Here is a 144,179-nt window from a genome sequence, read left to right as displayed (position 1 = left end):
TTTCCAAATATTTCAGTTTTGAAATATATTTAGTGTTCAATTCAAGGGGAATTGAAGACAAAAATTCCCTCCCCCCGCTGATTAAACTTACACTCCTTATTTATTATAGTGAAACCTGTGTAAGTTGGCCACTTGCGGTGTACTACTTTATTGGTCAACTTAAACAGGTGGTCAACTTGCAGAGGTTAATTTATATCGTAACTCATGTCCAATTTCTAAAGACTGACTATTCTAGATTTAATATTTCATGACGCCGTCAGTTTAATTTACAGTTATGGCAGTACTAATTAACAGACTTCGTTGGAACTTTTTTATGTACTATGCTCCCTGATTACTAGACGACGTCTCGACCGATTAGAAAAATTCTTTTTCTGTTTGAAACGGTATACTTCTCCCGGTCGTCTAATAGTCTTCAAGTCCGGGTATAAGGGATACTGGAGAAATCGTGGAAACTCTTCAAATTTCATACTCGCGCTTTGTGGTTTGTAAATTCAAAGCGTCTCACTTAGTGAATCGATTTTTATGGGTTTTTTTGTGTAACCTTTGCTTTACCATATTTGTTCTTTAGAAAAAAGTTATGGGCAAAAACAATAAACTTCATTTATTTTCAATATTGAACGATTAAATATAAAATCCATTGTTAAAGAAAGTGCCATAAAACAAAGGTATATACTCAATCTCTAGTGGCCCCTGACGACGTAAACCAAAATACAATCCCTTGGATCATCAGGGACAGGAGGAATTTAAGTTAGAAAATCGCTGTTCTAAAACGTTTTCGCTTTCTTTGACAGGGCTACAGCCCAGAAGAAAAGAGGAATCTGCTTTTCAAAGTGAAGTGGTTGCTTGGTGAGCAAAAAGCTTCCCGCCAAACAAGATAAACAATTTAAAAGATCTATCCATATTTCTGAGGAGTTGAAGGTGGGAGGAGGTTCTAATGGGAGTAGCTGTGATGAAAGAGGAGAAGAGGGAAGATGATAGTTTGGCAGATACTTGGCGGGCAAACTAGATATCATAACTTTTTAAGGCTGAGGGTTTTTGGGTTTACGATGCAGGTTTTCTTTTTTGTGCGGAAAAGTTAAAGGTTTTCTTGGAGGGCAAATTTTTACAACAGGGTTGTTTTTGATGCGATATACTGTATCCTACGTACTTATTTTATATTTACAGTACTAAAAAGCGAAAAATAAATTATTTTCAAATAAAAAAAGAACGGCCTTCAAAAAACAAAAAGGAACTAAAAAGTAAAAAAATAATTGTTCAACTTGCATACGATTTCCTACCCAAACGTATAAAACAAATTTATTTTACAATTCCTGTACAAAAATCAACTAAACTAAACACCCAATTATAAAATAAAAACCGATTCTAATTACTATACGATGAATTATTTTAATACCTAACTAATTATATACGAACTCTTAATTTTTAATAACCATTTGAAGTCGGAGCCTCCTATAAACTACTACTACCTAATGTATATGACAACTCACCTATCCTGAGTTAAACACTAATTTAACAGAACGCGAGTCTTTAAAACTAAACCTAACTCAGTTACGTTAAGTAGTAGTTTATAGGAGGCCCCGACTTCAAATGGTTATTAAAAATTAAGAGATAGTATATAATTAGTTGGGTATTAAAGTAATTCATCGTATAGGACTTAGAATCGGTGTTTATTTTATAATTGGGTGTTTAGTTTAGTTGATTTTTGTACAGGAATTGTAAAATAAATTTGATTTATACGTTTGGGTAGGAAATCGTATGCAAGTATGAACAATTATTTTTTTACTTTTTAGTTCCTCTTTGTTTTTTGAAGGCGGTTCTTTTTTTATTTGAAAATAATTTATTAGTAAAGATAAAGATAGTAAAGAAAAATGGAAGATGGGAGAGAAATAAACTAAGTGTGCTATTTTGTTTTTTAGTCTTTAAATTATTTGCCATTTTGCTTTTTACTCTCACTTTCCACAAAGCTTAATTTTTATATAAAATACAAAACGTGAAAATATACTTGATTTATTTTTTGAGGTGAATTTTTGATCTCCAATGTGTGACATACGATTATAGGGGAGTTAACAATTTGTAGGGATGCCGCTATAATTTTCGTGCGGGGATGAATCTACATTAACATAGGGTTGACAATATGGCTTAAAATCGAGAGTTATGGTTGGCAGGGGTTAACCCCTCTCACGGAACCCCTGAACCCAGTATGTATTCTTAGTATTAAAAGAAATTATCAGGGCTGCTTAGCTGGAGTACCGAATCGGCTTGATTTTGGGGTAAAGGAGTCGGAGTCGGTAATTTTTCCCCAAAGTCCGCAACTCTGCCAGTGCTTGTGGAGTCAAAGTCGGACTGATTTTGAAGTAAAGGAATCAGAGTCGGACTGATTTTGAGGTAAAGGAGTCGGAGTCGGAGGCTCTAAAATTCTTGGAGTCGGTCATTTTCCCCCTCCTGGAAATTATACACTATAATTTACTGTAAAACTTGTGCCAGAATACAAACAGATAACCAAAATAAACCACACCAAACATCAAAGCATAAATTTTAAAACTAAAAAAAGGAAACAATACTGTCAAAAAAACGGACAAAAGCGCCATCTCAAAACAACAATAACAATACAGAAGGATAATTGTCGCAATCTCTCCGTGCAGCTGTCAAACAACAGAACACACCTGCGTCAGAGGAACTAACTAATTTTTAATGACTGCATTAAACTGCGTTTATCTCTCCCTCAATTTGTAATGAGCCTCGGGCCGAAGAATTAGAAGCTCCCAAGGAAAATTCACGGCGCGAAACTAATGGCGGATCTGTCGCCCTAATAGACGTTCCAGCGATTGTAAAGTCGAACCAATTACAAGGCCCATATAAACGCAGGATGAATTGCAATTATTATTTTTCTTTTTACTACATATTCGGAAACCAGTACGACGACGCCCGCCCTTTCTTGTTGGATATGCGCGCTCTCTCTCTTTTCTCCTATCTCCTCTCTAACCCCTCAGTTTCTGTTTCGAAATGTAAGGGCAAGATTTGGCTGTTAATCGCTGAATGAGAATGTTTACTCCGCGGTGTGATATTGGTGTCAGTGTCATTGTTTTACCTTCGTGCTCCCTCCGTCTCAAATCATTTTCTGCGTCTTCTTTTTAGCAAATCGATGTGAAGACTCTACTTTTTGAGTGCCTTGAACCCCGAAACACTTGTACGCAGTTCCCCCCCCCCCCAAATCTTGTGTTTTTTTAACTCTGTTGGATAAAAACATTCACATTATCATATACTGAAGTCTGTTGGATTTTTTAAATGTCTTTACAGTGGAAAAGATTATGTATGACACGTTTAAATACTGAAAAGAAGATACCAGGGAAAAAATACTGTTTTGGGAAAGAAATTTCTTCGAGTCATTAGTCGGGAGATTCACTGCAACACAGCTTTACCACATTTGAACCAGTTGGGTTCAAGGTTAAAATTTACACGAAATTATTTCAACGTTGAGGGGAAAAAATCATTGTTTTACACTCGAAGTCTTCGGAAGAAACTTAAACAACATTTCTTCAAACAAAAATACATTTTGGTTTTTTTCTCTAAAGTTTGGTTGTTGTTTTATATATAACATTCTTCATTTCATTGCGAAATTCATGGCCGAGCCAGATATACCACTTTAGAAAATATTTTTTGCTTATCAGCAGTACTGGTGGTAAACCGCGGTTCGACGTGAAACAAATGCGTCTCAAAAGTTTGTGAAAATTGCTTTACGAAAATATCCAATACGGTTAATATTGTCTAAGACAAAGGAGTTTTTAAATTCAATACGCACCTAGGGAAATAGAAAGTTTTCAATTTAATAACAGCCTTACAATTTGAAGCAACAAAATAGAGGCAATTAGTAATTTTTGTGTCTATGGTTTTACAACGCCTTTAAGCAACGCATGTTTTCATTTATACAAAATTATAGTCAAAAAAAATTAAAAAAAAAAATAGAACCGACTTTGAAATTGCTCTAAAAAGTGAAAAATAATTTTATTCTTTAAACACGTTCGATAATACTTTTAAAACATAATTTTTGAAGTTGGCGCAAAAACAAAAAGTAAAATCCAGTGTAATCATACTTTGTTCATATTTTTTTCAGAAAATCATCTAAAGTTAGGAACAAAACATTTATATCGTTACTCAAATATGCTGTCATCAATGCATAATGTATGTGGTAGTGAAGAAATTGGGCCTGGTTAAATTTATAGTTGTAGTTGAGTTATGGCTGTGAATGATTTTATCTATTGTTTTTGCGCCAACTTCGAAAATTATGTTTAAAAGTATTATCGATGGTGTTTCTAGAATAAAACTATTTTTCACTTTTTAGAGCAATTTTGAAGTCGGTTCTATTTTTCTTTTTTCAAAATTTTTTTATTTCATTCTTTTTAGTGTAAAGTATTTCAGAAATAGTAAGAAGTTACCATCACGAAACTTCACCTTATTTTTTTTTCATAAAAATGCTCCATACTGAAAAAAAGTAATAAAAAAAAATAACTATAAACACGCCTTGAATTTTAAGCGATTGACACTAAAACTTTTTCTTTGTTCCTCTCTATGGAACTTATTTGTTTGTTAATTTAACTTTAACCATTTAAATATTACGTTTTTCCTAACTAATTTACATTTCATAGCATACAAGTTGGTTGTGATGCATTCCTGTATCTCCTTACTTATCCCAAATCATCTGTTATTGGCGTAAATAATAACGATAAAATACTACTACAGTTGAGGCAAACCTTACCTGTTAGTAGCGTAAAGGCTACGCAGATCCTAATCACTGCATTACGTCGCTTCCAGGTTAGGTTTACTCCCACTATGACACCGAAGAAACTTGGTGCTTGCTTCAGAAAAACCTTCATTCAAAATGAACACTACAATTTCTATTATTATTACTGTTGTATGGCATCAAGCTTTTATAACAATGGGTTTTATATTTAATCATTTAATAGGAAAATTGCATGAAATTTACTATTTTTTGCCCCTAACTCTTTTTTAAATGAACAAATATGGTCAAACAAATAATGGGACCCAAGTTGAGCCATTCCCTATCCATTAAAAAAAGATTCATCAGCATGGATTCACTAGATAAGACGCTGCAAGTGGACAAAAAAAAAAAAAAAAAAAAAAAAAACAGATACATATGGCATGATTTGATAACCGTTTCCTTTTTGAAGTCGGTTAAGAATCATCCCATTCTCTGTTTTCTAAACTTTTCTCAAGCAATAAGATTTTTTTTATCTTGCCAGCTCCTATGGTGTAAAAGAAGTTTTAATAAATTAAAAATTATTAAAAAATGATTGAGAAATAATGTGACAGAAGAAAAACCTTTCTGATTTGGTCATCATCTCTATTGAATGCGAAATCTCTGAAAAAAATTAAATTGACCGAAGTTGTTGACACATTTGCTTCACAGAAAGCTAGAGAAAGACTGTTTCATGTATATTTTGTTCCACTTGTTCCACGAGATTTGTGCTAGAGTAAATACTGATGGTTTGCATTTCTAATCATAAAATGCATATTTTTATTTCAGACTAGTAGTACCCGCACAGCGATGCCTGTACTAAAAATTTAAAGAAAATCCGTTGAATTAAAGAAAAACAAATTACATCAAAATTACATTTCACCAAGCGACTTTCTAATTAACGAGCTGATGTGTGCATCACATGACTTCCTTTTACACCAATTTAATGTCATTTCCCCATTATTGGCAATTTTAATGTGATTCAATTGTTTACTCTCTAAATGTCACCAACAGTGGACAAATTGAAACCAAATTTTTTAAAAAAAATCGCCAAATTTGTCGCCAAGATAGCAACAAATCTTGGCGACCAAACGACTGGTGATATATAGCCAAATGTCCACCAAATTATAACACAACTTGAGTTTACATCGAAATTAACAATGATTTCCCCCCAAAAAGGGGCAAAAGACCCCCTTAGGAACATCCGAATGCAACCAAAACGGAAGGTTCACAACTAGGCCCCACTAGGAGTCTTCGTACCAAATTTCAACTTTCTAGGACATACCGTTTTTGAGTTATGCGAGATACATACATACATACACACATACGCACATACATACGTACATACAGACGTCACGAGAAAATTCGTTGTAATTAACTCGGGGGTCCTCAAAATGGATATTTCGGGTGTCTGTAGGTTCCTAGGCATATATCCACGTGTGGTCGGGTCGAAAAAAAACCTCAACATTCATTCGGGGGTGAGAAAAATGGAAATTAAGGCCGATTTTTGAGTGAAAATTTTTTTGCGAATACAATACTTCCTTTTTTGTAAAAGGAAGTAAAAATCATAGTAATTTTAAATACTTTACTATTCAGATCGGGATGGTTAAAATATTTTCATTAATCCATGTAAATATCTAAAAAAAAATGCGGGAACTTAAATGGTAACGCTTCCGACTTTTTAGGGGTTTAAAGAAAAAATGGCACAATGACCCAGTGAATGAACACCTCGAACCAGTAAATGAGCACAAAATGGTCCAGTGAATGAACATGATAAACTTTGATTTAAGAAGAAAAATAGTTTCTTTGAGATCTACCTATCTAATCTAAATAGCTATCTATCTATCTATGTACTTATATATTTTTCTGTACATCTATCTGTCTGTATAGCTACAAATCTATTTATCTATTAACCTGTGGATATATATATATATATATATATATATATATATATATATATATATATATATATATATATGTCTACCCATTTATCTGCGTATCCATCTACTTACTTACTAATATATCTACCTCTCTATCTATATCTATTTATTCATCTGTTTACATATTTATATAAATATTTATATACATATCTACCTATCTATCTACTTGTCTCTCTCTATCTACATATCTATCTCTCTGTCTATCAACACATCTATATGCCTATCTATTTATCTATTTACCTATCTATCTATCAAACTCTCTTTGCGTACATCTATTTATCCATCTTCCTATATGTCTATCTTCCTATCTACCTATACGTTTATCTGTCTACCTACTATCTGCTTATCTATTAATCTACCTACCTATCTAGCCTATTGATCTACATTTATCTATTCGACATTCTATCTACCTATATCTATCCATATATCTAACTGTATGTGTATATCTACTTTTCTTTCTATCAATCTATCTCTCCGTATTCCTATCTCTCTATCTTCCTATATTTCTATCTACCTAGATACCTGACTATATATCTATATCTCCATCTCTCTAGATAGAACGGTTGGTATACGGATAGATAGATAGGTATATATATATATATATATATATATATATATATATATATATATATATATATATACAGGAAGACAGGTAGATAGATGGTTAGATTGATAGGCAGTTTGATAGCTAGATAGATAGATATACCGGTAGGCACGCAGATATATTTACAGATAGGTTTGATAGATAAATAGAGAGGGATAGATCAATAGAGATAGATATGTTGAGACATAGGTAGGTATCTAGATAGCGATAGATAAGTAGGTATGTAGGTTGATAGATAGAAATAGATAGGTAGCTGGACAGATACATAGATAGAGATAGAGATAAATAAATAAACAAATAAATATGTCATGTAATGTAATATAATATGATATAAAATAATAAAAGAGAACGAAAAAAGCCCAGTATTATGCTAAAAAGTGTATTTTTTGCAAAGAAAAAAAAATGAAGAAATAATATAAAATGAAATATATAAATAAATAAACACATAAAACTATCTGCCTTACAAAAAAGTGCGAAAATAAAAATACCTCAAAGAAACTTTCAATTTATTTTTAAATAAAAAGGAAATTTTGTATATGTTCATTCACTGGTTTTTCTTAATTTTTCGTACCCAGTGACTGAACATCCCTTTACCTGAAAACCTACGCATTCTGCATTAACTGAAACAACTTAAATCGATACTCTAAATATGCATACATAATTTAACTTTCGCAGAATTAAAAAATAAAATTTATAAATACAATTAATATTGATCAAAATAGTTGCATGCACGAAACCAGCCTTATTATTTTGGCAGAGAAAAAGAGTGATGCACAATCGTAAACATTCTATACTTTTTTCAGGCAAAAAATATGTGACCAAAGTAACCAATCAGGTGTCAGATAGCTTAAAATATCAATAAAGAAAGCTATAGTAGTCAATTTATTTAGAAAAAATCTTTTGGAAGCTTATTTTTTTAAAAATATTACGAGTTTGTTCATTTACTGGGTAGTGTTCAGCCACTGGTCAGTATACCCTAATAACAGTAAAATATTCATAAGCAACAAAGGCAACTTCCCCCAAAATGTTTAAAAAGAAAGTACTAATTGAAAAAGTGTCTGGAAAATGGACCTAGTGTTATAGTTGAAAATTGTCTGGAAAGTGGACCTATAGTGTTATAGCAATTTCTCGAAAGAGAAGCCTTGAAAATTGGCTTAATTAGAATCGCTTATATCTCCTGTTCTAATTAATTCGCAACTCCAGAGCTTGAATACGCTACCTTGCGGATATTTACAAAACTGCCGAAAAAACTAAAACATTGCGTTCCATGTGTTCATTTTGGGCAAAACAAACAGTTTGCTATGTGTTGCAAAAATTGATTGATTTATTTTTTAACAACAAAATTTTGATCTTACCATTTTGCTCTTACATTTCCAGACGAAATGAGAACATTTTACTTTCTTTCTGTTGTTTCCATAGAAACTCTTTTTGTTGTTTCCATAGAAGCTCTTTTTGTTCCCCTTCATTTTATTTTAGAGAATGCAATAAATTAATAAAGCCCAAGTAACATTATGAAACGCGTGCTTCAAAATTCCGTCGTAATTTTCTTTTCTCTCCTGCTTGATTCATTCAGATAGAATAGTCTTTATTCGCAACTCCAGAGCTCGAATGCGCTACCTTGCGGTAATTTACAAAACTGCCGAAAAAACTAAAACATTACGTTCCACGTGTTCATTTAGGGCAAAACAAACAGTTTGTTATGTGTATTTTTTTTCTTTTTTTATTTGCGTAATTCATCATTCAGAATCGTCATTCGCAACAGCGTAACATCAAAAATATCTGATGTAAACTGTGAGTACACATTTTATCTTGTTCTGAGTGAATTTGAATAAATATCAGTTTTTCAATTCGATGAAAAAAAGCGGATTTAACAGCATTGACTGGACACTAGGACCATGCTGAAAAATTACTCTTTTCCTTAACCTAATTCCACATAAATGATTTAAATAACTTTTCTTATTACAGCATCCAACTGAAATGGACAGTATGCAAATAAATTTTCTTGAAAATATTTATCGCAGAACAGATTGAAAAATCCAGAAAGAACGTTAAGAATTTGAACAATAAAAAATAAAAGTTTGGAATTTTTATCGCTAAAATATCGCGTTAACTTAACTTTATTGCTCTCCAAAAGCTGTTACGGCAGGTTGGCGTGTTATGTTCATGAAGAAAACGAAGTTACACAAAAGTAACACATTTATTCAAACATTTTTGGGCAATACAAGAAGGGAAAAGAAAAATGGTAAAAATTCCAAGAATTATCTACACGTGATTTGTACAAGTGCGAGCCGCGAGCAACATCGCGCAATGACAACATGTAGCGCTTCACTTCACTTCAATAGCAAAAAGTTAAGTTGTCAATATTTGTTGCCGCATACTCCCCTCCCAGTGTCAACGATATCTTGCGGGAAAATGCACATGACGTCCAGAACGTGTAATCCTTGGTTGAACAGTTGCTTCATCCTCTGATGAAGGAGTTGTAGGTTTCAATGAAGAACCACTCGGTGAGGTAATTGGTTTATGTAGTAGATTGGGTAGTGTACACTTGAGGCTGGGGAGTGGTGCTCTGAGAAATATTGAAATTGCTCTGGGACTGATGAGGCTGATTAGCAGTCTGGCTGTACTGTATTCTCGATTGTTGTTGGCTAGCGGGAGACTGCTGGGATCCGGCTTGTTGCTGATGCGGCTGCTGTTGTGTTTGTTGCTGGGGTACAGGTTGCTGCTGAGGCTGTTGCTGTTGTTGTTGCGATGCTTGTTGCTGCTGCTGTTGAGCCTGTGGTTGTTGTTGTTGCTGGGGCTGTTGCTGTGCCTGCTGCTGTTGAGCTTGTTGAGAGACTGGAGATTGCTGTTGCTGCTGCTGCTGCTGTTGTTGCTGTTGTTGTTGCTGCTGCTGCTGTTGTTGTTGCTGTTGGTATTGCTGCTGCTGCTGTTGGGGACCAGGTGAGTGACCAACAGTAGGGTGAGGTGTTGTACTAAAATTTTGTGGAACACCAGGCCCATGAGGTTGATTTCCACTGACTGCTTGACTTTGCGGCATTTATTGATGAGGTTGTCCAACAGGAGTTTGAGGGCCAGAGGCAAAAATAGGTGGGATGCGAAGTGCAACTTTCGCAACCTAATTTTGTTGATCGGGAGCAGTCATCGCTAATTCACAGTAGTAGCTCCAAATGCAAAAACTTACTAATCTAAGTCCTCAGGAAAGCAATGACGCAAAATGCTTCATTAACACGCATTCTTAAGGCTGCATCCAGATAACATTAACTGCATACATTTTTTTAATAAGTCCTCAGGTCACCAATTTACGGCAGGTTGGCGTGTTATGTTCATGAAGAAAACGAAGTTACACAAAAGTAACACATTTATTCAAACATTTTTGAACAAACTAAGAAGGGAAAAGAAAAATGGTAAAAATTCCAAGGATTATCTACACGTGATTTGTACAAGTGCGAGCCGCGAGCAACATCGCGCAATGACAACATGTAGCGCTTCACTTCACTTCAATAGCAAAAAGTTAAGTTGTCAGTATTTGTTGCCGCACTGTCATTATCGGTGGAAGAGTTTCGCATCCAATCATATAGTCATAGAAATAAATTCTCTAGTGTTAAATTTTACTCTTGACAGTCTGTCACGTATGTGCACTATGTGACAAAAATGTCAACAAACGCCGAAAATGTCACAAAAATGTCAACAAATGCCGGAAATGTCACAAAAATGTCAACAAATGCCGGAAATGTCACGAAACTGGACATAATATGTACTAATGTATAGAAAATACGGTACAAAATGAAAATGCTGTTCGAAGCGAACCAAAAATTTATGAATTCTGAATTCAACATCGTGAAAATGGCTGCTTCAGAACAACTTACTGTGTGTTCTGCATTAATTTTTTACTTTCGTAATACTTTTTGATTTCTAATCTCTTTCTACATGGGTCGGAATAACCAAAAGACTTTGAAAAATCTTTTCAAATGAATAAAGAACAAAAAATCATGCATGCGAACAAAAATTTCTCTCATTTCGTAAGTTTAGAAGCAATTATACGTTACAGCGTGCGTTTGTTTTAGTTTTTTCATCCGCCATTAGACAGTGACTGCAGCGTTCCCTATAGTTTGTTGGAGTTGCGAATTGAGAAAAAAGGAACAAACATCATTTTGTTTGGGAAGGAAAACCTTTTCCAACGATATATATATATATATATATATATATATATATATATATATTTTGGGGGGGGGGTTACCCCTAATTAGCCGAAATTTAGCTTAATTAGTTAATTAGAAAAAGACTAATTCGAAATTTAGAATTTCGGCTTCGAGGTGCACAGGTCCGGGGTACGTTTGAATTTTTCTACCAAGTTTCAGGGCTGTAGGTGCTATGGGGTCTTTAGCCATCGGGTACAAACAAAGAAAGAAACAAAGAAACACCGTCATCTTTATATATATATAGATGTAATATTTTTGTTTGTTTATTTTTTTGTCAAAATATTTTGTTGATGGTATAATCTATTCACTCGCCAAGTTTTTCACTTCAAATTATATTTGCATATTTATAACTGTTTTACCTTTGTATCTCATATAAGTAGATTTGTATATAGCGTCTACGTTAAGCATTAGTTGAAACAGTGACGTCGTTACGGGGGGCGGAGGGGGCAGTTCGCAACCAGGTGTTATCCGTCTAGGGGGGTGACACCCAAAGTGGAATTGCGTGTTTTTAAAAAATACAATTACTTCAATTCAAAAAACTCGCCTCAATATTTTTATATTTACTCTATCAAACGCAGTTAGATCATCACGCGGGGGATAAGGAGGGAAAGGGCACTGGGGGTCACCCTCTGGAGGGGGGGGGGACTGATGCCAAATCGAATTTAAGAGTTTATGAAGAATGTATACTTCAGTTCTGAATTTTTCTTCGACATTTCAAATTATATTTAATCTATATGCGCCTAGAGCAAATTATATAAAAAAATCTTCATAGTTTTTATTTGTCTTTTGCACGTAAGCCAACTTAAAATTTCGTTGCAACACAAATGTAGTTGTTTCTGAAAATTATATGAATTTCATGTTTACATAGATTTTTTTTTTTTTTTTTTTTTTTTTGCGTTTGTAGGGGGGGGGGGGGTGACACCACAAATTTCCGCCCCAGGTACGCTACTGGTTAAAATATTATTTTTTTAGTGTAAAATATTAATCTTTTTTAGTGTGAAACCTTAAAATTTCTTTTGTGTAAAATATCAAAATTTCTTTAGTATTTTAATATTTTAATCACTTACGTATGCATTCATGGATCAATCATTTACATACCTCTATTTATAAATTCACCAATTCATTCATTTATTTTCTTATTCATTCTGTTTTATTCACTCATTTAATTTCTCTGATATTAATTAATTAATTTACTCATTTATTGTTTCATTATTTATTCATTTGATGAAAAAGATTTCTTTTAATTATCGAATAGAAATTATTTCACTAGAAAACCATTTTATTTTTCATAATAAAAAAAAAAGATCAACATTTTCACTCTTTGTGAATGTACAAATTTACTGCCAAAATGAAAAATAATTTTTCAATTCATTTTTTTAAATAACATACATCGTCTTTCTTTGTGCACGATAATGTTCAAAACAAATTCCCCAATATCACAATGGTTCGTCATGCATATCGAATGATCTAAAATGAAAGTGATTTTTTTTTCGTTACATCGGTGATGGAGGTATGACTCAAACTTATTTTTATTTCCTAAAAACTGGGATGGAGGCTGTTCCCGCTCCCACTCTCGATCTATTTCGTCTCTTCCCCTATGTATAATATTGCTCAAGCGTGAATATCAAGTTCTTTCTTCTTAATGTCGTATACTTGTTTGTTTACTAATTCAGCAAAGGAAGATAATACTCTGGGTAATTTGCGGTTTCACAATGTCGAAAGCGATTTCAATACTGGAGAAAAAAAATCTTCAGTGTGATGAGTTTTTCGCTGTTTCGGTAAAAACCAGACATGTTTTGGAATTCTGCAACCAATCACATCCCAAAAGTAAACATAGAGAAGGTTGAACTTCAAAGGGTAATTGCTTCAGACAGTACGGTTTGGTAACTTGTATTTTGCATTTGGACGGATGTCTAAAAGTTGGGAACAGTTCGTGGATGGATTAAATGATGCGTAACTTCTTTTATTGCAAGGCAAATAAATAATTAAATAGAAATGAAATCTTTCACGCTTCCGACACCATTTTTGCTGAGTCTTGTATAAAATAGCCTCTTGAACCCATGCAGGACCACTATTTTCCCTTATCACTCACCCGTATCTGGAGATAACCAGTGACGCATCCAGATTATTGGTTTGCGAGGGGAACTTCTTCAGAAATAATGCTAATCGGGGGGGGGGGGGGGGGTGATAAGAAATAAATTGCTCACCAAAAAAAAAAAAAAAAAATAATAATAATAATAATAAAATTAATCATAAACCATACAATTTGCGTTTTACAACTTATGTTCTGTTTAATTATTTTTCTTATTGAAAAATAATATGCTGCATTTCAAATATTTAATTTATTTTCCCAGGCAATAGCTTAGAAAAACATTTTGCTCATTGTTATGTTATAAATATTGATAAATAATATATTAAGTGTACACGATTTTTAAGTATAAGGGCACAACTTAACAAAAAATAAATACTAAAGGTCTTTTAAACTGATTTATGTTCAAAAAAAAAAAAAAAAAACTTTAGCAAAAATGTTACTAAAAAAGTGACATTAATTATTTTTTCTTCCATGCTTGCATTGTATTTACTATGTTAGTTACAACGTTTTAAAAAATGGTTAAAAGGTTGAATGAAAGTTTTAAAGTCACAAGCAGTGGTGCAGCGAAGGAAGGGGGGGGGGAATGTGAAAACACCCCCAAGAGTCATAGATTTTAGCCTAAATGCAAATTCTAATTCAGTACTTTATAGTTAGCATATGAAAAGGCTGCTTCGATCAAAAAACCTCCTTCAGAAGGTATTTTTGATCAAAAAATAGGGTTTGGATTTGGATATGCAATTAATCTCATTAATAGGGTCAATCGCTATGTCCTGGTGAATGTAGAAACTGAAAGAAAGAAAAAATGAAAAAAAAAAAAAAACATTACGTTTTTCGCTAACGAATATGTGTACCGTATTTTCGGGTTTCCACAAGTAGTACCTGCATTAGCATATTCTTTTCAAACAGCGATTTGAATTTTGCAATTATAATTTAGTGTGGTTTTATCTTGCATACTATATTTGGGGGGTGGGGGAAATCTGCTACAGGATTGCATTTTTAGCTGTTACTGACTGCGCCAATAGTTGTTGAACAAATGTTCAACAACTTCCCGATATTTACTTTCACTTGTTGTTTGTTGACATCATGACATCCTAGACACTGCAAACAGCCAATCGCCTCCAGTCGAGTCACCCGCATCACTTTTTCACGATCGAGCCTTTTTAAACTCATTTATTATTTCAAGCACCATTCCGAAACTGTGTCAGCTGATGCACGCGTTGGCGACTTTCGTACCTGTCCGGCAACCCTGGCGCTCTTGCACGCCATCTGCTACCGAGTAGCAGAAAGGAGCGTGGGACCACCGGAAGACGAGTTCCGGAAGCCTGCTTGGCTGCTCAACAAGCCAGTGATCCTCCTTCTGATGAATGGAAGAAAGAGGAACTGCATCCCCCCCTCGGCTCAGGGTGCTCCCGCCCCCACACAGCATCAATGACTGCCCCTGCACCTTGCGCTGTGCCCGGAGGGACCAGCCCAGAGCCATTCCATGCGTTATTTAAAGCCCATGACTGGATTGTCCATTCTTGTTGAAATACGTTGATGAATCAAAAATGTTTATCAAGCTTTGCTTTGTTATAAGAGTAATTTACGTTTATTTTTCTTTCAAAATTTTATTTTAAAACTTTTTTCTTTTAAATTTATTTGAAGCTTTATAAAAAAGGAGTTTTCCGCTATCCCGTTTTATGTTTAGTATTTATTTTCTTCAAATCTCACAATCTCAATAAAGGATGGTACAAAGTATTCACTTTCTCTCTCTGTCTCTCAGACGCTTTTGTCACTATTTACGCTCATTTAATCGTTATTTTTTTTTCCAGGCACTTTTTTTCGCTTTGGATTTTTTTTTTTTTTTTTTTTTTGTATGCTATTAGTTTATTATTTGACTTTAAAAACTTAAATACGATAATGGGGAATAATTATTTTTAAAATCATATCTGATTTTAGATGTTCTTCTACCAAAGGTATTTAAATGAATTCCTTTGAAGTACGTGTTTCATTTTCATTTTGCCTCCTTTAAATACATAAGGTATTTACTTTAAAAAGAAGAATAAGTTTTTCACACTTTCTTTTATTTAATATTGCAACTGCGCTCGTTTCTTACTGAAATGATGACTTAGTTTCATTAATGATTGTATACCTGTATTATGGAAAGTTTTCATCAGAGAGAATTTTTTTTTTACGATTCATCAGAGCTCTTTGTGTATGATATTTAGTATGAATACTGTTCAATTACTATAAGTCATGAGAGATTTTTCTTTCAAAAAGTGCTTTGTTTTGCTTTTACGCTAAAATATATAACTAACTGTGATATCATTTAGCAAGCAAATACGCAAAATATTTCAAAAATATGAAGATACATTCTTTTACAATGCACGAAACAAATGAGGCAGTGATAAGCAAATGGATTCAAGTACCAAAATTAAAACTCTGGAGATAACCAGTACAAATGGTAGGTGAACTTCTCCTCTGTTTGGGACAAGAGATAGTACCAGTAGCCCTGGTGAGTGCTGCTATACAGCCAGATTCAGAAAATCTTTTCAATGAAAGCCTACCAAAGACCTTATCTTTACACGCGTTTTACTGAAAACTTGAAAATGTCCACTTACATCTCTTTACAATTCACTGCCTTAAATGTCTTAAGTAATAGTTGCATCCTAATCATTTTTTTAACCGACTTCAAAAAGGAGGCGGTTATCAGTTCATATCGTATGTATGTTTTTTTTTTTTTTTGTTTGTCCACTCATAGCTTCTCACCTAGTGAACCGATTTTGATGATTCTTTTTTTAATGGATAGGGGATGGCTCAACTTAGGTCCCACTACTTTGTTTGACCATATTTGTTCTTAAGAAAAAAAAGTTATGGGCAAAAAACAGTAAATTTTATGCAATTTCCCTATTAAATGATTAAAATGATACTGTAGCGAAGTTCGCTCTTGTTATCCGTGGATAACGGTGGCTCAGTGGTAGAATTCTCGCCTCCCACATGAGCAAACCGGGTTCAAATCCCGACTAGGACAATGTGAATTTTACTAAAATTTCGTTTCTACTATTTCCCGTATTTTTTCGAATGTTCTATTAATTTCTGTATCTTTCCAAGCCTGGAAAGTTCCAGCACTTTCTCAAGTTGCATATAAGGAGATGTAACGTTCATTCTCGAGTTGAGACTAACGAGTCTTCGCTATCTTCATCTGCGCGACAATATGAAACTCGTTGTTATAAAAGTTTGGTGCCATATGACAGTAACATTAATAGTAATTGTAATGATAATTTTGAATAAAGGCTTTTCTAAAGCAATACAGTGATATAGAGCCGAACTTCTTACTAGGTAACATCTTACTTTTACTGAAATAACTACATTTACACTAAAAAGAATGAAATAAAACATTTTTGAAAAGAAAATAGAACCGACTTCAAAATTGCTCTAAAAAGTCAAAAATAATTTTATTCTTTAAACACCATCGATAATACTTTTAAACATAATTTTTGAAGTTGGCACAAAAACGATAGATAAGATCATTCACAGCCATAACTTAACTACAACTATAAGTTTAACCAGGCCTAACTTCTTCACTTCCACATACATTATGCATTTATAACAGCATATTTGAGTAACGATATAAATGTTTCGTTCCTAACTTTGGATGATTTTCTGAAAAAAATATGAACAAAGTATGATTACACTGGATTTTACTTTTTGTTTTTGCGCCAACTTCAAAAATTATGTTTTAAAAGTATTATCGAACGTGTTTAAAGAATAAAATTATTTTTCACTTTTTAGGGCAATTTTGAAGTCGGTTCTATTTTCTTTTGAAATTTTTTTTTTATTATACCTTAAATCAAGATCAGAAACGGGCATGGAGAAAAAGGGGTAACTTCAATGTGTGGAACCAGCCAGGAGCGTGCACGGGAGGGGGGGACACCTGCTGGCCCAGGCCCGAACCTGAAGTGACAATATATAGAGATAGAGGGACTCAAAATATAGAGGTAAACAAAATGGAGAAGGAACCAGAAAAGTCATTTGTGACGGGCCCCAAAATTTCTGCGCACATCCCTGTATGTGCCCCTTAAAATTTAGGGCCCTTGCAACAGTGACCGACAGCAGAAAGAAGGACATGACCCCTCACTGCCAAAAGGAGTTCTCACAAATGAGCAAATGGAAATAGCACCGAGTGCGCACCGCGATGAATGACCGCCCGCAACCGCGTGGAAAACAAAACAAAGAGCTGGCCTTCCTACGATCTCCAAGTATTGTTTACCCCAGGGTGGATATTCAGATAGGAATCTTCTCGACCCACGGTATGGTGGATCTCAGCTGATGACATCAGCAGTTCTTTTACCCAAAGATGACAATGCAAATCGCCACATGCTCTCGTAACACAAGCAATTGTTTTGAGGATGTCCAGTCTCGGTGTAATATAGATAATAGAGGATTTTGCTGACAGGAAATTGTCAAAAGTGAAGAAAGGAGTATATGGGGGGAGGGAAAGGGCGAAGCAGTCTTTACCAATATAGTCTTTCCTAAACGAGGCTTTGATGTACAAATTTTGTTTGGTTTATCTGACGTCAGTAGAAATAAATAATAAATAGTGTCGTGAGTAGGGGAGAAATGGGCATTCACCGACGGGAGGCGGTGTTGCGATGTTAACACCCACCCCCCCAATCCCCCTCCTCAGCCTCCACCCCCTCCCAACACCGCCTCCTCCCCCTGTGACCTACCCCTGCGCCTGTGACCTCGCCTGGTTGCGCCTCTGACCTCTCCACCACCGGGGCCGCCGCGAGAACCCGTAGAAGGTGACGAGGTTATTTTCCCGCGTCTTTGAATATTTTCGCGCCTTTTTGGACTTTGTCGTTTTTCTTCTAACCTTATACGAAGGTTTTCGCATGACCGCGTTTTCGCACGTCCATGTTTTCGCACGGCCGCGTTTTCACACGATCGCGTTTTCGCACTTTGTCGTTTTTTCCTTTTTATGGAATGGCAACACTTGTTGTCATGACAACCAAAGTTTTAGGTTGGCAACACTTGTTGCTTCCAATTTTTACTTTTAAGAACGTTCGTGGCGCCATCTATCGGGACTTTGAATATTTTTTTCTGGACTTAGAATATTTCCCTGAATTTAATTATTTTTATTTTTAGAGTGTCGGGAATCGAACACCCAAACTTTGAGTTAGCAAAAACGTATGCTAACCACTATGCTATATTTTCCATTACTCTTCCAGTCTTAATGTGAATCTGTACCATGACAACGAATATTACAATTAAATTAATTTTAAAACCATCAATTAATTCACTCTTTAGTACTAATCAAGACACATCATTAACTAAATTTCAGCTCATAATTGAAACTATCATCATTATTATTACTTTTCATAATAACAAAGTTTTTCACTTAAGTAAAGATTTATTTAAATACAACCCATTCGAGATTTTTGATTTATTTCAATGCTTTGTGGACTTGAAATCTATTTTAAACTTTGATTTTCTTTTTCATGCATTTCAAACTTTATCATTTTTTTTTTTACAACATTGATTCTTTGCATGAATTTCAAAACTTGCAATCAATTTACTCTTAGCATTAATTAACACTCATCGTTAACAAACTTTCACGGAATTTTTTAAAATCATCTTATATATGTTTTTTTTTCTTTTTTACTTTTATACAACAAAATATTTTTTCTAACTTGTTAAATTTTCTTAACTATTTTTTTTTCTTTGTCAAATTTACAAAATAATTTTTCTAACTTGTAAAAATTTCGAAGAAATTATTTTCTTAACTAATTTTTTTTTAACTTTCATACAACAAAATATTTTTTCTAACTTGTTAAAATTTCGAAGAAATAATTTTCTTAACTATTTTTTTTTACTCGTAATTTTTTTTTTCCGATATTTTTAAACTTAGAAATTTTTCACAATTAGTGACAGGAATCGAACCTTCAAATTTTTCGAAACATTATCAGGTCTACAATTTTCATCCAACTATTTTAATTTAAAAACTTGCAATCAATTTACTCTTAGTAGTAATTAATACTTATCATTAACAAATTTTCACGGATTTAAAAAAAATAAAATTAATTTTTTCATGTAAGCAAATTTCGCACTCAAATTTCATCACTACATATGCTTTTCAAGAGTTTCATTTTATTTATCACATTTTATTTAATCAACTCTAATAATTCTTTTTTGATTAGTATTTAACTTAGTCATTTCATCGCATAGTATTTTGCTTTATTTTTATTTTTTCATACAAGCACTCTTGTTAGAATAAAACAAAATTTTCACGAAGTAGATTCACTTTGACTATTTCATTTTCCCAATAATATTTTATTTTACTTTACCATACTTTACAATTTTACTTACTGCGTTTTACTATTTATCATTCATTACAGCTTTTGCAAAATATTACTTTACAACCAACTAATTTCATTAACAGAATTTTCATTACAATTTATAAATTTCAGTTTTATTTAATTATTTTTACCTACGGTAAAATAAAACACATCTCATAAAAATGTTAAACATCAATGAAGAACCCAAGAAATGTTAAAATTATAAGTCGAGTATCAAAACTTCATGTCAGCAAATTTTAAAAATAGACTCACCGAAAAATAACTTCTACTGAAATTCATTTCAAAACTTACAATCAATTTACGCTTAGCATTAATAAACACTTATCATTAAGAAATTTTCATGGATTTTAAAAATCATCTTAAATAATTTTTTCATGTAAGCAAATTTCGCGCTCAAGTTACATTTTATCACTACATATGCTTTTCAAGAGTTTTATTGAATTTATCACATTTTATTTAATTATTTTTTGATTAGTATTTAACTTAGTCATTTTATCGCTTAATATTTAACTTAATCATTTTCTTGTTTGTTTTTACTTTATCGTTTTTTTTTTCCCTCGATATTTTTAAACTTAGAAATTTTTCACAATTAGTGACAGGAATCGAACCTACAAATTTTTCGAAACATTATCAGGTCTACAATTTTCATCCAACTAATTTAATTTAAAAATTTGCAATCAATTTACTCTTAGTAGTAATTAACACTTATCATTAACAAATTTTCACGAATTTTAAAAGATCAACTTATTTAATTTTTTTCCAGTAAGCAAATTTCGCACTCAAGTTACATTTCATCACTTTATATGCTTTTCAAGAGTTTCATTTAATTTATCACATTTTATTTAATCAACTCTATTAATTATTTTTTGATTAGTATTTAACTTAGTCATTTTATCGCATAGTATTTTACTTTATTATTATTTTTTTTTTCATACAAGCACGCTTGTTAGAATAAAACAAAATTTTCAACCTTCATGAATTAGAATCACTTTGACTATTTCATTTTCCCAATAATATTTTACTTTAACAACTAATTTCTTTAACAAAATCGATATCATTTATTTCAGTCTTTATCCTTTTTGAACGATACATTCAAATGGACAGCTATACGTTAAATTAAGAAACTTAATCTAAAATTTGACAAATTAAGTTATAGCTAAATACTGACTAAAATTAAGTACAAAAGACTAACCTTTTTGGGGTGAAATCCCTCAAGTACCAGCTATCGCGAAGTTATTTAAAAACAATGAATGAAATTGTAATAAGTGGATTGTTAACTATAACTCAATCTCACAAATTACAACTACACGCATGTTTTATTTGAAATCGCTGCATGCGGCTGGCTGCCCATCGTCGATTTGCAGAAGGCATGCTGTGATATCGGCAAATCAACGCGGCTGTTGAAAAAAGCTACCCTCATCCTACAGCACTTTGGATCGTCCACACACACCGATGCGAATTGAGGAAATCACTTTAACCAATGAGAAGTGTACAAATTGACATGATCAAATACACGTGATTGACCATGTCATGCGCGAGATGCGAAACATCATCGACATTCGGTGTGATGCGAAAACCTGCTACCATCTTAAAATTACTCGTAGTAGGTGAGGATGAAGTTGGAAGTCAAAATGTTGGCATTTTCTAAAAATCTGAATACTGTGGAAAACAACTCAACTCTGCTCAAAAGTTCGTGTGATATTCTATGACGTCAGTAGAAAGAGACTTATGTACACTTCTCATTGGTTAAAGTGAATATTCATTAGTTTATAGTGGATGTTTGGAGAATCATTTTCAGAGTGATTCTGAGCTTTGAAAGACATCGTGAAATTTTATTCTATGTACTTAGGATTTTTCTTCACCCGCTAGTGTTAAAACCTAGTTTGATTTATTTTTTAAGTTCACAGGAAGTTGTTTTAGTATTGTGACTCTTAATCCTATGAGAGTTAAGAATGACTAAGGCTGGTGAAAATCATTCTGAAACATTGAAGCCTGAAGATGAACAGATGGGATGCAACGAACATGAAAATGAACACTGAGGCTTCTCCACAGCCTGATGATATGATACACTTGGGTGATTGTATTTTCACTTTAGTGAATACTTTTCGGAAACGTACACGCGTGCATATTAGAAGATATACGTGTGGGAAAGATGGTATTCTTCGACCAACTAAGGATGGTATTTCCTTAGAACCAGATGTGTGGAGATCACTTATTTCAAGCCTACGTAAAAATATAAATCAAAAATTAATCGAAGACCGTGATTTCGGTTTTGTTATAAAAAAGGACTTATGTGTATTCGTCAAGAGTGCGAATGGTAACATCTGTGTTAGTGTGCAAAGATTTTTCAAACTGAAACGAGAAGTGTTCCAGTTGATGCCTGATAGAGTTCTACTTTTGGAAAGCCAGATTGACAAATTGTGTTACGCGTCCCCTTGTATCTCACGTAGTGTCAAAGACAAACTTATGACTTATACTCTAAAAGAGTACATCCTTTCGGAAATTGAGAAAAAATATCCCTGTGATTGTCGATGTGATAAAATCAGCACATATACATCACAAGAAGTTGGTAAATTGGCTGATTCTCAACGTAAGTGTCTATTTGATGAGCTCATACGCAACATAAACTACCTTTCTAAAAGAGAATGTGTGGATTGTAAAAATGGATTCATTTTTTACATGAGAAAGCATGAATGTGAATCATTAACAAGGGGTCGAAAGTTCGACACTTTTTTCTTACAGGCTCTTTATAATGTTAATTGGGAAAACTTGGCTCGTGACTTCGTTACTTTGAATGTTGATAGTCCATGTTTAAAATGTCTTGTGTCTGATTTATTTGATGCAATCGATGCTAAAAATATGCTTGAAAGTTTTGAAGAGTTTTACTTAACGATGTAAGTTTATTTAATTGTCTTTTACTGTGTGTGTGAATAAATTGTGTTTATCATTTCAAAAGAGACTTGTGTTTTTATTGAGTTGTTGAATATGGCTGATGGATTATACTTTGAAATCACTCTTACATATATTTTTTTATATGCACTTTCTTGTAAGTAATCTTTATACTATCGATGTTGTCTTCATCTTATTGTATGGTTTTGTAATTAAGACTGAATGAAAATATAACTTTTGTGATATTTCAATAGATTAATATATGCGAAGGACTTCGACTTAAGCTAAGTGGAAAATCAAAATTAGAAGCATAATGCTTAAACATGTTAATGGTTTGAAAACAATACACAGTTATATTCACATAGACGAACTCGTACGTGTCTATATACTTATATTGGAGAAAAATTTTAATATATACCTTCAAATTCTCATATGAGTTAAGAACGCTCTTTCTAAACTTAGTTGGTTACATGATCAATAAAAGACCCTCACCTATTTGTGATTCGTCATGAAATAATATCGATAGATATGTTACTAAGTGTGTAATAGTTTTTATTTTTCATAAATTCAAAGTTAAAACCAATTTGTTAATTGTATGATTACATTAAGTGCTAAAAATGTGATATTTTCGCTTATAATTTTGGTTGATGAGTAAAGTTTAATTACAAGTTCCCTCACACGAATGAACAATAACATGCTAGATGGATATTTGAAAGCTTGAGTAGATGATTTGTAAGTATCATAAACATTATTATTATTATTTGTAATGCGTGTGTGTTAATTAATACTTAGAGTGCAAAGAGTTATTAATACTAAGAGTAAAGTGTTATTGAGTTTTAAATTTAATTAAATCATTGTGCTTGAAGATTCAGTTGAGGAAATTTATTTTATTTTTTTTAAATTATGAAAAAAAAATTGATTTTATTTTTATTAGTAGAAAAATATTACAAGTATGAGAAATTATTTGTTTAAAACATTTTATATGATTGAAGAAAAAAAAAAATTTGATTTCATATTTATAAGTAGAAAAATATTACAAGTTTGAAAAAATACTGTTTTGAATCAAAAATCTGTTTTTGAAAGAAATATTCTTACAAGCTGGAATTTTTTTTTATAAGTTTGAAATGAAAAAGAAATTAATTCGAAACTACGAATTAAAATCTAAAATTTTGTTTGGAAAACCTGACATCAGGCGATTGTCGATCTATGTGCTTGATATTTGAGAAACGTGAACTAATTTTAATGGGTCAGAAACAGTGACGACACTTGAAAGACGTAGGCTAGGTGGTGAATAATACTCGCACGTGGGGTTTGTTATCTGTTATCGGTAAAGGGTAGATAGCAATATTGAGAAAGTCATTTCCTCAATTCGCATCGGTGTGTGTGGACGATCCGAAGTGCTGTAGGATGAGGGTAGCTTTTTTCAACAGCCGCGTTGATTTGCCGATATCACGGCATGCCTTCTGCAAATCGACGATGGGCAGCCAGCCGCATGCAGCGATTTCAAATAAAACATGCGTGTAGTTGTAATTTGTGAGATTGAGTTATAGTTAACAATCCACTTATTACAATTTCATTCATTGTTTTTAAATAACTTCGCGATAGCTGGTACTTGAGGGATTTCACCCCAAAAAGGTTAGTCTTTTGTACTTAATTTTAGTCAGTATTTAGCTATAACTTAATTTGTCAAATTTTAGATTAAGTTTCTTAATTTAACGTATAGCTGTCCATTTGAATGTATCGTTCGAAAAGGATAAAGACTGAAATAAATGATATCGATTTTGTTAAAGAAATTAGTTGTTAAAGTAAAATATTATTGGGAAAATGAAATAGTCAAAGTGATTCTAATTCATGAAGGTTGAAAATTTTGTTTTATTCTAACAAGAGTGCTTGTATGAAAAAAAAAAAAAAAATAATAAAGTAAAATACTATGCGATAAAATGACTAAGTTACATATTAATCAAAAAATAATTAATAGAGTTGATTAAATAAAATGTGATGAATTAAATGAAACTCTTGAAAAGCATATAAAGTGATGAAATGTAACTTGAGTGCGAAATTTGCTTACTGGAAAAAATAAAATAAGTTGATCTTTTAAAATTCGTGAAAATTTGTTAATGATAAGTGTTAATTACTACTAAGAGTAAATTGATTGCAAGTTTTTAAATTAAATTAGTTGGATAAAAATTGTAGACCTGATAATATTTCGAAAAATTTGTGGGTTCGATTCCTGTCACTAATTGTGAAAAATTTCTAAGTTTAAAAATATCGGGGGAAAAAAACGATAAAGTAAAAACAAGCAAGAAAATGATTAAGTTAAATACTAAGCGATAAAATGACTAAGTTAAATGCTAATCAAAAAATAATTAAATAAAATGTGATAAATTCAATAAAACTCTTGAAAAGCATATGTAGTGATAAAATGTAACTTGAGCGCGAAATTTGCTTACATGAAAAAATTATTTAAGATGATTTTTAAAATCCATGAAAATTTCTTAATGATAAGTGTTTATTAATGCTAAGAGTAAATTGATTGTAAGTTTTGAAATGAATTTCAGTAGAAGTTATTATTCGGTGAGTCTATTTTTAAAATTTGCTGACATGAAGTTTTGATACTCGACTTATAATTTTAACATTTCTTGGGTTCTTCATTGATGTTTAACATTTTTATGTGATGTGTTTTATTTTACCGTAGGTAAAAATAATTAAATAAAACTGAAATTTATAAATTGTAATGAAAATTCTGTTAATGAAATTAGTTGGTTGTAAAGTAATATTTTGCAAAAGCTGTAATGAATGATAAATAGTAAAACGCAGTAAGTAAAATTGTAAAGTATGGTAAAGTAAAATAAAATACTATTGGGAAAATGAAATAGTCAAAGTGAATCTTCTTCGTGAAAATTTTGTTTTATTCTAACAAGAGTGCTTGTATGAAAAAAAAAAAAGTAAAATACTATGCGATGAAATGACTAAGTTAAATACTAATCAAAAAAGAATTATTAGAGTTGATTAAATAAAATGTGATAAATAAAATGAAACTCTTGAAAAGCATATGTAGTGATGAAATGTAACTTGAGTGCGAAATTTGCTTACATGAAAAAAATTTGATTTTTTTAAAATCCGTGAAAATTTGTTAATGATAAGTGTTAATTACTACTAAGAGTAAATTGATTGCAAGTTTTTAAATTAAAATAGTTGGATGAAAATTGTAGACCTGATAATGTTTCGAAAAATTTGAAGGTTCGATTCCTGTCACTAATTGTGAAAAATTTCTAAGTTTAAAAATATCGGGAAAAAAAAAATACGAGTAAAAAAAAAAATAGTTAAAAAAATTATTTCTTCGAAATTTTAATAAGTTAGAAAAAAATATTTGTTGTATGAAAGTTAAAAAAAAAATTAGTTAAGAAAATTATTTCTTCGAAATTTTTACAAGTTAGAAAAATTATTTTGTAAATTTGACAAAGAAAAAAAAATAGTTAAGAAAATTTAACAAGTTAGAAAAAATATTTTGTTGTTTAAAAGTAAAAAAGAAAAAAAAAACATATTTAAGATGATTTTAAAAAATTCCGTGAAAATTTGTTAATGATGAGTGTTAATTAATGCTAAGAGTAAATTGATTGCAAGTTTTGAAATTCATGCAAAGAATCAATGTTGTAAAAAAAAAATGATAAAGTTTGAAATGCATGAAAAAGAAAATCAAAGTTTAAAATAGATTTCAAGTCCACAAAGCATTGAAATAAATCAAAAATCTCGAATGGGTTGTATTTAAATAAATCTTTACTTAAGTGAAAAACTTTGTTATTATGAAAAATAATAATAATGATGATAGTTTCAATTATGAGCTGAAATTTAGTTATTGATGTGTCTTGATTAGTACTAAAGAGTGAATTAATTGATGGTTTTAAAATTAATTTAATTGTAATATTCGTTGTCATGGTACAGATTCACATTAAGACTGGAAGAGTAATGGAAAATATAGCATAGTGGTTAGCATACGTTTTTGCTAACTCAAAGTTTGGGTGTTCGATTCCCGACACTCTAAAAATAAAAATAATTAAATTCAGGGAAATATTCTAAGTCCAGAAAAAAATATTCAAAGTCCCGATAGATGGCGCCACGAACGTTCTTAAAAGTGAAAATCGAAAGCAACAAGTGTTGCCAACCGAAAACTTTGGTTGTCATGACAACAAGTGTTGCCATTCCTTAAAAAGGAAAAAACGACAAAGTGCGAAAACGCGGTCGTGTGAAAACGCGGCCGTGCGAAAACATGGACGTGCGAAAACGCGGTCATGCGAAAACCTTCGTATAAGGTTAGAAGAAAAAACGACAAAGTCCAAAAAGGCGCGAAAATATTCATAAACGCGGGAAAATAACCTCGTCACCTTCTACGGGTTCTCGCGGCGGCCCCGGTGGTGGGGAGGTCAGAGGCGCAACCAGGCGAGGTCACAGGCGCAGGGGGTAGGTCACAGGGGGAGGAGGCGGTGTTAGGAGGGGGTGGAGGCTGAGGAAGGGGATTTGGAGGGGGTGTTAACAGCGCAACACCGCCTCCCGTCGGTGAATGCCCATTTCTCCCCTACTGTCGTGGATTTTAAACATACCATTCATCTAGAGATGGTTTTCAAAAATCTAAAAAAATAAATAAATAAATAAATAAAAATCCGCAACAACAGCAACACTTTCCTTTCCCTCCGAAACGCACACACACACACACACACAAATTTGCTCACGAGCCTTCTTTCAAATTTTCCACTTTTTGCATTTTATGAACCAATTCATTTATTTTCGGTTCAGGAGATATTCTATTTGGAGAGGTATGGAGGGGGGAAGGGACTTACGTTCATGTATTTATTTATATCTGTTAATTTCGTATTAATTTTTTTTTTAATTTAATAACTTCATTTTCATTTATTTTATTTATTTGTTTATTTATTTATTTTTTTGTTTTCTTCACTAAAAAGTAGAATAAAAAATTCAATAGTATCAGACAAAAAAAAAACGCAATTATTGCCACTGAACAAAGGAAGAGGGTACATCCAAGCAATGTTTTCCATCATTTTAATAAAACAGCATAAGTAATTAAAGTTGTCTGACAAGTACTTGAAACTGCCCCTTATTCTCCTCTTTTCAGCTCAACTTTTCCCGGCCAAGCTCCAAGCGTTGTTAGAAAACAACATTTACAGATATAACATTCCACCGTGGAACACTTTTTAACGTTCATTTTTTTCGTAAAATCCCAGTTTTTTTTTTTTAATTTTTTAATTTTTTTATATCGGTAGCATAGTTAAAATGGTCAAATTTTAAAAATTGTTGTTTTTTTCTAAAATTCAGATGGAAATGACTGTAAATAACACTTATTTTGTAAATAGAACTTAATTATTGACTGTAAATAATACTTATTTAAAAAATGATTTTAATTTTTCTTCAAGTACTCTTAACAGCATGTTCAAAGAAAAAAAATAGAATTTGAAAGAGGTGAATGGCAGTTGAGGACTAATTTATCAAAAAGGAACATATCCATTTCCAAAAATGTTCAGGGAGTGAAAAAAACCAATTAAACTAACAGCAAAATGGTTTCATTATATTTTCTGTGCATATATCTGAGCATAAAAACATAACACATTATGTCCCAGTGTAAAAAATTTTCAACAGAAAAATCAGGGAGATGTCTACATTTTAAGCCTGGATATGTGCCTTTGTTTGAAAACGTGATGATGTGCCCTTTTGAACGAAAACCTGAGTGTTGATAGCTCCAACTTTACCAAAACACTAATACATCACCACCTCGTGTCCTCATATCGAAATACTTGAACCTAAAATTAGTGGATCGAGTGTCCGTAATCCTAACGGAACAATTGAAGTTTTTATCATCACAAATTTATGAACTTCATTCATGTAATTGGAAAGTAAGAATTTTCCCTAGCTTTTTACTTAATTCGTGTTCATGATTATACTCTTTCCTAAAATGCAGGATGTTGTAAAATAGGACGCAGGTAAAAGGTTATAAAATCCAGAAGTTTACTTCTGAAACACCCATTAAAAAATGTCATTCGGAAGAATCGTACAGAAAAAATATGAAACAACTTGTTTTTGGTAAAATGGGGTAGTTTCCGAAATTAAAAAAAAAAAAAAAAATCCGGAAAGAGCATGCTTAAAAACATAGGATTTGACCATTTTTTAAACAATGTGACAAAGTTTACAATTTAAAAAAATATTTAAATTGGTGCACAGACTCAATTTCAGATTTTACGCTTCTGCGCATGACATCACAAATGATGAACTGCCGTTCACTGTTGCCATTATCGCAGAGCGCAATATTTACTTCACTTCTTTACTCGTATGTAGTGGCAACGATATGGTTGATAACAAGCGTAGAGCGCAATATTTATTCGCTTCTGAATTATCATAACCTGGAAACGCGGTAGACAGCAAGCGCAAACATTCAGCGTGCCAGTGGAATGCGCCAAAGTATATCATTTGTAAAGTCATAAAGACCACGCCTTGTTCGAAAAATCGGACATTAAAAAAAAAAAAAAAACTGTTAGGAAAAAGAAAGTATTTTCTGGGTCCATGTTATTATTTTATTATTTTTAATTTTTTTTGCTCATTCTATCAGCTTCAGTGAGTAAAAATAGTACTTTTGACTAAAGGAAACAACGCCATTCTCAAAGCTGAACTTTTTTTTCCTTTTTTAAGACACTGTAAAGTAATAAAGGTAGATTATATTTGTAAAAAAGCAGTCGAAAACTATGTACTATGGAATAATTAAAACGGCAAAACGTGCATTAAATTCAAATAAAGTATTAAAATAGAATTAAATTAAATTTGTTAAGATGAAAAAATAGTTCAATTTGTTAAAACCTGGTTGCTGGTTAAACTAAACATTTATATCAATCTCTTCCTCGTCATTACAATTTTCATCGACCACATGGTCCTCAGAGCTTTTCTATGACACGTTTGCCGAACAAAGCTGTGAATGTACTCTAACGGTAACAAAATTTGTCTCTTCCATGAATCATACAAAAAAAAAGAAGAAGAAAAGAAAAAAGCCTGTCACCAGCAGATGTTTTGTCACTTTTCGAAGAACAACAAGGAAGTAATCGGAGATTTTGGATATGTGCTCCTTTGAAAAAAAAAAAGTTTTTGTTCAACAGATTTCGTCAGGATATGTTTGTTTGAAATGACCTGAAAAAATTGCAAGGGACGGATTTGTTAACTTTTGATTGAAAAGCCTAACTTTACCCTCTAATAAACTATGGATTTGTTCCGGTTTTAATTCTAGAGACTAGTTGATTTGATTGAGTTCATCTGAAAAATATAGAAAAACGATTTTTTTTTAAAGGTATATGTTTTCCTTTTATTAGGCCAATTCGCCATTTTTCATTAAACCGCTGACAAAGTACGAAATTGGAGTCAATTGAGCCATAAATAAGCGATACATCAGGTCCTGAACCTAAGGTTGACCTTATTTGGTGCACCTACCTTATTTCATTAGATATCATTAATGACTTGTATGTAGGGTAGACCGACCAGTGAATGAACAGTTAAGCACAATTTCATTTTTTTTTTAAATCCTAGTAATTTTCAATTCTATACTATACAGATCGTGATAGCTAAAACATTTTAATTGATCTATGTAAATATCTCTAAAAAATCTCGGGAACTTAAATGGTACCGCTTCCGACTTTTTTAGGTGTTTAAAGAAAAAATGGCACAACGACCCTGTGAATGAACACCTCGAACCAGTAAATGAACACAAATTGGTCCAGTGAATGAACATGATAAATTTTGATTCAAAAAGAAACTAAGTTTCTTTGAAACCTATCTATCTATATAACTATCTGTATCTATTTATCTATCTATCTATTTATATAACTATCTATATCTATCTTTTTATGTCTCAATCCATCTATCAATATACTTTTCTATCTATTTTTCTATCTATCTATCTATCTATCTATCTATATTTAAATGAACTTATCTATCTATGTACTTATCTATATATCTATCTACTTATATATATATATATATATATATATATATATATATATATATATATATATATATATATATATATATATATATATATATCTACTTATCTATCTATCTCTATGTCTATTTACCTATTTATCAATGTACTTATCTATTTTTCTATCTATCTACTTATCTATCTATATATATATACTTATCTATATATCTATATATCTACTTATCTATATATCTATATATTTATCTATCTATTTGTCTACCTACCTAACTATCTACCAATTTATCTGTCTGTACATCTAAATATCTACCAATCTATTATTCTAATCAATCTATTTATCTATCTATCTACCTGCTTTTTTACCTGTCTATCTATCTACCTGTCTATCTATCTATCTCTATATCAGTCTCTCTACCTAGCTATCTATCTCTATATTTATCTACCTATATATCTATTTACCTCTTATTTTTTATATATCTATCTCTATATCTTCCTCTATCTATTTATCTATCTATCTATATACAAACATACATACATACATATCTACCTACCTATTCTCTCTCTTTGTATATATATTTCTATTTCTCTATCTCTCTATCTACCTGTCTATCTATCAAGAGAGAGAAAGATATAGAAAGATAGATATAGGTAGGTAGGTTAATATACAAATAGAGATATAGATATAGATAAAAGATAAAACTCAGTAAAAAGTGCATTGTTTGCAAAGACAAAAAGAAAGAAATTATGAAATATACAATCAAATACATAAATAAATAAGCATATAAAACTATGCATTACAAAAAAGTACGAAAATGAAAATATCTCAAAGAAACTTCAAATTTCTTTTTAAATCAAAAGAAATTTTGCCATTGTTCATTCACTTGGTTTTCGCAATGTTTCGTACCCAGTGACTGAACACCCCTCTACCTGAACATCTACGCATTCTGCATTGACTGAAACAATTTAAATCCATAGCCTCAATATGTATACTTAATTTTTCTTTCGTAGAGTTAAAAAATAAAATTTATTGGTAAAAATAATATGTATCAAAATAATTGCTAGCACGAAACCAGCCTTATTATTTTGAAAGAGAGAAAGAACGATTCACGGCAGTAAAAATTTCAAATATTTTCCAGGAGAAAAATACGTATCCAAAGACACCAATTAGGTGTCAGATAGCTTAGAATATCAATAAAGAACGCTTTTGTAGTGAATTAATTCAGAAAAATTTTTTTGGAAGCTTATTTTTTTTTTTTTTTTTAAATGACGCGCTGTTCATTCACTGGGTGGTGTTCACTCACTGGTCGGTCTACCCTATACACTCTCTTCTGACTCAGATCTTCGGAAATCTGAATCAGTTCAGCAAGTTGCAATAAACTTTTAAAAACTAAATAACCGACGGTCTAAACATTCTCAAAAGTTTTGACATTTTACAACTCAGGGCATTACTCGAGACAGCGCTTTGAACCCGGACGGTCCGGGCTTATCTCGGAATTGTGATAAGCATGAACCTATTGGCGACATTAAAATCATTGATGGTGTCTAATTATTGGGGGGGGGGGGAGGGGGACTGGAAAAAGCATCACGGTTTTGCTTCAGGTCTTCATATTTTGTTTTGGAGGTTAAACCAAAAGTGGTATTGCACAACTCACTAAATGAATACGCCCACCCACAGCCCTTGGACAAACATAAATTTTTTCAGTTTTCTTTTGAGCAATCACGATTGCTTATTGTTCTCATTTGACCGTCTTTGGTGTCCGTGCCTTTTTGAGCCCCCACCGTCACCTGCAGGTGCGACTCGGTCTCCCGGTAGCCGCTCCTGGTCGGTGCCGTCCTACACACATGCACGCTCCTATACATACGCACTCACACACATACACACAGGGCCTTTACACACATACTCACAGGTCTACGCACACACAAAAGCCTACACATACACAACTAATATACACGTCTCCGTTTAAGAGGAGAGGTAGATTTGGAGGGACAAGAGCCGTGTCTAGAAACAAGTGAGTAGGGTAGTAACCAATGGGTAGGGTCCTGTTGCAACTCGTGATTGCGAAAAACATAATTTGAATTCAAAATTTCAGAATTCAAATTAATTTTTCCTTTTTTTTTGAAACTGTATTGAGTAGTGGTGCTTTACCGACGATTCGTGGACCACATGCGGCCCTTAGACCCCAAGTCACGTGACTCAACAACGACGGATGGTTAGCATGTTTTGCGTGAAACAAGCGAAAGGAACTTGATTTCTTCCAATGCGTTGCTTTAAAATCTGTCACGTGACTTGCAGATAAACGGCAGTATTTGCAGAAATGGGTTTTCGAGACATTTGAAGAAACGCGGTTCGGTTTCAGTATTAATGATGGGAAAATGTTGGAATTAGACGTTTTTTTTTCGTGTTTTTTTTTCAGCAGAAAGCAAACAAGCAAGCTTGTACAATACCCGTGTAGCTCTTGTTTTGTTAAATGATGTAAATCGAAAATCACTATTAATCGCCATGTCCACCTTTTGAGCCAAATATTCAAAAATTGATTTCTAGAAAATAGATGCAGTCAACAAAATAAGTAAAAAGTAATGATAACAACAATTCCTAATTTGCATGTTTTTTCCTTCTCCATACTTTATGGTAGGAGGGGACCGACGACCAAACTGATATAAGCCTAACCTTGACTCTCAGCGGCCCTGTTGTGTAGTGTTGATTCTTTCCTGAATCTTTTCTATGAATAAATTTTTCCAAGGTTCGTCCTTTTTCGACTATTCCAATAAGAAAAATCTCGATCCCGAATTAGAAGCTTAAACTCTGATATTAAAACACCTGCTGCGGTATTCCCTGCGTTGGTTGTTTATTTAACTGTTCTCTTACCTGCAAACCGTTTTCACTCTTGGTAGGATGAAGGCTGACTGGTTGGAAGATATGTGCGTCGGTTTTCTGTTTTCCTCTGGAAGCGGTGGAGAGTGAATGACATGGAGGCGGCAGTGAAAATATGATATTTTTGCAGACAATTTTTAATATTTTAAAAGGATAGTTTAACATATTACAACGGGAATAATTTACTAATTTAATAATACATTTTATGCTCTTTAATTACTATTGTACTTTCTTATTTCCTCCATTCGTTCTCAAAGTTCTTTGAAAATTTCTTTACTACATCCGTCTTATCTTAATTTGTTATGTATTTATGAATACGCCTTTTATTTACAGTTGGTTTTCGGTCTCTGTGATGTCATTGAGACCGCAAAACGAAATGTTGCAGTTATCATAATTTGTTTATATCACTCCAAAGTATATATCCCTTAAGAGAGAGGGGGGAGAAATAAAGAGAAAAAAGGGAGAGAAACATAAACAGAAACTGAGGAATATCTTTTAAACGAGCTGATGTGTGCATCACATGACTTCCTTTTACGTCAATAGCACCTTAAAGTAAGCAAGGAAACAATAAATATTTTCCCTCTCGTTTCTTGCGAACCGAAGTAAAAATAGGCTTTTCACAGATTTATTTCCCCATTATTGGCAATTTTAATGTGATTCAGTGGTAACTCTTTAAATATCACTAACATTGGCCAAATTAAAACCAGATTTAAAAATTAAAAAAAAAAAAACAGTCGCCAAATTTTTCGCCAAGTTGGTGACAAAACTTGGCGATATATCGCCAAGTGTTTCACAAATTATATTACCACTTGAGTTTGCATTGAAATTAACTATGGTTTCCCTCCAAAAAGGTGTAAAAGACCCCTTAGAAACATCCGAATGCAACCAAAAGGGAAAGTGCGCAACTAGATCCCACTAGGAGTCTACGTACCAAATTTCAACTTTCTAGGACGTACCGTTTTTGAGTTATATACAAACGCACATACGTACATACACACATACACATATATGCACATACGCACATACATACGTACATCACGAGAAAACTCGTGGTAATCAACTCGGGGATCGTCAAAATGGATATTTCGGGTGTCTGTACGTTCCTAGGCATATATCCACGTGTGGTTGGGTCGAAAAAAAAAACAAAAAACGCACCATTCATTCGAGGGTGAGCAAAATGGAAATTAAGGCCGAGTTTTGAGTGAAATTTTTTTCGCGGATACAATACTTCCTTTTTTGTAAAAGGAAGTAAAAATGAAATTAGGTTCATTAAAGTTGTCCATAACCTTAAATTGACTTTTAAAATATTTATCTCGTTGTGCCAAAAGAACGGCTTAAGATCAGATTAAAAATCTTCGAGAACTTAGTATACAATAACTTTCACATTGATTTAATACATCCCAAAACAAGTTTAGTCAACTAAAGTTTACTTTCGATTTTGATTTGTTAATGTAATAATAAACCATTTTAATTAAACCTTAATAACTAAGTTCTTAAACTGATGTAAGTATACCTAAGTATATATTTTTGTAATAATTTAGAGTTTTTAATTAACCTTAATAACTCAGTTCTTAAATTAATGTAAGTATACCTAAGTAGTTTTGAGTCGGTGCCAAACAAGCAAATTAATTATTTTTGTAAAGCGTGAGGCGCAGCGGTGGCGTATGGCGACACGCCACTTCGCCGGAAAATGCCGAGCGTTCACGAAGTTAAACCCGAACGTCGTCGAGTGGTCTCGAAGAAGCACGTGTCGAGTATTTGGCTGCTACTGAGCTTTTGCCTCATATACAACAGTCAAAATGTTTATATCATTGTTCATCATACTGAAGAAGGATTTCTCATCTTGTTAAAAGCTCAAATAAATGGTTTTGTGGGTCATAGTATTATTCAGCGTAAGTATGGCATAACAACTGTAGCCGTTAATTGCATACATGATCCTGAAGATTTTTCTCACTGGTTGTTTGCCTCTCTCGTGCGAGGTCCCAAAGGTTTCAAAGCTCCAACGAGAGGTACTTTTTGTTGTATACGATCTACTAGTATCCATGATTTAATGATGGCGTGTGGAGGGAGCATTTTTTGAAACATTTATGTTTATCGCCGGACATTTCACATTACATTGCTAATTTTATTTGGTTATTTCTTTAAATTTAGGTAATTTAGGGATCTTTGTTTATTTATTGTTTGGCACCGACTCAAAACTACTTAGGTATACTTACATTAATTTAAGAACTGAGTTATTAAGGTTAATTAAAAACTCTAAATTATTACAAAAATATATACTTAGGTATACTTACATCAGTTTAAGAACTTAGTTATTAAGGTTTAATTAAAATGGTTTATTATTTTTTGCTTTTCAGTTTTTTCGGCGGTTCAATTTTTTTGTTAAAAAGTTTTTATTTTATAATTTTTTGTGGCTATAAGCTACTAATGTGGCTATAATCTGTATGCTTATATTTTTGATTACTTTTAAAATAGCTACCTACCTTACTTTATCTATTAACATATATATATAATCGTATTTTAACAATTATCTGTTGTGTTACATAAATAATTTTAAAAAAGCAGGCTTTATATACTAACATGGGTAGGCCTACAAAAAATGCTGCTCGGATGAGGAAAAGATGTTTAGAAGAATCTATTAATGAGAAAGAAAAAAGGTTGGAAGCAAACAGAAAGATAATTACATTAACACGTTCACAGGAGAGTTTAGGTCAGCGCGAGGAAAGACTGTCGAGAATGAGAAGCTACAATAACGATAGGTTATTGCAAGAAGGTGATAAGCAGCGCGCTCGTCGTTTAGATATGATAAGAGAGCGACTTTCAAATGAGAGTGAAGAGCAACGCGCTCATCGTTTAGATCTGATAAGAGAGCGACTTTCAAATGAGAGTGAAGAGCAACGCGCTCATCGTTTAGATCTGATAAGAGAGCGAGTTTCAAATGAAATTGAGGACGAACGTATGCTGCGTTTGGATGCTGCTCGTAACCGTTCAGCAATGGTGGTACTTCACGAATCTTCCGAGGAGAGAACTAATCGTCTGAGCGCCATGCGACAAGCAGCTCGCGAGCGAAGAAACCAGTGTAACGCAGAAAACTTTAAGAAATCAATTAATGTTTATGCTGACTTGTCGTGTTCAATATGCAAAAAAAATTTGTATCCTCAGCAACGTAGGAAATTGCAAACTAAAAATTTAGGCTCTATTTTGCCTAACGAACTGGTAGCTTTAGGTAATATAATTACTTGTTCACGATGCTCAAACAATATTAAAAAACATAAAACTCCACCCCAGGCCTATTGGAACAAAATGTCGGTAGCTGCAATACCTACAGAAATTGATGAGTTATCGGAAATTGAGAAACGTTTTATTTGCAGAGTAGTGCCATTTCTCTTAAAATAATAAAAGTTCAAAATCGTTTGAGTCAAGACTGGTGCAAAGGGCAGGCAATCCTTTTTGCTCAGGATGTGGTCGAGCTGGCGGAACAACTTCCGCTTGAACCTAATCAAACTGGATTAGTGCTCGTAGTAGAAAGTCGTGAAAATTTAGAACATTCTAGGGAGTTTCAAATTAATATAGGTAAACTTCAAGTGGCATTGCAGTGGCTCCTAAAGAATAATGCACTGTATAAAGATGTTCGTGTGCATTTTCCTACTGTGATCGATATTTCTACGATAACACAAATTGCTGACGAACCCGCACATGTTCATGACAGTGAAGAACCAATTGTTGAACGGTCAACTATTAATAAAAATAACTATACTGTCTTGCAAAACAATGTATCTATACTACATGGGTCCTTTCATCAGGGCAATGAACGATTTAGTCCACAGTCACGTGGTCGACAATGCACAGGGATTGCAACTGTTGCTATTGTGGCATTTTCTTTGATCAATCCTAATGATTGGTGCAAAAGTGACATAGATTATATGTTACTAGTAGGAGATAAGTATTATAGAGACTGTATTGCGGCTCGGGTTAACCCCAATCCTGAAGAAGCACACATAGATTATTTGGCTGCAACTGAGCTTTTACCAAGTATCATATACAATAATCGAAAAGTTCATATCAATATTCTTCATGAATCATCATTTAATGGTCACGCAGACAACGACAATAGTGGAGAAGGATTTCCGAATTTGTTAAACGCTCTAATAAATGTATTTAGGGATCATAGTTATGCCATACTTACTATGAATAATACAACTGTAGCCGTCCATTGCAGACCAGATCCTGGAGGTTTTTCTTACTGGTTGTTTGACTCCCACGCGCGAGGTCTAAAAGGTTTCAAAGCTCCAACGAGAGGTACTTCATGTTGTATACGATTTACTAGTATCCATGAACTGCATAATATCGTGCGTAGAAATTTGATCATTAAAAACACATCTGTAAGTGTGTTAACTGGGAATGTTTTTTCACTGACACCAATTACGATAACACCCGAAAATACACAGAACAGTTAAATCAAGGTAAAGAAACATCTTCAGTTCTTCAAAAACAACGCCAATCATTTAATTGTCATCAGCCGCAAATAATGCATACATCTAAAATCGTGCAACATAGTATGTCACCATCACTAAACTTCGCCCTATTTTTTCATACAAATCCTGAATATAAAAAATGTTTGACGACTGGCACTGAAAACTAACCCTAATCACAAGTACCAGAGATTGAGAGGTCTACACTGCCGTGTGCAGGTAAAGGGCTATAACTGCAATTTTATCTTTTTTTTTTTTTTTGCATTTTGTCATCATTGTTTGTACGTTAGCTTTGTTGTACAAACTAACTTATTTGGTTTCCGCTAAAAAAATATAATTCCAACATTTCCCAGTTGATAGTACTGAATCCAGCGCACAATTCTTCAAATATCTCGAAAACTCATTTCTGCAGATACTGTCGTTTACCTGCTCAAGACAGTACACACGAGAGACATACAAGTCTGCATCTCATTCATCGTGAGGTTTTTTTTTTTTTTGTTATACCCAATTCAGCATCAAAAAATCTTAGAGTGAACTACTAATCGCCCCCCTTTCCCCACCCTTAGGGTAGGATTTTTTCCCTCAAATTTATATAGGAACAACTTCAGGCTATACCCTTTCCAATAAAAAAAAGAATATTCTAAATCGGACTATTCTGTAAAAAGTTATGTGTGGTCATATATAAAAAAATCTGTGAGTGAACAACAAATCTCCCCCTTTTCCCACCCTTAGGGTAGGAATTTTTTCTCCAAATTTATATGAGACCAACTTCAGGGTATAACCTTTCCAATAAAAAAAGAATTATCAAAATCGGACTATTTTGTAAAAAGTTATGTGTGGTCATACATTAAAAATCTGTGAGTGAACAACAAATCAACCCCCTTTTCCCACCCTTAGGGTAGGAATTTTTTTTCAAAATTTTTATGGGACCACCTTCGGGGTATACCCTTTCCAATAAAAAAAGAATTATCAAAATCAGACTGTTCTGTAAAAAGTTATGCGTGGTCATACATTAAAAAAAAATATATATACGTGTCGAATTGAGAACCTCCTCCGTTTTTTCGTCGGTTAAAATACTTAAGATTTAAATAAGTGTAAAGGCAATGTTTATTTCTGTACCTCAGAGCCAGAAGGACGTAAGTCACAAAGTGATAATTTTACAGAAGAGAAGGAAAACTTTTTACTGGGGCATGAAGATGATGGAACGCGCGCTCTTTTAACCCTGGTAAAAAATTGAAAAGTTTTTTTTTTTTTTTTTTTTTGAAATAATCACTTTCACGTGGTTCGACGCGGAATAGACTTCTACATACATTGCGAATTAAACGGAAAATTGCCATTTTTGGATTTACGTCAGCCTGGCTATGAGATACAGGTTTAAGTTTTGTAATTGATTAAACTTTTGTTTACTTTCATAATTTCACGTGCATATCATTTTATTTTACATGTGTGAATGCGAACTGCTGATTGAGTTTTAAAAAAACCAAAATAATTTATAAATTGTAATGACGTTATTGCAAAATTCATTCAGAAATACGTAACCTTTTTGCTTGCTGATCAGTAGTAGACAAAAGTGAATGAAGGGAAGCACAACAATATGTAGTTCTTCCTTAAAAAAAGAGCGAAAAATAGTTAAAGTGAATAATTTTATGACGAATATAATTCATTTTTACTATAATAAAATAGTGATTTTTATTTATGACTAATTTTATTTTATATTCATTTTAATGAAATTATTAAAATAAGAAATAATTTTTGCGAAACCTAAGATTGAGCTCATAAATTTCCCCAGTATGTAGGCAAGAAAACCCAAGTTTAGACTCATACAATTCCCAAGATGTAGGCAAGAAAACTCAAGATCAAGCTGATAAAATTCTCAACATGTGGGCAAGAAAACCCAAGATTAGGCTCATAAAATTCCCACGATGTAGGTAAGAAAACCCAAGATCAGGTTCAAAAAATTCTCAAGGTTATACAAGAAAACCCGAGTGTTGACTCATAAAATTTCTAAAATGTAGATAAGAAAAACCAAGATCATGTAAATAATAATCCTTAAATTTATTCCTTTTCTGTAATTACTACTATTTTAGTTGATCAAACACTTTATCTCAAAAATGATATATTAAGAAAACTTGTTATATTTACAAAAAAAAAAAAAAGATTTCTGAATATTTATTTTTTTGGGGACAGCTTCAAAAAGTGGGGCAAAAACTATCTACTTTCATCATTCGGGGTCAGGGAAGAGGTTTCATATGTCCTCCCCGACTTTGAAGTATAAATGTTTTTACAGATAAGCGTGATTGGTTTTTTGTTTTCCAATAAAATTTTCATTGAGCATATATCCCCCCCCCCCCTGCAGAAATTCGAAATGACGGGCCTGCGTTTAATCGTCAAAGCATTGAATAAATACAATTCATAAAATTTAAAAAACTTAATAAATGGTATTGCGAGTGCCTTCTTTATCAATTAACCCCAAAACAGGGAGAATTTCGAACTAAATCCCCAAAACCCAAGATCTCTATAAAACCCCCAAGATTTGGCGTCTGCTTCAGACTAATAAGAGTATAGTAAACATTTCGTCTTTTTTAAGAAATTCTTCAGAAAATAATTGGTTATTTTGATCGTCTTCCTTTTGCTGGTTTTGATGCGTCAGATTTCAGTGTCTGTCTCCTGACATTTTATCTGGAAGAAATGAATCCCTGTGTCAACACAGATGTCATTTAATATGCGCTCAACACATTCGAGGACTGCAGGTGCCGTAACAACAGATACATTTTTGACGTTCATTCATGCCAGACGGTGAGCTACTGCGCACTCTCCGTACTTTACTCATCGTGAGTAAAACCATCGCCGAATGTCAGACCGCGGCAGCTGACATTTATGGCCATTGTGTCAAAAGAATGAAAGCCGCCTTCGAATATTTTCTTCAACCACATCATTTTCGTTTCTTTGCGTCATGAAATATTTTTCTGCAACTCAGCTCACTAGAAATTTTAATTTTAGTGCAATTTTTCGTTTTTTACTATCTTACAGGATGTTTTGTTTTTCTTTCGTGTTGCACAAGCACATTTAATTGGTTGTGTTTTGAACTAGGAATAGAAAAATAAAATTTCAGTATTTTTGTCCAAAAAAAAAAACTTTTATGGAACGTTCACACAATTCGCTGCCAGTAATTTAATTGAAAATAATCAAATTGTAAAAACTGACAAGTTTTTCACATTAAAAAAAAAAGTCAGTATTTTTCTTTCTTGGTATTTGCGTCAGATTTTGATATATATATATATATATACATTGTTAAATTTCAGCTCTGGTATACATGACGACAATTTTATCACTCTATCTGGGATATGTTTTACATGCATTCCTATTCACAAACTGAACTATGATAATATTAGTAGCTCAATTAATTCATTACGAAAGTGATGAATATATCAACATTAAAAAATAATTATAATAATTATACTACTACACAAGACAAATTGGAATAGGAATAAAACTGACTGAAAAAAAAAAGAAATAATAATAATTTAATAATTCCACTAATTGGATCGCCTCCTTTTTTTTCTCCCCCCTTCCCCTCCAAGTTACATCACACACAGATATGAATTTGCGTCAGAATATGCTTCAAATGGAGAAATAAAAAGTTGTAGTACAAAATTCCTCGAGGAGGTGTCCAGGCTAAAAGTGACATGTTACTTGAAAACATAAATAAATGCCAACAGAAGTTGATTTTAATTTTACATAGGCAATCATACATACAAAAAAATTAGTTAGATGACGAGAAACCATCTTTAAAACAGAAGAGAATAACTTGAATTTTTTCATATGAATTTATTTTCAAATTCAAGGGAAGTTTCTGAACCGGGACCACCTCTTTTCCTACGATACTTGATCAATACAACCAGGGGTGCCCACCCCCAAGGGCGCATCCCCTCAATATCGCGGAGACCCCCAAAGCAAGAGCCCTCCTAAAATGAGAAAAATACCCCTCAACCTCCCTAAAAATTTCAATGACGAGTCTGCGCCATGATCCCCCCCCCCTCCAAGGTGGGCATCCCTGATACAACCATCCATGTAATACAATAACAATAATTAATGCAAGACCTAATATTTACACTTCAAATTTAAAAAAAAAAAAAGTTGATATCAGACCTCAACTTTTAGTTAGCTAAAATCCCTAAACAGTTTTTTTTTTTTTTTTGAAATCAATTTAAAATACAACCGAATTCTCTAAATCGGAGACAGGCCAAATGGCCAAACATGTCCGCGGTTTGCGGCTATTGTGTTTAAGTTTCGCTAGGTCATGTGATCTCAAACGTCACGGGATGCTGTTCGCTTCGGGGGATTTTTGTACTCAGCTTCATTCATTCATAGGATAGCATTCTCACCGGCGGGAACAGGCGAAATCTCGAAAAAAGAAGCATCTGTTCCCTCTCTCTCTCCACTCCTTGCGATTTTCTTCTTATTCTGTGAACGTATTTTTGATTCGGTTTCAGTTAATACCACCGGTTTCTGCATCTCTCGAAAGATAACTACAACTTTTGTATTTGGAATTCTGTGAACTTATTCTTCTGATTTTGGAATTTGATTTTTGGATAGTTTCGCAGATTGTTGACGATATTGTCATTTATAGAAATAAGAAATGATAGTTTTCTTGGAGTTATTGTGCAAGTGATAAGTTGGTCTACCAAAGAATTTTTGTGTGTTCAAGAAGGAAAAGGGGCTTTGTGTTTCTGAAACACATTAATGCCCAGGACAATCATGTTTGGTGATAAACATGCCGCCGCTGAATCTTACTTTCCCAAGGACATGAACTTTAAACTCAAGATTTACTTTTTTATGTTCCTATGTTTGACGAAGTCTGGTGAGTAATTATTTTTATTTTGCTAAAATCTTAAAGGTTCTACTTAATTTCATTCAATGTTTATTTTAAATGAAAATAACTTTCACAGAAAACGTTTTGCATTTAAAAATTGTTTTAGTTTTGTTTTTCTCGAAAAATTAAATATTCTCATTAAATTTATTTTGAGAGTAGAGAAGTACCTAATTTGGTGAGAAGGTGTATTTATGGAAACGCGTATCCTTATGTACCTACATAAAGTTAAATGTCACATTTGTTTAATGTGCAAACGTTTGTTATGTGAGTTCAGATATCTCTCTCCTTCTCTCTTTTTAAATGTTTCACTTTTTTTTTCTTCTTCTTCCTTTTGTCTTCTTGTTTTCCTTCTTTTTTCCTTTTTCTTTCTTTCTTTTTTCCTTTTCATTTTTTTTTCTTTTATTCCTTTCTTTTTCTTCTCTTTTTCTTTTTTTTCTTTGTATTGAAATTATTGCTGTACGATTCAAAGCTCCAAAGCTCAGACTTTTTAAAACTAATTCTTGCAATAATTTAATAGCTAAGCAAAATCCTACAGTCACGGGATTTTTCCCATTGAAGTAATTTTCTGGATTTTGTGCTTATTTTCTCAGTACCATTCGTGTTGTTGATGACCACCAATGAACATTTTCTTCTTTTCATGAACAGTTTAAAAAGCAGTTTTTGACTTTTAAAAGTGTAAATGCATGCACATAAGTATCTTTTAAAACTACATCAAATTATTACTTAAAATACACACAAGTTGTATCCAGTAAAAGTTTTAACTTCCGTATTTGAATCTTGAAAAATAAGAAATGGGTATGTGTGAGAGCAAAAATACGAAACCCCAATATAAAATTTTTAAAAAAAAAGAAAGAAAAAGAAAGAAAGAGGTGGTAAGAAAAGAAGGAAAATGATCAAAATATTTCTTTTTAAGTTTTAATAGTTAAGAATATTCTTTTTAGAATAATCGTTTCTCTTAGCATCCTTAATTCGAAGTCTCTATCCCAATGAAATCCAGGAAATTTTCAGGGCTGAAACTTATATTTGATAAATTAATACGTTATATTATTGTGTGCTTATGTTAATATATTGAAGGAGATTTTGCCTATTCCTAATCCTGTCACTGGGTCCCTTTTTTTCGAAATTTAGTAAATAAAAATAGAATTAACTAATTCAGAGGAGCCAAAAGAAGCCAAACGTTAGGTGAGCTGTTGTTGCATGAGAAAAAAAAATAGTTTAAGATGTCTAAATACATTAAAACGCTTAGAAAATTGAATTAACCTGAGAGCGATATCTTAAGCATGTCTGTGACTAGTGCCATTACCGTAGGTCTTAATTTCTAACGAAGAACAGTTACAAGAATCCCAACTAAGTCAGAAGCACCCCCGCCCCCGAAGAGCAAAGGCATCCCCCTTAATATCATGAAAGCCCCCCCCCCCGAAGTGAAGAATACCCCTCACGCCCCCTTCCCCCCTTAAAATTTCAATGTCGCAGTCTGCGTCATGACACAACCTAGGTGGGCACCTCCGGCTGAGTCAGAACTAAATATTCATCTTAACTAGTCTATATTCACTTTAGTTTGTCAAAATTCTTAAAACAAAAAGAAAGAAATGAAAAGAAGAAAAAAGACAGCGTCTGAGCTACCGTAAGCTGTCATGCAAATTAAACTCCGATTATGTGAAAACAATGTAGTCTTGTTTACAGAGCAATCACAATGGAAAGACTTCTTAACCACTTTTTGAGTCGTTTCAATAGTCAACCTCTTGTTTCTCTTCTCGGAGAACTTGTTTCTTTTTTGGTTGGGATATCTCAATTCCAATTTTCTGTTTTCGCATTTTCTGTTTTGCCGCTTGGCTTGATATGAAATTTGTAGTAGAGTTGAGCGCCAGTCTTAGTCCGGACAAGCAGAAGTTTGGAAAATTTGAACTTTTCTAACGAAACCGATTGAAATGAAAATTTTTAATGCAGAAAATTAACGTTTCAAATAGTCTAATTTAGTAGTGAATAGATTGATTAAAGCCAACTGAATTCCTGGATATTTTTAAGGTCTCTTATGTTTCATTAAACATCAAAGAACAAATTATTAAATCTAGGAAGACCAGGGGGAGGGGAGGGTGTAAAATTTTGCTATAGAAAACATTGTTTAGATCAGTGATTCCCAACCTGGGGGCGATCACCCCCAAAGGGGCGATCGAACTTTTCTAGGGGGCGATAGGGGGGGGGGCGACCGGTATTCGGATACCTGGTAATGGGAAATTCTTGACCTTTCAAAAACTATATTTATTAAAGCAAATCGGTACACAATTCAGAAATATCTTTCAGAATACCTATGTTGTGTAATACCGAACCAAGCATATGGCGCGTCAAATCAAAGAAAGTCCTTCCCAGAAAATTAGGCATGTATAATTTACATCTCAATCAAATCTGTTCGTATAAAAAAAATCCCAAAAGCGAAAAATAATATCTTTTATTTTATTGCCGTTTTCACGAGGAAGAAAAAAAAAAATCTTGTAAGCACTATATTCAGTAAATTACCGCCCATTAGCCAGGGCTAAAGCTGTATTTCTGCTTTAGCCCTGGCTAATGGGCGGTAATTTACTGAATATACCTTGCCTCGCGTTCAATCTTCGAGTTGAACCGAACAATTGCTTCGGTCACTCGTCTGGCCTGCTAATTCTATATTAGCTACCAGTTTGTTTCGCACTCTTGGCTTCCATAAGAGGTTTTCCATCCCCAGCTCAGTCACTTTCCTATGCCGGGCTGATGAGTGCTAATAAGCACAAAACTGCAGTCCTCGGCTGGAAATGACTGAGCTGGCGGTGTACTTCGCTTGTAAGCACTGTCTGACCGTTGGCACTAGCATATCAGTTGTCATTCAGAACCTTGCAATCAGCGCATAAACCTCCTTACGTAGTTTCTATTGTTTGATTTAATTTAGTGAATTTCTGTCTAATTGTGCATGTTTCGTAGTGTGGAAGTTCGATATGAATTCGAAAAAGAAGTGCCGGCAGTATTCAGCAGAGTATTTAAAATTTGGTTTTGTCACGTCACCGCAAAATGTGCAGTTTCAGCATGGTCTTTTGTGCGATAAAACATTTTCTAGCAATGAAGCGATGAAGCCCTAGCGAATGAAAGAGCATTTGTCAAGAGTACATAGTGACAAAGTAAATAAACCTCTTAGTTATTTTCAAGTCCTCAAAACAAAAGTGATAAACGGCCAAAGGTGGGTGAATTACTAAGAAGACAAGCAACAGATCTTGACAAAGGGCTTCTTGCTTCTTACGAAGTGTCTCTTTTGATAGCAAAATGTGATAAGTTTCATACGATTGGCGAATCTCTTATTTTACAGGCTGCCAAAAAAGTTGTTGAAATTTTACTTGGTGAGGGCTCCAGTAAAAAGATAAATCAATCTCCCCCTCCCCCCCCCCGAGTAACAACACAGTTTCCAGGAGAATAGATGAAATGGCTGCTGACGTTGAGTGCAAACTCATAAATGTTTTGAAACAAAGTAAATTTGCAATACAGATTGATGAATCAACTGTGACAGATAACAGAGCTATTTTATTAGCTTACGTGAGGTTTATTGATGAGCTGAAAGAGATAACTGAAGAAATGTTGTTCGCCAGAACTTTGATTACTGATACAAAGTGATCGTCGATTTTTAAAGTGGTGAAGGATTATTTTGAAGAAAAAGAAATTCCATTGACAAATGTAAGTGCTTGCGCAGCAGATGGTGCCCCTGCTATGGCGGGTCGTCATATTGGGTTTCTTGCACACCTTGAAAAAGAAGTGCCAGAAGTGATTACCATCCATTGTGTCATTCATCGTCAACACTTGGCTGCAAAAAAATTGAGTAGTGTTTCACATGAAACCTTACAATTAGTCATTACTGGTATTAACAAGATCAAAGCTAATTCTCTCAATGATCGCCTGTTTCGAGAGCTTTGTTATGAAAATGATGAAAAATTCGAACGCTTGTTTTTTCATACGTCTGTGAGATGGCTTTCCAAAGGAAGCTGTTTGCGCCGTTTCTTCGAATTATTCGACTCTGTAGCGAGTTTCTCGACTTGCATGATCCTGCTTTAAGTGAGAATTTGAAACAGCGCAAATTAGAACTTGCGTATCTCACAGATATTTTTTGAAAAAATGATCGAAGTCAACATTAAGCTTCAAGGAAACAAGATGAACCTCATCAAGGCCAAAAGCATAATTTCAGCATTCGTTGCCAAATTCGAAATCCACAAGGCAAATATTGGCCGTAAAGAATTTATCCTGTTTCCGACTCTAAAAAAAGTTTAATCGTGGATGATGAACTTCCTGAAGAAAAAATTTTAATTTTTATTGATCACCTTGATCAGTTAAAAAAGAACATGGAATCAAGATTTGCAGATTTGATCAACTTACAAATTCCTGACTGGATTTTAGACCCATTTAGTTTTAAAGATGTGGATGAACTGGAAAACTCTTTGTAGGCAGAGTTTATGGATTTGAAATTTGATTGTGAATCAAAAATTACTTTCAGGCAATACGGTTACGAACTTGCCTGGGTGAAGCTTATGGGTACTTACCCACAACTTTGGAAAAAAGTTGAACAGCTCCTCATCTCATTCCCCTCAACATATTTAGTTGAAAGAGGATTTAGCTATGTGGTGCAGCTTCTCATGAAGCAAAGAAATAGATTCGACATCTGCCTCAAAGGGGACCTCAAATTAAATCTCACTAAAATAAAGCCAGACATCAAAGCTTTAGCGGAGTTCCATCAAGCACAAGGCAGCCATTAAAAAGGTAAAAAACAAATCTTAGCAGGTAAAATTTTAATTTTTTTCCAGATTTCAATTAAAAAAAAGTATGTTACTGGAAAATGTAGTATTCTTATTTTTGCAAAGTATGTAAATAACGTTGGTTAATTAAAGCACTTCAAATTACGTTTTTTCTTTTTTCTTTTTCCTTTTTTGGGGGGGGGGGGGGGGGAGGGGAGGGGGTTAAGAATAAAAAAATTCAGTTTTAAAGCTAATAATTGCTTTATCGTGTACTTTTTGAAGCTTTAAACTAAAATTAGGCGTTCAGTAACATTAATCTTCACTAAAATCAGCGCCATCTATTTTTTTTTAAGGGAAGAACGTCGGGGGCGATAGGTGTAATTTAACTTCCGAAAGGGGCGATGGGCCAAAAACGGTTGGGAACCACTGGTTTAGATCAACAATTTTTTAAGTAAAGATACCAGTTCAATGACACAAACACACACTAAAAAATAAAAATAAAAAAAAATCTAAATTTCTTTAAACATTTGTAAATGCTTAGCTGTTATTGATATTTATTTTTGTATGCGATATTACTCTCCAAACAGTAAAGAGAAACGATACAGACAATTAATATGGGAGGCAAAGAAAAGATGAAATAAAAGAAAAGGAAATGGGAGGGCGTGGAATTATTAGTAAAACCTGGGGCGAAATTACAGTAAAGCCACCCCCGCATGCTCCAAGACGTATGTCGAGGCGGATGACTAGAATTACCAAGCCCCCTTCAAAACTGAATAAATTTGTTTTCTTACTCATAGAAACTGCTTTTCAGTTGTCGAAAGCAGCTTTTATACGTTATTTCTGTGATTGTTTGACTCCTCCCGAAATAAAGACTAACGCCCAATCTTGCCTAAGTTTTCGTTACGCATTCATGCCCAAATCGAAAATAAAAAGTACATAACCTTATTACAAATCTCTCATTTATCCCCTCTTTTAACACTCAAATGGGTATTCGGTAAACTGCGTGAATTAAAGTACTCTATTTCAAGCAGCCAGTACCGGACATAAGGGGGGCCGGGTAAAACATATTTAGAGTCATTTTAAGGGATGTTTGCAGTGGCGTAGCGAGAAATTTTTCATGGGGGAGGGTATATAAAATTCTTTTTAATTAAGGGACGAAAAGCGCAATTTTAGACCCTTGCACGTGTCTTCATGCACAAGTTTTTGAACCTCATGGTAGGTTATGACCCCCTATCTCCCGCTTAGTTACGCCACTAGATGTTTCTAAAACAATTGAGACATCAATTACAATGGAGTGGCCCTAGATGTGTTCATTCGCTGGTAGAATTTCCTTATATTTTGTTTTGAACTGATGAATACAGGGTTTTTGCTCCGGAGGAGGGGGGACTATGGTAATGAAATTTTATTTCGTCCTCATAGCGTCTTGTAAAATTACTGAAATAAATGAAGATATTTTTAAAATTTGTTATCATTAATTCAAATTTTAAGTGCTCAAAGAAATTGAAAGAAAATATGATTGGCATTTTAAAGATCTGACAATGGTGATTCTACGTATCAAAGAAATTAAGAAACGTTGGGTCTAATTATACAAAACGACTTTTTTCTACCACGCACCACAACTCGTGTAGAAAGGCATTAGACAAAAAGATATATTTCTCATTTTGAATCACCCTTAAATTCCTCTAATTATTGTCTCCAAGTACCGTTTTAAATGTTATTTTACTATAAATGCAGGTGTTCCTAACTTGTACCAGTCTTTTTTTTTTTTCCTTCTGGAAATGAATGATGTAACAGGTTTTCAGTTTTCTTTGCAAACTGCTGTTTTCTAAGTACTTCCTGCGGGTTGAAACGAAATGAGGGTAGGAGCGGTTCTCTTCCCTGATTTTTTGGGGAGGGAACGCTTTAATGCTTCCGTTTAAACGCCAACAGCTGGGCTACGCAGCCCCCCTCCCCCTTTACTGAAGTCAAAAGTCTTCTTTCGTGAGATTAGGAGTGCGATTATATACAGTACAAACACGGATGATAATCGTCCTGAAATTATGGTAGATTTTATTTTCTTAATCCTACGTTTAGAACTACGCTTGATTCAAGAGTCAACAAAAAAAAGTTAAATTCTTCTTTTGATTCAGGCTATGTACACTTGCATGTCGCACTGCAAAACTGAGTAAATAAAAAATAACAATAACATTAAAAAGCAAACAAATGAATAAAATAACTAAATACAAATAACATAGCCTAACTAAATAAATAAGCAGAGATGTTTATCTCCCTAAAAGCAAAGCGCAACCCCCTCAACTACTACGAAAGCAATCCTAGAGGGAGAGCCCACCCCCAAAAAATGAGAGAAAATACCCCTTAAAACAATCCCCATTACAAATTTCAATGGTGCAGTCCCTGCGCCATGACTCCCCCCCCCCCCCCCAGGAATTGCAGTTTGGCACTCCTGAAATTGTAATAACCAAGAGCTATTTCTTCGGTTTAGCTTCTGAGTTGCCCTGAAATACCTTTCAGTAGAGGTACCCACTCCACCCAAGGACGTTAGTGCACTCTCCACTATATTTTAGGAGTACCCCCCCCCCCATGAACTTCCTCCTCAGAAGCACCCCCCAGTCCCAGTATTAATAGACAAACAAACCTAAACCTTTTGACAAAGGAATGAAAACGAAATTAAAGTACAGAAAATTTTCTGTCTATTCTCTGGGGTACTCTCCCTAACAGCAAGGGTGCACCCCCCCCCCCCCAAATATCGCTAAGACACCCCAGAAGCAAGAGCCTCCCAACAAGGAAAAAATTACCCCTCAAAACACCCCTCCCCCCCAAAAAAGTTTAATGGCGCAGTCTGTGCTATGATTCCTCCCCCCCCCCTTATGTGGACACCCCAGGTATTCTGAACTTAGGTCATTAAGAGATCTAAGATTCTGAACACTCTTGGAACCAAACCAAAAGTCTTCGGATTATGGAGGTACATTTATTATAGAGAAAGACTCACTGGACAATGTATACGTATTCGCTGGGACTATCAAAATGTGCTCAGAATATCGTGGTGTTCAGGCCCTAAAGAGAGGCCATGTCAGCTTAAGCGGAAACTATGGGCCCAGGTAATGGGGGGGGGGGGACTCCGAATAAGAGAAAACGTATAGATTAAGTAAAATTTTCTCTTTTGGTATTTACTGTTGTTGCACTCAAATAGAGTTAATTGTTTTCTAATTCTAAGCAGTTTTGATTTTTTTTCTTTCTCCCCCCTTTTGTTTCTTTCCTTTTACCCCTTTTCTTCTTTCTTCTTCTTCTTCTTTTTTTTTTTTTTTTTTTTGGTGGGGTGCGGAAGGGGCCCGGCGGTATAACTGAAAAGGGGCCCATCTTGGCTATCTGCGGCCCTGGTGGTGTTCACATTATGGAATGTTCGTTCAGATAGAGAGAATCTACAGTAATTTATTCGACGACAGCAGTCATGCCCTGAGAACGGGTGCAAGAAACCATTCGGTGACACATAAAGAACGATCACTTTGGTTTTCCGAATCATTCCCGGCGTCAAGAACGTCGTTTTAATATTCGAAGAACGTGCTGTTCACCCACATCCCGCGTCTGGCGATTGCCTGCAGAACAGCAATCAAAGTGAACTGCTGCTCTATTTGCGGTTGGGCATTTCACGACTTTTGGGTCTCTTTGGCGGTCAGTAGATAGATACCGCATGCTTCGGGTGTTTCCGCATAGCTTGCATTTTACACAACATTAGTGTGAAAGGGGAATATCCTTTCTTGAGGCACACCGGCAAGGAATTTATGAATTGTAATTTGCACTACGACGATGTATTTCTGGGGGTGGGAGGAGACGGGGGTGGTTTGTCCATGAACAAAAGAAGTACGATTTAAGTGTCCACTTAGACTCAAATTCGTGGTAAATCAAAATCACGTAAAGTACAATTGTAAGAGGAAAAAAAAATCTACAACAGTATAAAACGTAATTGAAACAAGTACATGCTAAAAAAGAGCGCTTTTAAACTGGTAATTTTAACTTGAACAGAGCAAATCATCGAAAACTAGCATCATCTCCAAAAAAGTTTCAAACTCTCAATAATATACTTTCTCTTTTTGCTTAGGTACAGCTTTAATGTCATTAACAATTAATAGGACTCGACCGATGCATCGGCCTGGCCGATGCATCGGCGCCGATGGTTCAGCAATTTAGCCATCGGCATCGGCATCGGCGGCCGATGCTAAATTGCAGGAAACATCGGCCCATCGGCCATAAAATACATCGAAAAGCCGATGGAATTGGCCGATGTTTTTGAAAAAAAAAAAAAAAAAAGGATCTTTGCTGTTTTACTTTTTAATACAAAGTAAAGGGAGTTATTCTTTTCATATAAAATTGTTTACTTAAATTTCAGTATGAATTTCTATTTTAGTCACCCCTGAAAGCGTTTTTAATACTGCTTTCAGATACCAAACAAGTTATTGCGTTGTTTCTTGCAGCTGGATGTATAGTAATGGCCAGAGTGGATGACTCACTTGTTTTTTCCCATTCATACTAACGTATTGGCCGATTGTCAAAGTGATGGTGTTCTTGCTTGGTATTTGGTTAGTTTATTAGTTGTGTTCGCCGTGTATTGACGCATAAATTTTTGTAGAAGGGTAAAATAATATCAAAATGCCCAGTAAAAGAATTTTACGCGAAATGCATGCACAAGTAAAGATTCTGATCGAAGAAGTGCTCAGGAAAGTGCTGCACGATTACAATTGACACAGATGACAGTTTCCAAGTGCATAAGTAGTTTCGAAACGGAAATTAAGGATATTCAAAGCCAAAAGGCCGTCACAAGAGCACATGCAAACGCGTGGATGATTCCATAATTTTGGCCCCGAAGAAGTCACCCAGAAAACCAGCGAAAGCAATCCAAGGAGGTTTACCAAAAGATAATAATATCCCTAGCCAAAGGACAATCTGCAGGAGGCTATTCAATGCCAATTTAAAGTCCTACAAGCCTACTAAGAAGCCTAAATTGTCTCTCAAAAACATAGCTGACCGACTGAAATTTTGTAAAAATTATCAGGGGTGGACTGCGGAGCAATGGAAACATGCAATGTTTTCTGACGAGACTCAAGTATCGCAGTTTTATACATATTGTAGAAACATTCGACGACCTCCCAATAAAGGAGACTGTCAACTCTACAGTATTCCCACCGTTAAGAATGCTACAAAACTCATGATCTGAAGAGCCATTTGTGCCAAGGGAAGATGTGGATTGTGGTTCATGCCTGAAGGCACATCAATTAATAAATGGAACTGTTTATCTTGATCTGCTAAAAGAGAAGTTACCAACGTTTATGAATATCAACCAGTGCACACACTTCCAACATGATGGAGCACCTTGCCACCAGACTAAATCTGTTACGACATGTATTACAAAGAAGGGGTTTCAGATCCTTGGGCAGTGGCCAAGAAATTCCCTAGATCTAAATCCAATCGAGAACTGTTGGGTAATTTTAAAGCACAAAGTTGCTGAGTGTACCCCACCTCACTTTTGGACCTAAGATAAACTATAAAACAAGTGCGGATTACAGAAATTACACCAGACTATTGCGAAAAATTACGTATTTCTATGCCTGATTGTATCCAATCTGTATCGGAAAAAAACAAGGTTTCCACACCAAATATTGAACCCTTTCTCAATTATTTATGTATACTGTCCTTATATAACTAAAATTAATCATTCCCATAAAATAAGCCTTTAGTAAAATGCTATTATTCTTGCGTATTCATAAACATCACAGTTTTTTGTGGTGAGACATCCATTCTGGCCAGTACTGTACGTATATATATCTCTCATTAGTCATAACTCAAAAATGGTGAACTGTAGAAGGTTAAATTTTCACACGTGGGGTGTGCGAATGTTCCAGTTGTGCACTTCCCTTTTTGTTTTCGATCGGGTGTTCTGAAAGGCCTGTTTACTCACTTTTTGTGGCTATTAGTTACTTATTTCAATGCAAAACTAATATAGCGTCTCAGACTGACAATTATTTGGTGATATATTGCCGAATTGAAGACCATGGAAACAAATATGAGATGGCGAAACCGGTTTTTTGTGTCATTTTGTTAGATTCCTGTTGAACCGACGGTAATTTTTAATTTTTCGGTATTTGTAATATGAATCACAGTAATGCAGTCTTTTCTATATCGCTTCGGTGGAGTTACAAGTTTAGGGCCCGTCGAAATCCATTTTGGGGCCCTTTTTCTCTATCACAGAAGTTGTAAAACATTTGTCATACGCATTTTTGCAACTGTTACGGTGCCCGTATGGTTATGGGGCCTCTCGCGCAATTGCAACATTTGCTATATTTTAAATCCGCCACTGCACGTCAAAACAAACTCGGGTGCAAGTTTTAAAAGGTTTTTTCTGCTCCATGTTTATGATTATTTTGAACTCTATTTTTTAACGACTATTTTTTGAATTTCTGAGAGCACTTGCGTGCCCCTCCTCCCACTCCCTCAATTTCTGAAATTAAACTCTAGTTGTACTTCCGAGTTGTTTAAAACTAACACCATTCATAAAACAAGAGATTTTTTTTCAAGCTTTATCTATTGTTTAGAAAGAATTTAGAGAATTAATGTATGGTGACATAATACGGAAATCAAAGGGACTTCTAAATTTTTTCTTCGGAAGTGCTGATGTAGATTTAGAAACTCTTCCGAGGCCTTGGTGGTAGCGGTTTTGTACTAAAAAAATGAGGCCAAAGTTGGGGCCGAAGTGTGAGTTACTCCATAATCGGAGGATGACCCCCCCCCCTTAATCCTCCCTCGTCGTTTGAAGCATTTCTTAAATAGTTAGCGTCTATTTATTTTGGTCAAGAAATGTCGTTTTGCGTATTTCTCATACTTGTTTCACCTTTATTTCGTAATGCGCCATCTTTTTTGCATCATTAATAGCGATCGATTATTTTTTCTGTTGTAAGTAACTATTTTTATGTATTTATATAAAATCAATGAATAAGTTATCTTTGTTTTTTATAGAAAAGTTTCAAGGATTTTCAATTTTGCAATTTTTTAAATTTCAGAAAATTGTTAAATTGAAAAAATTAATTTGAACTTGTTTGTAAAGCTTCATAAAAGATTAAACAATTAAATTGTTCAGTACTATGTGTGCAAGCATCAGATCAAGTAGTATATGTATTCAGTTATTAACTTGGTGTAAATATTGAGTTTGTTTATTGTAGCTGCATTTTAAGAACCTCACTCTTTTCATGGCTATTTCTTTTTTCAGCAAAATTTATGTCACTGTTATAGCTTTTATGAAAAATGCAAACTTTTCTATTCATAAATTTTAAATAAGTACAAAAATATTCCTATTATGATTTAATATTGTAATTTATCTGTTACCTTTTTTGTTTAATTTGATGACTAAAAAATGTCTAAGTGCAATCTTTCCACTTTTATTGCGTAATTTGTTGACGGTTTCATAGTTTTATTCTTATTTTTTTGAATGATTAAACAACATAATTTAATGTTTTTTAATTATGTTTAGTGTTCCTAAATCCATACATTATTGCAATATTACTGAAATCTTAAATAAATCAATTAAAAAAAACAAACAAAAAAAAAAAATCAATTGGTTATTAAACAGTCTCTTTGTTGTTGTTCTTCCTCTTTCGTCATACAGCAGTCAAAAAAGGAGAAGCATAACTACACCCTATACAGATTCTACGTAGTATGATCCAAAAGTTCGGGGACAAGCTGTATAAAAACTTACACGGAATCGTTCACATTACCGAAGCACATCCACCTTCAAAAGGTCACCTTGAGGGACTATGTACTTCTGTCAATGTTCAATTAACTTTTAGAATCACTCCTGGAAGCCATTTTTTGCTACCTTCTATGATGCAGCTTTATCTTCTCCTGACGGAAGAAAGCAGCGTCAATGCAAATGTTTTTTTTTTTTTTGTCACACAGGTAAAAGTCACACAGAGCTAAGTCCGACGAAACATTATGTTATTTGTTTGACATATCAGAATATTGACCAATTGAGCCCTGCATCCTCAACGTGAAAGTCGCCTTCTTCCCCACAATGAAGTTAAAGCAGCAGCGCAAGAGGCCTTACGGGAGGTTGCGAAAAATGTCTTCCAGTAGTGTTTCTAAAAGCTATACGAACGTTGGCAGAAGTGCATAGTCGTCCGAGGTGACCATTTTGTAGATAGATGTGCTTCGGTAATGTGAACAATTCTGGTCAAGGTTTTATACAACTTATCCTCGAAATTTTAGACCATACTACGAACGTATGAGTTTTCAACTTACCATTTCATAACGTTTTTGAGTGACACAAGTTTACGCGCATGATGACATCACAAGAGAATTTGCGATAATCAACTGAGGAGACGTTCAAAATGGATATTTCGGTCATCTATATGTTCTTAAGTACATATGCATGTACAGATGTGCCGAAAAAACTTGTGAATTTTAAATTGGGTGAGCGTAAAACAGAAATTTAAGTCGAAATCTGATTTTTTTTTTCTGTTGTGATTACGATTCCTTATTCGTAGAAAGGAAGTAAAGTGAAAAGAATCAATGATCCTTTAAATCCCTAATAATCTTATCAATTTATTTCTGTTTGATTTTTTTTTTGCCATCGGCCAACGGCATCGGCCATCGGCCATCGGCAATCGGCCATTTGGAGGAAAACAATCGGCCATCGGCCATCGGCCATCTTTGAACAATCGGCCAACAATCGGCATCGGCCCATCGGCCAAAAAAGGCCATCGGTCGAGCCCTAACAATTAACTTTATAATTCATTTTACTTTATAATCCAACTAGTCATTTTTGCTTTTGACATCGTTTTAAAAGCTTGTACCACCAACACAACCAAAACGGAGATAGTATAGAGTATAATAATTATTTTTTTCAAAAACTATAATAATAAGGTCCGAAAATGTTTTTAAAAAAAATAAGATAAAAATAAAACAAATATACGATGAAAAAGAAAAAAGAATTTAAACTTTTATAATTGAGGTTTTATTTTTAGAGTAACGAAATGAAACTAATTTTCGCATTTAGAAGTTGATAATTCTGAAAAGATAATAAATGTAAAAAGAGAATAATACACAAATTTAAAATGTCCTATAACGTATCCTGAATTCCAGTACTTAAGTTTCGAACTCCATCCCTTCCCTAACATAAAACGAGACGGCCTACAATTTTTAGGACTTCAATCTCCAAACGTTTCAGGGGAGAGCTCCAAACTTCACTTCCTCTAAAATCATTAAATTTCACCCTAAATTACGTTTTTGATAGTTAAATAACGAAAATCTGCCGGTGTAAAGTTCTTATATCTAAGCTCAAGAAATTGGCAATCGCCCTCCACCGCCTCTCTCTTGTACACGCTCTTGACAGATACCCAACATTCTCATTTTATGTCAAAACTGAAGATATTTTCCACACCCTTTAAATTCCGATTTTCAGCACTTCTTCGTTCTAAAAATAATCTTCTGTTTGGATTACTTGAGGGAAACAATTTGCGAAGAAGGCGAAAGATGGAAACCACATTCTTCCAATAACTTCGCAGTTTACCGGAAACAGAGGAGGAATAAAGGACAGGAAATAGCTAGTAAACATATTTCTATACTTAGACTGAAAGACAAAGAAACCTTCAGCTTTTAAGTTGCTCAAATCTTCTTCTTCATAAAATGTGGTGTAAATTATTTCTGAATCTTTGAGTATAAGGACTAGAATTTTCACAAATATGTTTGTCAGGTTTTAAAAATTATTTTAAGTTTAAGAAGTCTTATTTCCATTAATGTTTAGCAATTGAAAAACGTAATGAAGAACTTAAGAACGGCAATGGGGTCGTTTCCAAAATTTTAAAAGTATTTTTTTTCTGAAAGAATATGCTTAAAAACATAGGATCTGACCATTTTTTAAATGATTTGTTTAAGTTTGGTATTAAAAAAAATACTTAAAATCAGAGCTCGTCCATTGTTTACGGCTTCTGCCGATGATATCACAAATGATGAAATGCCATTCAGTGTTTCCATTCACAGTGCAAAATATTCAATTCGCATCTTTATTCACGTGTGTTGGTAACCATATGGTTGATAGCAAGCATAGAGCCCAATATTTAATTTGCTTCTTGATTATCATAATGTGGAAACGTGGTAGAAGATACGGCAAAGTGCATCATTTGTGACGTCATCAAGACCACGCCTTGTTTGAAAAATCGGACATTTTAAAAAATTAATTAAAAAAAAAAAAACAGTTGGGAAAATGAAAGTATTTTCTAGGTTCATATTATTATTTTTGCTCATTCTATCCATTTCAATGACTAAAAGCAATACTTTTGACTGAAGGAAACCAATTAATTTATGATAAAACTGGAATCTCGAATTATAAAAAGCAAAATTGTTTCTTTAATCAACCTCATTTGGTTGGCAAATGATGAGGGACCAATACGTACCCCCCCTCCCCAGTTCAACGTCGCTATCTATCAGCAAGAACCAAGTTTCCTGTTTTCCATGCATTTTAATAACTTGGAAAGTCAATATCTAAACAAGATGTGATGAACCTTTTACTAGTGCTCTTACCTTCCATTTACACGATCTTAATTGGTTTTGACTGTTCACCAATTTACGATACATTTAAAGATTGTTTTCTACAGAGCGAAAGAAAAAGAAGCAAATTGCTTCTTTTGTTCTGGCATCAATCGACCGATTCTTCCGTAAATTTTATGAACCACATATTACTTAAAAATGCTTATAGAAACTCAAAGCTTTTAAATTTTAACTGTGTTTGGTTTGCGAGTCGGCGATTTTATGTAAGGAATAAGTATTGAAAGGTTTTTAGAAAATAATCTCGATGCGAGTTCTAAAAAAAAAAGAGAGAGAGAGAGAGAGAACAACTCAACTCTTCTTTTCTGTCGATGCACATCCACACTTTTCTTTTTCGTCTTAAAAAGTTTTTGACTGTTTTGTCCCCATTCGAAAAATAATGCCAGTTATTCGAAGCGTAACATTTTGATGACCAACAATTTTCGGTCAATTGCCCAAGTTGTTCCTTTTCATGTTGGTTTGAAAAATATAACAGCCTTGAACCAAGTTGCGAGTTATTTTTATTACTGCAAAGCTTATTATCTTCTGCGTTATTTGTTTCCTCGAAACAAGTCCATAAAGTGCCTTTTTTATTTATTCTGCAATTTGAAGATTTTACTTTTATAAATTACGTAATCATCTCCGAAGAAGGTTCGATTATATGCATTACCGTTTAATACTGCAGAATGTTTTGAGGTCGCATAATTACATTCTGTGGCACACGCAAGGGGAGGGTCCGGGGGATCCGGACACCTCCCATGGCCCTTGAGCTTTTTTAATTGACTATAATCCTGTGTACACAAAATAATTCCAAGCAAAGTTAACAATAATTTCAGATTTAACTAATGAAAAAAAAAATGGTTTTCTCTTTCTTGCCCTACAAAACCGAACTGTACGATAAGAACATAAACTGTTCTAGAATGATGATTTTGCTTCGCTGTTCGCCCCCCCCCCCCCTGCCCCGTTGAGAAATTCCTGTGTGCGCTACTGATTGTATTCATTTGGAATGCAGTTAGTTTGCAAAATTCTTTAATTGGAATAGAATCGGACTTCGTAATTTTCCCTAACACATTTCTTTTCATATCAAATAGCTATAAATGACAGGGTAGTGAGTAAATTTAAAACAGGAAAAGTTAGCAATGGCTTTACTTTTTTTTTCCTACGAGTAAGGCATATGTTCAGACCAGAGCTTAATTTCTAACAAAATCATAAAAATAATAATAAAAGTTCGCACGCTATAGTCTTCAGAATTTACTTAGATACGTATGTAGTCTCAATTCCATCTGATATGTAAAAAATCACAGAACACGGGTAAAGAAGTAACGGGAGTTGAGTAAAACGTCATTTTCAAATTACAGCAACAAACTAAATGCCCTCCCCTAGTCTAGAGTTATTCTGCAAATTACCGCCGAACAGTGAAATAGTTGAAGGGGAATTCTGTCACTCGAAATGTTTGTTTTTTCATTGAAAAAAATAATGAAATTTTAATGTAAATTAGTTTCCCCGAAACATTTTTTTCGTAGTAAAAATGATGAAAATAAAACGTAAATTGGTTTCAAATCGCGTTTTTTTCGTGAGTTCCCCCAAACCCCAAATGAGCTCCATCAAACAGTTTTTTCTAAGAGCTGCACTGCCACCGAAACCAGAAAAAAGTTTCGCGATAGATGTTTTAATCAATAATGTATCGAATCCATTTGATTGTTTTACTTATATGCAGAGCGCAATGTTGGTTCTATCGCCACCATTTTAAATTTCGCCAAAGTTGGCGGGATTATGATGGTTGTAGAATCCTTTGGGAGCATGACAGGAAAAAAAATAGACAATGAACAATAATTCCATAAACTGACGCAGCAATTTCTGCTAAGATTTTAGCAATAGAGTGAGAACAATATGACCGATTCTCTTAAGAGAATGGAAGCTGAAAAACGAATAAAGTACCTTTCTTTGAGGGAAAGAGGAAAAGAGCTTCTTAAACACTGGCAATCTATGATGACAACTTAAGCCCGGTTGCAATATTTATAGGTGACTCGTTATTAGGTTAATATACCAAGGTGACAAGACAAAGTTGTACACATGTTCATTCAGTTTTCTCATGATGGAAAGGCGTGTTTCACAATTTTTCAGCTTTGAGAGGAGAGTAGAATAAATCTTAAAATTAAAGAGACAAAGGGAGAGACTGAATTTTTTTACAGGATCACAGCATAGTATATAATGGTATATCAATAAAAAGTATACTCTTTTATTAGCTGTTTAGAAACTGCTGAACTCATTTCTTGTACTTGATAGTTCATGTGAATTTTACATTATCAAAGTTGAATGTGATTGATTTGCGTTTGATGCAAAAAATTTCCCCTCAAAACTTTGATTTTTTAAAAATTTTAGAAGATAGCCGCAAAATGAATACCTGATTGCCGTGACATTTTTGCAACAATTACCAGTGCAGGAAAAAAGAAGAAAAAAGATTATAATTTGCAATAATGACAGTAAAATATATACAACTTTTTTCTAAATTAGAATAATTTGCCCTATTTTTACGACATAGAATTAGTGAATAGAGTTGAATACCTAATAAACACAGACATACTGTATTCATTTTCCTACGAAGATGAAAAAGTGCTTGATTTTCTTAGTTAACGAAGTGAAAAGGTTGAAGTGATGAAGTTACAAGGGTTCGACTGCCTAGTTAAAATGTTTAGATGTACTACCTGCTAAATTTGAAACTACGATAAAATAAATTAAATAAGTAAGATAAGTAAACAAATAGAAAAAAGTGATTCAAATTAATAGAGAAGTTAATAAATAAAAATAAGAAAAAAAAAGGAAGAAGAAGTAATTGGGGAAGTAAACAATCTTGTTATGTAGTTTTGGTTTGAAAACTATTAAACTTTTTAACATAGAGTTAATTAACCGTATTTGCCTCTAATTTGCTCTACCAAAAATTAAAAATAAATAAATAAAGTCGAAAATGTTGAGTAGAATTAAGCAAATCTGATGATGGATTTGCCGCCGGTAAAATTTAATAATGAAAACAAAAACGCCGAATAAAGTTTAACACATTTACAATTAGTTTGATTCCTTTAAAATTTGAAAAAAAAAAAATTTAAAGTTGAAATTACATAATAAAATTTAATTTTCTTTTGTATTCAATTTTTGTTCAAGTGATTCGGATGATTTTCATAAAAGGCATCATTATTGGGGGGGGGGGAATCCTGTCAACCGTGGTAAAATACAGTGTGAAGGTATAGCAGGTAATATTGAAAAATAAATAAATTAATTAAGGTGAATACAACCAAATTGAAACCTTTCTCATATAACATCTAATCTTCTTGTATTAATTCTGGGGAATAAGATATCGATGTTTACGTTGTTTTTGAAACACCTATTTCATTTTGCTCAAACAGTTTTTGTTAAAAATTGACCGATGATTTTAGTCTCGACGAATTATGGTTTTTTTTTCTTTATACATTGATGTTCTGCGTTATTTTATTATTTTTTTTCTGATATCGATGTTTTTAAATCTATATTCGGCAAAATATTGTCATAAAAATAATAACTATAAACATAGTCATGATAAAAGTTACAGCTGTAACCTAATTTATGATTTACACATCTATCAATTTCTTTCAGTTTAGTATCTAAAGAAGTAGACTTAATTGAAGGAAAGTTAAGGAACTGTAAAATGTAAAAAGAAAGTCTTTAGTTCCAAATAATTAGTACAATTTCTCTGACCCAATCAGATGAAAATAACATACCAATAGTGCAAGTAAAGTAACCTTAAAACTTCTTTTAAGTGGGAATTATTTCCTTCAGTCAAAAGTAGTACTTTTAGTCACTGAAATTTATATAATATGCAAAAAAAGAAAAAAACATGGACCCAGAAAATTTTTTTATTTTCCCAACAGTTAATTAATTTTTTAAAATGTCCGATTTTTCAAACAAGGCGTGGTATTGATGACGTCACAAATGATGCTCTTTGGCGCATTTTATACCGCGTTTCCACGTTATAATAATCATGAAGCCAATTAAAATTGCGCTCTACGCTTGCTATCAGCAATATCGTTGCCAATACACGTGAGTAAAGATGCGAATTAAATATTTTGCTCTGTGAATGGCAACACAGAATGGCATTTCATCATTTGTGATGTCATCGGCAAGAAATGTAAACAATAAAAGCTCATTGATTTAAGTAATTTCTTTAAAAAATTAAACGTAAACAAATTATTTAAAAAGATTAAATCCTATGTTTTTAAGCATGTTCTTTCAGAAAAAAAATACTTTTAAAATTTTGGAAACTACCCCATTTAACCGAGTTTTCACGTTCTAATGCTTTATAATTTATATTTGAAAAAATATAGCGTAAAAAGTTGCAAAACAATGTCAACTTGAAAATTTTGTTAAGTTTAATGAGCTAAAGTTTTTTTTAAATGAATTTTTATTTTTTCAAGCGGTTCAAACTTTTCATATTCCCTACTAGAGGAGTAACGATGAGAGGTTTTGGGGGAGGGGGCTTTACTCTCAGAACCTTTGGTTTTTGCCACATAGCCAATCACAGAGTGGTACCATTTTTCATGCAAGTTCTGCAAACTCTTATCATTTAGTCGTTTTATTGTTTCCATGAAAAATATATTACTTTTGATTTTATGACAAAGCACTAGGCAAACATTCTCTTTTTTACAGCCTCAAATTTTTAGTATCATTAAGAAATGCGACTGACGATTAAGAATTAAGTGATATAAATTTTCGAGCGGCGCAGCGTAAGCTCAACAATAGAACGTTATCGTAAAAATAGCCGTGATTTACAGTCGCCACGTCGAAATAATCTAAATACTCCATTCAATAATTTTTGTGGCGTGCTCTAACCAATACAATTAACATTTGAAGACTTGGAAAAGAAAAAAAAAAAAAAGAAAGAAAGAAATACAGAGCTGCTTGAAAGATTCGTCAGCACTGAAAAATCATTTTCATTTTCCCGATCTCACACGCAATTCTTCCTCCAAACAGAGAAATAGTTTTGAGACAATATCAGACAGGAAAGTCGTTAAATAGCGAAGAAAACCTCCTAAATGTTAGAACAATTCGGAATAAAAATAAACTGTTCGTTTTGCCCTTGCGCAAGCCGGTGTGTCACGTGATATGAGTTCAGATGTTTCCCCTTTATTAGTATTCATGATTTCGCGGAATAAGTATTGATATTCTTTTGATCTTGAACAAACATGCCGGATGTGAGTAATTGTTTTAAATCCTTGAGAACGATTTTTCTCAACGTCTATTTCAATTTTCTCGGACTTCCGAAAATATAACGGTGGCTTTTGTTTGTGTAGCAAGCACTAAATAAAGGAATATGAGCTCGTAGTTTAGAATGAAAATTTCGCTCATATAAATGTTGAGAATTTTTGCTTTGAAAAATGTAGCCAAAAATTTCAAAAACATTTTAAGGTTTCATGGTATTTGAAGTATAAAAAATTCAGTAACTAATTCCATCAAAGATAAGTTGTGTTGTTGCTTTCCATTTTTCAAATTTGTTTGTTTCAAGGGTATCTTTTCTTTCCTTTTTCTTTTTATGTTTCTTTTCACATCTGTTACTTCAATTTTTAAAGAAAATTCCTTACCAATTCAAAAAATGTTTTTCTTTCTTTTTTTTTTTTACTTTAAACAGATTGTTCATGTTGGTTTTCAAAATTTAAAAACGCAACAATTTTTCACATTTTTCAAGATGTTTTTCATTATTATTATAACTATTTACATTTATTTCACAACAAAAAAGAACGATTATTATTATCAAATATTATTGTAATTATTTAATGCATTTGCTTGTTATGTGGTCGGGCTGCATATGGGTAAATGAAATTCAACCCTTTGTAGCATATGTGCTATCAATGGTGGTTATGATGAATTTTTAACCAATAAAGGTTAAAATAAAATAGTAGTACTATTCTGATATTCTTTGAATCACATTTGAAAACAGCTGTTAAAGTTGCAGAATTTCCCAAACATCGACTAATTTTGTGGCAGGAAATGTTTATTGTATGATTAATAAAATTAAGAAACATAAATTACCTAAGATTTTACAGAGACTAATTGGATAATTTCTGAAATTCATATACAGTAGACCCTCGTTTTACGCAGGTTTATTTTACGCGGTTTAAAACTTGAAACTTTCATTTTATTTTACGCGGATATGACTATGCAAAACAGATAAAATTTTCCCCTCTTTTCAAAATCCAATCTCCTAAAGATTGTAGATTACACGAAATCAACTGCATTTTGGCGTGCTAATAATCGAGCTTTGGCCACTGGAGACATTTTATGCGATTGGTTCCAGAGCTCTTTCCAGAAGTAAAGTTATTAAACTCACACAGTTCAGAACTCACTGGAAAAAGAGCTTTTAGGAGAGGCAAAGGAGGCCAAAACCAGCGAGGATACCGACGTCAGTGACGCACAACCAAAAACGTCCACTTTGAAAAATTTGAGCTATTCCGAGACAATAGAAATGATCTTTCTGATTTGTTAGTGAAGGAAGATTCTATCATGGAAATGACGCAAGTGATCATGGCTGCGTTAATGCTCTGCAAAGAATTACAGAGAAAAATTCTTAATGACAGCTCCTCTTTATAAACAGAACACGAAATTAATTTATGTTTTCTTTATACATGATGCGCATAAAAGTCTATATAAGTACTCATTAAATTTATTATACAATTAGTCATCACTAGAATGAAGTATTTTGTTATCTGCGGAACCAAACCCCTATTTTAACACTTGTATTAGGTCTCAATTTATGCGGTTTCGATTTACGCGGCATTTCCGTGGAACGTAACCCTCCGCGTAAAACGAGGGTCTACTGTAAAATATAAGGTTTATATCGTCGATTACATACATTAATTTGTTACGGAAAACATTTTAAATCATTTGCCTAGGCTGCAGAATCAGTCAGTGTCGAAGGCTATAAAACTTCAGGAGTTGGAGTCGGTCACCCCCCTCCCCTTCACAGCCCCTGTTATTTGCAACAAAAATGAAAAGTTAGTTTTGATAAAGTGTTAACTTCTATTCCCTACAAAGAAGGTAAATTGGTGTCCTATATATATGTTACCGTTAAAGTATGAAATCCGTTATTTTATAGAATACCTAGTTATTTCATGGAATAACCGATCGTGTCCGTTTAAGTGTAAAACCATCTTGTATTTCATGGTTTAACTACTTATTTCATAGAATAACGATCTGCAACCGGTTAAAGTGTAAAATAATCTGTATCATATATCTTGCACGACAAATACATTTACCTTCCACCCCTGTATTACCCCCAAAATGTTCGACTAAAACCCAGTGTGTCAACGGAAAATGTTTTTGTTTTAGAAGTAATTTTCTTTGTAATTCCAAGTGTCATTTTAGTAATCCTTGTTGTAACAAATGATTTTATGGTACATTTCTATAAATAAAATTTATACGCTGCATAAATTAGATAAATTGCTTCTTTTTCATTTTAATTATCTATCATTAGTTAATTTATAGAATACCTAGTTATTTCATAGAATAACTAGCTAAAGTGTCAAATTAATAACATATTACACACTTTAACGGACACGATCAGTTATTTCATGGAATAACTATGTATTCTATAAAATAACTGCATTATATACTTTAACGGTAACATATACACAAACAGAGAAAGAAATATGTATGCTACTGTATGAATGACTTATTGCTTGTTTCAAATTCAACCGCATCCACATAATATAAGCACAACTCAAAGAGGTCTGAGAAAAATCTCGATCATTAAAAAGTTTTGGAAGCGTTATCACAATATGTAGCGATGAAGCAAGTTGCAAATGCGAAAAATAAAGTTGAACCTAGAGAAATTGATAAAAGATAGTTTTGTTAGAACGAGTTTATTTTTTTTTCTTTCCCCGCAGTGCATCATGATGGAAACAAGTTTATTTTTAATCGAATTTTGAGGTTCGTTCAATTATCTGGAGGAAATAATTACATTCAACTCATGTTTACATCCCCATACAATACACCAGTGCAGTAGCGGTTTCTTCTTGAATTAAAAAAGAAAAAGCTGATTGTTTAAATAAGTGGTTCTTTAAGCTGTCTAAACTATGGCTCGCGTGTCAATTCTTTCCCGTGGGCACCCTGAGCCTGGCTTACAACATATTACTTTGATTACATTGCGAGAATCCAAATGTGAGTAAATAAAAAACAAAATAACTAGCATACATAATAAAATTCAAAATTTAACTAAAAAAATGCAAGATTTATCAACAAAAAAAAAAAAAAAAAAAAAAAAGGAAGTGACGTACGTATAGGTAATTCATATGAGACCCCTAGTTTCAAAACCGGATACTTGCAAAAAATTCGATTTTCTTTTTTTTTTTTTTTTGTTAATCTTGTAGAGAATCATAAGGCCTATTTGCCTGCTCAATATTAGGTTCAAAAACCGCTTCTTTCCCCCTTGAAATGGGGCGGGAAGGTCTGCCTCAGTTTCAAAACCGGACTTTTTACAAGTTGAGCGTTTGTCCGCTCCTACAAGTATCCGGTTTTGAAACTAGGGGCCTCATATAATGAAATCAAATAATGCAGTAGGAAGGCTGCATTAGTTCGAGTAATTGGACAAGTAATGTCAGATATGCTTTCTGACAATCGGTTGAAAATACAGATTTTGAATGCGAAAAAAGTATGTCTTAGTCAAATTTACTGTGAATAGGTATATTTTAAGAATATTCGGTGAGTACAGTTCGCCTTCAAACTTGATCCAGGATTCTACTGTCTTTACCTTGATTTCCCCCATTTTCCTTTCCATTCCATTCCTTATCCTCTTATACAAGGAAAGAATGCTTCCGGTTTTGCGTGCTCAGTCTGAAAAAGTGAGAAGAGCAGGGTGTTCGGATGATTAGACAGTTCGGTTAATTGAAGATCGGATAATAAAACACATAAAAAAATGCTTTAATTTTGTGTACTGAGTCGAAAAACTGATAGGGACAATTGAACAGTTCTGTGAATTCGGTTCTGGATAATCAGCTCTCTATTGTTTAAGGGTGCTCTTCACTGAGAGTCTGAAAGATTCGGATCTAATGTTAACCTACGGGGAAAGTTGGAGCTTGTTTTACAAATTCCTGTAAAGTTTTCGGATCCGTTTTTTTTTCTGAGTATTTTTCAAGACCATGTCTGTTTCTTTTAGTTTTTATTTTTTTGATGTGTCCATTCTCCGATTTTTTAAAATTCGAGAAAAAATGAATTTCTTCGAAAACGAGGTACTGTTGGACATTTCGCTCTGTAAAACATCTGCAACTCGTGCTATCGAAATTTTAAGAACGCCCTGACACGCAAAATATTTCCAGCTCTCTTTTGAGATCTTGTTTGAAATAATGCGACCATTTTTTAAACAAATATCATGTTCTAACTATTGAAAAAAATTTCAAAATACGTTAACTTTTTGCATTTGCCCCGCCCTAGAATAGTTACCTCCCCTTTTTGAGGGGTAAAAGCTAATGGGGTGTAAGATTTATTACCCTCTCATTAGTTCCCCTCAATGACCTCCGCTGGACGTCCTTTCTTCTTTCCTCTTTTCCTAAGGCTTTCGTGAAGAATCAAGTGCTTTTGAAAGTGAATCCATGTAGATGCGTGCTATTAGCTGTTAAATTCGCAACATCTGCTTTTTTTCAAATTTGTGGTTTGAAAAGAAATAGATTTGAAAGGAATATTTCTGAGTCAAATTGTTTATTTACAATATAATGAACATTGTTACAATGCTGTCGAATGCGAAAAGTTGACATTTTTCCCTTCCAGTAGAAAAATATTTTTATATATAGATTAAATCGTATTCCAGATACTGGGTATTTTGCATCGTTTTACATGTGTTTTATGTTACTACAAATGGTACACACATAAAGTGCTTTCCACAGCTCAACAAACATTTTTGAAAATTATTTGTGTCTTTAAGAGCCAGACTCGTCAAATTTCTTTAGAAGGTTTGGGAGGTGGAAAATTCAATAGCGGAAAACATTCCGTACACCAACATACTCATTAAATACATAGAAAATCATGAAAAATATATTAGCAATTTAATATGATTCAGTTAATGTAAAAAACACACCGTGGTAGAATTACTAAGCATTGTATGTATTAGTTTTAATGACGTTTTCAGCCTTATGTTGCCGACAAAGCTAACTAAAATGTGAACAATATAGATTGGGGGTTACAAGTTTTCACAGTGTTTTCTATTTTCATTCTCAGAAGCTAGATCAACATTTTAATACAATGTAGAAAAAAATAATTACAGGCATAAAGGTTTTCAGGTCACATAAGCACCCCCCCCTTAAAAAAACATAATTAAAGATCGTCTTAAATTTCGTTTTTATGGCTTTAATTTCAAAAAATTTCGGGAAGGGAGTTTGTGAAAAGTCCTTCTTTGACCATAAAAAAAAAAAGTCGTCTAAAATTGCATTTTTGGATTTCAAAAACCTGCATGTCCCCAACGTTAATAAAGATGGCCTACAATCATGTTTATAACACTTTAAAAATTTTGCCTCCCCCCCAACATCACACTAAGACTGCGTTTTTAGACTATTTCGAAAAATTCCGGGGAAAGCTTCCGAACTCCCCGTTTCCTAACAGAATTGAAGAACCTGAAATTGTGTTTTTGGCGTTTCAAGTTCAAAAATTTTGCTGGAAGATCACAGGACCTCTTACTTACTTCCAAATACTACCAGAGATCGTCTAAAAGTGCATTTTGAAAATTTTTATTTTCGAGAAAATTAAAAGGCATAGCCCCCAAACAGAGTGCTTGGGAAAATAGGGAGTATTTCTGAGTAAATAGTATGCTTACGATAAAGATCATGTTAATTAAATATAGAAATGGTTCCCTCTCCTAAACAAGAAGCTAAATCCTTTCTCTCGCTGTATTTACATATTACTAGGAGTCAATAGAATAGAAAATGTGGGATCTCAAAAAAGATTTTTGTTCTATACGAATGAAAATTACTTGATAATCATTGGATTAGAACATTCATTTTACTCTGTGACTGAAGACAGGATACGATAATTTTTCGGCACAGAAGTGCGTAACACAGAACTTAAAAGAAAAAGTTTGTCTTGTTTGTTTTTTTTTTTAATTGTGAACCCTTACTTGTACCTATAATTGCTTTCCTAAATGTAAGCTGTTCATTTTCATTTTTATTTCAACTTTATGTATTTCCTGCAAATCTGTTTCTTGCCCTTTTTTTTATTTTTTTATTATTGATTCATTAAATGCAAGATGCATGAAAACGAGGCAGAGCGATAAAAACTTTAAAATCTGGCAGAGCGAGGCGTTGAGATTTTTTTCATCTAAGTATTTCGAGATTTTTTTTTTTTTTTTTTTTTCCAGGCAGATATACATGTAGGTAATATTTTCGTGCCTTCTGAGAAAAAGGACAACCCTTAATATTTATTATGACAACTAACGAGGATCAGACACCAACAAGACTCATTAGAAAATTTTAATAAAAACTCAATGTGTTGAAGTAGAAGCACTATATACACTATATGACCAAAAGCATTGGGACACTTTCAAAAATTCACATGTTTAGGGATTTCTCAAGAAATAATAGACCAATTGCTCTATAATTTGTTTCGCATAAAATGTATACTCTAGTTGTCATTTTCCAATAAAAATTAAGTCTGCTATTCATTTAGGGGACCGACAACAAATTGAGTAAAAAAGTTTTTTGATAATTTTTCATTGCAAATTGCTGGGAATAAGTTATAATTTTCAGAAATGAGTTAAAAATCTATCAAAAACTTATTTTTATATTTTTGTGAAAGTATCTCTTATACCCATGGAAATATAAGCATTTCTTTCAAAAATGCAAAAATTTTTTGAAGGTTTTCGCCTTATATTACGCAGAGTATTTCGTCAAACGTTACTAAACTTTTAAAATATTTGACAGCATTTTAGAGAAACATAATAATAAAATTTGAAGTTAAAATATTGAAAATTTGTTGAAATATGAACAGTTAAAGCTATTAATTTTTCACTGCGCAGACACGAAAGATAGCAATTTATAACGTTCATAATTCAAAGCTCAGATACATCCTACAATCCATGAAAAAAATTCCACCGCAATTTCTTTAAATTTTAAAAAGTTATCAGCAATCTAATGAGCCGAATTTCTATAATTCTAGGATAGGCGACGAATGGTAAGGAATTGTTAGCAAACTGGCAACACTTTCCTGCCATCGTTATAGAGTGATTCATGATAAGAACAGATTATTTGTTGCTGGTCCCCTAAATGAATATCAGACTTAATTGTTATTGGATTTGACGTCTGGAGTATACTTTTCATGAGAAAAAAATTACAGAGCAGAGAGCAATTGGTCTTTTATTTTTGAGAAATCCGTAAAATTGTGAATTTTTGAAAGTGTCCCAATACTTTTGGTCATATAATGCATGTAATACCTCATGTATTTTGCCGAATTTAGTAACTGGGAATCTGAGACTCTAAAAGTGCTAGGTTTAGTTTTATTGCAAAATTTCAACGCAAGATAGTTTACAAACATTGAGAGTGGGGGAAGGAGTGATTTTTGCCTTTGAGCTTGGAGCAGGGTGAGCACCCTTGCGTACAAAGATCAGAGAAAAATCTTTAATTTTTCAAATTCAGGAAATCCTTATCCGTAGCCGTCCGCGACTTTGCCGTTGTTATGCTCAATTTGAAAGAACTTTCACCATAACAACCCCTTGAGAAATGCTATCGTAGCCTTCTCATCTGCATATAGTACTTAGATAAATAAATAAATATTTTTTCAAAAAGAAAAGGATTCAAAGATAAAGATTAGGGGAATTTTCTGGTCACCAGTGGTGAGAAAAGGCATTTATAGTAGCCACATGTTTTTCTAGTCGCCACTACATTTGTAAAACAGGTAACTAACCAACAAAGTAGTATTTAATTTAGCACTAAAATATAAATATTATCAGTTCAAATAAAGGTTAATGTAAGTAATTAGTGGCATTAATGTTTATTGTACAATCAAGTATTAACTATGCAAAGAGGATCTAGTTTCATTTTTAAGAATGTTTTCTGCTAACTCGGATGGGGTTGGGAAGAGTGGCAAACAGGCAGAGGAAGTGAAAGAATTTCGCCAACCGATAACTAGTTAGTCCCCACTTTTATTCGGCACTCGATTTTTCAGATTTATTAAGTAGGATCATCCATTTTTAAAGAATATTTTTTTGTTAGAATTTGGAGTTCATTTCGTTAAAATTCAGTGTGGTCATGTAGGCTATCTTTTTTTTTCCTTCCTTTTTTGATATTATCAATTTTCAATAACGAACATTTTTCTAAAAATAAAACGAATTTATAAATTTATTTATTGCAAATATTCATTCATTCGTTAATTTTTCCTAGATGAGATCAGGAACCGTATTAATGGGGAAAAAAATCTTCGTTTCAAAAATTAATTTTAGTGCGAATGCAAATAAATTAATATCACAAGCGGGATTGCAAAATGCCGCGCCTTTTACACTGAGTAATTTTTCTTTTACCTATGTAGTCAAGACTCAAGAGGGAAAGAACTAGAATTTCCTTGGAAGGGTCTGTAAAAAGCTGCGGTTTCATTTCGCCGTCAGCTATTACCTCCTTCGACTACTCTGCACAGCAGGGGAGCGTCCGGTCTGTCCCCCTGCAAAATGTGACAGGTCACATGATCCACACTTTCATCGGCCACCGCTCGTTCTATTGGTTGTTGAAGTGTCAATCACTTCACTGATGAACATTGCTTTCGTTTAAAGAAAAAGCCCATTTTCAAGCGAGATCGTTTTTCTTCCCCACTGAAGAGCAGCCTTAATGAGCTGTCAAGGTTTTTCATGGTGAGACTCAATAGAGGAGTCAGAAGTTTATAGATCCACGAATTAAAGAATACGACAGAAATAATCGAACGCACCAAGTCTCTCCCAATTATATCACGCAGAGTTATGATGGAGCAGAAATCCAGAACAATGCGGGTAACTCGAGCAGTTACGCACCTGTTCGGTCGCCTGCTCACTCTTGGTCGCCCACGATACACACTCACCCATCCATTGCTCTTAGTTATTATCGTTTTCGACTCCCTTTTTTATTTACCGCGATTATCACCCCCCCCCCCCCCAGAAAGAAACTGTCCTTGATCTTCGGGAATCATCTCGTTTTATCTCACGGACCCTTCCCTCCGTGACTCGGTCACGGACCGACGACCCGGCCGATCACGCAAACACGCCGTCACACTTTCTCATCGTCCTGTCACAGTCCGGTAACGCACAATTCCTTCTCTCTCTCTCTCTGTTTTCTGGAGGATTTTCGGTCTTTTTCCATGGTTTCGCTCTCGCGTCCAGAGTGGGAGATTTTCCCGAGGGAACTCGCCTATCGATTCTTAGTAACATGTTTCCAGAGGGTTTGATAATTCTTTGAGAATTTTCATGGTCGTTTAGGGAGCATTAGTAACTCATTGTTTCGTTCGGTTTTTATAGGATTCTGTTTTTTTTTCCTTCTTTGTTCTCGGTTTGATATTGTTTTCCCATGACGAATCTCTTTCATCGTGTGCATATTATGAATAACAATGTACTTAATGTAAACATTTGCAGCATGAATTGGATTTTACTCACTGCATTTGCTTAATGCAGCAGAAATTGGATTTGCTTTTTGAAACTTTATAAATGGATAAATGTGGGAAGAATTGTTCTGAGCACAGAAGATGAAGAATTGCTTTCTCTCTCATTAAAACCACTACATAATTCACATAAAAGAACTAGAGATCAGTGGCGGATACAAGGAAAGGGTCATGGGGGTCATGACCCCCTAAACCGTCGACAATATTAGGAAACAGTATTGTTATTGACCTCTAAGCAGTTTCAGAAATTTTTAGTACCGAAACCAAATATTCGTTCATTAGGGGGGAGGGGCATTTTTCAGCATGAACCCCGACCTCTAAAATGAGAGAGTGTATCCGCCCCTGCTAGAGATGGTAGTAAAACTGGAGACTGCTGCTTTTAGGGCTTTACCAAAGTCAATAGCAGTGTAACAGAATTTCTTATTTTCTTTTAATCAGGGATTAAAATTCATGTGGTGACGGCGGTGGTCCCGCCGTTGAGAAACTTCTCGGATCCAACACCTTGAAAGTAATCCGAGCGGGAATTCTCGCCAGCGGAAGATTCGGAAAACCTGTGCGAAAACGCAGAAATTAATTTAAAAAAAAATATTGTATCAGTTATCGATGCGATTAAAAAATGAAAATAATCGTTTTTTGAGTATGAGATGTATTTAGATATTGTTATTGATGAACAATTGTATGTTTCTCTCAAGCGGAGAAACTCATGTGTGTGAAGTGAGAATTTTACCCCTTCAACTTTTCCTATTGAATTTACAGCACCTATAATGTGAAAACGTAACCTTTTTACACCGTAAGCAGGAGTTTTTTTTTTCTTTCGTAAAATTTTTAACATTAATTTTCAAATTGTGAATGAATGCTTTTGATATTATTTCTGAGTATTTTATTTCGTGCGTGGAAACTTGCTGAGAAAAGCTTTAAATACTAATGTTCCTTTTTTATACAATTCTATTAAAAATAGAATTTATACTTCATTAGGGTTTAAAACATTTAATTTTGGATTAGTATTTGTGAGTTTAGTGAAATAAAGGTAAGCATTTTTTGCCGACAAAACACAAAACATTGAACATAGGATTTTTATACAATGTTGGATTATACAAAATTTAGAGCTGCTAAAGAAAATCTATGTTCAATTTAAGGGCGGATCCAGCATCTGATTTTGTATGGGATCATTATCATTATTGAAATATGATTTAAAAAACGAATAGGTGGGTATAATATGTGAAATGTTCAGGTTCAAATAGAGAGTAAACCTATTTGACCTCCAAAAATTTCCCTCAGTAATTTTTTGGAGTTTTGAGTACGCAAAGCACAGTGTAAGGCTCTTTGATTTCGTTAAGGTTAAAGGACTATCATAACTTATGCATTGCATAATCACTTAATGACGACTCTTTTTTTTTTAATTTACATTTTCTGTCTTTCTTATCCATTAATTCAAAGTGTTGCTGTCCAATGTCATAATCAAAAGATTTTGTCTTGTCTTTTCCATACACAAAAAATTGAAAAAAAGTAAATAATTATCATAATTCATTACGAATTAAGATGGCCAACCAACATCATAAATTCTTCAACAGTTGATAAGAAGTTTTATCACTGAGAATCTTTTTATTTTCTATTAATTATTTTATTCTCCTTTTTGGTAAAATGTATTGATTTTTAGAAGGACTTTTCTCATAATAACAAACATCTGTCTTAGTTTTGATATCGACAACTTTATGCTAAAACCAAGATTTTTATCACCTAACGACATAACTAATATCTATTTCAATGGAAATGATCAATATCGCAGCGCCACTGAACATTTGATCGGGATTTTTAGATGACAAAGTTTTTCCCTCTCCAGGCCTCTGTTTATTTTTACTCCATTCATTCAATTTCTTGAAGCATTTAATCCCATAATCAGGGGCTCCCGTGTTGGCTCTGCCATTCATGTGCCCACTGAAGCACAGCGCCTTCAGTGGGCTCGTCTGCCCCCAAATGCATGCTGACTGATTTTCATATTTCCAGTTGTTCCCCCAAACAGTCAGGTTGACCTGCATTTGACCTTTGAGGCCATCATCTCGTAAAACTATGCTCGTTTAGCAACCGCTGGTTACCGATGCGTTGAATATCTGACAATGGGATGAAGTAAGCTTCGGAAATTTCGTGGGCGACGATTACCACAATGACAAATGCCGAAATGTTGAGGCCAAGATAGGTTAATTTCTCAAGGTATCTGATGTCCGTGAAACAAGAGCCTGGGACTAAAGGATCTTGTTTCAGATGGTTCCGTCATTGTTTTGGCCATTGCGAAAAGATCTCGTCTCGAGTGATCCCGACTATCGGTCCATAACGAACATATCTGTTCTGATGGCTCCCGTTTGTTGACATTCGAGATGTATAGGGTGACCATTATAGGCACTGGTCTGGTCATTATCGAGCAAAGGAACAATTCTGAGAAATAAGGTTCCTGATTCGTTTAAGAATGTCGATCACATTTAGAATGAATAAATATTTTAATGGCAGAACAATGGTGTTATTTTGGAAAAGTGTGAGGGTCATTTGTAACAATTGAGGAATTCTAAATAAGTTCTGCTTATTAACTATGCGGGTTTTTTTTTCCTTAAATTTCTGTTAATATTTATTATTTGGGGGCCCTTTCAGAATGGAGCATGTGGGGGGATCTTTCAAAAGTGTCAGATCTGATATTAAGAAACAAGTCATCAATCAAATTTTCGTGATGCATACTCTGAAAGAAAATTGATCGTAATTCTATTTTTAAGGATGTTATTTGTTCAGGACGTTTTGGAAAGAAGAAACGTTTTTGGAATTTAAGGTAGATCAAATAAGAAGGAGCTGATTGGGAAAAAAATGAAGGAAAGTGTAAAAGGAAAAAGGTGAAGTCATAAGCTAAATGTGATACATCGGGATGTGTGACATCGGGATATTTTAGCTAAGTTATATGTTTTTGACTTTTATTTTGAGCTTTTAAGTTTAGGCTAAAGACTTTCAATTTCTTTCCAAAAATTAAACGCAATTTTGTTTAAGATAATAATTATTATCTTAAATTATAATTTGCCGCATATTTTTTCAAGTTTTAATTGCTTTATTCCTACTGGTAAACCCTACTAGTTCAAATGGTGCCATCTGTAATTGTTATTTTTCTGCTCGGCATCTAATCCGGTAAATACATGTTACTGTATTTTTCCATTTTTCTCTTTTTAACATAGATTTTTATTCGTACTAATTGGTGTCTGCAATCGGTTGGATCTTTTGAATTTATCTATTGAAAAATTGTTTTATAGAACTTTTCTTCATGTAGCAAAACATATTAAAACAAAAATTATTTTTAACATAATTCAAAGCGGGGCTTAATTTCTGACAAAATATGTATGAGAGTCTAGTAAGTAACAAGTCACCTATATTTGGAGTGCAGCAGTTCAGCTCCCGCGAGCTCCCATGCAAATTAAGCTTTGATACAGGCACGATTTCAGTGACATTATTTTTAAATTGAAAAAAAGATGTAAAATAAAAATGTTTTTCAAGTATTAAATTTGAAAGTATGTAAAGTAATTTTAAATATATTTTATCATACATTATTTATATAAAAGTTTTTTCAAGCCGTTTTCGCTAAATATAAGTTTAAAAACTTTGGGTTTTTATGTGATAGAAAATACTGTCATTCTAATTGACAAAATTGTGGGTTACAGGCAAGCAATTATCCTCATGCAAAATTTCCAGGACCCTTTAATAATCTGTCCTGTTCTGGTAAAAATTGTGAAATTTTTGAATCACTGATTTTTTTTTTTTTTTTTGCAAAAAATTTACTGCGCCTTTAGTAATGAAAAAAAAAGACATCTCTATACATACAGTTAAATGCTATCAAAATTTTGATGTCGTTGATGCATTAAATTCTTTTCTATCAAAGTCCTTGAAGTTTTATAAAATTACAAAAAAAAAAGAAAAAAAAGGTTTGTGTAACATACTCTATTTTTAAAATGAAATTTATTCATTTTCCAAAGTTCATCATTGAGTTTTCAACTTTTTCACTGAATTTTCGCTATTTCTTTGCTTTTATCATCAGAGCAGAAGACATTATCTCATGCAGGGCTCAGAGAGCCAAGGTGGGCCAGACCAGGCGATATAACCTCGGTCGGTTATATCGCCTGGTCCCTCCCTCCCCCCCCAAAAAGGGGGGGGAAATGAAGATTAAAGTGGGGAAAAGAAAAGGGGGAAAAGAAGAAAAAGGGGGAAAAGAAAAGTAAAAAAAGGTGGGGAAGGAAAAAAAGGGGGAGAGGAAAAAAAATGCTTAGTAGAAAACAATTAATTCTCTTTTAAGTGCCACAACAGTAAATACCAAAAGAGTTAAATTTTACTTAATCTTTACGCTTTCTCTTATTTAGAGTTTCCCCCCTTTTCTTTCTTCCTTTCTTTTTTTTCTTTTTTCTTTCTTCCTTCTTTTCTTTCTTTTTCTCGCTTCAGTGTCGCCGAGCCCTCTCAAAGCCCGGGCCCCCAGTTTCCGACTAGGCAGACATGGCCTCTTATTGGGCCTGATCCCATGCATGTTCCTGAAATTGCTTCATAGGAATTACTTGGCAAAACCTTTTTGCACTGCCACTAAAGGGCACCGAAAAATTCAGCTAATAAAAATACATTGTTTTTTTGTTACGAAAACAACTTCAAATCTTCACCGTACCTCCCAATTACAGTACTCCGTATCGACAGATGTCTAATGGAGAGGCATCATGTTTACAACGCGCGCGTGCCAAATGTTAGCGCGTTGCTTCATCATCCGTATGATACTCGATATCAATAAAATTCAATGTATCTATAAATGAAGGGTTGAGATAAAGGCATAAGTGTGTCGATGAAAGAAAGGGGCGAGGGGGAGCGTCGCAGATGGAACACGCGCGATAGCTCCCCGTTCGATTCACAACAGGTGTATTGCGGAAGGAAACGTCACTAATTAGTAGTACGCTGCTAAGAAAGCTGTCATCAACGTGACTTGCTTTCAGATATTGGCGGGAATTCATTTTGGAGGGCATGGTGCTATTGTCAGGGCCGGACTGGGTGGTCAAAAGGGCGCGGGAAAGCCGAGTTGAAGGGCGCCGATTTTGCCTCCATAATATCTAAGGATTTAAGAGATAGTGCGGACATTTTAAGGGGATAAAAAAATCATTGAGAAGTAAAGAAAGTCCTTTTTTTTGTTACAGAAAATATCCAAAAGAGAAGTTTTATTTTTTGAAAGTTCAACAATAGTAGGAGAGACCCCCCCCCCACAACAGTGTTGGCATCCCCCCTTAAATATTACTGATTACCCCCTAGAAATAGACCCTCGCTAAAAAAAAGAGGAAACCCCCCCCCCCCCAAAAAAATACCCCCTGAAAATTTGAAGAACGCTGAAGGGGGGGGGGGATATTTTCTAGTTTCTAAGAATGAGAAATTTTGCTAAATGTTTCTCAATAGGCACTTCTTCCAAAAATTCATTGCTTGTTCGTCTTTCTTCTGGAAATGCATCATTCACTAGTTCAATAGCATTAGGAGACAACATCTCTTGCCGTGTTATATTATTTTTTGTGTTGTCGATTGAATATTTTTCACTGGTATCTGCTGTCGTTTTAAAACATGATGCTGTCATTTTGTCACATAAATTTGTCGATTCTTTTAGCTGAGGAGCTTTTTTCTCCGTGCGATCAATATTCATGCCCAAGTTGTTTTTATTTTTTTTTTCGTATTTTTCTTGCGTATCATATGCTAGTTGGTTAATTTCAACAAAATGCTTCTGCAGTTCAAAACTAAAAAGAGATGTACACCACATTTGAAACTGTTGTCCGTTTTCAAAGACTTAAAAAAATTTTTTTCACTTTTTAATGTGCTAAAGTATAAAACTCACAAAGAATCAATTAAAAATATCATTTCACTATAGCATTGTTAAAAAATCTTTGCATCTCTGCATGGTGCTTTTTACAGCATTTTAGTTATGCAATTATTTTGAGAATAGGAGTGAGTGTTAATGAGTATCACAGGTTATAAGGTTAAATAGATCATTACTAGTTTCTATAAATGTACTTTAAAAAGAAAAATGGTACGTTTTGGATGAATAGTACTACAAGAAAGGCATTCAGTTATGAACGGAAAACATGATTTTATAAATTGGGTAAGTCAAGAAATGTTATAACCTATCTAGAGATGTAAAATTTCCGGAAATTTTGAAGTGGTGGAAAAAAAAACCGTTTTTTTCAGGAAAAATTGGAAAATTTGTTTTTTCATGAATAAAATTGGGGTTTCTCAATAGCTCTGTTTCTTGGAACATATAAAGGGTTAAACATGAAAAAACATATGCTATCCACACATCTTTTTCTGCTTGACAGAAATACACATAAAGGTAAGATTAATTAGAAAAAAAACTTTTTTATAACTGAGAGCTTTCATGGTCAAACACCAGAAATAAGTCAAATCGTCATTCATCCAATAATATTGGGTAATGTGTGTCTAATCATAACAATCATATTTTCTATTTTAGATTGCCTTTGAAACTCGAAATATTATTGAAATTTTCGACTTTCAAACATGACTGATATTTTTTCGAAAGAAAAATAACACAACAATGTAACTTTACTGACTGAAAATGAAAGCTATTGAGTTTTGATTTTTTCCAATCCAGTCTAAGTCCAAATTAAAACTAAATTAGTTTTTCTTAAGCTGAACCAAAACTTAAACTGGAGTTTCAGTTTATTCATACGGCCGTGCTAAGCACAGTAGTAAAAGTAGTCATACCAGCACTTTTGAACAAAACTGAGTTATTATAACCAAGTTGTTCTCTGTTCTGAATCAAATATATGGAAGAGCCAAACTTTAAAACACAATCTCAGCTTGAGCCAAACTGCAGATTCCACTTTTTTGCTTAGCACGGCAGTATACAGGATGCGGCAAAAAAAAAAAAAAAAAAAAAAAAAAAAAATCGGACAAAAATTGTATCATCGAATAGAAGAAAGGTAATTTCATTTTAATGAGTGCCTTATTTATTTTTGTCTTTCACTTTATTAGAAAGTAATTTAGGATTTATTTCCTAATTTGTATTGTTTTTCGGTTTTCTTACAATTTTAAGCAAAATACCTGCTATTTTAAGTTGTTTAACCAAGAAGAACGACAGTTCGTTTGCTTGTTGTGTCTCTGCAAACAGTATTTGAAACGATATGCCGTTTCAAGCGGCTTGGAAATGATAGTCGATGTCCGGAAAGTGTACAAAAACGAACAGTGAACATTTCAGTTAATCGTCAGGTCATCCAAAAGCGAGTTCAATGAAATCCTTGGATTTCCACGAGAGAAGTCATTTGTAAGACGGGAATTTGCAACCGATAAGTGCGACTAAGGGAAAAAACAGCTCAAACAGAAGTTTTACGAGTTATAAAAAGTTTAGGCAATCGTACGACTCCAAATTATGCCAGAAACGTTTGAGATGGGCAGCAAATCCACCTTGGAAGAGATAACTTTCACTGATTTACCGTTCAACCAGCTTAGATCCCCAGAACAATAGGATTTGGTGTGTAGACACGCCAAGCACCTTAGAAAATGTTAAATATCGCCAAAATCCGAAGTCAATCTTGATCTGTGATGGAATCTGCACAAGCGACAAAAAATCTAGTTTTTTGTGGATGAGTGCCGTAAAATGAATCAAAAAGTAAAACAGAAGGACATTTTAGAAGTTATTGTACTTTGTGGGTCCCTAAGAGCACTTCAGCAATGTAGACTAGGCATTTTCCTTAAACTCCACACCGATTCATATGGCCAAAAAGACAAGAGTGGTGTAAGGCGCATTGTTTTTGACATGATATGATCTTTTGAGGGGGCTCTCTACTCGCTAGAGCTCAATCCTATTTATTACACTGTATGGCCTAGAGTCAAAGGTCTACCCTAAACTACACATAAGTTTGAACTCTCTAAACCAATTGCTTTATAGGGAATAGGATTGATTAAAAGATTTGCGGCCCTTGAATGAAAATTTCAATAAGCAGTTAATTCTGTGTATTACTGCAAAAGGGTGCCAGTTTGAAACCAATTAAATTTATTGATTGCTGAAGGTCTTCTCATATTATTTTTTGTGTTTTGTTAATTTATTTATTTTTAATAAAGATTCATGGAAAATTGCTTGTTCTTTTTTTTTTTGTCGCATCCTGTACATTTGGATCGCACAGTAAGCAGAAACATAGTTTCGTGATTTAAAGTTATGCTTGTTTGTTTTATGGAGAAGGAAAATAAATTCTTCACTAAGGATATTGGTTTAAGCTTTTTTGAAAAAAGAAGTATTATTAAACGTTTTTTGATCTATATGGAAATTATATCATCGTACCGCAACTTGCATTAAAGTTACACAGTATTTTAACATACAAGGAAGGGGGGGGGGATTACGTCAAAATTTGTGAGAAATTTCTATTCACTTTTTGCTGAAAATTTCAATTAAAACTTCCTGAAAAGTTAAAAAATTCATTTTTCAATTTTTCCGCAGTAGAAATAAACCCCTTCGAAAAAAACGGTTTTTTCCGTTTTTTCGGAAATTTTCCGGTTTTTTCCGACTGTTTTCATCTCTAAACCTATTAAAAATGAAAATTAATAAAGAGTAATTAAGATGAAGAATTTAGTGCGGATATAACATGAGAAATTACACTAGTGGTTAATTAATTTCAGCTCTTTAAAAGAAAAATCGAATTATGTTTATTCATTTGTTCTGTACTTAAAGTATAATATTATTTATTTGCATCTCAAACGTCAAATTTAATACGAATTATGCCTTTGTAATGAAATAGACTTATTTATGCTAGACCTATGATTATTAACATGATAATGTCAAAGCAAATATCTTGGGCCAAAGTTACAAGAAAATACAACCAATCAAACTCTTAACTCATCCAATGCACCTGATTGCCTCTTTGCAGTACGTAATAAATAATATTTTGATAACACTGCACCTATTCGGAAAAGCTTGAAAATTAAATTATTTGAGAAATCTTTTTATGTATGGATATACATTTAAAATTGCTATTGTAACCATTATAAGGAATAAATGAATTAATAAAATAAATAAATTAATTAATAAAACTTTTGCAAGAAAACTAAACGATTTCAATTTAAAAGAACAGATAAATTTCTTGACCATCTTGTCTAATTTTCCCCTTGCCTCCTTTTTACATTTAAGAATTCCTTAATTTTTTCGAAGTAAAATTAAAATTACAATTTTTTTGTTCCGCAGGGAAAGAAAACAGGAGGGTGTTTCGTGATGATATTTTTTCCCCCATTCTTAAAACAGGATCTAATTTCTGAAAATTCGTTTCAGAAATTCTCGCTAACCAAAGTGTTATATTTTAAAAGTACATAATAGCAAACGAACATTTTTAAAACGTTTCCACTCATTTTTATGGGATTGTTGTCTTAAAATTTCGAAAACTTTTTGAGTGTTAAATTTGGTTTTAGAAAACTGACTCGAATTAGAAAGAGCCGTCATGAAATAAACCAATGATATTAAAAAGAGAGGGAGAATGAAAAAAATACTTCATTGACACGCTTGATCTTAATCTGCTTTACTATTTAAGATAATAGTTTTCAGTTGATAACACAAATCACTTAGATTTTATCTTTCAACTTATCTAAGTACTTTTTTTTTTTTTTTTTATAACTATGTGTTGTGGAAAATTTTGCAATCATTTATTTGTCATTTCGCAGCTCATAGATCATATTACAGTTTTTTTACGAATCATAGATTGTATTTCTATAATTTACGATTATACATGAAGGAAAATATTTTCGCAATAAAAAGAAAATGAAAACTGAAACGAGTAACCTACTGTTGAAAAGATCCTTGACTTGATGTATCCAATTTTGTTGCAGCTTCAAAATCACATGTTTACTAACGCTAAAATCTGATCCAAATGACTCAACGATTCATAACAGCAATCGGACCTCTGTCGTCTAACTGGATAAAATTTATGATAGTTGTCTTTCCTTGTCCAGCAGAAATCCGTTGCCACAAATCCCCAAGCATCGCAAATCCTTATCCATAAAACGCATCTTAAAAGGCGTCATTTAAAGCCATAAAACCATTAAAGTCAACATGTGTGGTCTACATGTATGCTCCTTTTTTTCTACTTATCATTAAGATAGTTTGTCAAAAGCTCTTGCACAAGAATGATGCGAAAGACCCTCATAAAACGCTTTAATGGTTAGAATCTTAAGCTTTTTTTCCGTGAAAAAGTGCTCTTTATTTTTTAAGCAATCAAGGGCGCCCATATGCAAAATTTTAAGGTAGGGGGGGGGGGGGCTCAATAATCTTCCCCATGGTTTAGCAGAACATTTTTCCCCACGGAAACCGATTTCAGTTTAGATTAGAGATATTAAAATTTGACATTTTTAATAACGAATTCACTAATGGCTGGAAAAGAAATTTTTATACATTTTTGCAAAGAAAAAAGCACTAAAAGCAAGGAAGTTTTCATTTCTAAGGAGGGAGGGGGAGGCAATATACTCTCCTAATATGTGTATAACTAACTGTGCAGATAGAAAACGAATAAAGTTTTCGATATTTCTCGCATTAGATTTCTAATATAGTTTTTAGTGACCCTTATTAATATTTGTAATACCAGTAGCGTACCTAGCATGGGTGACACTCGTAGCGGTAATTTGTGATATCACCCCCCCCCCCCTTTAAAATGAAAAAAAAGTTTAGATTCTATGTAAATATGAAAATTTTCAGAAACAACTGCATTTGTGAAAAACAAAGTGTTTGTAGTGGGATAATATACAGAAAAAAAAAAAAAGAAAACTATAACTGCTTTTTATGTAACTTGCCTCAAACGCGTGTGGGCGTCGAGTGGTCTAAAAAGTAAGGGTTTCTATATGAAATTGTTGGCCCCCGTAATTACTTTAAACGTATCGCACACACAGGGAAAGATAATGGGTTTTCAGTTTGGTGGTATAAGAGGTCACTATTATGCCTTAGTATTGACAATATGAACCTAATTCTGAGTATAGTAGTATTAATTTCATAACACAGATTAAAAAACTTCCCAAAGTGATATAGTTAAAGGAAGGCAGCATAAAATGCAATAATATAACGATTTTATGCAGAAATTCAACTATAAATATTTTTAAGGTAGTACTGTAGCTTACACAAGGGTTACCCCCCCCCCCCAGGGCAATGACGAACTCCCTCCAAATGCTACGCAGCGCGCCCCCCTCCCCCGAAAACGTAACCTTTAACATGATATTTAAAAAATCCTATGTGATCCCTAAAAATTTCAATGCCAAAAGAGGCCATGACCCCCCTTTTTTGTGCACACCTCTGGCTAAAAAGACTAATACAGTGAAGGGATTAAATTTAGTTACAAAAACTGGAATACGTTTTGAACACAAAGCTTGCCGACGGCAAAGAACTTTAACTTTTGTTATGATTTTAATTGACAAAACTTAGTTTAAAATCGAAAAATGTTTTATCTTTAAAACTTTTCGGCATCTTTATTGTGTTTAGTCCAGTAATTCCCCAAATGTGCCCCGGGAAGCCCTGCAATCCTCCTAGGACCACTTCGAAATTTTACTATTTTTTTCTCAACTAATTTAGACTTTATTATTTATGAAACTTTTTTCCATTTTTTGCAGATCCTCTGCAGGATAAATAAGGGCTATTCAATGCAGATAAAAGACTCATATTTATTTTTGTCTGTCAGTTACGAGTCACACTTTTATTTTGGGAAGGGCGCCATGCAAAAATCCAAGTTCCGAAAAGGGCGCCTTGACTCAAAAAGTCTAGTAGGAATCACCGTACAGTAACGTTTTTTTTTTTTTTGAAGCGACTAAAAATGCGACATCTGTCATTGTGTTCATCCGTTCACTAAAATATTGATTTTATGCGACTTATTTCGACATAATACTATTTTCAATGCGCCGATTTCAAAAATTAACATTATTTGTAATCTTACTTGCTTCTATTGCACTCATGATCGTTATCAGCCAGCTATCCGCTCTGACAGCAACTTAAGTACGGTCAATAAATCAAACCATTCTTGACCATAGATATTTGTGCTGTCACTTTCACCCTCACATCCCATTTTTATTGAGGAAACACCATGGATCCGCTTTTGTCCCCAGAACTGAACCTTGGAGCAAAAGATAAGCCACAAACGGGAGCAGACCGTTTACGAAACGAGGGGGGACTAATTGCCTTTATGAGGGTAATAAAAGGGAACGTTTATATAAAGAAGAAGAACATTGCTTTTGCATCTGAAAATATTCACATGCAAAATCACTTCTTGATTTTACATAATTTATTTCCATAATGCTAAAACATTGTTTTGGAAAATAAGAAAACAACAGAAGGGCGCCTTTCGAGAGGGCGCACCGGGAAATGTCCCGGTCAAGTCTATGGCCAGTCCGGGCCTGGCTATTGTTTTACTGCGAACGATTAAGTGACACTGATGAAGCGATGCAAATTAATGACTCGAAAAATCTATGTTAGTAGTATCGGAACACAATATTTGAACTAAGACAGCTCGGGTGAAAGTAGATAGTCTGATGGATTCTAAGTTTGTATCAGGTATTTTTTTAAAGTGAACCAGAATTGTTGATTTTTATTTAATATTTAATATATGTTGAGAAAATGCAAGAATTTCCAAAATTTTTCACTATCTTTAAATGAAAGAGAAAAACCGGAAAATATTGCAATTAGAACTTGTTTCGTATGAAATATATAGCAACTGAATTATACACTGTTTAAACTGCGAGTTGCATATGGCACCATTTTAGGGTTACGTTGTAGCATTTGAGGCACCCCCTTAAGCGTGCTATTTGGCTACTATGTAATCCTTAAAGGTGCATTTTTTTCCGTGTGGTTCGCTATGGCACATCTAAGGGTACCATTTGGGTCCCTCTAGCACCCCTAATGGTGTTAGAGTTAGCTAAATGGCACCGGCATTCTCAAGAAGGTGCCGCTGGACTGGTGCTACAACTTTTCACCCTAAAAGATGCCATATCCAACAAACGGGTTTAATGGTGCAGCTCAAATTGCTATATTCTTTCTTCACCCATCAAACTTTAAAAATTGCAAACATTTTTGGCAATTTCTCCGCAAATATGCATATTAACTGAAGGAATAGTGATATTATAAAGGATGCTACATGATATAAAACACGATGAACGTGCTATTTGAGATAAACTGAGGATATATATGTATGAAATATACATTTACTATTCATTCAAAAATAATTTACTGTAAATCTCTTAAGTTCTATAAATTTAAAAAAAAAATGTCATTGTGTAAAACTTTACTCTAATATAAAACTCTTAAAAATTTTACTGAATGAATCATGATTTAATACTAAAGCATGACAAAACTAAAACTCAAAAGTGTTCTTATTTTCCCCCCTTTCTTGTCTTTATTTATTTATTTACATTTATTTCTCATTTACGAATCGAAACTGCCTGATGTTATTCAGAATTTAGTTTCGCTTCTGAAAATTCGGTTTACGGAAAAAACTAACTAAAACGTCAGAGTTCGCGACCTACAATTTGGGAACCGCTGCACCACGGCCTTGGTGCCCCATAAAGTCCGTTAGAGATGGCTGTCCAGATTGCCGCGATGCGTGGTTCCTAATAACGCGCCGGTTAACTGAGCTGGATTAGGCAAATGCTGAATTTTCCATAAGGTGGGGGTGTGCAGGGAAGTATGAAGTGGCACTATGCCGTGAACACTAAATTAGTTGCATTAAAGAAAAGATAAGAATCAGTGGGACAATCCAACTTCATCAATAAAGATAGCGATTAAAGTATCAACTTTTTCCCACAGATCTGGAAACTCACTGGTGAAAGGGCCAATAATTGCTATTTATAAATCCCCCTCCCTCCTTTTGCCTTTTTTTTCTTTCAGTTTTCTTTTGATTTCAACCATGCCACTTAATGGTCCTTATTGTCTTCTCCCGTGTTTGTTTTATCTCCTTTTTTCTTCTTTTTGTTTAAATTTTTAAGAGCCTACTTACAGACCAGTTCGAAATTAAGAGCGCATTTTTTTTTCTCGCTAAGTGATAATTCAATGTTTCGTTTTGAAAAGATATTAAATTATATTTTCAGTTTGTTCGAACCATAAAATATCTATTAAAGCTCGTAGTTTTCTCTCGTTACATCTTATTTCCAATACTAGGTTCTACAACGTACATTTCAATTATTTTTTGGAAACAAATAATACCTAACACAATTTAGAAAAACACATCAACACTTATGTGTAATAGGAATTTAATAATCAAAAGGGGGAAGAAAAACAGAATTAGTAGAACATGACACTTATTAAATTTGCAAATAACTCTAGGATTCCTTCCTGTAGCGGTGAAAAAAAAAAAAAAAAAACTTTAACCGAGTCTTAGAAAAATTGTAAAAATTTCAAAAGTGCGTGGAAATTTTGCTCCTAAAAATACAATGTTAATCAAAATTGCAGTTCACTGATTATGCGTTTTAATTTATTTCAAAATTAAAGATACTTAAACACAACTTTTCTCATTTTTTTCGAATATTTCTCTCATTTATCATTTAAATTGTTCAAAATTTGTAACAACTCATCGTCTTTGATTTCGTAAACAGTAAGGTAAAAAACCAGTAGCGCCCAGTGCTTCAGTAGTGGCCACTTCAAGTTTACTTTTGTACTTTGAAGAAAGAAATGAACAATAATAATGTGATTTTTTGTTGACACTTATGTAAAACTATCATATTGAATAGATTTTATTCATCAGTTATTTGAATTTAAAGTAAGTAATGTAAATACTTCGGATTGGAGAATGTCAGATGGCCACTACTGAAATTTTCAGATTTGGAGTAGTCACTGCTGGATCAAATTTCAGGTTTGAGAAAGGAAAAAAAAAAAGATAAAAATTGAACAAATAGAAATTCAGGCATTTTTAGAAAATGAGGAGATTTAGAAAACTTTAGGGTATAAAACGCTCATTGAGTTTCAAGAGAGGCAATTGATATTGTGGACCCAGACCTACAGTTTAAAAATGTACAGTAGGCGCTGCTTGATGTGATCACGGTTAATGTTATCATTCGCTTATTGTTATCAGAATCACGAAGTCCCGGAACACTTGTATGTTAACACACGTTAAAAAAGTCGGACATTGTAATCAGCGTCTTCGTTTATTGTTATCACTTTTTCATAAACTTTCAATTTTTCCCCCGTTTTTGTTCTCCAATTAACAGAAATACATAGGCAAACCCTGACGAGACTAACTTTCTGTGTAGCATTTTGTGGTTTTCAATAGCAGTATAAAATTTTTTAATAATGAAGCTACAGAAAGTTCGCCCCCCCCCCCCCTCCCAGTGACCACAGTGACCCTAAGAAAACTTTCTTTTGCACCTAAAAAAATTCTGTCGCTGTACATGTTGCTGGCATTGATGTAGGACCTCCATTGTTGCCATTTATAAACTATTAAAGAATTGTGTCGAGATTGAAAACAAAGCGAAGTTATATTAAAATTTAAACAATAAGCAAAACCATGCTGGAAAAGATAGAAAAGCTGAACGTGCTTTGAAACTGGTTTACGAATGGCAGGGAAAACAGTTATATTTTACTTCACCTATTACTATTTGATTAAAAATTGCATAATTTAGCTTTAACTTTTTATAATTCAGATATTTCCATTCTGTTAATTTAATAATTTATAATTTAAAACTGCGTTCAGTTGAGTCATCGTGATTTAAATTTGAGGTTGCCAAAATAAATGCACCTTAATTGGAAAAAAATCATTATTTTGTGTCTACTGGATTCTTTTCGGTTATTTTTATCAAATTGTAGTTGTCCCAAAGTGATCTCATTAAGCGGCGCCTACTGTACTTCACTGTGACCACTACTAGTGCGTTTTAAACCTTGAAGTGGCCACTGCTATTGTTTTACCTTATTTACTAGTAATAAAACAATATTGAATTCAACAAGGAGTCGTGTATTTATTCCTCTCATTATTGGAATTATTGCTATTAAAAAAAGCATCTGAATTTTTTTGTTTTGGACGAAAAGAAGAGACTGATCGAATACCAACTCCTTAAAGACTAACGATCGACCTTACTTCCCACTTCTTGCCTTGACATATTTCTTACCTCTTCTTTTCTGTTCGTGCCCTTTTCCATCTTACTCTTCGAAAGGCCGAGTCAGCTAATGCCGGCAATTATTAACTAAGCCTATTGGAGCAATAACTCATAAAACATTTGCGTTCAATATCTGTTTTAATAAAATAGACATATTCATTTTCCATTCACTTATTTATTGAGTAGTCAAGATTGCTAATTGATTTCACTTCGACTTTGCCGAGATTTGATGTTTCTGAATCTGTTGTATTTGCGATTGGTAGAGAGCGAGCCGCGTGATCCATTGAATCTTAATCAATGGAATTTAAGAAAGCTAAATTATTAACAGGGAGAAAATCGTGCGTCTGGAAAGAAATATTATTGTCTCATTTTTTCGCATATATAGTTTTTTTCTTCTTTCAAGTGGGGCTGCCTGTAAGTTCTTTGCAATTTGCAGACTCAGTGCATTTCCCAAGAGCTGGCATCCACTCTTTCACTTGGCATCACTTTTGGCAGATGTTACCAGGAGAATTTTGACTCCCAGTTTCTCCACCAGATGGAATCACTTGGGCTCTCTTCGATGGGAAACTGCACGACGAATTTAATTTTGTCATGAGTCTTCAAAACCAAATGAAAACTCAAGGGATCTTTCACATGCTGCATAATTGTACGACATGAGCGCTAACGATTTTATACCTCTCCAAAATCCACCACTTGAATACTTAGACTGTGGGTCTCGCATTGCAGAATGCAATGTTTATTTTTCTGCCTTTCTTTTCTTTCTTTCTTTTTTTTTTTTTTTTTTTTGTAGTTTCTTTCGGATTGGATATTTTTTGCGTTTGTTTATTTGTGGATCCTGACTGATTATCTTTGTCAATCTCGAGATCTTTCATGGAACGTGTCACAATAGAATGTGTTGAAATTAAGCCCTTCAGACAATCTCGATGGACCGGGCAAAGGTTGAATTTCGACTGTCAAAGTCAGTCGATAATATTAGCACAATCCGACCTTCCGAAATCGGCTGAGAAGCACCGCTAATTTGCTTCAACAATTAACCCTTGCTTGCCTTAATTGTGTCGTATTCACGTCCGCGCTCACCTACGCTTGATAAAGAGCAACCGTAGGTGGTGACCCGTAGTTCCTAGACACGCTTGGTGGGCGGCCTAGCCTACTTTTATGAACAGCAGACCACTTTCCCTGCTTTTCGAGGCATCCTCCATATAACCAAGTATCGACCCTCCAGTTTTTTTGGATTTTTGCCTTTCCGTTTCTTTTTTTTTGCTTAGTTGGTTGGTTGCTGCCGACCAGGATGTGAAGAGAATTAACCTTCCGAAATTCGTCAACCTCGTTATTACTCAGTTTCTTGCGCTTTGTTTTTCTCGTATTTAATTTGATGAACCTGTTTCGGTGTTTTCTTCCATTAAACAGAAGAGATACAGAAAAAACTATTTTCCTGATGATGTTGAGGTATGACGATTGAAAATGGGAAGAGATGATCTTGCATTTGTAGGAGAAATAAAATATTATATTTGCTTTCATGTCCTTTTTCGACAGTTGCATCTTGGACATTGAAATGAGGGCAAAGCTAACCTGGCAGTATTGTGAAGGCTACGAAGATCCTAATCACAGCATTACGACGCTGCCAGGGTATGTTTGCCCCAACTATAACTACACAACAAATATTTTTGCACCCAATGATATCTAGATGATTTTTACTTTACAATGCGCGAAACTGTTTGGAAACTTTCATTTTATTTTTCCTTCATAAAACCTTAGAAATATAGTACCCCCCCCCCCCCCGTTGCTAAAATTAAAGTTTATCAAAAGCGTTTTTATGTTTATTCTGTAGAGAGAAAACCTTTGTCGCTCACTGTACGAAATAGTTTTGGGGAGCAATCATCCCGACGCCTCTCCCTTGAGGGACTTAACAGGCAATTTTTTGACACTGAAGTTCCAAAAGTGTATTTTAAACGGTCTTCAATGAATTTAAGGAGGCTCATAACCCGAAATAAATCAGATTTGAAGTCTTTAAAAAACCGCAATTACGGGCAATCTTTGGTGATAATGACGTAAGGAAAAGGGATGAGGTTCGGAACCATCTACCCGAAATTTTTTGAAAATGGGGTTCTAAACAAGAAGTTCCGTCTAGAACTAGACGAGCCTACTTTCCCGTATACCCATACTACTTTCTGGTACCTGATCAATATTCTCAAAAATAGCTAAAATCGCAAATTTTTTCAAACATATTTTTTTTAAATATTTTAAGCTGATTTCTAGGAATAAAATATTCCTTACTTTTCTTCAAAAAAAACGAACAAATAAAATAGCAGCACCTTTTAAACAAAGCAGCTAATACACTTCTTTCCATTAAAAATTTTTTTTAACAGCTTTCAAAACGAAAAAATAATAATAAGTTCATTAAAATAAATACATCATATAAAAAAAATCGTTTCTTTTTCCCCTGTTGCCGAAAATAATTTTTTAAACGAATTAATGCACTTACCAAAATAAAAAAAAAAACAATAAAATGTCAACTTAAAGAAATAATTTTCATTGTCAAAAAAAAAAAAAAAAAATCGTCTGCACATATTTTTCGAGTTTATTCACCGAAAACTAAATACCTAAATTAAAACTTTAGCGTGAAAATAAAAACAAATCATATCAACAATAATTATTTCACAGTTAAAACCACAGCAGCGGAGTCGGAGTCGGAGTCAATCTCATTTTGGGATAAAAGAGTCGGAGTCGAATATCCAAGAATCGGAGTCAGTCATTTATCCTCCGTGTATAAATGTTTGCCAAAGCTACGAAGTCAGAGTCGAAGTCGGGGAGTCGGAGTCCGATTAATTGTCGGGAACAGGAGTCAGAGTCGGTGTCAGGTCCCCCTAAATTCTCGGAGTCGGAGTCGGGAGTAGGTCGTCAAGAGCTATTTCCAACAAAGTTTGTTTGAAGTAAATCCGCCTTCAAGTACGGAATCTACATTGACTTTCAGTTTCCCCGTAGGCGCTAATGTTAAGGGATTTGAACTGTTCAAAATTGAACGGAAAATTGTTCAAATCAAAAAGATATCTTATATACAAGTTTTTTATCAAAAACTTTTTCCTACAATGTTTGTTTGAAGCAAATTCGCCTCACAGTTCGGAATTGCTTTGAATTTCCCCGTAGGCGCTAATGTTAAGTTTTTTTGAACTGTTCAAAATTGAACAAAAAATAGTTCAAATCAAAAAGTGAAATATGGGAATGAGGTGTCCTCGCCGAGATCTTTCGAACAAAAAAAAGTTTGTTCGAATCGGACTATTCATTCAAAAGTTATTAGGGGGGACAGATAGACAGACCGACAGACAGACAGACCGACAGACAGACCGACAGACATTTTCCCCCATCTCAATACCCTACTTTCCAATTTTTAATTTTTCAATATTTATTTAATTATTTTATTTATTTTTGACTTTTTTTTGTTTTTCACGATATTTTTAAGATGCATTAAGCCTTCTTTCATGCTTTTTTCTTCTTTTTCTGACTTTTACTGGGAAAGTAGGCTAAAAACGGATTTTATCATTTGGATGTTAGGTGCAAGGGCCATTCCCACCACATTTATCAAAATTGAAGTCTTAAAAACGCGATTTTAAACCATCTTTCCTAACGTAAAAGAGGAAGGAATAAGGTTCAAGCACTTTTTTCTGCTAATTTTTCAAAAATACAGTTCCAGAAATGCACTTTTACGCGATGTTCGATTAATTTAGTAGGAGAGATTCGTAAACTCAACTTTGTAAACTTTCCAAAATAAAAGTTCTAAAAACGCAATTTCGCCACTCCCTTGAAGAACACCGCCGGGATCCGCCCATGCTACAAACCCAGCACTTTATTTACAAAACCTTGATAGCTCTCGGGTTACATTTACGAAATTATTGGCTAGTTTTCTGCACAACCTGCAGCGTCATTCAAGATTTCAATGAAACTAAATAAAATAAAACAGAGAAAAAAAAGAAGAGAACGAGAGCGAAACCAAATACAGGAATTGTATGGATTTGGGGTTTTTAATCTATATAATACCGAGTAATCTAATCCAAGATTGTGAAATAAGAAGAAAAAAAAGAGGCGTGGAAAAAATTGCTACTTCCTATGGATGTCACATTTGATCTTTCTCCGACCGTCAACAAACAAAGAACGCAGCCCGGAGCACTTTCATTTGCGACACTTAAAAAAACCGAAAGAATGTAAAAAGCATCATATTCAACATCTTCGATGAATTTAAGGGGACTCTTAACCCGAAATGTTCGAGAATTGAAGTCTTAAAAACGCAATTGCGAGCCATCTTTGGTGAAGTAAGGAAAAGGGATGAGGTTTGGAACTATCTACACGAAATTTTTCGAAATTGAAGTTCTAATAAACGGATTTTATCATTGGGATGTAAGGAAGAGAAGAGATGCGGGGGGGGGGGGCTATTTCCACCACATTTACCAAAATTAAAGGTTTAAAAACGCAATTCCGCCTATCCCTTGAAGAATTACGGGATCCGCCCTTTCTACAAACCCAGCATTTTATTTACAAAACCTTGATAGCACTCCGGCTATATTTACGATATTATTGGATTGTATTCTATACAACCTGCAGTTTCATTCAGGATTTCAATGAAACAAAATAAAAATAATAAAATAAAACAGATTAAAAAAAAACAAAATGAGAGAGAGAGAGAGCGAAACCAAATACAGGAATTGTAAGGATTTGGGGCTTTAATCTATATAATACCGAGTAATCTAATCCAAGTTTGTGAAATAAGAAGAAAAAAAAGGCGTGGAAAAAATTCCGACTTCCTATGGATGTCACATTTGATCTTTCTCCGACCGTCAACAAACAAAGAACGCAGCCCGGGGCAGTTTCTTTTGCGACACTTAAAAAAACCGAAACAATGTATAAAGCATTATTTTCAATATCTCCTTACCTGTCCGCGGAAGAGTGCGTTGGCGCATTATAATTACATAGAATTTCTGAAGGGGGGGGGGAGTGTGACGACGCCGAAATGAGTAGGAAAAAAAAAAAGAACGGCTAAAATGACAGGGAATGAGACTTCCAATTTGAGATGAACTGATCTGAAAAAAGGCGATAGGAATGCAGTTAGCGTAAGATGGGCGTGAAGAGGTCTCCTACGCAGAAATTTCGTATCTGTGTCAGTGAAATTCTTTGCCTTACTCTTTCAGAGAGTAGACGAACGACTATCAAGGAGCTTATAGTCAGAAATTGTAATGAATGGTGATATATATTTTTTAAATGCATAAATTCATTTTTTTTTTTTTTTTTTGCTCTCCTCCTACAATTATCAGCAGCAATAATAATAAAGATCACAATGATGATAATAATAAGTACTGCAGCAGCGTCAAAAATATAATGCTTGTAATAAAAAATAATAATGTAGGCTACAACAACACTATTAATATTTATTTGTAGTATTTATATACTTGATTCATATTAACTTTTAATATGAATGATAAAAATAATAAGTGAAACAACAATTGCAAAAGGTAGCAGCAATAGTAATCTTAATAATAACATAATTACAAAATTAATAACAGTATTAAGAAAAGAATAACCGTAACAAGAAATATAACATTGATAGCAATGACAATAATGATACTAATTATTATCATTATTATTATTTCAGAAATCATAAATTCAGTGATCATGACGATGATTTAAAATAGAATCTTTTTTTTTTTTTTTTTTTTTTTGCAAACGTGTAATAAATGAAATATAATGCTTACATTAATCATTACGGATATTTATTTTTCGGTACAGTTATTGCACTTAAATTATAGTAATGTAATTACTGCGTCTTAAATTTTCCATCCACTGCGCTTTTGAAATGCAAAATCTGATTTAAAAAAAAAAAATTTTTGAGATGATCTGAAGGATGAGTTTAGAATGGCTTTTAACATTGATAACGCTCCACGATAATGAATATAGTAATATTAGTGATCGTTATCATCGTTAGTTTAAACATATATTTCGGGAAAACATTCAATTAAAAATTCAAGGAAAAAAAACAGGTAAAAAAGTGTATGACATTAACTTTATTAAAAAACATTTTTTTGCATAAAAATACTCTTCGACTTATAGTTAGCGCGCTGTTTTTAAAAATCAAATCTGAACGCTTTAATTTCATGATGCTTTAATGACTGAAAAAATAAAAGGGAGAAAATGATGCTGATTTTTAAAATTTGTTCAATTCTGTACATTAAAATTTATCCAGTTCCATTTAAGGAGTTAAATTCACGACAAACCGAATCCACGGGACGGGGACTTATTAACCATGTAATTAAACTCTGGTCGAAATGAAAACTCTGGCAAATTATAAAAATCGTGAAGGAATGCATCTAATAAAAGAATTGCATACTTTTTTTTGAAGTTCGATTTTTTCCGAGTTTCTGTCCAGAGCTGTACCATTCGAGAAGTCAAATTTGCGGCAGGAAGCATTCATTCAGGTCGAAAACGAAACTCTGGCGTGTCATAACAATCCTGAATGAATGCATCTATTAAACAATAACAGACTCTTTTGTAAGTCCGATTTTTTTCTTAGTAACCGACCAGTAGGGTATCTCCCAAAAGTCAAATTTGTGACCACGGGAGATATATAATGATGTAGTCAAACTCCGATTTTACATCCCCTGAATCTACGTTTTTCCGCATTTAGCGCTTTTTTTTACATCAAGTCCCAGTTTTTTTATGTACTAATAATGGTACTTTAACCTGGCTTGGTAGTTTATTATTTATGAATTTTACTGCATTTTACGTTTTCCATGGGAAGCAATAAAAAAATTTTGAAAAAAAAAAAAAAAAAATAGAACCGACTTCAAAATTGCTCTAAAAAGTGAAAAATAATTTTATTCGTTAAACACCATCGATAATACTTTTAAACATAATTTTTGAAGTTGGCGCAAAAACGATCGATAAAATCATTCACAGCCATAACTCAACTACAAGTATAAATTTAACCAGGTCCAGTTTCTTCACTACCACATGCATTACGCATTGATGACAGCATATTTGAGTAACGATATAAATGTTTCGTTCCTAACTTTGGATGATTTTTTGATAAAAATATGAACGAAGCATGGTTACAATGGAATTTACTTTTTGTTTTTGCGCCAACTTCAAAAATTATGTTTAAAAGTATTGATGGTGTTTAAAAAATAAAATTATTTTTCACTTTTTAGAGCAATTTTGAAGTCGGTTCTACTTTTTTTTCAAAATTTTTTTATTTCATTCTTTTTAGTGTAAATGTAGATATTTCAGTAAAAGTAAGAAGTTACCTAGTAAGAAGTTCGGCTCTATATCACTGTATTGCTTTAGAAAAACCTTTATTCAAAATTATCATTACAATTACTATTAATGTTACTGTTATATGGCACCAAACTTTTATAACAATGAGTTTCATATTGTCGCGTAGATGAAGATAGCACTTGACGTTAAATCCCGGTTATCACAAATTTGCCATTTCAACTGCGCTTGCGCGCGGACTTAGCTTTTTGGGCTTTATGCTTTAAGATTTCGTGTTGCTTGTTTATATTTAAGCTGAGCGAGAGTCCCACCAAATTAATGAATGCGATTAGAATATTTTCACAGCGACTTCGTGATATACTATATGAAACTACGGATATGAATAACTGATAATCTTAAGAAAAAAATGACACTTCAATATTTATTAGTTTGGAAATATTTATTTAACATAAATGTAAAACACGTTGTGTACTTCAAAAATGATTGGAATATTAGTACAGAACTCCGTCTTTTGCGGATATTTTACGTAAGGCGTAAACGACTTAGTATTATACATTTTTATTTAGGTTGAGGGTTCGGCTTTGTATTAGAAGTGATGCTGAAATTCCAGTAAGCTCTTCTGAGGTTAAAAATTTGGTCCTGAAAAAGGACAGACGATTCAGACACCGAATCCATTAATAATTAAGACGCAAAATTCAATCTTTACCGAGGCCTAAAAACTAAATCAGAAAAAACTTTGTGATTTCTAATTTTTATCTTTTGCCATCTCATATTTATTACCAAATTTAAAATGTTTGTAATTAATTTAGCAAGAGTTTTGAAATCAGCTAAGTCCGCGCGCAAGCGCAGTTGAAATGGCAAATTTGTGATAGCCGGGATTTAACGTCGAGTGAAGATAGCGAAGACAATGTGAAAGCCAAATGAAGCGAATACTCGTTAGTCTCAACTCGAGATCTTTATTCAGAACCACGAATGAACGTTACATCTCCTTATATACAACTTGAGAAAGTGCTGGAACTTTCCAGACTTGGAAAGATACAGAAATTAATAGAACATTCGAGAAAATACGGGAAACAGTAGAAACGAAATTTTAGTAAAATTCACTTTGTTCTAGTCGGGATTTGAACCCGGGTCGCTCGTGTGGGAGGCGATAATTCTACCACTGAGCCACCGTTATCCGCGGATGAAAAGTGCGAACTTCGCTACAATATCATTTAATAGGGAAATTGCATAAAAATTACTGTTTTTTGCCCTTAACTTTTTTTCTAAAAAATAAATATGGTCAAACAAAGTAATGGGACCTAAGTTGAGCCATCCCCTATCCATTAAAAAAAGAATCATCAAAATCGGTTCACTAGGTGAGACGCTATGAGTGGATAAAAAAAAAAACCATACATACGGTATGAACTGATAACCGCCTCCTTTTTGAAGTCGGTTAAAAAGAAAAACGGGGAGGAAAAAAACTTTACAGTGATCAATATGTTTTATTTGTGCAGAAAAAATTCAGTTAAAGATAATCCACGTATTGAAAGTTTTTCTCTGAAAACAAAAGTGCTACTGCTCCATTTGTAGCCGTCATTGTAGACTTTTCGTCCGCCAATGAAAATGACGAGAAGAACTGGAGGCAGACAGCCAGTACCTTCTTTCAATATTGCATTGAAGATCTTACAATTCGTAAAAAACTTTTCTTTCTCATAAAGACCAGGAAAAGAACTTGCAAAATATTTCAATCTTAGAAGATGTTGCATTTACTTTGAACTCAATGATTAAGAAACAATCCACTATTACTGACTATTTTCAACCTAAATGCCCGGAATCGCAACTAAATGTGTCAAAATGATCTAGAATAATATGTGTAATAATGTTCTTTTCTTAAAATATAGATATTATTCCTGTTTAAAAAATCATCTTTAATATTTTAAATTTTTTTTCTGCTTGATTTTTGCTTTCCATGTATTTTCAATACTTTACATTTTCCCGTATTGTACGTTTTTTCGACTCAGTCCCTTTAGAAACGTAACATCGGGGTGCCACGTTCAGTTCGGCCCGAAAACGAAACTCTGGCGCATCATAAAATTCACGAATGAATGCATCGAAAAAAACAAAGTGCAGACTCTTTCTTGGAACTTCGATTTTTTCTTGTTTGCCGCCCTGTACAGTAACAATCGAGAAGCCGAATTCACGGCAAACAGAATCCACAAGAGACTTATCCATGTAATTAAATTCGGTTCGAAAACGAAACTCTGGCGTATCGCAACAATCGTGAACGAACGCATCTAATTTCCGTTTCGGATATTTTTCCGGAAATTCATTTCAATTAATGACTCGTACAGTTAATAACCACTCTCAACAGGTGTTGTTTCGTAGCCGAAACGCCAAGAACGCTGTTGGTCCAACAGGAAGTCACGCCCCGTCATGTCAGGGTACGTGGACACGCGCCGAGGCAAAGCTAGTGAGTTGTTAATGAAACGATATGCATGGTGATTCCACTTAATTAAGCGAATATTAAACATCGATATCGATAGATGCAACAGGTTAAATCGAGCTGCCGATCACAATCTGATCTTCAAATAGTTTTCAGACGGAAGCGGTGATGTCTATCACCTGATTAGCTCTAGTTAATGGACGAATTGTCCTTTTTTGTTTTCATTTTTTAGTTCCTTGACTCAATATTGGAAAATTATCTGAAGTGTTGCTGTTATTAAAAGATTATAGCACTTATAGCGGAAAAGGAAGCAAAGATTTTTTCATTTATTCAGTCGTTGGCAATTTCAGATGGTAGACAAATTTAAAACGCTAAAGAGGAATGATATATGAAATTGATTTGATGTATAAATCCGGCTTTTAGGCCTGTGCTGAAACAGGAAATGCTATAAGTGGCCAGGTGGTTTTGACTGAGAAAAAAAAAAGTTATTCACACTCACTTTGAAACATGAGAAAAATGATCATTTGATATAATAGACAAGCAAAACATATTTTGTGTTACGTGAAAACGTTTATTATTTGTCCGAAACTAATGAACCTTTTTTTTTATTGTGATAGAGCAATTTTTCCTGTCCCTTCTCAATTAGGGCTTAACTTTCATGCTCAGTTCTAGTACTTTTTTAAAAAAATTTGCGAATGTTTTACATATTGGAAGGAACTGAGACTATTTCTCTGTGTGTATGTGTGTTTGAGAAATGTTTCTGGAAACGAGAGTTCGTACATTTCTTTTGCAAGAAATTAATTCCTGTTCTCTGTGAATGATTAATTCATTTCTAGAAGATGGCAGATTAATTTTGCAAAAATTATTTACTTGAAACTATGCATTGAAAATTGATCGAGGAATAATAAAGAAATTGGAAGATCTACAGGTACCATTGAAAGTAACCTAATACGGGAGTTATAGTTTACAGAACCCAGTGCTTAAATTGGTAAAAACTATTAAAAGCTTACAACTTTCGATTGCTGCAATTTCCGCTAAACAGCAGTGTTAGGAATGGCGATTTTTATTAAGAAACGAATTTTTTTCCTATTGCAATTTTTGTGAAGATTGATTAATGTGATTTCTCATTATTATACCATTTTGTACGCCTCGGCACACTAGTTATGTAAGTTACCTTTGTGTCAGTATTGTGGTAAAAAATATCATTAAATATAGATTTAGAATCAATAATTATTAAGTTTTAAATATTTTTTGAACTGTGCCGCTCTTGTCGCCACGATGAGCAACATATACATACAGTTAAACTAATATTTATAAAAATGTACGCTAGTCACTAACACAACCAGACATTACTTTCTGACGGTGGGGAAGGCAACAAGTCCTTAGCTGTATGTAAATAAACTGCCATATTATTGGAATTAACAATTCAGTGAAGAACTGTTTATACGTTTCTCTTTCATACGTTTATATCATTTATACGCTTTTTAAATTGGTCACTGCAGAATCAAATACATATTAACGTATACCCATTATAGATTTTTTTATTTATATGCTTCTATCATGCAGTCCCTTCAAAAACGTACAAACGGTGCGTAAAACAAAGGTTTCTGGGGGAGGTGGTTTGGTCACAAAAGTCCTTTCCTGTATATAGACTTCCATATTAGGATCGGTAATAGTATTGAAACTTAAGTCTCTGGTGGTGGAATTGACACCCCTCCAAACTCCCTTGCCGTGCCCCTAACACTAGTAATAACTAAAGGTTTAGCAATGTTGATAAGCATCTGTTTTTTACATTCATATCCCAATCCTGTCTTCTTTATCGCAAAATATGCTTAAAAAACTCCAGAGTAGTCATTTACGAACAACGCCGCATGCCATGACGAAACGGAAAACAAAGCATACAAACAGAGAAGCGCGCATTTCATTGTCATCTCATTCCAGCGGCATGACAAGAACAATGGAATCCAACTTGGAACGCAAGGAGGAACCACGTGCAGACTTCCGAAAGCGGGGGAAGTGCGCGCATTTTTCTCGCAACATCTCGCAAGATGAAAATCAATATCGCAATGTTCACAATCGGCATCACGGTTGAACAAGAAACCGACGAGTTATTGACCGGTCCCTAATCGGTCAAGCACTAGCCCCCGGTCTGATTTCCATTCCAGAGACTCTCCAGCGGTAACGAGTCATCCACATTCTCTTAAGATACGATATCACTGCGAAATATCATTTTCCTTTTTCTTTTGTGCGTCGGAGAGAGAGATCTCTTTTCCTGTCTCAGCGGTATTAGGAAGAGGGTTCGTCGATATGTTATTAGGGGACTCCAAATTCGGTGTCACGCAAGATCGGGAGGAAACCTTTATTGTTCCTCCGCGGCTAATGGCCCAAAGAGCAGAGATGAGCGTGATAGCGCTCGTGTGCTTCATCCGCTCATAGATGGACAGTGTGGGGGCAGGTCTGTCCAATCAGAAATCCTTGTCCGTGTGCAGGCAGACGTGAAGATAAACATCCCTTTACGGCAACCCACGCAAGTGGACAGAGAGTGTCCCCATCCATCCGCACACAAAAGCAGGGTCGCAATCATCGTCTCAGGTATTACATAATTATGCAATGAACAATGATGACAGTGAAAGCATTTATTAGGTAGAGGTTTTTTTTTAGTTACACAAAATGTAATTGTATGGAATGAACAGACTCGCTTCAATGTAGTACGCTCACATTGAGCGCGTGCCAAGGGGTTCATTGAAAACACAAAAATGCCAAAATAGGAAAATAACTCATTTAAAAACAAAATAAATAAAATGAAAAAATATTATTTTTTTGTGTACTACATAACAAAATAAAGGAAACAACACTCTTATTGTATTAGGCACGGGCGTCTAACTAGGGGGGAGGAGAGGGTCGTGGTTCAACTTGTCCTATTGAAATTTTTGCTCTTGGGGCTTCTTCGTGGTATTGAGGGGGGGGGAGTGTGCCATTGTCTTGGGAGGGGGGACATCTCATGTATCAGAAAATTTCTAACAAAAGCATTAATAAAACTAAAGAGTTCTCTCTTAGGTGAGCTGGCTAAAATTGTGCAGTTGTCCTCGAGTAGTCATGTATAGCGGTTTTCTGTTCGTAGAATTACAGCTTGACAAATTTTCCCAGTTCACTCTCAACGGCATCAACAAACAAACTCATGTACTAAATACTATCTTTGTAGTAGATAAACTTTGCAATTATTCTTCCACAAAGGTTTATTGTCATTAGTTACGTTGAGTTACTTTTTGTTAAAAACGTAGCATTTGGCAACGGCTGTGTAACTCAAAAAGTTTTAAAAAACATCTGCTTTTGAAAGACATTAGTCTGTATTTTCCTACAGGGCACCTGCGAGTAATTTTTCAACACATTAACGATCATCTAATTCTTAACAAATTCTTGTCCTACGTGATCCCAAGTTTTACGGAGTTCTGTCTGTGGACCTGCAGTGCAGTTTTCCCCGAAAGTCTGGTGGAAGAAAAAAAGAGCCCCGACCCCAGGTGCTTCACCTGTGTCTGAGCATCTGGATATAACAAAGGCTTAGAAAAGACAATTTGCTACACTGGAGGCTTGCAGATGGATTTTTACAAGTACTTTCAAGGATTTTTACAAGTACTTCAAAAATCCATCTGTAACTGTAAGAAGAAAATTTATTTATTGGATGAGTAGATTTTTAAAAAAAATAAAGAAGGGGAATAATAGAGAAACTGATAAAATGCAGGATGGTTTCTAACTATAGCCGTAGTTCCATCTGTAGTTTCAAAATGAATCAATGTTTCTTCAACGTTCAATCATCTTCAACATTCAATCGTTCTTCAACGTTTCTTCAATGTTCCCAACTTTCAAGCAATTCAAATTTAATTTAATTCGTTTATTTGACTTAAAATTTGAGGGAGACCGATTTCAAGAAAAACAGTTCAATATAGTATATTTTCGGCTTGATCCTAATTTATTGTGTTAGCTTAGTTAGTAATAGATATTAATACTTGATTGGTTTTACTTGAATTTGATATTAAAAATTATTGGAGTTACAACTAACTTGCTCCATTATCCATGTCATTAATGTCCAAAAGCAACGGCGGAGTATATGTTTATTTTGCTTTTACGTTCAGTTTTTTTTTTTTTTTTTTTGAAACAAATTCATAAAGAGGACGAATTAAAAAAACGAAAAACAATTTAGTTAACATTTGTTACATACAAGACACCATAATTTGTGTTGTAAACAAGGGGGTGGGAGGGGGAGGGTTGATGCTTCTAATCATGTGATACTCGTATTTTATTTCATACCATTGCAATATTAGATTAATAAATCTTTTGTCGGCAGGAAAAAGAACAAAAATGTTTTTATTGCTTCGACTCGTTTGTCCCCATCGAACGATAAAAATTTTGACTATTTTACCCCCTCCCTCTCCTTCGCCTCATTACACACACATGTGTAGATTTTGATTATCGAAAAGCACTGAAGCTAAAATTAGTTCATATGGTTTATAAACCATATGAACAAAACATCAATAAATAAACAAAACACATCAGAATGCCAATATCATTATCAGAATAGAAAGTTATTGAATTTGGAGTATATTTTCAAAAGAGGAAAAGAGGGCGTCTTGAAAAAAAAAAGATAAAAAGAAAAAAATTAGAAAGAATTCATGGAAATGAAGACCGTAATTCCTATCGTTTTACTCTCACAGCAACACCCCACCTGTAAAAAGAAAATACGCCCATTCATGCTTAGGTTCAACTTGCTTCACCAACCTTCCAACAATGAGACGACCTTTAACTTTTTTTCCCCTCGCTTATACCTCTAGTTAACCAGCAGCGAATCGAACTTGAAAATATAAAAGAAAAATCGCTATCAGGTTGAGAAGTGATGCACCAGCCCGTATTAGAAACACCATTTCCGCTCCCAGGAGGGGATCCCTATTGGGCAGGAAGCATCATCACTTCGTTACTATAGTTACGGCAAGTGGAGTTGAGAGGTCGTTTACTAGAGCATCGCGATGAATTATTGTGCCTTCTTTCTCACACAGCTCGGATTTTTAGCACTTGCTAATGGTTTCCGATGAAGTTTGCGGGACTGCGTTTCTCACACATCAGCTGGAGGTCCTAGTTTCTGTTTGTAATTATTTAGTGTGTTTGCTCAGGGCCGCTGGCCGCACATCCGTCGCCGTTAATGCGATCTATTGTTCTGAGGTTGTTTTATTGCTTATGCCGAGCGTGATCGCGGATTCTAAAAATTCTTGGCTTACGTGTCTCGGCGAGGGTAAATAACCGATGGAAACACGCCGGAAGTGGGACACTATCAAACTTGATTCCATGTTTTATTGAGCAGCATTGATGATCGTTTTATTAATACGCTTTCGGAAAATTCTGGGAAGATGTTCCACAAATATTCAGTGGGAAGACTTAAATTGAAGTCGTACTATGAAGCTATGCGCACCCCTTGAAGAACGATACCCCTCAGCAAGAGATCCAGATCCTCTGAAACATACCCTTAAAAATCAGGGTTGCCCTTAACTCAAATATTGGGAGGGGGGGGGGGCTGCTGAGAGCCAATAAGGGCTCTTTGTCATTTTGATCGCTCCCCCTCCCACTATAAAACTATACTACTCCGATGGACACTCCCCAGGGGCCGGGCCCCTAGTTTCTGACCAGGCTGACATGGCCTCTCGTCGGCCCCCATGGTCAGTGCCATGACCGCTCTCCTGCGGAAACTATTGATTCAGTTGGATTTGCAGGATCAAAGACTTCTGGATTGGGTTAAGAAATATCCTGACGAAAACCTATTTACCTAAAGCTCTTAAAACTTTTTAAGTCAAGAGTTTGTTTTAAAGTGAAATTTTAAGGAGTTTGAAGGAACCAATTGAAAAACAAGAGCAGTAATCGGTGATGTTTGAAAAAAGCTTAAAGAGGATTTTCATGTAGCAATAGCTAAAAATTTAAAATAACGAACATCCATGTGAGTATGTTTTATGAATATACATCAAAAGATTTAAGTATAAAAATACAGAGTTTAAAATTTTTGGAGAGTCTCTCGAAATTTTCCAAATTTGCTTAATGCCGACAAAGGACCATTGTTTCTGAAACTGTAATTTCGGAAAATTTCCCTCGATTATCTAACACCACCGAAGTTGGCCTAAACTTGACTGCAATAACATAATTCGATTGGGAACTCAAAAAATCCTCTTTCTCTTAATTTTACCAAAAACTGTTTGCTTCAGTTTTGAACATTCTAGGGCGGGGGGCTTTGAACTCTTCGCCGCATCAAGAACCTCTTCTCCTGACTAAAACTGCTTATTTAAAATTCAATTATGAAAAATTTCGGGGCAGAGGTCCGTTGTGCTTTTTTAAAGATACTTTACGTTGTTGAAAGTAATTCAATGAAAACAGTAATGCTACTGCTCCATCCGTAGCCGACCTTATGGACTTTTCGTTCGTAGATGAAGATGAACAAGAACCAGAAGCACAGCCAGTCAATCAGTCAACATTGATTGAAAAGCTTACAAATAATGAGATACTATTTTCTTTCTCATAAAGATCAGGAAAAAACTTGCAACGAATTTCAATCCTGAGAGATGCTGCATTTACTTTGAACCCAATAACTAAAAAACAATCCACTATTTCAGACTATTTCCAACCTAAAGGCCCGTAGCCGCTAGTAAACGTGTTTAAATTATCTGAAATGGTATGCAAAGTAGTTTTCTTCGTAAAATACGGAAAAATGTAAATTACGGGACATACATAGACAGCAAAAATCAAATAGAAAAATGAAGTAGAGGTAGTAAAGATAACTTTTTAAAAGGTATAATATCTATATTTTACGAAAAAAACTTTTGATACTTTATTTTACTATATTTTACGAAGAAAACTTTTTCGTAAAATTAATATATTATGCCTTTTAAAAAAGTCATTTTTACAACCTCTACTTTCTTTTTCTATTTGTTTTTTGCATCCTATGTATATTTTCCATGTAACTTACTTTTTCCTATATTTTAAGTTTTTGTCATCCAGTCCTTTGAAAAACAAAAAATCGGGTTTCGCTTTATATTTCATTGCGATTGATGATTGAAAGGAATTAGTATTTTTTAATAAACTACTATTCTTTATAGAAATTTGAAACATAGACATTATCATGACCCTTCCTGGTATTTTTATTTCCCTGTTCCAGAAGAGTAGCCAAGAATAGACCCAGCAGCACATACAGGTAATGAACAAACTTGTGAACGCATGCCATTCGAAACAGGAAAATGGTGGAAACAAACAAACGCGATGGAAAAAAAAGCGCCGGAAAAAGGGTCGCAGGTCCCCGGGGACCCCCCATCCTCTCAAAAGGAGCAAAAGGGGGCAGCAGAGAGAGAGAGAAAAAAAATTCGCCTGCGCCACATCCGCCCCGCAGGATCCCACGGGAATTGCCGAATCTTTTGCAATGTTGTAATTTCGGGAGATCAGTGGTAGGATGTGATGCGTTTGAGAGGAGGGCGTGCCGAAGGATTTAGAAGGTCGCTAACGAGTGGGGGTGATATTAGGTGAGCAGGGATGTTTGTATTAGGAAGCAGGTAGAAGTAGATTTCAAGAATGAATATGGAGCAGTTGTTCCGAAAGATTTTGGCGAGGGCGGGGAAAAAGAACTAAAATTATAGCAATTTCAAATGATTTTTTTTAGTTCTTCTTATGATTTTAGGCGCAGTTGCTCTATAATATTTAAGAATTTATAATTCTAAATTAATTTTATATTGTTAACAATTTTATAAAATCAATTTTATGACACTTACAATTCTAAAAAAAAACCAATTAATAGATTTTGATTTTTTTTTTATGTTTATTTTAGTTATAAATAAAATAATAATTTTATTTACAATTACAGAAAAATGTGGGGATAGAGGACACTATTTATTGAATATAAAAAAATCTGGAAATAATTATAAAGTATTGGTAATAATTGTCATTGAAACTAATTGGCATTGTGATTTGTAAGATTTTTTTGGATTCTAGTTACAATATTTTTGATATCAATTCGATAAGGTTTCCATTGATTTGCTGAGTCTTAGCTATTAATTTGTTTCTAATTTTGAATGTATCATAAGCCGTCATAGCATTATTTTGTGACGAAGGAAAAAAAATCCTCTAATTGATGGATTATTTTTACTTATCTTTTGAATTTTTCGGCATGCTCAAAACAGTTTCTGAAGGGTCAAATTTGGCACGCTTGCTGCTCGCAGACCCAGCTTAAGCATGGGCACGGGCCTAAGGCACCGAAAATTGGGGAACAATTAATCGGAGCCAAAGTCATAAAAAAAATCCTGTAGTTTGATTGTACTTCAATAAGATGTAAACATTAAATCTAGCAAAAAAAAAAAAAAAAAAAAGTCCTTAAAATTTTAATCTCCTTTAAAATTCTCAAAGCCATAAAAGCTGAACTCTATATTTGCGCTGTGTATTGTTGAATTGAAAAGTTACATGACGGATAATTTTGATGTTTGCAACTTATTACACACAGGTACAATTCGTTCATTTTGCTTTTCTTTAGTACACAGAGAAAATGAATTCGATCGATGGTATTTATTTTGTTATATTATTCACAATTCGTACAAGACAAAGATTTCCTTTATTATATTTTTAAAAATGAGAATAATAGCATCATGTGTTATCCAATGTATTTCGTTTTACAATTTTTTTCTTTCTTTCATTGCTCATTCGTCAATATCTATTTGCTGATCCAATATTTATAGTAACATCTATTGTATTTGAGATGTCATTTTTATGCTTCTGCGAAATGGCATAGTCGTTATACAGGCATGTAGAAGGCAGCCATAAGCAATATGTAAATCATTCTGTTATGACCCCCTAGTCATTGTACTTTTGCTTCGCCTGTAATTTTGTCGAATTAATCTGTATCCTGTTTCTGTTACAGTTTCTTCGATATGTTATTTCCCTATCGAATTCCAAGGCACGTTCCTAACGCAAACACAAGCCAGCGCAGCATTCGGGGGCCACACCGTATCCTACAGCGAAATCACGGTCGAAGTTGACTCCATACCTCCCTGGGGGCGGTGTCATAGGAGGCGGGGCAACAATGTCATTCTCAAAGATACGTAAGTACCCACTTATTTATTATTAATATTATCTGCTTGACATTCCCGATAAAAAAAAATCTGAAAGGAAAAAGAAAAATAGGAGTCATGTGAAAATATTTATCGTCTGCTCAGAAAAGAGGGAGAGTGAGAAGGAAATAAGAGAAAAGAATTAATGCAATGCTAAAGGATTAATCATTTGAAAAAAATAATTAATTAATTCTGAAAAACTCAAGAAGTAATAGATCACTTGACTCGCGATCTAAAAGCGGCAATATGACATTGCTGTACCTACTGTCCGTTCACCACCTAATTCAATAGATCACGCGACTTACTATCAACCAATCACAGAAACACCGGCCACTTCGAAGTGAAATAAATCAAAATGCAATCTTGAATGCTCGAAAAGCATTGAAGTCTGTGTTTGTTAAAATAAAAACGTATATTCTTCCTGACGCAGTAATCAGAGCTGGTTGTTAAGTTCAAGTGGGTTTCCAAGTCTTTTTACCACATTTCACTGAGTAATCTGCATGCCGATTTGCAATGCAAAGCCTCTTTGAGTAAATTCTAAGAGAAATTCTAAGCAAGGGTTTCTTACCCGCGTTTGCGATTTGAGTAAGAGAAAACCAGTGAAACTTTTAGGAAAGAATTCTTTGAGGCTTAGATCATATGTTTCTGCGTTCAGAATTCAATTAGCGTGGAAACTATGAAAACATTTCTTTTCCTTAGAAAGACAACTAAAGTGGAACTGGCTTTTATCACACTTAAAGCTCATGTTGCAATTCGGATCGGATTTTATTCAGTTTTTTAAGCAAAATCAAATGCAAATCTAAGCTGCAAAATTTGCAATAAATTGGAGTGAAGGGTTAAACGTACCAAAATTTAAATATTACACCGGAGTGATGATTTGGAATTTGTCTTAAAATATTACTTCAGAGTCGATTTACCTATTGTAAGGTTAAACAATGTTTAATTGTTTGCCGTATCAAAAGCTATACACAAAGCACATCCGCGCAGCATTTGTGCTTTAGAACAGCGGACTCAAAATGAAAAGAAACAAATAAATAAAAGCAAAACCAAGCTTTGACTTTAATCTTCAAACCCTAATTCGTCTTCATTTTGTTTTTATTCTGATTTTCCGCTCCCACCCTCCTTTACTGAAACGCTAGCTTGGGCGTAGACATTCCATTCCTTTATTTCCATTTCTTCACTTTTAATTGCATTCTTGGTGAAATGTTCTTGGTAAATTGAATTTTATCCCTCTCCAGAACAAATACCTATGTTTGAAAGAGGATAATAAAATAAATATTTGATAATTGCTGAACGAAATTATAGGTCTGCGTTTGAAAAATACGTAAAAGCTGACTTGGAGGCTTTGAAGTTCTTTTATTCATTCCGATGGCATTCCTTTCCACTCTAATATTTGCAATTCATTTGCAAGAATTTATCTGAAGTAAATGTCAAATTAATTTGCTTTTTTTTTTCTTTCCTTCTCCCTCCCCCCTTTCTTTTTTTATCATTTACCCTTCTAGTAAAGTTTGAAGCAATTACTCATTCGCGAAATATTTCTCTATCTCAGAATTTCATTTTTTTTTTTTTTTTCAAGCTAGAAATAACGTACTACTTCAGTTTCTGAAACAGAAAATAAAAAAATAATTTTTATAATAATAATAATAGAAACATACTTTTATTCTTGTGCAACATCCTGCTTGCTGAAAATTTAATCTTCAAAAGCGGGGGAAAAAAATTAATAATATTTTTCCGTCAATTTATTTTAAAGAAGTTTTTAAATTATCATTGTCATCATCACCATTATTATTATTTTAATTAATGTGAAGCAGTATCGCAATTCAAACAATTCAAAAAGTTTATTTCAATTGTAAAAAGCAAAAAGAAAGGGGGGGATGCAAAAATTATTCTTATTGCAAATGAATTTACTTTTTCTTTATCATGAAAAGCATTACTGCAAGTGTGTTGTATTGCATTAAACACATTTTTTAATTTGGATTTTTGTTTCTAGAACTGGAGGAGAAGACTGTATAAGGTGCTTTCATATCACGCTAAAATCGCTCAATGTCATACAAATTCACACAGAAGGTAAGTACATTATTACTCTCATTCTCACTCTGTTATACCTTCTAAAAGTATAACTGATTTACACAATACTCAAACATTCAATTGTATTTTGTCCATACTGTTCCATATTTGGGATTCTGCAATTTCTTTAATAAAACAAAGAGATTTTTTTTTACATTTTTACTTCCTTTTACAAAAAAGGAAGTATTGTATTCGCGAAAAAATTTTCACTCAAAAATCGACCTTAATTTACATTTTGCTCACCCCCGAATGAATGTGGAGTTTTTTCTTCGACTCGACCACACGTGGATAAGTGCCTAAGAACGTATAGACACGCGAAATATCTATTTTGACGATTCCCGAGTTAGATACAACGAGTTTTTTCGTGACGTCTGTATGTACGTATGTGTGTATTTGCGTATGTGCGTATGTACGTATGTGCGGATGAGCGTATGTGCGTATGTATGTCGCATAACTCAGGAACGGTATGTCCTAGAGAGTTGAACTTTGGTACGTAGACTCCTAGTGGGGTCTAGTTATGCACCTCCCCTTTTGGTTGCATTCGGGTGTTTTTAAGGAGGTCTTTTACCCCTTTTTGGAGGGAAATCATTGTTAATTTCGATGTAAACTCAAGTGGTGTTACAATTTGGCGTACACTTGGCGATATATCGCCAGTCTTTTGGTCACCAAGTTTTGTCGCCAACTTGGCGACAAATTTGGCGATTTTCTTTTTTTTTATTTGGTTTCAATTTTGCCACTGGTGGAGATATTTAGAGAGTAAACTATTGAATCACATTAAAATTACCAATAATGGGAAAATGACATTAAAATTGGAGTAAAAGGAAGTCATGTGAGGCACACATCAGCTCGTTTTTATCGTTTTTCAAACCTTCAACACCTTTTCTTTAGCAATTAGTGGCTATGATACTGAAGGCTTGTAATGACATTTTGCAAATGTAAGCATTGTCTTGCTAATATTTGCATGTAAACAAGATTTCAATGAAAACAAGCATTGTAATTAAAATTTTAAGGATTTTACTTGAGCACTTTATTACGTTTCAATGCAAGATAAAAGTTTGTTACATATCAATGAGATACTGTCTTATTTCAAAGGTTCAGCATCCTCAACTGTTTTAATGTGGTAAAATAGCTCCTTTTTCTGTGCAATTCCTTCTATAATATCAGTACAAGACTAATATTTCCTATTTTTTACAGTAATAAACAGCTAGTGCGTAAAACATTTTAAAATGAAAAACCCCAATGTTGTTCTTAAGTAACTTCGTTTTTTTTTTTCTCTCAAACAAATCGCGATTAGAGGTAATTATTGGAGCGTATTATTTAGTTCAAAAGTTAAAAAGCCTTTTTTTTTTCTTTTTCATGAATAGTCTGAGTTTGTATGGTAATTTTTATAACCAGCAACCTGAATAATTTGACGAAAAAAGTCGTTAATTAACAATGCTAACATTAATTTAAAATTTATATAGGGTAATTACTCCAATTTGGAACGCCACAAACTTTCATTTTCTTCGGATTTGAATGAAATTGATGCTTTTAATGTATTTCAACTTTTTTTTATTTCATTCAGCCTCTACACAATTTTGATTTTTTGGTATTTCTATTGGAAAATTTTATACGTTTTGGTGATAAAAACATTTCCATAAAAATACCAAATTTGCTTCAAAATTTACATAGGATCATAACTCTATTCTGAGAAGACAAAAATCATGTGATCTGTCCAAGTTTTAACGAATAGACTGTTCTATGCGTACCAAAATTCTTTTCATTTAGCAACAGTAAAACTTCAATTCTTTTCGTTTATAGTAACAAGAACGAAAAACATCGTTTTGTTTTTCGTGTAAAGTAATATTACTGAGTAAACAATTTTTTCCTTGAACACAGGTCTCGCCAGGTGTTACACCAACGAGGAAGCGGCAAGAGCGACCTGCCCTGATGAGAGAGCCGTTCTTGAAAGGCGGTTTAAGGAAATATTACTTTTCCGTAAGTATTTTCCCGCTATTAGCAACAAGTTTTGTATCATCAATAAGAAAAGCATTGAACTCTTAAAAGCTAATTAGGAATGAAGTGTGTCATTAATTTTTAATCTTTAGATATTTTTCAAATACATAAATTTGTATGTTTTGGAAATATATGTCAGTGAATTGCTGAGTTTTAGCGCTTCAGAATGAAGTATTACAAGATTTTGAAGTTAATGATAAATAAGAATTTTGTATTTATTTTCGGAGGGGAAGGAAGGAAAATTTGCATTATTTGAAGGAAAATTCGCATCGTTTTATTTAAAAAAAATTTAACACTTGTAACGTTAGGAACAACTGGTAGCGCGTGTTATAGTAAAAAAAAGACTCAATCAGAAGTATACAGTGAAACCTGCGTATAACAATACTGTCTATAACAATAAACCTGTCTATAACGATATTTTTCTTGGTCCCGGAAAAATGTCAGCATGAATAATCAAGCTGTCTATAACAATAACTTGTCTATAACTTTTTTTTAGATCCCAACAGTATCGTTGTAGACAGGTTTCACTGTATTAGCTTTTGTAATAAACAATTAATGCTGCATTGATGGTTCCTCTTGAAGCAACGAATCTATTTCCGTTTCTCTTAAGAACGAAAAGAACATAGTGTGGCCATGCTAACTTGATGCTTGATCTTAGACGAGCTCATTTATGTTTGGGTTGAAAGAGAAGAAACTCTTAGGTTGACATTGTGCCAACACTCGTTATCGCAACTCAAACCGGCTTTTGTTACCCCTATTTTGACAAATAGAATCGCTTAAGCCTCGGCGGATTGGAAGTCAACTTATCAGAGTCTGGCTACAAAATTGATGCTATTTGTCTGTACTTTCAGCTGTGAACAAGCATCGATCAATATTGGATTATATCATTTTATGTCTACTGCAAAGAATCATACATCTATACTGCATTCACTTTAAAGATAGCCTACACGCCAAAGAATGCGCCATTTGGCAGCGTAAATTAAATGTTTGGCTTGCACAAGTACCAATTGGTTCCAAGCAGACGGCGAATGCAAATACTATTGGCTCATTTTTTAATTCCATACAAGTAGTCCCATCGTGGAAAACTTTCTGGAAAATTGTTTGTTACTTTTAGTCTATCCTTTCTGCGAACGCAGTATATCAGGGCTATTTAAATCAAAAACCTTTTCTAAGTATGGTTTAAGAAAAAATTGGTTTGATTTTTCCTGTTACTATGAGTCATCGCCAGGATTATTTCATTCATCAACCAATAAACTAAAGAGTATTAATAATAATATATCATACTGAACCACATCTCCAGACTTAAGCTTTGTATTTTCAGCTTATTGATAAAGGAATTTAAACAATTGCTCACATCTTTATACAGTTTATTTAAGAATTTACACCTTACTATTTTGCATATTAAATATGCCTCGGGTATCAGTTAAGCTGAATGTTTTACTCATATTACGTTTTTAATTTTACTTAGCATATTTTCTTTCGGTTTTATAAATTCATTTTTTATTAGCGCATTTGAAGTTTCTCTATCAAGGTTTCATCGAATATTTCAATAGGTTGTGCTGCTCCTGGTATAATTTAATGTTTATATTTTTAATTTAATCAAAATGGCATAGATCCCTAGAATTAAACTGCTTAAGACAGTTTATAATAGAAAAATAAAGAACAAATAAAAACGAACAATTAGTAATGCACTCGGGTGCTAATTACATCAGCTAAAATCAGCGGAAAAACGCAGAGAGAAGAATGAAAAAATAAAGAAATAAATAATGCAAAGAGCATATTCGCGGAAGACAGTCATAGAATGGTTATGGTGGCACATATTAAATTAGGTTATCCATTTAAATTAATATCAAAACTTATTGGAATGCTCAAATGAGAGTTCCATGTCTCACCATTTACCATGTATCACTTTCCTCTTTGTAATGACGCTAACTAAATGTCCCTAAACTTAATAAAAAGAGCATGAATCTAAACAATTTGTAAAACTGATTTTTATGATTAGTTTTGCAATCGGGATTTTCTTTGTTCTGGCAAAACATTTTTTTTTTTCGTTATTCAAGGATTTCGATAAACAAATCCAATAATGACGATGTATTTGAATTCATAAGAACTGAGAAACATTTCCTGATCGTTCTTAAATCGATGTTAAATGCATTCAATTAGTCTTTGATTCGGAATGTTTACTAGGCGTGAGTCAAGAAAAAGAAAGCTGTTTTTTCACCGGACGAATGTAACCTGTCAAACATCTTTATCAGTCAAAGAAAGAATACCTTTTCATTTAATAGAAAATAAAGTATAAATGCCTTGGATAAAATTCAAACGCGTATGAATCATATAAATAAATATAAATAAAATAACCTTCGCTCAAGAATTACCCGCGCAACATCACAATAGCGGAGAATGTAGTCATTTGGAGTACAGATTTAAGTTCCGGAAATGGAGATGATATCGAAATTACCTCTGATGATTGTTTTGTTTAGGATAAATGTCATCAATAGCTAAACAGGAATTACTTCATTAGCTTGACAAAAAAATATCTGCCTTGTATTGTGCATGTGTTCCATCCTCTGAGAGATCTAAAAATGTGAAAGCAAAATGTTAAAGAAAAATCTATCCCATTTAATTAAAAATACATGCATGTTACAAGTTTCATTAGTTTTTTTTTCCATTTAATGACATTGTTAGAAAGGCCTCTGTGTTTTACGTATTTGCTGTAAGCTATTACTTATTTTGCTGTAAGATTTGTCAGAGATTTTAAGTTTTAAATTTTCTTAAATTAAATACCTTTAGCTCCTGATACAAGTTTATTGTATCACTGGATTGATATTGTGGGGGATTATCAGCATACGGAAATTACAGCTAGTTAAGCCTTACAGGTTTTGATTGAATCTTTTTAAACAAAAAATTGTTTTCGGTCAGTCTGGCCGCTCAGGTTAGCGAGGACGAATACGCTTCGTATTGTGCGTGCGTGTAAGTGTGTATTTCGAGCTAAGAAACTGAACTACTTTTTTTCTGATGTAAATGAAAAAAAAAATGTCTAAGTTAGATCGGGTCACATTAAAATCCTTTTTGATCTCCAAAACCTGGGAAAAACTGAAGCAAATTTATTGAAATGGAATGGTTTATAGTTTATATTAAAGTGCATGGATTACGTACATTGAAAAATCCTCTGTACCAATCGATTTAGTAAATTGTTGGCAAAATAAAGCGAGAAATTTGTCTAACTTTCTCCAAAAAATTTAAAATCTGTATTGAAGACATAATAATTATGTAATATGTCAATGTGTTTTACTATAAAGTTGCAGGCACAAGTTTCAAAGTTGCAGGAAACTCCATTTTCTCTTGAAATGCGATCGAGCAATTTTTATTACAAATCTTTGAATTAATTGTAGCTCTTTTCAGGCATTAATTCTCTATTAGAACTGGCTATAATTTTTGAGGTAACTGCTCTTTTTTTAACTCGGATTATGGATCCTTGAGTATACAGGCGAATGTGTCTGCGCTGAACGTTCAACAATTTCGATTTAGGTACGATACAATCTTTATCTCTTTGATTACAGGAAAACACGAACCGGGTTCTATGATGACTATAGAAGACTTGTTCTGTCCCATCAGCGGTCGCTTCCGATTCACCTATTCAGCCAATCACGGAGAGTTCCAGTGTGGTGAGCCGCTGTCCGAGTTGAGCAACTGTCCCAATGGCAACGGACTCAACGTGAAATTCCGACAGTGTTCTTTCCCTGATATGTGTGAGTATTTTTGGTTCTTTTTTGCGACAACGAATTTCTCAGGGGATATCCATAAATAATGTTGCACTTTTTTCATGATATTTGACCCCCTTCACCCCTTTGTCATAAAGTGCCACACTTCATACCTCCCCTTGTCGCGTGTCTATACTATATAAAAAAAGCGGGTGTCACACTTTTGTAACCCCTTGTCTCAATTCCACGCTTCCCCCTCAAAACATGACATCATCTGTGGGACGACCCATAAATAGAAAATTACTTAAAACTTTTTAAAACAATTTAATGAAGGGAAAATTTATTCAGCTTTTGTGAGCCTAGCAAGACTCAGTGGGTTAAGACCATGACATTACTTTGCTTTCGACCCCATTTGCTTCATTTCAATTCTGTTCCATTAAAAAACATTCAGAAGGGATTATTTCTTGAGAAATATTTTTACAGATGACTTCCCTCCATTAGCACGTCAAAAAAGAGGAATAAATTAAAAAATTTTGAAAAAAACAAAAACAAAAATAGAACCGACTTAAAAAGTGAAAAATAATTTTATTCTTTAAACACCATCGATAGTACTTTTAAACATAATTTTTGAAGTTGGCGCAAAAACAAAAAGTAAACTCCAGTGTAACATGCTTCGTTCATATTTTTTTCTGAAAATCAAAAATTGGGAACGAAACATTTACATCGTTACTCAAATATGCTGTCATCAATGCATAATGTAAGTGGTAGTGAAGAAACAGGGCTTGGTTAATTTTTTATAGTTGTAGTTGAGTTACGGCTGTGATTGATTTTATCTATCGTTTTTGCGCCAACTTCAAAAGTTATGTTTAAAAGTACTATCGATGGTGTTTAAAGAATAAAATTATTTTTCACTTTTTAGAGCACTTTTGAAGTCGGTTCTATTTTTTTTTTCCAAAAATTTTTTATGTTCTTCTCTTTAGTGTAAATATTTCAGAAATAGTAAGCGTTACCATCTCGAAACTTCACCTTATTTTTTTCATAAAAATGCTCCATGCTAAAAATAAATTATAAACATGCCTTTAAACTTTAAGCGATTGCCACTAAAAATTTATCCTTGTTCCTCTCTGGAATTCATTCGTGCGTTAATTTAATTATAACCATTTAAATATTATGTTTTCCCTAACTAATGTACATTTCACAGCATACAAGTTGCTTGTGATGCAACCCTGTATCTCCTTACTTAGCCCAGATCATCTGTTATTGGCATAGTTGATAACGATAAAAATACTAAACTATAGTTGAAGCAAACTTAACCTGCTAGCATTGTGAAGGCCTAAGCAGATCTTAATTACAGCATTATCTTGCTTTCAGGTTAGGTTTATCTAAGGCCCCTAATCGCGTTTGGTGATTGTTCACTGCGAGCGATTATTAGCAGCACATGAATTGTCTATTAAAGTATTATTTTCAGCAAATTTGGCGAAACCCGAAACTTTGCTGTGGTAACCCTAGCAGTGCAACAATGAAATATCCGATCCAAAATGGCTAAACTTAAGCTGATGCGTCGGCCTGTCTATATAGCGGCTCTAGGTTTACCCCCACTATAACACAATGACACTGAAGAAACTTGATGCTTGCTTCAGAGAAGCCTTCATTCAAAATAATCATTACAATTACTATTAATGTTACTGTTGTATGGCACCAAACTTTTATAACAATGGGTTTTATATTTAATCATTTAATAGGGAAATTGCATGAGACTTACTGTTTTTTGCCCATAACTTTTTTCCTATAGAATAAATATGACCAAACAAAGTAATGGGACCTAAGTTGAGCCATCCCCTATCCGTTACAAAAAGAATCATCAAAATCGGTTCACTAGGTGAGACGCTGTGAGTGGACAAAAAAGAAAAATAAAAATAAAAATAAAAAAAAAATAAAAAAAAAAAATAAAACATACATACGGTATGAACTGATAACCGCCTCCTTTTTGAAGTCGGTTAAAAATTAAGTGCATGCTCTCAAAGACTTGACGCTAAGGATATAAATTATTTTTGCTTAAATCTGAAGCAAATTTTAAAATCAGAATTTTTATCGGTGATTTAAGACCATGTCATTACCTTACTTTCGACGACTATTTTTTCATTTCAGTGCTGTTCCGTTGAAAAGCATCCTGAAGGGATCGCTTCTTTCTAGAAATCTTTATAGATTGCTCCCCTCCTTTTACGTGTCAAATATGAGGAGTGAAAAATCATATGTACTAGTGATGTGCCGGATCGTTAAAAAAAGTAGATCCGCGGATACAGATCCGGATCCGGATCATTAGTGTCAAGATCCGCGGATACGGATACGGATCTGAAAATTTTTTTTTTACCCAATTTAACTATCCAAGTGTAGAATTTGTTACTGAAGGTATTCCCGTCAGAATAAGTTTCTTCAAAAAATTTCAACTGCGGCAAAAATATAATCAAGACTATGATTTATTCTTTAAAGAAATCTCCGTTAAAATTGAGGGAGAGTTGGAAGGAATGGGTCAGGGCTGCATTAATGCTTAGATGGAATGTGAAAAATTATTTCTAGCTTACTCGGTAGATGTAGGATACAGGAGCAAGAGTGTAAAACTGCTACTGGAGAGGCTAGAAATAATTTTTCCTATTTTATTTCAGCATAAATGCAGGGCTGACCCATTCCACCGAATTTCTCCGACCGACGAAATACAGAGCCCGGAACACCTTTACAAACAGTAAATAGAGAATTTAGTCCCACTTTTTTAAAGGATGCCGAGAAAAACAAAAATGAAGAATAACAGTAACCCCAAATCAATAACGAAAACTAATATTAAGTTAAAAATTAAAAAAACAAAACATGTCCCAGAGAGCAGACCTCGTATGAATTTCGCGGGTCAGAACACATATTTGTTCACAAATATGAACTGACAGCAGGTAAAAATTTTAAATGATTGAGATTTTTCTTCTTATCTCCCGACTATGAAATCGCTACCAATCACTTGTATAAAGCCTCCTTGTTTTCCGCCTCCTAGCTCAGTTAGTTCTATGCCGGGCTGATGAGTGCTAATAAGCACGAAACTGCAGTCCTCGGTTGGAATTGACTGAGCGGGCGGTGTATTTCATGCACTTGTATAAAGGCTTTGAATTGCATTAAAAATTTACTTAACAAGATTATAGCTCCTACTGTATATAAGTTAGAAGTTTCAAATATATATCAAACGCAGAAAACTTCGCTCTTTCAATTAGGGCCAACATTTTTAATGTACGGGTAAATTTTTACTACCATAATTGTGAAAAACGCATCTGTTTAGGAGCTACGATGCCAAAAAAAAAAAGACACACTGATACACACTTTTAAAACTTATTTCCCCTTCCTTTTTGCCACAGGGGGGGGGGGGTACAAACTGGTTTCTGAAATGATACCTTATAATTTAAATAGGGAATAAAACCTAATTTAAATGGAATTTAAGAGTCTTTTATTCAAATATTTAAACATTTTTAGAATAGAAATGATCCGTTAAAGATTCGTCAAAAAGGTAACGGATACGGATACAGATCTTTATTTTCCCTCGGGTATCCGCGGATACGGATACGGATATCCGGAACATCACTAATATGTACACCTTTAAAGACTAACGGAAGGATATAAATAATGATTCTTACTTAAATCTGAAGCGAATTTTGAAATTTTATAAAAATAATAACAAAATATTAAAAAAAAAAAAAAAAAAAATTCACGTGATTCTATATTTAATAATACCATGATTTTTCCTCTCACAGCCATAAACTTTTTGTGCCTTGGAGATTGGGCAGGACTCAATGGCGACAGGTACATAGCGTTGATGGATTTAAGAGATGAACCTGAAGCACGACCCAAATACAGATGTGGGGTAAGTACTTGTTCAATACAACGAAATACCGCTAACACGGACACGCTTAAAGTTAAACTTCTCTTAACAGGATTGATTATACTTCAGAATGGCTTCTGTTGCCCAAGTTGCAGACTGCTTATTAGAAATCAAACATAATATTAAAAAGTTCATGATAATGATGCCGGATTGTAATTTATTTTAATTTAATGGTTCAATCTTGTTAGCCTTATATTTTTTTTCCTTTGCTTTATTTTAGTTATATCGTAAAGACATGATAACAGGACGAGTTTATGTATCCCTTGCATCAGATTCAACGTGCACAAATCAACTGACATCTTCCACGAATGGTTATGAGTCTTTAATTCTTAGTCCATGTAAGTATGCATAAAATACTGATAAATTTTCTATATGTAATTTCACGTTTTGTACTTTTTTTGGAAATTATATTAAATGTATCTTAATAATGAATTACCAAATGTAATAGTTTTAGAACATCGTAACTAGAACGTGTAGGTAATTTAGAATGTGTTAGAAAACAGTTTGGAAATTTTAGCTAAAATTAATGAAATCTGCATAAAAATGTGAATGTTTTTGTATACTTAAGAACAATTAATTTTACTGAGTGCGCAGGTTAATCAAATTAAATTTAAAACTCATTAAAACATAATTATCTACTTGAAGAATTTAACTCGTGTTTTGCTGATATAACCGATTTTGTACGAATGCATACTGTTGTTTGTATGAGTTTTACTGGCTAATTTCCATAATTTGCATGCAAAACTAATTATCATCAATATATTTTTTAAAAACCTTTAGTATTTTTCTTATTTTAATAATTTCATTCATACTCAAATTCGAAATCCAATATTTTAAATTTCAAACATTTTAGTTTTCAATTAAATGAGTTAAGAAAGGTTGTTAGCTGTCTGGGTGCAAGTCAGCTGATATCCAGTCATAGATTATTTATTAGTTTAGCAATTATTTTTGCACTCTGTTTCCCCCGCTTAATGTGAAAATAACAAGTTAATACAATTTTGTGATTGTTATCACTACTTTTTACTTCTCATCATCATTAACGTCGGCATTATTTTTCAATTATTGCCATTTTTTCCTTCAAAGTAAATTTATTTCATTTTTTGCAAATCATGCAAATTGAAATTTAATGAGTTTTCTCGAGCTATTTGAACCATAACATGAAAGAATGACCTGAGTTAATTTTCTAGTTTGTGCTGCGAATTTCCTCGCAATGGTGTTGTTAACAAATGTATTTTACAATCAGTCCATAAAACCGTAAGATACTGAGTTTTCCAGTATTTCATACTGCTGCTTCTGAAAAATAAGGGTAAGGGGAGAGAAATAAGGAAGAAAAATAAAAACAGAGCTAAGCTCTTATTTAGGTCAGTTTTAGATCTACAGGAATTGAAAAAAAAAAAAAAAAAAAGAGGTGGGGGAGAATTAAGTTACTTTAATTTAAAAAAGACACGCCCAAAGGCAGTAATGTTCTTTAAATTTCTAATTCAGGCTTTTGCCAAATTGTCTCAGAAAAATTTCGTTTGGTGGAAAGGGTTTCATAAGGAAGGCACTCAAAGAGTTTCTAAGTGAATCAATGCATGTTTTCCAATTAAATTTTGTCTTATCACCGTTTTTGTAATCAGTTTTTAAAACCTTAAAATCAGATTTTAAAAATCTCAGAACAAATGTTTCACCTCTTCAAAACACCGATATTTTCGCTGCCAGGTATAACACCACAAGGAGATGGTTTTCATTACAGAACAATCTTGGGTAATTTGCCCAATTAATTTTTTGCATTCACGAAGATTAAAGTTCTGTTATTGATGAGAATGAATGCACCAAGAGTAAAAGCAGAGCAGGATCTTCAGGGATATCATTGGTTCAAGATAGTTTTGTGATGAGCCGAGATAAATTGATCACAGCATTTATATTTCAACATTTTCACTTCCAGTACCAGATCGCAGCCTTCCTGCACAAGTTGAATCTGCTCGTTGTCGCTTCCCAGAATGGTCTCAGGGACAATGGGAACACCTTCAGGTGAATGGCAACTCTTTCCAATTTAAGGACCACACCCTGTTCCAGGCCATCACGGCTCGATGTATCCTCAGAGAGAACACCACCCCCACAGACAAATTCATCGTTTATACTGTTACTCAGTGGTAAGTAATTAAATTTTTCTTTCGAAATAATCCTGCATCGCAGTAATGCTGGTTTCACTGCTGTCGCAACTGACAAAACATGTCACCCTTTTGCTATGACATTACACTAGCAACAGCCGTTTTCGTGTTCTAACGATGTTGTCCAAAGTCCAATCAATGAATCGTGGTGTTATGGCAGAAAGTAATTTTTAATTACAGAGTAACTGACGACTAATGAGTAAATAGGGGGCATGCTCATTAAACCACGTGGAACCAATAATACTCGAAGAAAGGCAGTGAGAGTCCGACGGTATCACAGCAAGAGTTTCGTGGAATCATGTAGGAAGAACACCGAAATCGTTACGCTTCTTTTATTCTGGAAATATTTAAGCTGTTCTAATAACTTTAACAAATTTAATAATGATTCTTAAAAACACGAACAATGGGGAGCATTCCTTCGTTGAGCAAATCAGTGGCTTGGATCGTAAACCAACTTACTAAACATACTGTCAAAAATAAGTTTTTCAATTTCATTTGGTTATATTTCGAGCTGCATCAGCAAAAAAATCGAGTAACACCAAACGTTGCCAACGTATAGAGATACCTAACATGGTTTTAGTGCCTCCAGAAAGTTATCCATCATGGAGTTAGCTGATTTAGTTCAAAACCATCGAAGCTCGTTTTTAATTCAGAAACGAGTATCCAGCATCAACATTATTTAAATGTAGATCGGGCGATTTTTCCGTGACTTTCTCCAAGTTTGGTTAGAAATAAATACTAATTGAATTACCCTTTCAAAAGATTTTGAATTTGATCTCATCCGTGACCGGATTTTCGGATCTTCGGTGGGCACAGCTGACCTTGACCTCCAATTTTTGCCCAAGCAGTCATGCTCTGCTTGCCTGCTTATGAAGTGCCTGCCCGAGTACAAAGTCATCCTCGTGTTTACAGATGTTTCACGTGCCATTAGAGAATATAACTATGTTTCGGGATGGAAAGTTCTGCGAAGCGGAGAAATCAGCGAATGCTTGAATTCGTTTTTGGTTTTCCCACGACTCGGGCGACTCGGTAGCAATTATCTTCAATTCGATCAGCTTAGAATGGCATTCCCAGCGGAGAAACGATTTTAAAATGGACGTAATATACTCGAAAATGAAGGCTTGAGTGTGAGAAAGCATTCATACTGTTCTGTATTTAACTGATTTCGAAATGAGTTGTGTAGTTTACATACTTCTGTGTTTTTACCTCCGTCTTCTGGGATCAGTCCCGTATTTTACAGCGACGACGTCTAGGCAAGACCGTCATATCGGGGGCTCAGGAGGGGGGATTTCCTCCCCAGATTTGAGAAATTAATGTAGTTACATATACGTGGACGTGGTTTTTGTTGTTTTTGATACAATATGCATCGAGTATATACTCTTTGCCCCACTCCTGGAAAATTTCGAAATGATAGACTTGCGACTAGATTAACTTCCCTTTATCCTCATATATACAATCGCAAATGATCGAGTAACGCTCCTGACGTCATCAACAACGAAACTCGCGCCACGGCATGAAAATTCGGTAATATCTTTTTGTAATTTTTTACATGCAGGGAAAGGCTTTACTTTGACAAGGTTGAACTGCATCCGGTACTTATTTGTTTTGCTGGTCAGACTGTCATTTTGGAAGAACGAAGACAGGAAAAATTGGTCAACTATATGAACGCTATCTACTGAAGTTAGGGTTGAAATTTTAACTATCAAACTACTACCAATCAGGCAATCAGTTCGTTAAAATGTAGCAGAAGCAATTTTCAACTGTCATACCTTGACGGGTGACTTTTTAGTTTATGTAAAAACAACTTCTAGTTTAGGAAGAAAAAAAATCTAAAAAGTTAAGATTTTACTTGTATCCACCGGTTTTTGTTGCTCCTCAAAGTAGTTTTTCCTGTTCTCAATGAGACACTTTTAAAATTAACATATATCAGAACCAGTTAGCGTATGTTCTTGCTATTATCTAATAATTTATCATATGAATCATCAAATTCATAATAATTTGATTTCTTATTATTATAGCGGTGAAGAAAATTACAACTGTATTTGGTTGCAAAGACGAACAGCTAATGTCATGGAATTTCAACTAGGTAAATATTATTTTAAGCATTAAAAAAAACAGTTTAATGCATAAAATTCAAATTATTTATATTTTAAAATTATTTTTCTCAGGTGTTCAACCAAGTAAACATTATGCAGAAAATTTGTGCCATGATCAACAATTTCCGTCAGAATCGTGGATAACGGAAGGCAGTAAGTATTTTGAACTAAAATTCTTTGAAACTGAAAGAATATTGTAAAAAAGAATAACATAACTAATAGATTGTTCTGTATCAAACTTGAGGGTTTCACATTATAGCCGTCATTTTCTGGTCACATAAACAGAAACAATGAAGTGTCTGTTTATACATGACAATGCAAAATTAGATACCAATTTCTTCATTCATCAGAAGCAATCAAAGTGTCTTTGGAGCATGTTTCTACCGGTACAACTATCATTGCCACAACTTTACAATACCAGGCATTCTCATTAGTTGCATGATTTGGTACTTTTGAAATAATAGTTGACATTTTTGTTTCTTCAAAAGAAGAGCAACAACGTTTCTTCGAAAGTTGTTTTTTAATGTAATTAAAAGGCAAAACTTTTCCAAGCTTGGCGTAAAATGATTTAAATTCTTTACGAAAAGAGATGCTGACCTTTGATGCAACAAAAACGAAATACTTTCTGGATATATGCTATTCAATACATTATACGCAAATTTGCATGACTATAAAATAAAACACAATCTTTGATTCATTACTGCTTGACATTTATTAGACATGCTTTGCTGCTCTTGGCTGATTTCTTCCAAATCGGAACCAAGGAATGCACGAAGAATTATTTTCTTGTTTTTACTTTTTGGTGTGGTTCAAGTAGATAACTGCTGTGAACATGAACAGTACAAGATACAATCAATTTAGCTAAAATATTATAAAAGATTATGCCTAAAATATTGCTTGAAAAGCATACACAGTTGCAATGATAGTTGCCCTTTACGTAGGTAACACAATCCCTGTCCATTCTTTTCAGGGCTGCACAAGATTCAGATGTCGCCTTGTCCAATCATGGGAGACTACACCGGAGAAGTTCCTGGGACTCATGGTCTTTGCGCCAAAGTGTCTTCAGATTGCAATAACCCGGACATTATGTTCTATACCGTCAGCAACTGCGAAGAGCGTGGACATGTATACGAAGGTCAGTATCCTTTTTAAAATAATGATCAAAAATATTGAACATTTATTTATCTAGACTTGGTGATAATCTCAAATATAATTCCTATCATCCTGAAAGGATTATTTTTTTCCATCGGAATTGATGTCAGGCGTACAATTGGGAGGCGGCGGTATGTGTTAGGACGAACTGTTGAACCAAGTAACGACATCTGACAGGCATCGGTCAATGTTTAGTGCGATATTTGACCTCATTCTCTCTACAGTTCTGGCCATTAATTCAAACAGCAAACAAGATTATATTCACGCGTCAGTTACCATGTCACACTGAGCATTAACTGACATCATAATAAGTGTTCCACTTTTCCAATCCTTTTTGACACTCTGGATAAAAATTCCGTTAATCTTAAAACAATATTCAAATACAAAGTAGATGTAGTGAAAAATGTATTTCAGTGTCATTAGCACCGCATAGCTCTCAGAATTATCGGTACATGGTCCTACATAATCTAGTCGTCCTACATAATGGTCTTTCAGATACAGAATCTGAAGAGCGCATTTTAAAAAATGTTTTACCGTTTGTATTCAGAGAGACGCAAAACACAGAAATGTACTCATTAATCTTTCAAAATATTTGTCCTATTTCTGTTACAATAAAGGGAATGAATAACTTTTTTGACGGAGTTCTATGCTTATATTTGAGTAATTCGTCTCATTCTGGCGAGATACTAAAAAAATTTGGTTTAGAAGCTTCATGGGTGCATCTGGGGAGGAAGGCTGCTAACTCTCATAAAGTCCATAATTTTAAAACCCCAATGCTAATTCTAGTAAGTTAATACCTGTAAATACTTATGACCAAGGGAAAAATTTCGTGGAGCAAGCGAGAAGCTTTATTCTCAAGCAAGTTTTGATCGTAATTTCCCCAGTAATTGTGATTTATCTACATAAGTAATGATTACGAGTCAAATTATTATTATTATTATTATTATTATTATTATTATTATTATTATTATTTAAATTAGGGAGAACGTTTTAGCGGACTAATTCAAAAAGCAAAATTTTTCAAGGAGCGAAACCTATCTGTGAAAATTCTCGCAGACCGGTGCCGGTTCGCTGGTTCTGCGGTTGAGATTTTTTGAACGAAAACTTATCCGGGAGGAAAATCTTGCTCCAAAATTAGCTTATTTGAGTGCATAATACTGATTTGAGGACAACTAGTAATTAAAGAATAGAAATAGGGAATGTTCATGAACTCATTGAAAATTATTTGGAAGCGAAGTATTTACTATTGAAGAGATATTTTTTAAGTATTCTATAAATGTGATTCAAATTTCAATGGCGATGTTTTATAGTTATTATTATTTTTATTTATTTATTTTATTTTTATTATTTTTTTCCTGTTAGAGATTGCAGTTAATATAGTAATTGGCAAATATTGTATATCTCATTTTGATTTGTTTTGTTTATGAGCATAAAATGAAAAGTGCATAGTAATAACAGCCTAAAATCGCAAATCATTTACAGCACTATTCCGAATTCAATTATTGAGTAACTGCTTGAAAAATAGCATCATTACTTCATCAGCAATATGTCATTTGCTATTTTCCATAGTTCATTTGACCAAATATGACGTCACATTGGAAGTTTATTCTTGCGATCAAGCACAGAATGAAGATGTTAATTAGCTGTCTAAATTCAGCTAACGGTAATGAAAACGTGGAAGTCATTCTTATAATGAAGGGAAACTGTCTTGAAGGTCAGGACTGTCGATGACCTCTGGCACAATGGGCATTTTTAATGGACATGGCAGCTTTCACAAAGGGACGTCAAGCGACGCGTGCGAAACGCGCGACCCATACGGCACACCCATTGCTAATGAAAGCACATTAATTTCCGACTTCAAACAATCGGTTTTCTTCGGCTGCGGCGATCGACTATTTCCGACACTCGGAACAATCGGCTTTCGTTGCCGAGTCACGGGCATCAGCCATTTAAGACCACGAAAAGAGTTCACACAAGAAATTCCATGATGCATAATTTTCCACTACGAAAAACGAAAGCGAAGGAAGTCAAGAAGCAGGGGCTAGCCAATGTGAAATCCCGGGAGGACACCGTGACCTCCAATTTTTTTTTTATTCGACAAATTTCGTTATCATCATTTGGTTAAACTTTGAGTTTTATTCCGCAAAATTATCATGGTTCGGCGAAATTTGGAGTTTCATTCGGCAAATAGAGAACTTCTGCTCTCCTAAAAATTTGAGTTAGGAAGCCCTGACAAGAAGTTTAACCTAGAACTAAAAGAACCTACTTTCCCGAATACCAGTGTCGACTTTTTAGCAACAGGTAAATCAATCTCTAAACTGTCTGAAAACAAAATAATACGTCTCTTTTTCGTAAAAGGAGTTTCCCTTTGTTGATATCAAATTGAAAGATTGGGGGAAAAAAAGCATTCTCTCAAGCTGTAAGGCGTTATGTTTCGTTGAATTTCAACTATTGGTGCACTTTTCAACTCGGAACATTTTTAATTCAAGAGCATTTATTTCTTCCATTTAAGTTTACAGGCTTAAGAAAAGCAAGTCGTAGAAGCAAATGACAATCATATCTCTCAATATACTTTTAAGAGGTAAAAATAAATTATCACACAAATGAAGAGAAAAAAATATGCAGCTAAGTTTAAAGTTTTTTTAAATGTATAAAAATTTCTTTAATCGCTGCAAAGGAAGTAAAGGAAGGGGGAAAAGGGTTTAGGATCCCACAAATAGGTATAACTTTTTTCTTAGTATACTTTTGTCTTCTCCCACATCTTTACTTCGAATTTTTAAAAATTAGCTCATTGTTAGAATTTGTATTAGAGAGATAAAATAAATCAACCGCAGATTTTATTATTTTGTGACCAAATATGACTGCAACATTCAGCGTCAAATTGCAATTGAGCACTTCAAAAACTGCATTCCACGATGCAATTTATTTTTGCTGACAGCAAACAAGGGATTAGGTTCGTCAAATGAGAGTTTTTATTTTATTAAAGCTCTACCTTAAGTTTTTTTCTCATTAGACAAAGCATAAATCTTTATATTCCTGGTATATACGTGACGCGATAATGCCGCATTGTGTGCAGAAACTTCGTCGTAAATTCCCATCAGAAACTTGAATAGTTTTTGATGTAGTAATTGTCTTATTTGAGCATGGAGAGTTGAATTATTTTGTCACACATTTTCATTTCTTTGTCTGCTGATTGCTTTTGTTTCAATGCTGAAATCTCTGCTTAATCGAAATATATTGCTTTTAGTAGATTCATGCAAATTGTATTCCAAGTTTTTGCATTAAGGGGAAAAAAGTCAGTGATTTTAGAATATGAAATCTAGTAATAAAATCACTGCTCAAAACTGAGTGGTGATTTTTTTTTTTTTTTGCCGACAAAGACGGACTGGAACATCGGCCCGCGGGCCTATCCCCCCTCAAATCTGAGCACCCCCCTTTTTTTTAATTTATTATTTTTATTTTTTGGTGCAACTTCCTTATTATTTATTTATTAATTTATTTATTCGCGCTCACAAATCTGTGCGACTTCATTTCGCTTTTTTTTTCTTTTCTTTAAACTCGTAAACCTGTGTACCATCGGTTCATTCATTCATTTATTTATTTATTGCACTTTTTTTTTTTTTTTTTTTTTTTGCGCCCTTTGGAAGCCAAGGTTAGCGCCCTCTTAACGGAACGCAGTCCGCCCCTGATTGCCGATGTTTACCAATTTATATTTAAATTTAAACTATTAATTTTACTAGGGAAACTGTCGTAACTGCATTAAATATCAAATACGAAAGTATTTAAGAACACTTATTGCAGCTGCTGTAAATCTATAAAAGGAAAACTTATTTTCTCTTTAACCATAACTAGCCACAATCATCATAATTAAACTTGATGTTATTAATAGTTTCAGATGAGTTTTGTACCTAAGTTATAAATGAAAAGTGGAAATCACATTTTTGTCACACACAAATCTGCCTTTTATGTCCATTAACCATATTCATTGAAACGAAACGTAAAATGTCTCTAAAGCTATAGAAGACATACATTTTAGAGTAAAATTATGTAATAATTGTTCCGTTAATTTATTCTGTGCAAGCAATGTAAAAAAGGAATGACATTAAAAACAGGCATTCAACTTTTTTTTTCCCCATTGTATCACATCTTGTGCGTTATGTACAGTTTTCGGAATGAAATACAATGTTTTTCAGAAATAAGCAACATTATTATCGCGTGTAGTTGAAATTGAAATTTATGCTCCACCCACACAGACTCATTCAATAAATAAAGAAATAAATATTAAACAAATAAATAAATGAAAGAACATTTTCAAAAAGAAGTAATAGAGCGTCATTCGCCAAATATAGGTTAAACGTATATTCTGCTATACTTGAAAAGTATTTCTAATAATAATAATTAAAAAAACTTAATCCGACAGATATGTGTAATTTTATGGAATTAAAAACGTAAATAAATCTTTCCGTGAGAAGAGCGAGTCTCTTGTAAGAAAATAGTTTTTAATGTCAAGTTTCAAATAAACTGTTCAGATTAGAAAAGGTATAAAACCAGATAGAATTAATATGAATTTTATTTCCGCAGTGACACGAATTACCCACGGTTCGTCCTACGATTTCAAGTTTTTCATTGTTATCGTATTTAATATCAAGGCAATCTATTGCTAATACAACAATGAAATAATCTATCTGGTTCCGAAAAGTAATTTGTTTGGAGAACATTCATAATACTATCTTCGAATCTCTGGAAAAATACTAGTCGGTAACGGAGCCTATTATCAAGTTCACATAATGAAATCGAATTGTTAGAAGAAAAAAGTTAGCAATATCTTCAAAACGTTTTATGACATTAGCTTATTATACTTTATTCCTGAAAAAAAGAAAGGAAAAAATTACAAAGCAGTGGAACAATTTGTAGCTCAATTTCTGTTGAGTTATATTTTTATGCCGTTTTAGAGTGAAAGAGGCATGCTGATTTCAAAACTGTATTTAAGTTTTCATCTACCCCGCCAATCTTTTTTCTCTGCAGCTTAACCAATTGAATTACATAAATCTATTTAATTGAAATAAAATGTTTCTTTTCCCCATAATATGATCATCATTATGATCATTATTTGAAAAAAATAATTGACTTTATTGTCACGGCAAGAAAAATAATCCTAAAAAGGAATGAATAATAATTCGGTGTGCATTATTAACACAAAAAGTTTTTTTTTTGTATTGAGTGTGCAATATTATATGTAATTGTTGTTTAGCAAAAAAATATTTTTTGTTTTAGATTTTTAAAAAACTATTTCTTATTTTATGAACTGGTCACTTTGATCCCTATGTAGCTTAGAAACTTGACATGACAGATTAAAACCGAGATCATTTTCGCACTCAGAGGCCATAAGTTAGTCAAAACAAGTTATAGATCGAAGACAACAGACTCGCTGCTCCCTAGTGTTATTGCACTGAAAGCCTTGTGTGTATACTCGTAAAAATATTTTTACCTCTATTTTGTGGCAAACTAACTTGAAAGGTTCACTGTGGAGGTGGCGGGGGAGGCAAAGAAAACAAAAAATTACTAATGTAAAACTGCATTGCCTCGATTTTGCGTCAATATCAGCATTACATTCCTAGCGTTGTATTAACATCCAGTTTGCATCGGTAAATCCTTTAAAATAATACGACTGTTTATGAAGTTAGATTTTACGATTATATTGCACAAACCTCGACATTCGTTTTCATTGTCCACTATCATTCCATGAACATGATATAATGAGATCGAAAAAGACAACTCAGATAAACGATTTTCCATGAGGCAGTCAAGAAAACTGAATCACTCGGCTATAGGTGGAACATGCTTGCTGATTTGTTCCATCCTGTGTTCTAAAATAATTGACGATCATTACTAAGCGACAACAAAAGGTCATGTCCAGATGACAAGGGACGATAGGATCACGCTGAGGTTGCGACATTTTCTTGCGTCCATTGTCTTTGGGCTCCCCCAACTGGTGGCTAACCTTGAATTGTTCGCTGATATTTTAAGTCTGATTGCATCACGCAAACCACAGCCTAAAATGCTTCGAATTAATAAACGTTTTCCTTTATGGAAACACATTGCGCAAGCATATTGCACGAAAGTCAACAAATGATTTCTTTATGCTGTTCCAAGATATCTATATGTTTTTTACTATCTCAAAATTGAAATCTCTCTCAAGGTACAATGTCCTAAAATCTACATAACAGCCAATTTACTTTTGAGATTGAAGATGTAAATAAATACACAGAAAAGGGAAAATGTAATTAGAGCACAACAGTTCCTAGGCGTTCTAAAAGAGGTAAAGATGAAGCAAAAGCTGCGTCTTATAATCTGCCAAAGATCCTGGAAGTTTTGGAAAGCTGTTATGATTTCCTCACTAAAAGATTCTTTTCTCTGTGAACGGTACAAAAAAAAAAAAAAAAAAAAAAAAAAAAACAATGTACATAATATTCGTGAGACATTTCAGAGAATTATTTCTTGCTTGAAAAGTTCTGATTCTGTAGCGGCATAGAAATTAACTCTATGTTTGAGAAAGATTTAAGAGATTTTTTTCCCTAATTGGGGAGATCTGTCTGAAAACGATGTAAAAAACAATAAGTATCTTTGTATTATCCAGTATCTTAGGGAATGTCTTCATGTTTTATGTTGACATTTAGCACTCAATTTCTTATCACAGTAAAACAGCCCATTAAAAGTCTTGCTTGCTTAGCTTGATGGAATGTGGATTTCTATTGATATACAGAGAAATATTTATATCATCATTACTGAGAATAAATTTCAAATGTGCTATGCACCAAGCAGCACTCTTGATTTCCGCATTCAAATTAATTATTACGAAGCTTTATTATGCAACACAAAACAGAACATTTTAGCGCATGCAGTAGAACATTGTTTATCCGGGTCTCCGGTTTATCCGGTTCCAATTCGTGGAGCTAAAAAAAATTATATTTACTTAAATAACAATTTTAAATTATGATTGCAAGAACGGAACTGTGAACGTGCCAAATATTCTGTTTTTGTTTTTATTAAACGTACAACTCCTGCATAGCACGTGCAATAAAGTACAGTACTAATTTAACAAACAAGATGTCGTACTTTGAGCATCACTCCAACACCACTGCAGCTGAACAATAAAGGATAAAGTATTTGCGAAAAACGGTACTGTCCACCTTTGGCAAGTTGAGCTCCGCTGTCCGAACGATCCATTTGTTGAAATAGGGGTGAGGAAAAACGGCTTAAGAACTTGCGGATTTAGTTTGCAGTGTTATTGCTCATTTGGCGTACAATATAATTCAGGTAAGAAGTAGCAAGCTGTACTGGATTTCCTCGCCAATAAAAGGGTTGCAATGGTAGCCCAACTCTGGGCCTGACAATTCCTCTTTTTAATGATTGCTGTCCCTTGAAATTAATGGACTTGTTCAAGGCCATAGCTCAAATTGTCGGAGGTGGACAGTACTTTGTACTTTTGTTACAAAGCATTGGTTTTTGCTACAATAAGAGATAAAACTATATAAAGTCATTTTAGTCCGTAAAACACGACAACAACTTTGCTATGCATTAGATAAATAGAATGATTATGTACTTTGTAGATTTACATCATGTTTGTGTGTCTTCATTATACAGCATAGTGAGTGAATAGCAGATTCATTATTTATAACTTTAATACAGATTATATTAATGGAGCTAAGGGACTGAAAACAGAGCAAAGAGCTACTTTATTTTTAAAACTATGTCGGATAATGAGAGAATTCGGCTTTGAATACTTTGATCTTCGATCAATTAGAAGAGGTCATTAAGTAGAAGTAGTCATTCAAATACATACTTGTGAAAAATTATCCTACTCGTTGCGCCATTTTTCACTTTCGAGTTGCGCAAAAGCATAATTCTCACCTACGATGCTCATTAAATTTATGTAAAACAGTCTTAATTAACATTATTAGATAATTAATAGGTTATTGCAAGCAACTTTTTATGTATATCACTGCAAAAAAAAGTAAGAAATTTGGAACTTTGAAGTACAATGTATCATTTTTCTTTCAGAACGAGAATATCGTTGCCTTGGAAGTTGGGAAGAAGATGGCGTTCTGTTCACTTACACCCAGAGAAGAGATATGGATGGATTCCAATGCTTCGTAAGTTACTAATACAGTTACAAGTTTTTAAAAACGATATTTAGTTCTAGTTACAGCGAAAACAAAATCAAGTGTTAATAAATTGAATTAGAATGAACGTTGTAAATCTATTCATAGGTATTCAATGTTAGTTTTAAATATTAATACAGCACCAATGAATAAAGTATTTAAAAATGCTTTCCATGTATAGTAAAAATGTATTCCAAAAATTGAAATAATTGCCCCTGATATATTTATGGCTTTTAATGTTTTTTAAAATATACAGCATGGGTACAGCACATAGTAAAAATTCATTCCATGCGTAAGAATTGAATCAATCGAAGGTATTTAGAGCCATACATTGTTTTTTTCCCCTTTGATTTATAGCACTGGTACAGCATATTTGATATAAAGATCGCCTTGCAAAATTTTTGGCGCGTAGAAAATTATTGTTCTTATTTAATTTCTATAACGAGAGACGAGTACATAATTGACAAGTGATGTGTCTGTTCTCTTGCAGAGCGGTAAAGTGCTGAGAAATGGCGAGGAAGCTTTCATCAAAGAGGCTGGAGACAGCTGCATCCGAGGCGAAGATCCGCTCATTTACGGAATGAAAATCAGCAAACAATGTAAGCACCATAATTATGGTTATTAGCTTTATCTAAACTTATGAATCAATCTAGTATGTTTACAACCTGTTTCATTTCAACGGATTACACACCAGTCCGCGATGAAGATGAGAGTATAAAACTGTTCCTTTTTTCATTTTTAATAGGAATAATGTCATTTGCTTAATCCATTTGCACAAATGCAGTAGCGTACCAAGGGGGTCTGGTATTTTGGCGAACTTAAAAAATTGCCCCCGCCCACACAGCGTCGTGCCGATGAGAAATCACCGGAAGTCACTATGACCTCCAAAAAATGGGGGGGGGGAATTGACTAATTGATTCGACAAATTAGGAGACAATATTGTAACCTGAAAATTCTTATTTTCTATTTTTAAATTGTTTTCAATGTTGCCCAATTTTCCTTTGCAGTAGATGTTATGTATGTATTTGTATATGTGTGCATACTCGAATTTTATCATTCGGTAAAATTGAGATTTCATTTGGCATATTCAGAATTCTCTCCTTCCAAAAAAATTTAGTTCTCCCTCCCCCCCCCCACCATTTCACATAAATTCAATAAAACCAATAATACTTGCAATTCGTAATAAATATAAATAATGTACGCTCTTGAACCAAATGAGAATAAACAATTTTCAGTTCTTTTTATGTAGCAATTTATAATGTATTTTCCCCTCTAGCTCTTTTTCTTGCGAGACTTTTTTAATTTCAATTTTTATTTATAAAAGCATTTTTCTACTCATATGATTAATTTTTTTAATTATTATTTTTTTAATCTGTCGAAATGCCGCCCTTTTAGCAGCTGTGCCCCTGGCGAGAGCCACTCCTACCTACACCTTGTTACGCTACTGCACAAATGAAACATTTTTACGCTTAGCTTTGCACTTCATTTCTAGATTTATAAACTTTGGCTTTTAATTTTAATATATTCGAATATTATTCCTGATTTGATTAATGAAGTTCTCTTCTCCTTTCCAGCTTCTTGTCCGCAGCTTGCTCCAGCAAACTTCGTGCCTGTGCGACCACCGTGGAAACCCATAACATATGCTCCAGCGCCACTGCCCACTGGGGCACCGGTGCCGCCAGTCCGCCCCTCGCCACCCAGGGACCCCTACTGGTACCGCACGGCAACGGAACAGCCCACTACCAAACCCTGGAAGCCTATTACGGGTAAGTACCTGTTCCGATAAACACGGAAATCCAGCTGGTTGATCTAAAAATTTGAATTTTTTGTTTTTTTCTCTCCCAATAAAAAAGTTTTTACTCGAATAGGGAAATTTCTTCAAAAGTTAATAGAGAAAATTAAAAAGCAGACACACGTACTTCCACATTGCATAAGCCTACTTAGACATTTTTATTTTTCAATATTCATTAAATCAATTTATTTATTTATTTTAAGTAAATAAATTGTATGCAAATAAAATAAGTACTTATTTTTATCTCTACATAATAACTTTACCCGAAAAATAAGACGAAAAGCATATTTAAATAAAAGTTATCATTAATTGGGCAAAACAAATTATTGTTAGTTCGAAGAAATATTTTTAATTTTCTTTTATTCAAAAAGAAAAAAAAACACAAACACACTCACACCACACACATACAAGTTCACACAATCTGAACGCTTGCACTATCTTTGCAAAGCAGTCATTGGAAGTTAGAAATAAATACAAATAAACCTACGAAAATATGCAAAATAAACTTCATTAAAATAATAAGTTACTTTTCTTTACGAAAACTACATTTTGTTTCTAAGTACACTGAAGTTCGACCCATTTTTTGTTAAAAAAAAATCGATGCGCTAAATGTTTCTCTCCTTTTTACCCCCTACATCGAATAAAATCATAGTTTTAACGTACTTATGAATTTTTCTATTATCCACAAACGTTTCACGTATTCATACTTATCCACATGTGAAACGTGTATGGATAGTAGTGATATTCAATATCCAAAAGTGAAACGAATCTACACTAAAAATAGGCAAAAACAGAATTTTTCATTGAAGAACCTTGTCTGCTCGAGTTAAGTTAGTGTTTTCTCTAAATCCATTTTCATGAACAAAAGGGATTTTGTATCTGAACCTGTGAAAATTCAATGTGAAATGTCTGAAATCGCATGAAATATTGGATGGAATATTTTTGTTTGCTGCAAATGACTTTATCCTCAGTTTATATAAATTGAAATAGAGTACTCAATAAGAAATAAAATAACATCTTTGTGCTAAAAAATAAAAGTAAACCAAACATCGTTTCAACTGCATGAATTTTCAAAAGAAAAAAAAAATACTGGTTTAGTTTGCTTTTATTTGCAGTACTTAATATTCATGATATTTTTCTTGGAATGCAGTTTTAAAGAGAAAAAATATATATTTGAAATAACATGAACTATTTTTTAATCATATTAATTTTTATTTTCAGGCCGACCACGTCCAGATCTCAACACAGCTAATATCAGGCCTCACCAAAGCGTTCTACTACAAAGTTCTTTATTTATTCTATTAATGTTTTTCATCTTGTGGGATCACTGATAGGTAACGAAAGGGTTACACTTGAATCCTGCCTCATATTGAGTTTAGCTGGACTAAATTCATTAAAGTGTCCTTACTCATTTGGATCACTCATAGTCATTTCCGCCAGAATTGGCAAGGAACTTTCAGGGATTTTTACATGACACGTTTACAGTGACACTTGTATAAACTATGACTTTCCGCCTGTCCTGGAAGCGATACTGTAAGCAGCAATGTGATCAAAGTAACTGTGCGACGGAACTATCACCACCCATTGAAAATAAACCTATATACGTTCTATTTTTTTCGTCAATGTGCAAAAAGAACCCCTTTGAATTATTGCACACTAAGACTTGGTTAGAATGATGTACGTTATACAGCTCAATCAAGCAAAGTTAACTATAGAGATTTTGTATAGATTGTGATTGAAACGCATATATATGTTGTTGGGATTTGATACTGCAACATAATGATATATGCTGCCATCTGTGGAAAATCTTAGAATGAATCATTTCCATTATGACTGGTACTTGACAATAGAGTGATATCTACTGCCATCAGTGAAAAATCTCGCATCTGTTATTCACAATGCAATGATGCCTGTCGACTATCATGTGTGGAAAATATGGCAATAAATTATTTACGTTATGGATAGTTATTCGCAACAGAACGATATTTGCTGCCATCAGTGAAAAATCTTGCATCTGTTTTTCACAATGCAATGAAACTTGTCGACTATCATCAGTGGAAATCCTGGCAATAAATTGTTTTCGTTATCAATAGTAGTTGCAACAGAATGATATTTGCATATTTGACACCATCAGTGAAAAATCTTTTATCTGTTATTCACAGACGCAATATTGCCTATTAGCTATCATCTGTGAAAACCTGGCAATAAATTATTTTCGTTATCAATAGTACTTTGCAACAGAATATTTGATATTTGCTGCCATCAGTGAAAAATCTTGGATTTAATATTTTCTTGTAGGCAATGGAATGTCTACTACTGCCATCTAAGAAAAGTCTGGAAACGAATTACTTTCGTTATGGCCTGTAATTGGTACAAACGGAATGGTATTTTCTTCCATCAGTGATAAATCTTGTAATGATTAGCTGTTCGCAATCATGTTGATGTCCAAGAAAAATCTGGCGACAAAGTACTTACTATTTCAATTCAATAAAATCTGCTACCAGCAGTCGAAGATATGTCAAAAGACATCTTGCTCATTTTCTCTTTCAGTGGAATTAAATCTTCTGCCCTCATCTGCTTGCCTTCAGTTGAATGAGGTTTGAGACCATCGCAGGAATATCATTGCACATTAAAGAACTTCCTGTTCGCGTAAAAAGTTGGAATTGTTTGAAAACTTTTCTTTTAGTGATGTATGTCTAACTTTACTGAGTTTAATTATGAGTATTTTACGTATTGTATGACGAATGGTATTTATATGAGTTAAGTGTTGAAGTTAAAATGAGTTCGTATTTATTCTATCTTCTTTCAAAATGCAGTACGTAACTAGTCGTTATTTTCAGAGCGTTTCGAAGTGCATTGTATTATGTATATTTAAACAGCTAAAGTTTGAAATATCAATTTAAGAAACGTAATTTATTGTGTACTAAAGTATTTTTACTTCAAATGATCAGTTAATTAAGTTAATTGATATGTAAAACATTTCAGAAATGTTGAGAAATATTCCAAAGTCATATAGCATTCATTAATAAAATGACTGCGAATTCATAATCGAAATTTCTGTACCAGTGGTTCCTGTATTTATGAATACAATAGTTTTACAGTATGCAAATAGTCTTGTCAACATTAAACTAGCTTAGTCAATTATATTTAGTGTGCTAAATATTACAGAACACTGAAAATTTGAAAAAAAAAATAGAATATTACATTTTTGTTGAAAATGTTTGTTCGAGAGAAGACATGAATGCTTCCAATTAAAATTTCCAAGTTTTAGTTTAATAATATTTAAACCAAGTCTTTATATTACCCAAAATCATGACTAAACATTCATTTGTTAAGTTTTTCTCAAAGCAGTACGTAAAAAAACTGGGTTGTAGTTACATTTGTGTAGCAATCACCCCTAAGATTTGATGCAAGTGAAAAAATTAATTTCTCATTCATTCACTTCAAAAACATTCTACTTACAAAATATAGTTTTCAGCCTAGTGAAATACATTTTAGACAAAGTATTTCTTTCATTTTTTAAGTTATTATTAATGGAAAATTCTTTGCAATAATAGCTTTGGAAAATAAAGTTAACATCTCATATAATGTCCCTAATATCAAACATACGTATCAAGCCAAAGATTTTCATTGTACCACTTGTACGTTATTTTTGTGAAAATTCTTATTTTCTAATCTAGTACAGGGTTCTTCAAACTATTACCCTCTGACTAAAAGTGGCCTATACGAGCACCTAAAACCTGCCCCGCAGCAGATTTTAGGTGTATAAATCACACAAATCATACTCATTAGGCAAATTTAATTCCAATGTGAGAAATGGCATATATTAAGATAAAAGCAATATCATTCGTTAAAATATTATGTAATTCAGCTCCCGTAATATGCCTTAATCTAATATTAAAATTGTTCATTATAATTTGTTGAGCTTTGTTTCATTAGAAAATAAGGGTAGACTCCGATTAAAATTACTAGATTGGTACTGGAAAAAGTTATTGGGGAGCATTCCTAAGTCAATAACAGACTTGATACGTTTATGCAAAACGTTTGTAATAGGTAATGAATTTACTTTTTCTTGAATAATAACGAATAATGATTAATTCAGAAAATTTCAATGTTTTGAAGTTAGAAGCTATTGAAATAAGACTTTTCGGAATCAAATTTTTGTGATTTTTATTTTTTAATCTTTTAACCCAAACATTAATGAATGTTGGTTCTAGCCATTAGAGATAAAGTTGTTTTACTTAGGTGTTGATTAATCCAAAATCTAGTATACTGACTAGAAAAGAAACACTGAACATTTCATGTAAAATTTAAGTTTAATTAAAAACGTAATTTTTCATATTTCGATTACTTTTATTACAAAAATTTGCCTGTTATTCTGAACTACATTTTGCAAGATGAGTTGTTTCTGTTAGTGGTATTGGTCCTCTAGTTTCAAGAATTTTTCAGAAATGTCCCTTTGAACAAAAAGTTTGGAGATCCCTGATCTAGTACATGCTTTGAGCTCTAAGTTCTAGACGTCCTAGACCTAGAACGAACTAGTCTCTGCAAACCAAGTCAGTGGGGTTTGATGCAAATGAGATACGTTTAGCAAAGTTAACTTGAGATGATATGGAAACTATAAATACCTGTTATCTTATTACCATGTTCCAGTGTTCTTCATTTGGCTTGTTTTCGCTTTCTTTTCTGAAAAAATTGGAGCTTAAATATAATTTCTACAAAGTAAAGAATTTTCCGAGAACAAATTTTTTTTTTTTTTTTTGCTCTTGATTTTTAAATTATACACAACGTTATTCAATCCTGTATTAGTAACTGTGATTATTTCAAGCTTTATATTAATTAATAAGGAAAAGAATAACTATTGCTAAGAAATTCTTTCACTGATTTTGCATCAATTTCTCATTTGCTCTAATTTCTCAGAGTTTTCTAGCATCCTAAAGATTTTTGTGCAAAATAAACATAAAAATTCTATCGCGACGTGCTTCCTTATTAGGAAGGGGGGGAGGGTGTTATGAACAAAATTAAGAACATTTTACCTTCTATAATTTGGGATTTTTTTTTTTTAACTGAAAGAGTCTCGATAAGCTAGTCCACTACTTAGCTTTTTGACCTGTGATATAATTATGCATTGTGAACCTATTTGTACTTTCAAATAATGTAACTCGATTTGCGTGTTTGACTGTCTACTACATATTCGATATAAATCAAAGAAAGTGCCGATGTACTTGGTCTATAATTGTATTTCGAACGTGTAAGTCGACGTTTAAGGATTTGTACAAAAAACTTTTGTAATATATTTTTATATGATGTGAAATAAAATGATTTTTAAGAAAAATGAAAGTTTTGTCGATATTGTTTTCTCATCCTCAACTAAAATATTAATAACAATGTTTGTAAAATAAATTTGTAAAATTTATTTTACAAACATTGAACATATTAGAAGGAACAAAAACGCCATAAAGTTACAAGTAACCGGCTATAGGTATAATGGCAAGAATGCTCTGTTTTATAACATCCTGAGACTGCAGAGTTTTCCCCCTTTTTTCGCTCATCAATCTGGAATAGCCATAAACAAAACTGAAGGCTATAAAATTTCAAAAAGAAACTGAGTAAGTCTTCACACTCATAGTTAAAATTTTTTTAGGACACCAGCGAGAGGCCAGAAACACGATGTGGCTACATATCGTAGAGTGAAGATGAAATTTTTTTTTTTTTTCCGAAAGCGAAAAGGAAGACGTTAAATACTTTTAATTAGAAAAACGTCATCTAAAGCGGAGTTTGTTTTCCAACCCTGCATCAGGTGAACATGTCCGTATAGTATACTGTGAAAAATACAGCCTGCAATATTAATTGCTTAATGATTGGTTTGAAAGTTGTTGCTATCTACCGTGGACTAGGAGGTTAACAAATTATTGTTGTATTGACCAAAAAAAGGGCTTTGTTTTAGGTAAATTAAGTGCTTCTCTTATTCAACAAGAAAATGCGATTCTTCCTCTCTTACATACACAACTTGCTCGGATGTAAAATTTCATCAAAGGCATAGGACAGAAATAGAGAAATTTTCTATTTTAAAAGTGCTTTTTTTTTCAAATTTAGTGATACTAAATCAAAAGAAGACAGATTTTCGGTCCACAAATAAGAAATCTTATGCTACCGTGGCAGGCAAACGGCCGCATCTGCAGAAATGAATTTTTCAGATATTCGAAGAAACGAATTTTGGATTCAGTACTAACAATAGGAAAATGTTAGAAATTGACGGTTTTTTTTTCGTGCTTTTTTTAAGAGGAAAACAAATGAGCAAGCTTGTACAATAAAGCCAACGTACAATAGAGAAAAAAAAAATTGCAGTTACGCCCCTTTACTTGCCCACACCACCGCAGTATGAAGAACAATAAATTCGGGGAAAATTTTACAGAAAAAGAACCAGCGGCTTTGCTTTCTCAATTCTAAGACTTTTAAACCATTATAAAGATGTGAATGCTGAATTTAGTGAAAACTTATTAGAAAAACATGAAACAATGTGGTGCAACACTACTTTAAAAATACGTATGAATTAAAAAAAGCAAAAGTTAATTTTTCATTACTTTTTTATGTAAAGTGTAGTTTACTTTTCTATCCAATACTTAAACCTGCGCTATTTATGTTCCCACTAAATATTTTAAGTATATGGTATCAGTAGCGTCGCTACCGGGGGGGGGGGGCGGAAGGGGCGCTCTGCCCCGGGTGACATCCATCCGGTGGCGGGGGGGGGGACACCAAAAGTGGAATTGCAAGTTTTTGAAAAATGTAAATAGTACTTCAATTCAGAAAATCTCCCTCAATATTTAAAATTTCTTTACTCTATCAAACGCAGTTGCATCACCACGATGAACCACTCCTTCACCCAAGCATAATCAAAGTTCATCTAAAATGCATTTTTAAAACTACTTTTGAAATTTTAAGGGAGAGAAACCTCTTCCTTCCCTCAGCCCATCATCGAGTGATTATAATACTCCGTGACGGGGTTAGACTGCGAAGAATGGTTTACCCCTACAAATAGTATTTTCAGAAAAATCCTGAAAGACGTCAACTTTAGTTTGTTTAGTTTTTTTTTTCTTTCAAATTTTCAATCAACATCAATTTTTGTGATTAAAATTAAAAAAAAAAAGAGTATATTGTTCCCTAATATCATAATTATCCAATATTTAGGGGTAAATTTCACCCCGTTAAAAGTGTTTATTGCCGCTACAAAAATAATAAAAAAATACGTGTTCAACGTGTTCTATCTGTGAGCAAAATTGTATTCAAATTGGTTATGTACACTTGGGTAGGCTTACTTATTAGTCATTGCGAATGATTGTATTCCATTTGTTTCTGCAGTTCGTTCTTTGACTTTCAGTTATATAAAATGAAAATCAATTCATCTATTTTTCATAGATGGCGCCATTACAACTGAGAGTGGATTCGATGCGTGTGTGTACAAGCAATATTATTTTTTTAACGCAAAATATGGCGTGAACAATCCATTATGAAGTGCTAAAACTATTAATTATTCAAAACACAAATCATTTCGCTGCACAGGATGTTATTAATTACATGAATGATTAACGAACCAACAAACTAAGAATGTGCCATATTGAACTCAATATTGACAATATCGCACACCATTAACTGAACTCGCAATCCCCCCCCCCTTCCGGTTTTTTCATTTTCTTTTTGCTTATTATATATTCAGGGGTGCCTCTCCCCCAAAGACCAAAGGCACAACCCACCCCTTCATCGAAATATACCAAATTCTATACCAAATCAGGAGCCCCCTCCTCCCAAAAAAAGATTAATTACCCCTTAAAACGTTCCGCCAAAAATGTTTCAATGGCACAGTTTGCGCCATAACCTTCCCTTGGTGGGCACCCCTGATATAGTTTAAGGCTCGTTACTTAAAATTTTTCCAGCAAAGGATATATACTCGATGTTGTAAATTATACAAAAACATAAAAGTAAAAGCCGAGTGTACTTGGATGTAATTGTAAATACATTAATTTTCCCAAGACATTGAAGAGGGGGGCAGGAATTGATCTATTGAACCCCATAAATAACGGGCGTGCTATGGTCCTCATAGAGTTATCGTTGTATAATAGGAATAAGTTCATCTCTGTTTCATAGATGGCGCCATCACAAAAGTTTAAGAGCAGATGATGGACAGATTGTCGTATTGGAAAAAGGATCGGCACTGATAGCCATTTACAAAACGGTTAATGCAGTCATTATTTTGCAGGAGAGCAAAAAAATGTTTGTTTGGTGCACACAACGGTTCGGACTTGCAATCTAATAATGCTGGAAAGAAATGATAAAGAATATACATTTTTTTTAGAATTACGTTGCCATTTTTCAATAACGGAATAAGACTCTAGATGCAATGCAGTTAAACTGAAAATTTCAATTTTTGAACTTACTTAGTCTGACTTTAAGGAACAGATTTTAGCTTTTCATAGATAAGCTAACAAGCATGGAATTATTAATAAGGTGACCGGCATGGGCGGAGTTAGACTTTTGCGTCTGAGGGGGGGGGGGGTGAGGGGGAGAAGCCTCATTTGGGGAATCAGGGATCAGGGGAGTAACCCCCCTCCCGATGTTCATAAATATAATGTTAACTAACAAATATTTGTGTGTGTATTTTGCTGCTTTTTTTCCCATAATTCCAGAATTATGGCCCATCCCAGAGTATATGCCTCCCCTTTACCATTTGCCTCCCTCTTTAACCTCCTGGAAAACCTCCCAGATAAGAACCCAGTCAAAAAATAGTGCTAAAATTAAAAGGAGCTCCTCCGACAGTTGGGGAGTGATTGCTAAGATCTTTTCCGATAATCGGCAGTCAGCGCTAAAATTAAAAGATGAAAAGAACAAACACGTGTGTATTTGTGTGTGTGGCAAGTTCGATTAAAACTGTTAAAATTGAAACTGCTGTCGTTGTCCACCTTTATTTTTTCATTTAAGTTATTTTTTTTAGAGGAAATAAGAAATGCTATTACGGAAGCTTGATACGGAAAATTTCTTCGTGTGTTGCTTGGAAGAAAATATAGTAAAGTCAGAGAAAGGGCCGCGGGAAGGAGAAGGGGAGGGCGATGGACGCAGTCCGGGGATTTTTCGAAAATTTATAAAGACCAGTTATAGTCAATCTTAGGTGATGTTTGGAGAAGAGAGTCTGTGAGGGAACTTCACGAAATTTTCAAAATTGACGTCAAAAATCGCAATTTTTGTTAATTTTGCAGGAAAGAGATGTGGAGTTCCGTTGCAAATTTTTCAAAATTGAAGTCAATTTAAAGCTATCCTTGGTGCTTTAGGGAGTCG

The 144,179-nt window shown here is 33.7% G+C and overlaps 1 protein-coding gene across 1 annotated transcript; it reads left to right on the top strand.

Annotated features, from left to right (window-relative positions):
• Window positions 1-42,705: 42,705 nt before the first annotated feature.
• Window positions 42,706-136,411, top strand: LOC129217434 (uncharacterized). The gene is made up of 15 exons (XM_054851731.1): window positions 42,706-43,004; window positions 107,632-107,812; window positions 109,812-109,888; window positions 111,767-111,865; window positions 115,444-115,632; window positions 119,370-119,479; window positions 119,718-119,835; window positions 121,425-121,632; window positions 123,669-123,736; window positions 123,819-123,899; window positions 124,717-124,881; window positions 132,960-133,051; window positions 133,551-133,659; window positions 134,635-134,826; window positions 136,074-136,411. Exons 1-15 carry the CDS (start codon window positions 42,887-42,889, stop codon window positions 136,181-136,183), a joined length of 1,917 nt encoding a protein of 638 aa, XP_054707706.1. The 5' UTR covers window positions 42,706-42,886; the 3' UTR covers window positions 136,184-136,411.
• The last annotated feature ends 7,768 nt before the right edge of the window (window positions 136,412-144,179 follow it).

The sequence above is a fragment of the Uloborus diversus genome, chromosome 2, assembly GCF_026930045.1.
Source record: "Uloborus diversus isolate 005 chromosome 2, Udiv.v.3.1, whole genome shotgun sequence".
Classification (NCBI taxonomy): Eukaryota; Metazoa; Arthropoda; class Arachnida; order Araneae; family Uloboridae; genus Uloborus; species Uloborus diversus.
This window is presented reverse-complemented; position numbering and strand designations above follow the sequence as displayed.

Excerpts from the sequence above, each read along its gene's own strand:
- LOC129217434 (XM_054851731.1), top strand. The coding sequence starts at position 42,887 with ATGCCCAGGACAATCATGTTTGGTGATAAACATGCCGCCGCTGAATCT. Across the intron at positions 115,633-119,369 it reads GTGTTCTTTCCCTGATATGT|CCATAAACTTTTTGTGCCTT; the intron begins GTGAGTATTTTT and ends TTCCTCTCACAG. Across the intron at positions 119,836-121,424 it reads GTCTTTAATTCTTAGTCCAT|TACCAGATCGCAGCCTTCCT; the intron begins GTAAGTATGCAT and ends TTTCACTTCCAG.